The sequence below is a fragment of the Ranitomeya imitator genome, chromosome 4 (genome assembly GCF_032444005.1).
Source record: "Ranitomeya imitator isolate aRanImi1 chromosome 4, aRanImi1.pri, whole genome shotgun sequence".
In the NCBI taxonomy this organism is placed as follows: domain Eukaryota; kingdom Metazoa; phylum Chordata; class Amphibia; order Anura; family Dendrobatidae; genus Ranitomeya; species Ranitomeya imitator.
The window spans coordinates 660,496,174-660,624,547 of NC_091285.1; the positions used below are offsets into that span (position 1 = coordinate 660,496,174).

General features: G+C 49.0%; 2 protein-coding genes across 3 annotated transcripts; both read right to left on the reverse strand.

Moving 5' to 3' along the window:
- Positions 1 to 23,668: 23,668 nt before the first annotated feature.
- Positions 23,669 to 40,203, reverse strand: RAVER1 (ribonucleoprotein, PTB binding 1). Of its 2 annotated transcripts, none has more exons than XM_069767087.1 (14): positions 39,972 to 40,203; positions 37,590 to 37,656; positions 36,016 to 36,479; positions 33,617 to 33,808; positions 33,409 to 33,532; positions 33,156 to 33,241; positions 32,841 to 32,952; positions 32,532 to 32,686; positions 26,429 to 26,516; positions 26,230 to 26,345; positions 25,935 to 26,012; positions 25,674 to 25,808; positions 25,500 to 25,583; positions 23,669 to 25,332 (listed from the first exon to the last, which is right to left on the reverse strand). In XM_069767087.1, exons 1-14 carry the CDS (start codon positions 40,167 to 40,169, stop codon positions 25,186 to 25,188), a joined length of 2,046 nt encoding a protein of 681 aa, XP_069623188.1. In that variant the 5' UTR covers positions 40,170 to 40,203; the 3' UTR covers positions 23,669 to 25,185. The 2 variants fall into 2 exon arrangements, with proteins under 2 accessions (XP_069623188.1, XP_069623187.1); XM_069767086.1 differs by having other exon boundaries at positions 33,397 to 33,532.
- Positions 40,204 to 53,117: 12,914 nt separating this feature from the next.
- Positions 53,118 to 98,981, reverse strand: TYK2 (tyrosine kinase 2). The gene is made up of 25 exons (XM_069767088.1): positions 98,848 to 98,981; positions 90,289 to 90,468; positions 90,033 to 90,156; positions 82,652 to 82,802; positions 82,313 to 82,476; positions 80,036 to 80,414; positions 78,873 to 79,064; positions 78,557 to 78,714; positions 77,652 to 77,769; positions 74,004 to 74,184; positions 73,439 to 73,557; positions 72,819 to 72,989; positions 70,969 to 71,056; positions 70,756 to 70,883; positions 70,403 to 70,538; positions 70,178 to 70,329; positions 69,696 to 69,846; positions 69,241 to 69,338; positions 68,010 to 68,202; positions 66,476 to 66,594; positions 66,220 to 66,392; positions 65,860 to 65,977; positions 58,688 to 58,798; positions 58,058 to 58,200; positions 53,118 to 53,746 (listed from the first exon to the last, which is right to left on the reverse strand). The coding sequence occupies exons 1-24, from the start codon at positions 98,873 to 98,875 to the stop codon at positions 58,063 to 58,065; spliced, it is 3,570 nt and encodes a 1,189-aa protein (XP_069623189.1). The 5' UTR covers positions 98,876 to 98,981; the 3' UTR covers positions 53,118 to 53,746; positions 58,058 to 58,062.
- Between the last annotated feature and the right edge of the window lie 29,393 nt (positions 98,982 to 128,374).

The window sequence follows — 128,374 nt, forward strand, 5'->3', positions numbered from 1 at the left end:
CCGCCTGAAAAACGTAGCAAAAAACGCAGCAAATATACAGCATTTGTAATGTCAAAAGTAAAGAGTTGTGGATGCAGAAAAAAACACTGCAAAAACGTAACGTGTGAACATACCCTAAATAGGTAATTTTCTTACAATACTCTCCCTTTAACGCCTTTGGAACAGATGCGTAATGTGTACAGTGGCCATGCACCATCACACTACAGAGCTTAGGAACTGAGCCCATGCCATTCAGTGCAGGGATCGGCTGTTAGGTCTCATTCAGACCTGTCATTTTTCACTTATGCAAAAACCGGTCCAAGTGTCATCAGTATTTGGGTCAGTGGTTTAGTTTATAAACATGTGTGTTTCATCATTATTTTATTTAATTTTTTTAGAAAATAAGTGTAGTCTTCTCCTATCAAACAGTCAGTGAACATCCAAGTGCTGCCCAATTTGTTTCCCCAGACCCATAGACTTGCATTGATGAGTGTGATCTGCGACTCTGACAGGCCCGCTCAGTCCACAAGAATAAACGAACATGAGAACAGCCCCATAAACTAAAATAGAAATGAGCTCTATCCGTGAAAAATAAAAGTTTGAGTACAACCCTGTTTGTCACAGACTGTTTGTAGTGTATCACTTTCCGACTCATCTTCCCCTTACTGTCAGGATTCCTCGGGGTTCAGTCCTAACCCCCTCCTCTCCTCACTGTCAGGGTTCCTCTGGGTTCAGTCCTAGACCACCTCCTCTCCTCCCTACTGTCCGGGATCCTCAGGGTTTAGTCCTAGGCCTCCTCCTCTCCTCTTCCCCTTACTGTCGGAGATCCTCAGGGTTCAGACCTAGGCCACCTCCTCTCCTGTCGGGGTTCCTCAGGGTTCAGTCCTAAGCCTCCTCCTTTCCTCCTTCCTGTCAGGCATCCTCAGGGTTCAGACCTATGCCTCCTCCTCTCCTCTTTCCCATACTGCCAGGGTTCCTCTGTGTTCGGTCCTAGGCCCCCTCCTTTCCTCTTCCCCTTACTGTCAGGGTTTCTCTGGGTTCAGTCCTAGGCCCCTTCCTCTCCTCTCCCCTTACTGACAGGGTTCCTCTGGGTTCAGTCGTAGGCCCCCTCCTCTCCTCCTTACTGTTGTGGTTCCTCTGGGTTCAGTCCTAGACCTCCTCTCCTCCTGTCGGGGATCCTCAGGGTTTTGTCCTAGGCCTCCTCCTCTCCTCTTCCCCTTACTTTTGGCTTTTGGTGGATCCTCAGGGTTCAGACCTAGGCCACCTTCTCTACTCTTCCCCTGTCGGAGATCCTCAGGGTTCAGTCCTAGGCCAACTCCTTTCTTCTTTCCTTTACTGTCGAGGATCCTCAGGGTTCTGTTCTAGGCCCCCTCCTCTCCTCATTACTGTCAGAGTTCCTCCTGCTTCAGTCTTAGGCCGCCTCCTCTTCTCTTTCCCTTACTGTCGAGGATTCCTCTGGGTTCAGTAAAAGCCCCCCTCCTCTCCTCTTCCCCTTATTGTCGGGGTTCTTCTGGGTTCAGTCCTAGGCCCCCTCCTCTCCTCTTCCCCTTACTGTCAAGGATCCTCAGGTTTCAGTCCTAGGCCTCCTCCTCTCTTCTTCCCCTTACTGTCGGTGATCCTCGGGGTTCAGACCTAGGCCACCTCCTCTCCTCTTCCCCTTACTGTCGGGGTTCTTCTGAGTTCAGTCCTAGGCCCCCTCCTCTCCTCTTCCCCTTACTGTCTGGGTTCCTCTGGGTTCTGTCCTAGGCCCCCACCTCTCCTCCTTACTGTTGGGGTTCCTCAGGGTTCAGACCTAGGCCACCTCCTCTCCTCTTTCCTTTACTGTCGAAGATCCTCAGGGTTCAGTCCTAGGCCCCCTCCTCTCCTCATTACTGTCTGGGTTCCTCTGGGTTCAGTCCTAGGCCCCCTCCTCTCCTTGTCACCTTACTGTCGGGGATCCTCAGAGTTCAGTCCTAGGCATCCTCCTTTTTTCTTCTCATTACTGTCAGGGATTCTCAGGGTTCAGTCCTGGGCCTCATCCTTTCCTCTTTCCCTTACTGTTGAGGATCCTCAGGGTTCAGTCCTAGGCTTCATCCTCTCCTCTTCCCCTTACTGTCAGGGTTCCTCTGGGTTCATTAATAGCCCCCTCCTCTCCTCTTCCTTTTACTGTCGGGGTTCCTCTGGGTTCAGTCCTAGGCCCCCTACTCTCCTCTTCCCCTTACTGTCAGGGTTCCTCTGAGTTCAGTCCTAGGCCCCTCCTCTCCTCCTTACTGTTGGGGTTCCTCTGGGATCAGTCCTAGGCCTGTTATGAAAGGTAATTCAGTACCACAATGGACATAGAGGTCAGCGCACATACAGTGACCTGGCAATAACCCAAAAAACAAGAACGAGCTCTGAGACGTGGGAACTCTGTTGACCGCAATCCCTAATCCTCTCCAACAACACTAAAGGCAGCCGTGGATTGCGCCTAACGCTCCCTATGCAACTCGGCACGGCCTGAGAAACTAGCTAGCCTGAAGATAGAAAATAAGCCTACCTTGCCTCAGAGAAATACCCCAAAGGAAAAGGCAGCCCCCACATATAATGACTGTGAGTTAAGATGAAAAGACAAACGTAGAGATAAAATAGAGTTAGCAAAGTGAGGCCCAACTTTCTGAACAGAGCGAGGATAGGAAAGGTAACTTTGCAGTCAACACAAAACCCTACAAAAACCACGCAAAGGGGGCAAAAAGACCCTCCGTACCGAACTAACGGCACGGAGGTACACCCTCTGCGTCCCAGAGCTTCCAGCAAGCAGGAAAAAAACAAATAGACAAGCTGGACAGAAAAAACAGCAAACAAAATATCAAAAGTGGAACTTAGCTATGCAGAGCAGCAGGCCACAGGAACGATCCAGGAGGAAACAGGTCCAATACTAGAACATTGACTGGAGGCCAGGATCAAAGCACTAGGTGGAGTTAAATAGAGCAGCACCTAACGACTTCCCCACATCACCTGAGTAAGGAAACTCAGAAGCCGCAGTACCACTTTCCTCCACCAACGGAAGCTCACAGAGAGAATCAGCCGAAGTACCACTTGTGACCACAGGAGGGAGCTCTGCCACAGAATTCACAACAGTACCCCCCCCCTTGAGGAGGGGTCACCGAACCCTCATCAGAGCTCCCAGGACGACCAGGATGAGCCATATGAAAGGCACGAACAAGATCGGGAGCATGGACATCAGAGGCAAAGACCCAGGAATTATCTTCCTGAGCATAACCCTTCCACTTAACCAGATACTGAAGTTTCCGCCTTGAAACACGAGAATCCAAAATCTTCTCCACAATATACTCCAACTCCCCCTCCACCAAAACCGGGGCAGGAGTATCAACAGATGGAACCATAGGTGCCACGTATCTCCGCAACAATGACCTATGGAATACGTTATGTATGGAAAAAGAATCTGGAAGGGTCAGACGAAAAGACACAGGATTAAGAACCTCAGAAATCCTATACGGACCAATAAAACGAGGTTTAAACTTAGGAGAGGAAACCTTATGACGAGAAGATAACCAAACCAAGTCCCCAACCCGAAGTCGGGGACCCACACAGCGTCTGCGATTAGCGAAACGTTGAGCCTTCTCCTGGGACAAAGTCAAATTGTCCACTACATGAGTCCAAATCTGCTGCAACCTGTCCACCACAGTATCCACACCAGGACAGTCCGAAGACTCAACCTGCCCTGAAGAGAAACGAGGATGGAACCCAGAGTTGCAGAAAAACGGCGAAACCAAGGTAGCCGAGCTGGCCCGATTATTAAGGGCGAACTCAGCCAAAGGCAAAAAGGACATCCAGACATCGTGATCAGCAGAAACAAAGCATCTCAGATATGTTTCCAAGGTCTGATTGGTTCGTTCGGTCTGGCCATTAGTCTGAGGATGGAAAGCCGAGGAAAAAGACAAGTCAATGCCCATCCTACCACAAAAGGCTCGCCAAAACCTCGAAACAAACTGAGAACCTCTGTCAGAAACGATATTCTCTGGAATGCCATGTAAACGAACCACATGCTGGAAAAACAATGGCACCAAATCAGAGGAGGAAGGCAATTTAGGCAAGGGTACCAAATGGACCATCTTAGAGAAGCGATCACAGACCACCCAAATGACTGACATCTTTTGAGAGACGGGAAGATCTGAAATAAAATCCATAGAGATATGTGTCCAAGGCCTCTTCGGGACCGGCAAGGGCAAAAGCAACCCACTGGCACGAGAACAGCAGGGCTTAGCCCGAGCACAAATCCCACAGGACTGCACAAAAGTACGCACATCCCGCGACAGAGATGGCCACCAAAAGGATCTAGCCACTAACTCTCTGGTACCAAAGATTCCAGGATGACCAGCCAACACCGAACAATGAACCTCAGAGATGACTTTATTCGTCCACCTATCAGGGACAAACAGTTTCTCCGCTGGGCAACTGTCACAACGATCAGGTTTATTAGCCTGAAATTTCTGCAGCACCCGCCGCAAATCAGGGGAGATGGCAGACACAATTACTCTCTCTTTGAGGATACCCGCTGGCTCAGATACACCCGGAGAGTCGGGCACAAAACTCCTAGACAGAGCATCCGCCTTCACATTTTTAGAGCCCGGAAGGTATGAAATCACAAAGTCAAAACGGGCAAAAAACAACGACCAACGAGCTTGTCTAGGATTCAACCGCTTGGCGGACTCGAGATAAGTCAAGTTCTTATGATCAGTCAAGACCACCACGCGATGCTTAGCTCCTTCAAGCCAATGACGCCACTCCTCGAATGCCCACTTCATGGCCAGCAATTCTCGATTGCCCACATCATAATTTCGCTCAGCAGGCGAAAACTTCCTGGAAAAGAAGGCGCATGGTTTCATCACCGAGCAATCAGAACTTCTCTGCGACAAAACAGCCCCTGCTCCAATCTCAGAAGCATCAACCTCGACCTGGAACGGAAGCGAAACATCTGGTTGACACAACACAGGGGCAGAAGAAAAATGACGCTTCAACTCTTGAAAAGCTTCCACAGCAGCAGAAGACCAATTGACCACATCAGCACCTTTCTTGGTCAAATCGGTCAATGGTTTAGCAATACTAGAAAAATTGCAGATGAAGCGACGATAAAAATTAGCAAAGCCCAGGAACTTTTGCAGACTTTTCAGAGATGTCGGCTGAGTCCAATTATGGATGGCTTGGACCTTAACAGGGTCCATCTCGATAGTAGAATGGGAAAAGATGAACCCCAAAAATGAAACCTTCTGAACACCAAAGAGACACTTTGATCCCTTCACAAAGAATTAGCACGCAGGACCCGAAACACCGTTCTGACCTGCTTCACATGAGACTCCCAATCATCCGAGAACATCAAAATGTCATCTAAGTACACAATCAGGAATTTATCCAGGTACTCTCGGAAGATGTCATGCATAAAGGACTGAAACACTGATGGAGCATTGGCAAGTCCGAATGGCATTACTAGATACTCAAAATGGCCCTCGGGCGTATTAAATGCAGTTTTCCACTCATCGCCTCGCTTAATACGCACAAGATTATACGCACCACGAAGATCTATCTTGGTGAACCAACTAGCCCCCTTAATCCGAGCAAACAAATCAGATAACAATGGCAAGGGGTACTGAAATTTAACCGTGATCTTATTTAGAAGGCGGTAATCTATACAAGGTCTCAGTGAACCATCCTTCTTGGCTACAAAAAAGAACCCTGCTCCTAATGGCGACGATGACGGGCGAATATGCCCCTTCTCCAAAGACTCCTTCACATAACTCCGCATAGCGGCGTGCTCAGGCACAGATAAATTAAACAGTCGACCTTTTGGGAATTTACTACCAGGAATCAAATCGATAGCACAATCACAATCCCTATGCGGAGGTAGGGTATCGGACTTGGGCTCATCAAATAAATCCCGGTAATCAGACAAGAACTCAGGAACCTCAGAAGGGGTGGATGACGAAATAGTCATAAATGGGACATCACCATGTACCCCCTGACAACCCCAGCTGGACACAGACATGGATTTCCAATCTAATACTGGATTATGGACTTGTAGCCATGGCAACCCTAACACGACCACATCATGCAGATTATGCAACACCAGAAAGCGAATAACCTCCTGATGTGCAGAAGCCATGCACATGGTCAGCTGGGTCCAGTACTGAGGCTTATTCTTGGCCAAAGGCGTAGCATCAATTCCTCTCAATGGAATAGGACACTGCAAGGGCTCCAAGAAAAACCCACAACGCCTAGCATACTCCAAGTCCATCAAATTCAGAGCAGCGCCTGAGTCCACAAATGCCATGACAGAATACGATGACAAAGAGCAGATCAAGGTAACGGACAGAAGAAATTTTGACTGTACCGTACCAATGGTGGCAGACCTAGCGAACCGCTTAGTGTGCTTAGGACAATCAGAGATAGCATGAGTGGAATCACCACAGTAGAAACACAGCCCATTCAGACGTCTGTGTTCTTGCCGTTCAACTCTGGTCAAAGTCCTATCGCACTGCATAGGCTCAGGTTTAAGCTCAGGTAATACCGCCAAATGGTGCACAGATTTACGCTCGCGCAAGCGTCGACCGATCTGAATGGCCAAAGACATAGACTCATTCAGACCAGCAGGCATAGGAAATCCCACCATGACATCCTTAAGGGCTTCAGAGAGACCTTTTCTGAAAATAGCTGCGAGCGCACCTTCATTCCACTGAGTGAGTACGGACCACTTTCTAAATTTCTGACAATATACCTCTATTTCATCCTGACCCTGACACAGAGCCAGCAAATTCTTCTCTGCCTGATCCACAGAATTAGGCTCATCGTACAGCAATCCGAGCGCCATGAAAAACGCATCGATATTACTTAATGCAGGATCTCCTGACGCAAGAGAAAATGCCCAGTCCTGAGGGTCGCCACGCAAAAAAGAAATAACGATCCTAACTTGTTGAACTGGGTCACCAGAGGAGCGAGGTCTCAAAGCCAGAAATAGTTTACAATTATTTTTGAAACTCAGAAATTTAATTCTATCTCCAAAAAACAAATCAGGAATAGGAATTCTCGGTTCTAACATAGAATTCTGAACCACAAAGTCTTGAATACTTTGTACTCTTGCCGTGAGCTGATCCACACATGAAGACAGACCTTTAATGTCCATTGCTACACCTGTGTCCTGAACCACCCAAATGTCTAGGGGAAAAAAAAGGCAAAACACAGTGCAGAGAAAAAAAAATGGTCTCAGAACTTCTTTTTTCCCTCTATTGAGAATCATTAGTACTTTGGGCCTCCAGTACTGTTATGAAAGGTAATTCAGTACCACAATGGACATAGAGGTCAGCGCACATACAGTGACCTGGCAATAACCCAAAAAACAAGAACGAGCTCTGAGACGTGGGAACTCTGTTGACCGCAATCCCTAATCCTCTCCAACAACACTAAAGGCAGCCGTGGATTGCGCCTAACGCTCCCTATGCAACTCGGCACGGCCTGAGAAACTAGCTAGCCTGAAGATAGAAAATAAGCCTACCTTGCCTCAGAGAAATACCCCAAAGGAAAAGGCAGCCCCCACATATAATGACTGTGAGTTAAGATGAAAAGACAAACGCAGAGATGAAATAGATTTAGCAAAGTGAGGCCCAACTTTCTGAACAGAGCGAGGATAGGAAAGGTAACTTTGCGGTCAACACAAAACCCTACAAAAACCACGCAAAGGGGGCAAAAAGACCCTCCGTACCGAACTAACGGCACGGAGGTACACCCTCTGCGTTCCAGAGCTTCCAGCAAGCAGGAAAAAACAAATAGACAAGCTGGACAGAAAAAACAGCAAACAAAATATCAAAAGTGGAACTTAGCTATGCAGAGCAGCAGGCCACAGGAACGATCCAGGAGGAAACAGGTCCAATACTAGAACATTGACTGGAGGCCAGGATCAAAGCACTAGGTGGAGTTAAATAGAGCAGCACCTAACGACTTCCCCACATCACCTGAGGAAGGAAACTCAGAAGCCGCAGTACCACTTTCCTCCACCAACGGAAGCTCACAGAGAGAATCAGCCGAAGTACCACTTGTGACCACAGGAGGGAGCTCTGCCACAGAATTCACAACATAGGCCCCCTCCTCTCCTCTTCCCTTTACTGTCAGGGTTCCTCTGGGTTCAGTTTTAGTCCCCCTCCTCTCCTCTTTCCGTTACTGTCTGGGTTCCTCTAGGTTCAGTCCTAGGCCCCTTCCTCTCCTCCTTACTGTCGAGAATCCTCAGGGATCAGTCCTAGGCCTCTTCCTCTCCTCTTCCCCTTACTGTCAGGGTTCCTCTGGGTTCAGTAAAAGCCCCCCTCCTCTTCCCCTTATTGTCGGGGGTCTTCTGGGTTCAGTCCTAGGCCCCCTCCTCTCCTCTTCCCCTTACTGTTAGGGTTCCTCAGGGTTCAGTCCTAGGCCTCCTCCTTTCCTCTTTCCCTTACTGTCAAGGATCCTCAGGGTTCAGTCCTAGGCCTCCTCCTCTCATCTTCCCCTTAATGTCGGGGATCCTCAGGGTTCAGTCCTAGGCCTCCTCCTCTCCTCTTTCCTTTACTGTCGAGAATCCTCAGGGTTCAGTCCTAGGCCTCTTCCTCTCCTCTTCCCCTTACTGTCAGGGTTCCTCTGGGTTCAGTAATAGCCCCCCTCTTCTCCTCTTCCCCTTATTGTCGGGGTTCCACTGGGTTCAGTCCTAGGCTTCCTCCTCTCCTCCTGTCGGGGATCCTCAGGGTTTAGTGCTAGGCCTTCTTTTCTCCACTTCCCCTTACTATCGGGGATCATCAGGGTTCAGACCTAGGCTACCTTCTCTCCTCTTCCCCTTAATGTCGGGGATCCTCAGGGTTCAGACCTAGGCCACCTCATTTCTCCTCCCCTTACTGTCGGGGTTCCTCAGGGTTCAGTCCTAAGCCTCCTCCTCTCCCTTTCCCTTACTGTCGAGGATCCTCAGGGTTTAGACCTAGGCCTCCTCTCCTCTTCCCAATACGGTCAGAGTTCTTCTGGGTTCATTCCTAGGCCCCCTCCTCTCCCCCTTACTGTCGGGGTTCCTCTGAGTTCAGTCCTAGGCCCCCTCCTCTCCTTACTGTCAGGGTTCCTCTGGGTTCAGACCTAGGCCACCTCATTTCTCCTCCCCTTACTGTCGGGGTTCCTCAGGGTTCATTCCTAAGCCTCCTCCTCTCCCTTTCCCTTACTGTCGAGGATCCTCAGGGTTCAGTCCTAGGCCTCCTCCTCTCCCCCTTACTGTCAGGGTTCATCTGGGTTCATTAATAGCCCCCCTCCTCTCCCTTTTACTGTCGGGGTTCCTCTGGGTTCAGTCCTAGGCCTCCTACTCTCCTTTCTGTCGGGGTTCCTCTGGACTCAGTCCAAGGCCCCCTCCTCTCCTCTTCCCCTTACTGTCAGGGTTCCTCTGGGTTCAGTCCTAGGCCCCCTCCTCTCCTTGTCACCTTACTGTCGGGGATCCTCAGGGTTCAGTCCTAGGCCGCCTCCTTTTTTCTTCCCATTACTGTCAGGGATTCTCAGGGTTCAGTCCTAGGCCTCCTCCTTTCCTCTTTCCCTTACTGTCGAGGATCCTCAGGGTTCAGTCCTAGGCCTCCTCCTCTCCCCCTTACTCTCAGGGTTCCTCTGGGTTCATTAATAGCCCCCCTCCTCTCCTCTTCCTTTTACTGTCGGGGTTCCTCTGGGTTCAGTCCTAGGCCCCCTACTCTCCTTCTTACTGTCGGAGTTCCTCTGGGCTCAGTCCAAGGCCCCCTCCTCTCCTCCTTACTGTCAGGGTTCCTCTGGGTTCAGTCCAAGGCCCCCTCCTCTCCCCATCGGGATTCCTCTGGGTTCAGTCCTAGGCCCCCTCCTCTCCTTACTGTCGGGGCTCCTCTGGGTTCAGTCCTAGGCCTCCTCCTCTCTTTACTGTTGTGGATCCTCAGGGTTCAGTCCTAGGCCCCCTCCTCTCCTTTCTGTCGGGGATCCTCAGGGTTCAGACCTACGCCAGCTACTTTCCTCTTCCCCTGCCAGGGTTCCTCTGGGTTCAGTTTTAGTCCCCCTCCTCTCCTCTTTCCCTTACTGTCTGGGTTCCTCTGGGTTCAGTCCTAGACCTCCTCCTCTCCTCCTTACTGTCGGGGATCCTCAGGGTTTAGTCCTAGGCCTCCTCCTTTCCTCTTCCCCTTACTTTTGGTGGATCCTCAGGGTTCAGACCTACCTAGGCCACCCCCTCTCCTCTTTCCCTGTCGGGGTTCCTCAGGATTTAGTCGTAGGCCTCCTCCTCTCCTCCTTACTGTCAGGGATCCTCAGGGTTCAGACCTACCTAGGCCACCCCCTCTCCTCTGCCCCTGTCGGGGTTCCTCAGGATTTAGTCGTAGGCCTCCTCCTCTCCTCCTTACTGTCAGGGATTCTCAGGGTTCAGACCTAGGCCACCTCCTCTCCTCTTTACTGTCGAGGATCCTCAGGGTTCAGTTCTAGCCCCCTCCTCTCCTCATTACTGTCAGTTCCTCATGGTTCAGTCTTAGGCCACCTCCTCTCCTCTTTCCCTTACTGTCAAGGATCCTCAGGATTCATTCCTAGACCACCTCTTCACCTCTTCCCATTACTGTCAGGGTTCCTCAGGGTTCGGTCCTAGGCCTCCTCCTCTCCTCGTCCCCTTACTGTCGGGGATCCTCGTGGTTCAGTCCTAGGCCTGCTCCTCTCCTCTTCCCCTTACTCTCTGGGTTCCTCTGGGTTCAGTAATAGCATCCCCTCGTCTCCTCATTACTGTCAGGGTTCCTTTTGGTTCAGTCCTAGGCCTCCTCCTCACTGTCGAGGATCCTCAGAGTTCAGTCCTAGTCCTCCTCCTCTCCTCTTATTGTCTGGGTTCCTCTGGGTTCAGTCCTAGGCCTCCTTATCTCCTCTTGGACAAACCATCTGTAGCTTCAGTTTTCGGCACCATCTCAATGCTGATGACAGCAATGATACACATCATATCCTGACATCACCCCAGGGATTGTCTGTCCACTGTCTCTAACATCATATCCTCCCTCTATCTGAAGCCAAATTTCTCAAAAAATTCTACTTGCGTTTCCCCCCTCCACTAACCTATCTTTGCCCAATATTGCCATTTCCATATGTTGTTCCACCATTACTCCCCAGTAACATGCTTTGGGTTACATTTGACTCAGATTTTCTCTTCACTCCCCACATCCGATCACTCGCTCGCTCATGTCACCTACACGTTAAGAACATCTGTATAATTCGACCATTTTTTACATTGACTCTGCAATAAATTTTACTGTCACTTTTATTAATTGTTGCCTAGACTTACAACTCTCTAGTGATCGGTCTCTCTTACTAAACTCTCCCCTCTCCAATCCATGCTGAATCTGGCAGCCATGGTCATTTTTCTGTACACCAATGCCTCCACGCTGTGCCACTCATTGTACACACAGGTTGCCCATCCACTACAAAGTTCAATAGAAACTTCTCTCTCTCACCAACCAAACTCTCCATAGCTCTGCTCCCTCCATCTCTGTCTCACCCTACCCGTAATTGCTCCACTAATGACTTAAGACTAACATCCTAATCTGAACCTCCCAGTTTCGTATCCAGGGCTTCTCTCGTGCTGCAGCAGTTTTTTGGAATGCTCTATCCAGGTCAATCCGGTTAATTCCCAGTATCCACAGCTTTTTAGGCATGAGCTAAGTAATGTAACTATTTCCTCTTCTCCCTTCCATGCACTCAGTACTACTGTATACCTGTACTTATACAGATACTGGCTGCTGACCGGATGGACACCATGTGCTGTCCATATTTAAAGGGACTCTGTCACCTTAATTTGGCGGGCTATGTAAATGCCCTGTGTCCGGTCCGATGGGCGGTGTTTCCTCTTCTTTCATTCACCCCTTCTTTTCCCGCTGTCCGCAATATTTTCTTGAATTTGAGCAGGTTTCCTCCGTAGTTCACGCGTGCACAGTGCAATCTTGCCTTGCGCACGCGCAGTATGCTTTGCCCAACTGCAGGCAAAGCCAAAAAGCATTACTGCGCATGCGCCGCCGCACTATGTCCCGGAACACAGCAAAACCGGTTTTTACGTACCGGTAATAGGATTTTACAGAGTCCACGACAGCACCCACAACGAGAGAGGGGATCCGCCCACCTTCCGGACAGGAACCAACAGGTTAAAAAGGGGCGGCCCCCCTCGCCCTCCAGTTTGTGTTCCAGAGTACAAGGGTTACCGCCAATGAATCAGTACATGACAAAATTATCTTAAACATTATTAACTACCACCACCTCTATAGAGTGATCTCTAAGGCACACCTTCCAACAGAGTGCAAGAATAAGTAACTAAATACGGGGGGGAATGTATGGGTGCTGTCGTGGACTCTGTAAAATCCTATTACCGGTACGTAAAAACCGGTTTTCCTATCTCCACGACAGCACCCACAACGAGAGACTTTCAAAGACTATTTAACTGGGAGGGACCACAGCACTAAGTACTGAACGGCCAAACTGTAAGCTGGAATTAGCAGATAGATCAAGGCGATAGTGCTTATAAAAGGTGGAAGGTGATGACCAAGTTGCCGCCTTATATATCATTTCAATGGGGACATCTGCCTTCTCCGCCCAGGATGATGCCATAGCCCGAGTGGAGTGCGCCCTGATGCCTTCTGGTGGTGTTACTCCCCTGGCAGAGTAGGCAAGACATATCGCTTCTCTAATCCATCTAGCGATAGAGTTCTTCGTGACACCAGAACCCTTTTTACGATTCTGGAAAGAAACAAACAGAGCCCTACTCTGCCTCCAGCTTTGTGTCCTATCCAAGTATTCTAATATCACCCTCTTTACATCTAGGGTATGATATTTTTTCTCCTCTTCTGAACCTGGATTTTCATAGAAAGAAGGTAAATAAATCTCCTGACTTCTATGAAATTTAGTTGCTACTTTTGGCAAGTATGCAGGATCAGGTTTTAGGACAATCTTATCCTGGAGAATTATTAGATAGGGAGGATTTACTGATAACGCATGTATATCACTGACCCTCCTGGCAGATGTTAATGCTAAAAGTAGAGCTGTTTTTAAGGTTACATTTTTCATTGAAATAGATTCTAATGGCTCGAAAGGAGGTTCAGTCAACGCCTCAAGCACCAAATTTAAATCCCAAGGGGGTATTCTTACAATATGGATTGGGTTAGAACGCTGACATGCCTTAATAAACCTAACAACCCATCTATTACCAGCTATATCACTGTTATATAGAGCTCCCAAGGCCGAAACATGAACTCTTAGAGTGTTGACTGCTAACCCCAATTCCCAGCCTTTCTGAAGGAATTCTAAAATAGCTGAAATCGGAGCCTTATCTCCTAATGGTTGCTGATAAAACATAAGGAATTTCTTCCAAATTTTTGTATAGATCTTCGTAGTGACCTCCTTTCTGCTTTTCAATAAGGTGGCTATTAAAGCATTAGAGAACCCCCTCTCCCTCAGAAGCTCCCTCTCAAGTTCCAAGCCGTTAAGTGAAGAGTCTCCAAATTTGGATGACGAAATGGACCTTGAGAAAGGAGTTCCGGAACTACTGGGAGCACCCAGGGATCGGTCACTGACATTGTCCTGAGGAGAGAGAACCAAGGCCTCCTGGGCCAAAAGTGGGCGATTAGAATCACTCTGGCCCTTTCCTCCCGGATCTTTCTGAGAACTATCGGAATCAGACACATTGGGGGAAAGGCATATGCCAGCTGGAAGTCCCAACGGACACGAAGGGAATCCACTATGAATGGTTGGTCCGCTATGTGTAAGGATGCGAACCTCCTGACCTTCCTGTTCTTCCTCGTAGCAAATAGATCTATTATCGGTAATCCCCACAGATTGACTATTTGATCGAATATCTGTTGGTTTAGGGACCACTCTCCCTGACGAAGGGAATGGCGACTGAGATAGTCTGCCTCTATATTGAGTTCCCCTTTTATATGAACTGCCGACAGGGATTGTGATTCTCGGCCAGAGACAATATCTGTGCTGTAGTGGTCATTAGGGATCGTGACCTTGTCCCCCCCTGATGATTGATGTAGGCTACCACAGTCATATTGTTTGTTTGTATCTGTACATGGGAATTCCTCAGGGATGGTAGTAAGCAAAGAAGAGCCTGATTGACTGCAGCAAGCTCTCTTAGATTTGAGGAATTCTGGGACTCTTGAATCGACCATCGCCCTTGGGTTAGAATGTCTCCCATATGGGTTCCCCAACCGAACGGACTGGCATCTGTTGTAACTATATTGTCCGGAGTGATGGTCCTGAGAACTCCTTTTGACAAATGTGCTAGATTGAGCCACCATCTCAGATCGTGAAGAGTGGCGGGTGATAATTTGAACTTTCTGCTTAGAGCACCGTGAAGATCTTTCTCTGCTTGAAGAACTTCGTATTGAAGCATTCGAGTATGAGCCTGAGCCCATCTCACCGCCGATATACACGCAGTCAAAGATCCCAGTAGAGACATTGCGTCTATTAAACTTAAGTTTGGAACTTCTCTTACGGCCGTGATCCTTTGAATGATCTTCTGCTTCTCTTCTGGTAGGAAGGATGACTGATCTTCTGAGTCTGGAAGAACTCCTAGGAACATTTGACGTCTTGTGGGTTCCAGTTTTGAGTTTTCCCAGTTGATAATCCATCCGAGTTCCTGTAGGGATGATATTATGGCATTTACCCTAGACGTACACTGAGCAATTGAATTTCCAACTATCAAAAAATCGTCTAGATAGGGCACTACAAGGGTTTCCTTTTCCCTGATATGGGCCATTACTTCCGAAACAACCTTCGTAAAAACTCTAGGTGCCATGGACAGGCCAAAGGGCATTGCCAAAAATTGAAAATGTTTAATCTGATGGTTTACCCATACTGCCATCCTGAGGAATTGCTGGTGATTTCTGTGAACTGGAAGATGGTAGTACGCATCTTTTAGATCCAAGACCGACATGTAGCACCTAGGAAACAAAAGCTTAGTTGTTGATTTAATGGATTCCATCTTAAAAGCGTGGTACTAAAGATATTTATTTAATTTACGTAAATTTATGATAGTCCTAAAGGACCGATCAGGTTTAGAGATTAAGAATAGCGGAGAATAAAAACCCGTCTTCTCCTGATGTTTTGGTACTTCTTCAATAACTCGCTTTGTAAGCAATTGTTGAATCTCTAATTCTAAGGCCTGTTGTTGGGCCGGAGTGTCCAGTGATGTTATTACAAAATGATTTGGGGGAGTTCTCAAAAATTCTAATTTTAACCCTGACTCAACTACCCCCATTATTCAGGCACTAGAAGTTATCTTTCTCCATTCTTCTGAGAAGAACCTTAGTCTTCCCCCTACTGGTAGATCTGTTCTATCTGTAATTACGTCTACGTCTTGAGAAAGATGAAGGGTTCTTATAGTATCCACCTTTCTTCTTTTGATGCGACGTTTCCCAGTCACGATTATATCCCTGTTGGTCTGACTGGAATTTTCTGAAGGGCATGCGTCTCCGGAAGGCATTCCTAAAAGTGGGATTAAATGTTTTAGGAAATCCCTTCTTTCTGTCTTCTGCCTTTGCAAGGATGTCATCCAGCACCGGGCCGAATAGGTACTCACCCCTACACGGAATGGAGCACAATTTGGCTTTAGCCTGAGCATCCCCCTTCCAGGTCTTTAGCCATAGTGCCCGTCTGGCTGCATTCGAAAGACCTGCCGATCTTGCGGCCAATTTCAGGGAATCAATCGAGGCATCCGCTAGATAAGCTGCTCCTTCTCTGACCTGAGACAGGGAATTCAACAATTTATCCCTGGGTACCTTTGCTTTGAGCTGTTCCTCCAGCGGAGTCACCCAGACCATGATTGATCTAGCCGTACAGGTGCCCGCGATAGCGGGTTTAAAGGCTCCAGATGACGACTCCCATAGTTTTTTAAGGAGCATGTCAGCCTTCCTGTCTGAAGGATCCTTGAGGAGCCCTACATCTTCTAACGGTAATGAGGCTGTCTTCGAAGTAGAGGCTACTGCCGCATCTACTTTCGGAACCTTCATCCACCGGGATAAGGTGTCATCCTCAAAGGGGTACCTTCTTTTTGCAGCTGAAGGTAAAAACCCCTTATCCAGCTTGTCCCACTCCCGTCTGACCAGATCCTTAACTGAATCCACCACTGGGAAAGCTTTCCAACTTCTCTGGCTCAGCCCTGCGAACATGATCTTCTGGGTTGTTTTCGGTTCTTTACTCTCTGCAACCCCCATATTCGCACGGACTGCTCTAATTAAGGTCTCCATACTATCCGTGGAAAAGCAAGGCCTTCCCTCCTCATCTGAAGAGGATGCCGAAGAACTTTCCGAGCATTCACCCTCTTGTAGCGAAGGGCTAGAATCGGACACTAACTCCACACTGCTTTTTTCATGCCGTCTGGATTTAAGGGATGATTTTATTTCTTCCCTAATTACTTCCCTCAAATCCGATACCCGGAGAGGGGCCTCTTCTTCTAACGTACGGCATATACATGTTTGACATAATTTCTTTACATAGGTGTCAGGTAGAGGCTCTGTGCATAAAGCACACTGCTTATGCTTAGATTTGGAGACCTTCTTCCCCTACAACAAAGCATAGTATAGAAAAACAGTTGTATCAGGCAATGGTTCACATATCAAACTCACCACTGCTGACAAATATAGAGTACCGGTTTCTGAGGGGGTGAGGTGCGACGTGACGTCGGGTTGCCAGGGTCCTGCTGCCCGCGTACCACATCCCCACTATGAGACCTGCTGATGTGCTCTCCTTGTCGGTGTTCGGCGTCTCCTGCCGAAGACATGTTGCCGCACACACACTCACCTGAGAGCTGCTTCCTTTCAAAAGTCCCGCGCTCCTCCTCCCGGTCTCCTCCGGAAGCCGTTACCTTTACTTCCGGGTCATAAGCGCCGACCTGCTCCAGCAGCATCGCGCGCGTGTGGACGACCCAGGGCGGCGTGCCTTCCCCCAGGAACGCCACGGATCCTCGCCAGACGAGGGGGGAGGCTGAAAACTAGACCTCCCCCAACGCTGCTTCCGGGCCCCCGACTCTGCCGTTCCCCCCGGATACCGCAAAGAGGCTTGGCAGACCCGGGTAAGACAAAAAGACTCCTGGAGGCTCCCGCCGTCCGGACAGGAACCCAAACTGGAGGGCGAGGGGGGCCGCCCCTTTTTAACCTGTAGGTTCCTGTCCGGAAGGTGGGCGGATCCCCTCTCTCGTTGTGGGTGCTGTCGTGGCGATAGGAAAATACTGTTTAAAAAATATAGACGGAGAGGACCAAGTGGCCGCCTTCCAGGTTTGGTCGATGGTAGCATCTGCTCTCTCCGCCCACGACATTGCCATGGCCCTCGTGGAGTAGGCTTTCAGACCCTGTGGAACAACCCTGCCTGCACTTCTATATGCTAGAATAATGGCCTCTCTCACCCATCTAGCGATAGTTTGTTTTGAGGCTTTAAGGCCCTTCCTTGACCCCTGGAATGAAACAAATAAAGCCCTCTGTTTCTCCAGGATTTTGTCATCTCTAAATACTGTAGGATACATCTCCTGACATCTAGGCAATGGAGTCTCTCCTCTTTCTTGTTGCTAGGATTGGGAGAGAAAGAGGGTAGGGTTATATCCTGAGCCCTATGGAATCTCGATACCACTTTGGGGAGATATGCCGGATCTAATTTTAATACAACTCTATCGTCCATAATTTGCGTGTAATGGGGGTCAGCTGACAATGCGTGTAAATCCCCCACCCTACGGGCTGATGTAAGTGCCACTAACAAAGCTGTTTTTAATGTTAGTACTTTATCTGATGTTGTATTTAACAGCTCAAAGGGGCTTTCTGTCAAAGCAGTCAACACTAGATTAAGATCCCATGGTGGAGGAGCAGGGGATGGAACAGAATCAGTTCTACTACAGGCTCGGATAAACCTCACCACCCACCTATTGCTTGCCAGGTCACAGTTGAATAAGGCTGCTAAAGCTGAAATGTGCACTTGGAGGGTACTAACAGCTAATCCCAGATCTAAGCCCTTTTGCAGGAACTCCAGTATTGCCACTATCGGGACCTCCCCTTCCCGCATTGGCCCTGAGCTGGACAAGACTTTCTTCCATATTCTCCCGTAAATCTTGGTCGTTACTGGTTTTCTGCTACTAAGCAAGGTGGATACTAAACCAGGTGAGAACCCTTCTTTCTCTAACAACAACCGTTCAAATGCCAGCCTGTCAAATGTAGCCCGGAATTCTGCGGGTGGCTGAAGGGACCCTGTGTTAAAAGGTCCTGTTCTTCCGGGAGTACCCATGGGTCCGTCACTGACATCACTCTCAGCCAGTAAAACCATGGTCTTTTCGGCCAAAAGGGAGCTATTACAATTACCCTGGCCTTATCCTCCCTGATCTTCTTCAGAACTGCTGGGATTAGACATATCGGTGGGAAGGCATACAAGAGTCCTGACGTCCATTCTATGCTGAAAGCGTCCACTGCCAAACGGCCTGTCTGCTGGGTTTAGGGAGCAGAACTTCTGAACTTTTTTGTTGGCTTTTGAGGCAAAGAGGTCTACACTGGGTCTTCCCCAACATGTGTACTACCTGTTGAAAAATTGACTTTTTAGGGACCATTCTCCTTGTCTCAAGCAGTTCCTGCTTAAAAAGTCTGCCTTTAGATTGTCCGCACCTCGAATATGCAGGGCCGATAATGAGAGGAAATGTCTTTCGGCTAGTCATGAGTCTTTTGGTTATGTGCATCAATGACCGAGAACGGGTGCCCCCCTGGTGGTTTATGTATGCGACCGCTGTTCGGTTGTCCGATAGGACTCTCACATGATGCCCTGTTAAGTGTGGAAATAATCTCCTTAGCGCTTTTTCGACTGCTAGGAGTTCCCACTCGTTTGAGGATAGATTTTTCTCCTCTTGAGTCCAGGGGTCTTGGACCCATAGTGTGTCTGAGTGAGCTCCCCACCCCATGGACTGACGTCCGTTGTGATTGTTTTGGAGGCTGTGTATGTCCAGGGGACTCTTCTCAGAGATGACTCTATCTATAACCACCATCTGAGTGATTGGAGTACAGAGAGCGGGAGAATGAGCTTCTGCTCTAGCTGCCCCTGAAGTTCCAGGTCGTTCTGCAGTACACACCATTGCAGTTCTCTTGCATGGAACTGAGCCCATTTTACTGCTGGTATACAGTAGGTTAGGGACCCCAACACCAACATGGCTCTTCTTAAAGTCATCTGTTTTTTTTTTATTGTTACAATCATTTGTTTGATTTTTTTCCTCTGGGAGGCGACACTCCTGTGCCACCGAGTCTATCGTTATCCCCAGGAAATTCTGGACCCTTGCTGGCTCCAATTTGGATTTTTTAAGGTTCAGTTGCCATCCTAGTGTCCGTAGAGTGTCCATCACTATTCTGACCTGCTCCTTACAGTGAGAAGAGTTTTTCCCCACTATCAGGAAGTCGTCTAAATAGGGTATTATCAGAATATCTTTCTCTCTGAGATGTGCTGTGACCTCTGCAATCAGCTTCGTAAATACCCGTGGGGCAGTTGCTATCCCAAAGGGCAGAGCCCTGTACTGAAAGCGACGTAGCTGGGACCCCATCTGAACTGCCACTCTGAGGAACTTGTGATCTTGTTGCCTGATTGGGACGCGATAATAAGCGTCCTTTAGGTCTAGGACTGACATGTAACACTGAGGATATAGAAGTTTCACTGCTGAATTTATTGTTTCCATTTTGAATGATGGAATTATTAGATATTTGTTGAGGCCTTTTAAATTTATTATTGTCCTCCAAGAATTGTCCGTTTTTTTTTTATGATAAAAAGGGGGGAATAAAATCCTTCCATCCTTTCCTCTATCGGAACTTCTTCCAAGACATGTTTGTCTAGGAGTGACCTTACTTCTCCTTCCAGACTGTCTTGTGTCTCTTGGGAGGATTGTACTGGAGTCTGCATGTATCTTCTTGGAGGCCAGTGGTGGAATTTAAATTTTAGGCCCGATCCTATAATTTGTGTGATCCATACACTGGATGAGATACTCTCCCAGGCTGGAAGGAAGTGAGAGAGCCTCTTACCTGAGAAGGACCGTCACTGGGAGGGTTTCTTGGTGTCCCTGGAAGACTTGCCAAAATAAAAGCCTTTTCCTCCTCTGGATCGCTTATCAAAGTTGCTCCTGTCTCGGTCTCTATACTGCTGCCTTCGGAATTTTCAGCCTCTCTTAAAGGAGCGCCAAAAGGGCTGAAATGGCTGTTTTGGAAAATTCTTCTTTTTGTTGCCAGCTTTCTCCAACACCACGTCTAACGCCGGTTCAAACAGGAAGTTCCCCTCACATGGCAAAGAGCAAAGTTTCATCTGTGCCTGTGTATCTCCTGGCCAGCATTTAAGCCATATCGCATGGCGTCCTGTGTTGGCTAAAGCTGCTGACTTTGCTGCCAGTCTAGCTGAGTCTGCTGACGCCTCGGCAAGAAATACTGCCGCTGCTCTCATGGCCGGTATTGCCTCTAGGAGAGTCTCTCTGGGAAATTTTTGTTCTACCTGATCCTCCAGGTTATCTATCCAGACTTTAAGGGATCTGGCTACACAGGTGGCCGCAATAGCTGGCCTTAGTGCTCCTGCCGAGGCTTCCCATGCTGTTTTCAGGCAACGGTCCGTTTTTCTGTCTAGAGGTTCTTTTAGAGAACCTAAATCCTCGAATGGCAGGGAGGACTTTCTGGCAACTTTTGAAACCGCCACATCAATCTTTGGAGCTCTATCCCAAGATGAGGACGCATCTTCCTCAAAAGGATATCTCCTCTTTAGGGAGTTGATAATCTGTGACTTTTTCTCCGGTTTTTGCTATTCCTTTTTAATAAGTTCTTGTAGTTGTTCATTAATAGGTAATGATCTACATTTTTTCTTTTGCAGCCCACTGAACGTGAGTTCTTGTGCTCTCTTTTTTTACTTTGTCGTCTACCAGCCCCATGGTAGAACGGACGGCTTTTATAAGTTTATCTGTAGCCTCCACTGGAAATGTATCTTCCTCTGAGCTACTTTCGGAGTAACGAGACCTATCGGAGTCTTCCTCTGATTCTGAGGAGTCCCTTTGAGATGCCACTGAGGGGCTGGATCTGTCCCTAGACCTGGTATGTGTCTGCTGTCTGTAACGCTTTTACAGACCTCTGACTGGATCAGGGTTCTTAGACTTTCCGTAAAGGAAGGGGTTTCCTAAGCTACCGTCTTGTTAATGCAATCCTGACACAGATTTTTACTCCAGGGACATTCCTTATTCTTCGTTTTTTGCCTTATATTTTTTGACCACCTCCTATACTCCACCCCCCAAATGTGTGTCAGAAAAGAGGGGAGAGATGGAGACAAGAGAAAAGAACAGACATTAGCGTGTTGGACTTTCTCGAAGTTCACTCTCCACTCGGACGCTTAAAGGTACGGGAACCGGATCCGGAGGTTGACTGGTTTTCTCAGCTTCTCCCAGCGAGACCAAAGAATCCTCCTTAGTACGGTGATCCGTCCGCTTGCTGTCCGAACGGCTTCTGCCATGGCGTATCTGGCTCTTCTCATTTGAGCGAGACTGCCGCTCCTGCGCCTCTAGCTGTGGCTGTAAATGTTCTGGTGAAAAAAAATCTCCATTCTACCAACTACCATACAGCAAGAGCAGGCACAATGAACCTGGACTGGTTAGTGACACAGGGCAGCACTTCTGGTTTGTTTAAATAGACTCACTTCCTTCATTTTTTTAACGGATCACCTGGTTGATCCTGCCTTTTACTGGCCGCTCAGCACTTTGTGCTACAATCAGGTGTATGTGCGCACCTGCATGTTATATGCAATCAATCACCTAGCTGATCCAGCCTTTGTAGTGTTCCAGCATCTGCTGGTTAAATGCATTTGCGCTTCATTCTATGTGCGCCGCCGGTAGTCACGTCCGGTTCGCGCTACTTAATCAACTATTCACCTGGTTGATCCTGCCTCTGCGCATACTCTTCCTCCTACGCGCGCACCCGGCCATTACTTCCGGTGCACGCTGGAATTACTGGTCCCCCTGCCCCTTAGCACTGCATCTAAGGTTCTGAGTGCCACCGTATCCCGGATGTAGCCCGCGCGATACACGCTCTGAGAAGAAACTCCACCGTGTCCTGGATCACAAGATGGCAGTTGCAGTCACCCCGCTTTCGCTTATCCCATACACCGCTCTCCTTCCTGCGCTCATCTGCTTACAGGTACTCCATATAGGGGAGGGAAGAGAGGAAAACCCCCTTCAGCGCTCAACAGGGAGGGTTCAATACCTTCCGAGGAGCCTTACCTAGCCTGGGGACCGATATGTCTCACAGGCTGCATGGCCACCATAGATCAACAGGTAGACATAACTGTGACCTCCATAGATCAAAAGGGAGCAGCAGGTTTTATGGTCACAGGGAGGTTACACCGACCGTGGTCTCTGAGGCCCTATCTTCACCTGGGCACCGCCTCACGGGCTGTGGCCATGCTTCGCTCAGGAAAGGGGGGGGGGGGGGAAATGGAATATATGGCCCCCGAGGCAACTACCGGTACCTGGTCACGGGTGCAGCATACTAGCGCCTGCCCAAATCCAGCCCACCCAGGCATCCTCTTCTGTCTTCACAAGTCCCATCTTGAGGGTTCCCCATCAAGGACAGAAGACCAACTGATGTGGAGAGAGGAGCCGCCCTTTTATCTTGAAGGCTTCCTGTCCTTGAAGGGCGGATCCCCTCTCGCGTGGTGCCATCATGCATGATGGAACAAACCTAAATCTCCGAGCACTAAAAATAAAATAAAATTACTCAGGACACCCAAACGTGCTTGGGAAATCTCAGGTAACAAGTATATTCACTCATCACTATTTATAATCCTTATCCCCATCCATGCCAATTTACGAGGAGCTCACAAGGATACATCTGGGTTTAGACCGGCATATGTTACAATCCATAAATGGACTCTAATTGCCTAAACTGAGTCTCCCTACCTGAACGTACGGCCTCATACAGCTATAATGCTTTAAAAGGGACTCAGTTCACCTTCAATTTTGGGGGTGACAAAGACCACTGGAATCAGGGGCTTATCTACAGCATTCTGTAATGCTGTAGATAAGCCCCCAGATGTATCCTGAAAGATGAGAAAAAGAGGTTAGATTATACTCACCCAGGGGCGGTCCTGCTCCGATGGGTGTCTCAGGTCCGCTCTGGCACCTCCCATCTTCTTACGATGACGTCCTCTTCTTGCTCCGGCGCACTTTGTTTGCCCTGTTGAGGGCAGAGCAAAGTACTGCAGTGCGCAGGCGCCAGGCCTCTCTGACCTTTCCCAGTGCCTGTGCACTGCAGTACTTTGCTCTGCCCTCAACAGGGCATACAAAATACACCGGAGCCGCAGCGTGAAGACCAGAAGAGGACGTCATCCTATGAAGATGGGAGGTGCTAAACCCAGACTGCAACGCCCATCGGATCGGACCGCCACTGGGTGAGCATAATCTAACCTTTTTCTCATCTTTCAGGGCACATTGGGGGCTTGGCTCACCTTCAATTTTGGGGGTGACAGGTTCCCTTTAAGTTTGGTTTAGGAGACTTGTGCTCAGTCCAGACACAGTGCTCTACACCCACAGACCGTGAAATAAAAGTAGTCTGAACAAGACCCAAGAGTCAAAAACTCTCCATACACTATGCACTCGCTGATGGATTCTCAGTTAACTCAATGTGCAGCCTGTAATAGTGCAACGCAGAGGCAGGAGAAGGCGAACTTACATTTGGGTTTTTATTAAAAAAAAAAAAAAGAAGTTGCACAAAGTGACTTTTAGACAAACTGCACTCATTTAGGTTACATATTAATTATACATACAGTCCCACCCGCCTTCCCAAAAAGTGCACAAGTATATTATATAGGACAGATATTACCCATGTGGTGTAAAAAAATTAAAAAATAAATAAAATAAACCCCTGTACGGTGCGATACTAAAGGAGATCTTTACAAAACAGACACCTGTGAATGACCATAAAGCCAATGGATTTGGTATAAATAGTTTTACTTGCAACAAAAGTCACTTCCAGTTCGTGAGATGGGAAACAAGGTCAGAAAACGGAGAAAGTCACATGTGGCCAATCAGAAAAAAAAAAAACCCAAGTGAAGCAGAACTGCAGTGGGAGGAAATGGATATTGCATAAATCCTATGGGATAAAGTCGTCGCTACTTTCTATACACGAGTGCAGTCGGGCGACAGGAGAGAGTCGTGATTTGGGGGGGGGGGGTTAGGGGGCTCATTTATTCCATCCAGCCTTCGCCAGATACCAGCAAATACTTAAAGTATAAAAATTAAATAAAAAATCCTATGTGACATAATGGGAAACTAATTTGAGGCGCCAAAACTTTTTGGAATGAGGCATAAAACAATGGAGGTAGTTTCCAAAACTCCTCTACCATTTCATATAGGAAAAAGAAAAAAAAAAATATATACATATATGATCCCAATGTGTCAGGTCAGCAGGTTTCCACCATAAATGTCCACTTTTATGGGAAATCCATTTACCAATACATCCACCATATTGGTCATCTGAAAGAACCTGACAGAAGACTCCTCAATGACTTCTTGGGAGCACAGGCACCGCTTGCTAGAGCCGTGCCTCCTAGTCTGATGGCAGCGCTCGGCTTTTTCCAGAGATTGCATGGTTTGCCAGTGTTAGCTGATGGCCACCAGGAAGGGTAGGGGTGGCATTGGAGGGGGATTAGATGCGGCCAGGATCCCTCCATGGTGGATCCTAAAAAAAACTGCTTTTAAAAAAGTATACAGGTCATATTTAGAGAAGAAGTTGGGTAGATCTTTGGCTGGCACACTTGTTTGGCTCAGAGAAGCAACGTCATCACCAGCACGAATGACAAAATGCCAAGACACGAAACTAAGCAAGAAATTGGAGCAGCAAAAAAAATAAAAAAATAAAAATTTATATACAATTAAAAACATAGAAATTAAATAACCCTTATAGTAAATGAAGCCCAGAGCCACGCACTCTACACGTAAAAGCTTAAATAAAAACAATGCAAACTTAAAAACAAAAAAATAAAAATACATACAAGTCTGGCGAAGGGAGCGATCGGCCAACCCAACGCACAGGATACACCATTTAGGAGGCTCAACTCCCAAGTGCTAAAAAGGTGTCAGCAGCTGGGGGGTTAATCCTCACCAAACATAAGAGCCTTAATATAATGTAAGTGATGGAGCAGCAGGCACTTTGGTGCCGTCAGCAGCAGCAGGCGGACAAGCAGCTAGAATATCCTCTTGCGCTTCATGTAAGAGTCCGCATAGTGGCCGCCCAGTCCTTGCGAGTGCTGTCCGACGTAGCCCCCCTCAGGGCTAGGTTCAGGGGATGGGATTAAGTGCGAAAAACCACGCTTCTGTGCCCCTATGGGCGTCTAAGAAGGGAAACAAAAAAATTAGCACAAGACAGCGGTGATCTCCAGTGTAATCTGCCCTCCCTGAAGACTTGGATGCTTTCTCCACTCTCCATACTGTGATTTGCCATTTACAACATCAGAATTGTGCAACAATGGCTCCTCCTGGTGGAAGGATGGTTACTTGCCTTACAAGAGCTTACTGATGGCTGACTCTGATCCTCATAATCCAACGGGACTCCCCCCGGACTGCTGGGACGCCGGCTCAGCGCCTGTAACAGCAGGTTAGTTACATCACATAAGCCATCCAAAAAACAAAAATCATGGGAAGACGCAACACTGGAAAGGAAAGGGGCCCTTACTTTGTTTAGGTGCGTCTGCTGGAGTCCAGCCTGCAAACCATTGGTGAAGTAAGAAGTCGGGGATAAGGCGGTGTACGGAGGCAAAGGGGCGGGCATGCTGCTGCTCCGGCCACGAAATCTGGAGGGTGGGGAAATCTGCGGAGTACAATGTAAAGAACAGGATCAAGCAGTGTGTAGTGGCCAGGACTGGCAGAGCGGTAGTACCCACAGTGGGGGGCGGGGTGGTGTACCAGTCTGGTGCATCCCTGAGTCGACACTCACCTTATTCCGGGGCTCGTAGTCCCTCAGGCTTCTCAAAATATGGTCTCCGCCTTGTGAATAGGAACAAGGACGCAGCTCCTGAGAAAATGGGGAAAAAAAAAAAAAATGATTACACAACCCCAGCCTTAAAGGGGGGGGGGGGGGGTCATACATTTCTGTATTAGGTAGATGTCAACTCGGCAACCTATCCTGCTCAGACGCAGAATGAGACAACCCCTTTAAGAAAACTGACATCTTGGCTTGAGTTCCCGCCAGAGGGTAACACATTATATAGAAGTCATTATATCCCGCTTACAGCCTGCAAGTCAAAGGGAAAGTTGTCCGTGGGCGTCAGCATGGACTCCTGCAAAGAGGCGAGAGGGACGCGCTGTCCTGACGTCTTCAGCTTGTAAGGTGCCAGCTTAGTTGCCCCTAAAAGAAGAGGAGGAAGAAGAGGGCGAGTCAGTTCGTGCCACCAACAAAACGGTGCGTTCAGCCACCAACATGCACACTACCTGCGCCAGGGACCACCCGACTGTGGAAGTTAGTGTACGGACCGGAATGAATGCTCAGGTCCCTGGGGGGCTCTCCGAGGAGAGACATCTGTAACAAGACGGGGAGTTAGTGACCCGGATGTGATCATGCCCTATAGAAAGCAACACACGAACAGGCCCTTAAATGTGTACAGAAAGCGTAGGATGGCTCATGCGGGTGCTTGCAGTAGCAAACAATGACCCATACACTGGGTACGGAAAGTATTCAGACCCCTGGACATTTCACTCTTTGTTTCATTGCAGCCATTTGGTAAATGCAGGAAAAGTTCATTTTTTTCCCTCATTAACCCCTTTACCCCCAAGGGTGGTTTGCACGTTAATGACCGGGCCAATTTTTGCAATTCTGACCACTGTCCCTTTATGAGGTTATAACTCTGGAACGCTTCAACAGATCCCGGTGATTCTGACATTGTTTTCTCGTGACATATTGTACGTCATGATAGTGGTAACATTTCTTTGATATTACCTGCGCTTATTTGTGAAAAAAAAAACACAAACCGAAACTTGGCGAAAATGTTGAAAATGTCGCAATTTTCCAACTTTGAATTTTTATGCAATTAAAATCACAGAGATATGTCACACAAAATACTTAATAAGTAACATTTCCCACATGTCTACTTTACATCAGCACAATTTTGGAACCAAAATTTTTTTTTGTTAGGGAGTTATAAGGGTTAAAAGTTAACAGTAATTTCTCATTTTTACAAAACCTTTTTTTTTTTTTGGGACCACATCACATTTGAAGTCATTTTGAGGGGTCTACATGATAGAAAATAACCAAGTGTGACACCATTCTAAAAACTGCACCCCTCAAGGTGCTCAAAACCACATTCAAGAAGTTTTATTAACCCTTCAGGTGTTTCACAGGAATTTTTGGAATGTTTAAATAAAAATTAACATTTAACTTTTTCACAAAATTTTTTTACTTCAGCTCCAATTTGTTTTGTTTTACCAAGGGTAACAGGAGAAAATGGACCCCAAAAGTTGTTGTACAATTTGTTTTAAGTACGCTGATACCCCATATGTGGGGGTAAACCACTGTTTGGGCGCATGGGAGAGCTCGGAAGGGAAGGAGGGCAATTTGACTTTTCAATGCAAAATTGACAGGAATTGAGATGGGACGCCATGTTGCGTTTGAAGAGCCCCTGATGTGCCTAAACATTGAAACCCCCCACAAGTGACACCATTTTGGAAAGTAGACCCCCTATCTAGATGTGTGGTGAGCACTTTGGGCTTCACAGAAGTTTATAATGCAGAGCCGTAAAAATAAAACAAAATTTTTTTAGCCCCCAGTTTTGTATTTTCCCGAGGGTAACAGGAGAAATTGGACCCCAAAAGTTGTTGTACAGGGTGGAGCGCGGTAATTTGCTAATTTGGGAATGAAATAAAAAAATTACGATCATTAGAAAAATTTATTTTATATTTTAATTATACTGAACAGTAATGGAATTTTTAAATTACATGGTTTTAAATAGTGTATCTGGCAAATGTCGACCTTCGCTATCCACACACTGCTGCATACGTTTTCTGAAGTTTTCATGAACTCTAACAAGCATGTCCACTGGTATTCTGCCAATTTCAGCTTCAATATTGTTCCTTAGGTCTTCCAAGGTGTTGGGACGGTTGATATACACCTTAGACTTCAGGTAACCCCAAAGGAAAAAAAAATCGCATGGGGCTAAATCTGGTGAGCGTGCTGGCCAGTTCACATCTCCCCTCAAAGAGATAAGCCGTCCAGGAAACATTTGCCTCAAACAATTCATGGTAACCCTCGCTGTGTGTGCAGTGGCACCATCCTGTTGGAACCATGTATCCTCTAGTTCTATTGCCTCAAGAGCCGGCTGAAAATAATCCTGTATCATAGACAAGTACCGTTCGGAGTTCACAGTTATGGCACGACCATTATCCTGAAAAAAGTAAGGACCAATGATGCCTACTCGTGATATGGCGCACCACACAGTGACGCGGTCCGAATGCAGAGGTCTCTCGTGAACTTCTCTGGGGTTTGTTTCACTCCAGTAACGCATATTTTGTTTGTTTACACACCCACTGAATGCATTCACCCAATTTACAATTGATTGCCGTCCAGGAACACGTCCGCGTGGAGGAACAGCGAATTGTAAACGAAAAGCACGCTGCACTGCAATGATCGAGTGGGCATTTGAAAAATACGCTTCAACACAAAATGACCTCTCCTCACGTGTCCACTGCATGATGGCAACTGAAAGGCAGAGGAATACAAATCTCCCATCAGCCACTGTAAGCCACACCCACTCTCCCCTCTCTTCGACCGACAGTGCCGCCACAGCATGCAGTGCAAAAAAGCAAATTACCGCGCTCCACCCTGTACAATTTGTCCTGAGTACGCTGATACCCCATATGTTGGGGTAAACCCGTTTGGGCGCACGGGAGAGCTCGGAAGGGAAGGAGCGCTGTTTTACTTTTTCAACGCAGAATTGGCTGGAATTGAGATCGGACGCCATGTCGCGTTTGGAGAGCCCCTGATGTGCCTAAACAGTGGAAACCCCCCAATTATAACTGAAACCCTAATCCAAACACACCCCTAACCCTAATCCCAACAGTAACCCTAACCACACCTCTAACCCTGACACACCCCTAACCCCAACCGTAAATGTAATCCAAACCCTAACTGTAGCCCCAACGCTAACTAGCCCTAACCGGAAAATGGAAATAAATACATTTTTTTAAAATTTTTCCATAACTAAGGGGGTGATGAAGGGGGGTTTGATTTACTTTTATAGCAGGTTATTTAGCGGATTTTTATGATTGGCAGCCGTCACACACTGACAGACGCTTTTTATTGCAAAAAATATTTTTTGCGTTACCACATTTTGAGAGCTATAATTTTTCCATATTTTGGTCCACAGAGTCATGTGAGGTCTTGTTTTTTTGCGGGACGAGTTGACGTTTTTATTGGTAACATTTTCAGGCACGTGACTTTTTTTTTATCGCTTTTTGTTCCGATTTTTGCGAGGCAGAATGACCAAAAACCAGCTATTCATGAATTTCTTTTGGGGGGGGCGTTTATACCGTTCCGCGTTTGGTAAAATTGATAAAGCAGTTTTATTCTTCGGTTCAGTACGATTACAGCGATACCTCATTTATATCTTTTTTTATGTTTTGGCGCTTTTATACGATAAAAACTTTTATAGAAAAAATTATTTTTGCATTGCTTTATTCTAAGGACTAACTTTTTTTTATTTTTTGCTGATGATGCTGTATGGCGGCTTGTTTTTTTTGCGGGACAAGATAACGTTTTCAGCGGTACCATGGTTATTTATATCTGTCTTTTTGATCGCTTGTTATTCCACTTTTTGTTTGGCGGTATGATAAAGCGTTTTTTGCCTCTTCTTACGGTGTTTACTGAAGGGGTTAACTAGTGGGACAGTTTTATAGGTTGGGTTGTTACGGACACGGCGATACTAAATGTGTACTTTTTTATTGTTTTTTTTTTTAGATAAAGAAATTTATGGGAAGAATTTCTCTTCTTTATTTGGGAATTTTTTTTTTTTTTTTTACGCACGTGCACAGCACTCTGTCAGGTCAGCACTGCAGGCTTACCAAGCGCCTGCTCTGAGCAGGCACTTGGTAAGCCACCTCCCTCCCTGCAGGTCCCGTATGCCGCGGCCATTTTGGATCCGGGCCTGCTGCAGGGAGGAAGGTAAGAGACCCTAGCAGCAACACGATCACATCGCGTTGCTGCGGGAGTCTCAGGGAAGCCCGCAGGGAGCCCCCTCCCTGTGCGATGCTTCCCTATACAGCCGGAACACTGCGATCATGTTTGATCGCGGTGTGCCGGGGGTGGTCCGTGACCGCTCCTGGCACATAGTGCCGGATGTCAGCTGCGATAGGCAGCTGACACCCGGCCCCGATCGGCCGTGCTCCCCCCCGTGAGCGTGGCCGATCGCGCTGGACATACTATTCAGTCCTTGGGAAGTAAGGCCCACCCCACATGGACGGAATAGTACATCCAATGGCAGAAAGGGGTTAATGTACACTCTGGACCCCATCTTAACTGAAAAAACAAAAAGTAGAAATTTTGGCAAATTTATTAAAAAAGAAAAACTGAAACATCACATGGTCATAAGTATTCAGCCCCTTTGCTCAGTATTGAGTAGAAGCCCCTTTTGAGCTAGTACAGCCATGAGTCTTCTTGGGAATGATGCAACAAGTTTCTCACACCTGGATTCAGGGATCCTCTGCCATTCTTCCTTGCTAGTCCTCCTCTCCAGTTCCGTCAGGTTGGATGGTGAACGTTGGTGGACAGCCATTTTCAGGTCTCTCCACAGATGCTTAATTAGGTTTAGGTCAGGTCTCTGGCTGGGCCAGTCAAGAATGGTCACAGAGTTGTTCTGAAGTCACTCCTTTGTTATTTTAGCTGTGTGGTTAGGGTCGTTGTCTTGTTGGAAGGTGAACCTTCAGCCAAGTCTGAGGTCCAGATCATTCTGGAAGAGGTTTTCATCCAGGATATCTCTGTACTTGGCCGCATTCATTTTTCCTTCAATGACAACCAGTCGTCCTGTCCCTGCAGCTGAAAAACACCCCCATAGCATGATAATCCCAACTGTGAAACATGGTGGCAGCATATTGGGCAGGTGATGAGCAGTGCCTGGTTTTCTCAACACATGAAGCTTAGAATTATCACCAAAAAGGTCTATCTTCGTCTCAGACCAGAGAATCTTATTTCTCATAGTCGGAGTCCTTCATGTGTTTTTTTTAGCAAACTATGCGGGCTTTCATATGTTTTGCACTGAGGAGAGGCTTCCGTCTGGCCACTCTGCCATAAAGGCCTGACTGGTGGAGGGCTGCAGTGATAGTTGACTTTGTGGAACTTTCTCCCATCTCCCTTCTGCACCTCTGGAGCTCAGCCACAGTGATCTTGGGGTTCGTCTTTCCCTCTCTCACCAAGGCTCTTATCCCACGATTGCTCAGTTTGACTGGACGGCCAGGTCTAGGAAGACTTCTGGTGGTCCCAAACTTCCATTTAAGGATTATGGAGGCCACTGTGCTCTTAGGAACCTTGAGTACTGCAGAAATTCTGTTGTAATCTTGGCCAGATCTGTGCCTTGCCACAATTCTGTCTCTGAGCTCCTTGGCCAGTTCCTTTGACCTCATGATTCTCATTTGGTCTGACATGCACTGTGAGCTGTGAGGTCTTATATAGACAGGTGTGCACCTTTCCAAATCAAGTCCTATCAGTTTAATTAAACACCGCTGCACTCCAATGAAGGAGTAGAACCATCTCAAGGAGGATCACAAGGAAACGGAGAAACGGACAGCATGTGACTTAGAGTGTCTGAGCAAAGGGTCTGAATACTTATGACCATGTGATCTTTCAGGTTCTTTTTTACTAAATTTAAAAAAAAAAAAAAAAAATGTAATTTTTGAAACATTTAAAGGGGTCTGAACACTTCATGTACCCACTGTAGGTTGGCCTATTATATAAAAACCCCTGTCTGGGGAGAGACTGCTTTATGAATTTTGCCCCCCTGAACAAAGAAATGCGTTGGGAGGCTACACAATTGTTATGGGTAGTGCTTGTATAGGACCACACCAGGGCGGGAGCAATGCAGGGGCACGACGGAGTAGTAGGATATAGTAACTTCCCCCCTTCTTTTTGACCATCCCCCTAAGACTGAAATAGAGGATATCAATTTTTCCTTTTTGCTTGAAACAATACATTCGGGACTCGGAGGAAGAACGGAAAGCAATCTGGCTGAGACCGAACCGTATTCCATTTTGAGCACGGTTTAAATTGAGCACTGGCACTTTAAATATGGCATTGTCTGGTTGTATATATTGGTTCATTACCTTTTAGGCGATTATTAAAATTTATCTTTCACAATTTTTTGCCTGTCCTGCAGAAATGTCAGTGTATCCCTTTGGGAAGCCATTGTAATCAGTTACATTTTCTGATGAATAATTGCTGATAAAGGCATCAGGAAGCCTCCTCCGCGATAAAAAAAAATATTTTGTAAGTCCCATCTTGCCGCAGGGACCCTAAAAACTTTCAGTTGCACTTTGCCGTCAGCAGAACACTTACCCCGGACTCCGAAGACTTTGGTAGCCCCCCGAGCAAGGATCCCAAGACAGGAGTGGGAGGGGGGCTGTCCCATTCAGGAAGCTGTGGTCCGGGAAATGGCTGCAGCAGCGTACCACCCAGGTCAGAAGAAACGCCTAGAGCCGGAAGAGCGCCCCCTAGATCATAAACAGTTTAGAGTTACCTATACCAAAAAAAGAAATAGCGAGCAGAACTTTCCAGTGCAGTTCAGATATTTTTTGCCTTCAGGTGGAACAGCAAAGATCAGAGTCACCTCCACCCCCAACGTCTGAGATTTGATGAAGACTTTACCTAAAGCGAGGTCTGGAAGTAGCGATTTCCCTGGCGGAGGTGTGAGCTGAGGAGACAGACCCAGAGCTCCGTACAAGGCGGCCAGCGGGGAGTCTCCCAGGATTCCTGGTTTCTACAAAAAAAAAAATAAAAAAAATTATGGAGAAACTTAGTGATACTGAAGAGAAGAAGAACAGGAGATGACTGGATCCTCCAGGTCGGGGAGGCTGGCTGCATAGGACACACCCCCGAGGAACGACCAGGTCAAGAGATCCAAGTGTAGCTATAGAACAGATCTGAAAGTCAGAGATCCAGTCCTATGGAGAGGTCACCTACCTGTGCCTGCAGTGCCAGCTGCAGGAGGGTGGTAGACAGGGCAGGGTTAGCGAGGAGGGACACAGCGGGGGCCGCACCCAGGAGCCCTGGAATAATAAGACACGAGATGACTTCTCCATCACAGCTGTTGTATACATGTCATACAGTCACCAATCTCTTATTTTTATCCTCAGGGCAGACCACCAATCTCTAGAGAGCCCCCTTCATCTTCCCAGTGTGCCGCCCGTGTGGCCGTCATTACCAGGATGCAGACCTTGCTTGTTTCCTCCGTTCAGCAGAGGATTGAGCAGGAGCTGCAGAGTCGCTGTCGAGCCCAGGCTGTTCAGGAGCTGCAGGATGTTGGGTTCGGGTAGAAGGCCGTTCCCACGATTTAATGCCTTTTGAAATAAAGAAATATAGAAAATCATTCCAAGCTCCATCCGACATGGTGGGAGAATGGTCATGTGCCTGGCCACACTCACCGTCGCTTGTGCTGCGATCAACGCTGCCAGCATGCTCCTCCCCGGAGGACCCGGAGCGCAGAAGGAGACCCGGACGCGGCTCCCAGCCACCATGGCGTTATCCATCTGCTGCTGGACCATTTCCGCCACCATGTCAGAGGCGTATTCCACGACTGCAAAGCCTTTATACTGACCGTCCTGTCCATAGGCCATCTGGAAAGAGCAGAACAAAACTTTTCAAAGCCTCAAAAACACAAAATCATTTTTCATTCTAAAACATTTTCTTTATCATGGTCCAATTCCACAATTTTTCTTCTTTTTAACATGTTCACCAAATGCTCAAACTGACCTGCCATTATGATTCCTGCGGCCATTATTGCTTTGTAGATACCACACGTCTAGGTTCTTTTTTCTGGGGTTGGGCGAGGGCTTATTTTTTGTGCGTCGAGCTGACGTTTTTATTGATCCCATTTTGATGTGGATACGATCTTTTGATCGCCCGTTATTGAAGACTAGAAGGTGCGATCATCTGCTCGCTTGTGCTACATAGGGTGGGTCTTAAGCCCTCTATGTGTAGCTAACACACTCATCGACTACGAGCACCAACCACAGGGCGGCCCTCATAGTAGTTTGGCAATGACAATCACAGGGGTCTCCTGCAGACCTTGGGTTGTCAAGCCAACCCATTGGCGACCCACAGTCATGCGACACGGGCGCCAATGGGTAGAGTTAGCTATTCGCTTCCGACAAGATCATGTTAAATGCTGCTGTCAGATTGACAGCGGCATTTAACATGTTAACAACCGCAGGTGGATCGCGATTCCACCCGCAGCTGTTAGTGGCACATGTCAGCTGATAAAATTAGCTGACATGTGCAGGAAAAGTTGCGAGTTCATCGCCGGAGCAGCAGCGGGAGGAGATATATGATGTAGTATACATCCAAGGTCGTAAAGGGGGTTAACCGTCCCCTTAGGGGACATGAAGCTCCGATCGCCCGATATCCCTGCTAGGTGTGGCACAAGCCACATATAGCAGAAATCATGGTCTCCTATGAATGCCAGGCTGGCTTTAACACAAAATTTGTCATAACGAGCATGAAGGTCTTCTGTAGACCCCCGGATGTCATAGTAACCCATCAGCACCCCACAGCCATGTCACTGGAGTGCCGGATGGGTGCATGGAATGATATGCCCCCTGCCAGTGTGTGTTATATGCCGCGGTCAGAGGTTAAACGTCCAGAGGCTCTGCTGAACTGTTGGCTGTTAGAGGCAGATGATGACTGAATAATTCAGCCATCATCTGCCAGGAAAAATGCAAACTAGCGGTGTGAGCACACATTCAAGGCAGGGACACGACGTAACCGCAAGTCATGTGTCGACTAACAGAATTTAAATGGTTAGCGCTAGCTCCAATTACAGGCAGGTGCTGACTAACAGGTGGCGCCTGCTCCATTTGGGGCACACTTCCCCCTAGCTCCAATTACAGGCAGGTGCTGACTAACAGGTGGCGCCTGCTCCATTTGGGGCACACTTCCCCCTGGCTCAGATCACAATGTGCGCAAACACCGCCCCTCTTTCTGAAGTCATGGGCTTTAGGGAAGTGGCCGTAGGAGGACACCCACCAGGCTCACAAAGCACCATCACCGACACCAGGCTCGCAGTATCACACAGCATCTTCTGCTGCCGGGCATCCTGTGATCCTTCACCACTGCTGCAACCCCCCAGCTACATTCAGGCTATAAGGCGCAGCGCCCCACCACCATTTTCCCCCCAAGTTTGGGAGGGTGGTCCTATAGTCCTAAAGATAGGGTACTGTCCACAATCACAAAGCAGTGATAACTGATCCTGGGTGGAGAAGCTACAATAAAGGGAACCCCGACCTTCTGCATGACCTATGCTGAGGTGTCATTCTGTCCATGGTCTGTCTCACGTATAACATACATCAAAAATGGACGACACGTGGGAACAAACTGCTGAAAAAGCCAATTTTCTTTTTAGGATGCAGAACACTGATGTGTGAATAAGGCCCAACACATCGTCACACATCCACATGAGAGGTGATCAGCTGTGTGGACCAGGTGGTGTCCAATCACTGGGGCCCCAACCACCAGTAACAAGTGTGGGGTCCCAAAGGTTGGACGTCCAGCCTCCTCCGGGAGATGTTCCTGTAGATCAGGAGACCCCATTAACAAGACAAAAAGCCCTATAAGCGTTTTCCCACCACTTGTCATCCAATAGGAGCCACTGAAGTCTCATTTCGGACCCACTGCTAGTCCTACCTTGTGTAGGAACTAAAGTGTAAAGATATCGGGCCCCCACCCAAAATAACCACGGTCCTAAGGCAGCGACCGCTCCAGACGCCGCGTAGTCTTAATCCTACAGTGACACAAAACCAAGTAGTCTCTGACCAGCGCTGCCCACCTGACAGAAGGAAGGGGCGCAGACTTTGGAGAAGGCCTCCTTCAGCTCGGCGAGGTCGCTCTCCGGCAGACGCTCCACACACAGGCAGCGGGACTGGAGCAGCTCGTAGGTGAGCTGGCTGACGTCGGACCAGTGGACGTACAGCGTGCGGGTCCCCAGTTGTCGGCCCAGCAGATCCGACTTTGCTCGAGATGCAGAGTCCTTCTTCATGTACTCCACAAACCCGTAGCCCTTGGGTTGCCCGCTCACCCCGCTGTACACCAGGAAGCACCGCTCCAGATTACCAAAGGGGCGCACCAGGTCCTCAAACTGCTGCTGGGTGTAGCCGGAGGGCAGGTTGGCGATGCAGAGGAGGGCGTCCGTGGGCTGCAGCTGGACCGAGATCTCGCGCTCCCGCAGGCGCGTGTGGTGGAAGCGGCGGATGGTGGATTCTGCCTGTTCTCCGTTCAGCAGTGTCACAAAAGCTGCACATGGGGAGAGAGAGAGAGAATGCGTTAGTAAGCCGTGACCCCAAAAATACAGGTCACCCCTCTGCCCCCTGCTCCAGACCCTACATGCTGAGCACAGGGCTGCTCTGTGCACCTTACACTGTGCCATTCTAGTACCGCCAGCACTCCCGTCAGGCCACTGACAACCATTCCTGGACAAAGGGGGGAAACTGACACCTGTTAAAGGGGTTGTCACCATTTCATGAAGTCTTGGTCCCTGGTTGCAATTACAAAAACTGCACTCATCACCCCGGGTCCACGGCTGCTGCCGTCAACTGCAGCGCTGATGTCGTGGCGAGAGTCAGTGAGCTCAGCGATTGGCCGCAGCGTCATCAATGCAGCACTGCAGACAGGGAGCAGCGGTAGAGACCAGAGCTGGACCCGGGGACCAAGATTTAATGAAAGGGAACAACCCCCTTTAAAGTGCACCTCGTGTATAAAGCCCAAGATCTGCCCCACAGAGTAAAGGGCACGCCGACAGTCATCCCTACAGTCTCAGGGCACCCCAACATTGGATTGATGGTGACGCGACACTTACAAAATGCAACAGTCCCCAACACAACCCGACAAGTCCTGTTCCACGCTTACACGGTCCCTGCAGGTCTTTACTTTTCGGTCCCATCCTGTCAACCAATCACTGGCAGCATTAGTGACACGCCCTAGTCAGTGATTGGCTGAAAGGACAATTCAGTACAGGACTGTAAAGTAGAGACCAGTAGGGACCTGGGAGAGTACAACTTTTTTTTTTACCCGTTTGTGTTACTTGAAGAAATTATTTATTAACCCTTTCTCTGCAGTTAGGTAAGCACTTTTATAAGGAGCGGAGCAGCTCCTACATAGGAGTATGGGACGATCATTCATTCCCTGACAATCGTCCTGTCTACACCGGGGGATGGGCTGCTGACTTATGTTCTCCAAAAAAGTGACAAATGGGCGTCTTCTCTTTTGATAACTGATAATCTTACACAAGGAACTGACATGAGAACGATGGATCACTGACGCTCGTTCCCAATTGTTGACCCTTTGGCTGTAGATCTGCACCCCAGGACCCTGAGGTTGAGCCCCAATGTTTCCCCCGTTCCTTACCGGTTCCTTTGTATTTATCGACAAAACAGTATTTCAGCTCGTAGTCTCCCAGCAGATCGTGGACTTCCTACAAGGAGACAGAAGAACCATTAATTCAAACAATATCAGAACGTGTGACTCCAGCCCACCCACAAGCCGGAATCTACTCCCATCATCCTCTATGGTTTTCAGTCTACTCATGACCGCCATCTCTGCTCCCACCCTTATCCCAGCATCGGAAATTACAACCACAAAACCCAACATCCCCGCGATTCTAGTGAACTGAGCCACATCTCCATAGGGTGCTATAGAGATCCAAGCTCGGTCCATCTGACTTGTGGGGGTTTCCAAGTATTGTCACTCAGGAGTGCAGGAAAGCTGGGTGGCATCCACAATGTGTACAATTTAGAACCATCATAGGGGGGCACCGCTGATCCATCCCATGACAGAGCAGATATTTATGTCACCAGGACCCTCAGGCCTATTTTTACTGAGCGCACCAGGGCTGGATAGGAATAGAATAGCAGCTGTCAGTCACTGAGCTCATGTGCCCGACGTTTCCAGAAGGGCTGCGGCTACTTCACCCAGACCGGGGGGCACCTAGAGGGGCGGCTCCATCCACTGGCACCGAGCACGGGTCTGGGGAGGGGGGCCTGGAATTTGTCCATTGTCAGGAGGCCACAGAGAGGCACATGGAGATCACAGGGCAGAGTGACACAGCAGAGATCGGGGGTGCTGACAGTGACGTGGGGCTACAGCAGAGACCGGGGGGCTGCCGACAGTGACGCGGGGGCTACGGCATAGATCGGGGGTGCTGACAGTGACGTGGGGCTACAGCATAGATTGGGGGTGCTGACACTGACGTGGGGCTACAGCAGAGATCGGGGGGTGCTGACAGTGACGCGGGGGCTACAGCAGAGACCGGGGGTGCTGTGACGTGGGGGCTACAGCAGAGACCGGGGGGCTGCCAACAGCGACGTGGGGGCTACAGCAGAGACCGGGGGTGCTGACAGTGACGTGGGGGCTACAGCAGAGACCGGGGGGCTGCCAACAGTGACGTGGGGGCTACAGCAGAGACCGGGGGTGCTGACAGTGACGCGGGGGCTACAGCAGAGACCGGGGGTGCTGTGACGTGGGGGCTACAGCAGAGACCGGGGGGCTGCCAACAGTGACGTGGGGGCTACAGCAGAGATCGGGGGTGCTGACAGTGACGTGGGGCTACAGCAGAGACCGGGGGGCTGCCGACAGTGACGCGGGGGCTACGGCATAGATCGGGGGTGCTGACAGTGACGTGGGGCTACAGCATAGATTGGGGGTGCTGACACTGACGTGGGGCTACAGCAGAGATCGGGGGGTGCTGACAGTGACGCGGGGGCTACAGCAGAGACCGGGGGTGCTGTGACGTGGGGGCTACAGCAGAGACCGGGGGGCTGCCAACAGTGACGTGGGGGCTACAGCAGAGACCGGGGGGTGCTGACAGTGACGTGGGGGCTACAGCAGAGACCGGGGGGCTGCCGACAGTGACGCGGGGCTACAGCAGAGACCTGGGGGTGCCGACAATGACGAGGGGGCTACAGCAGAGACCTGGGGGTGCCGACAATGACGAGGGGGCTACAGCAGAGACCGGGGGTAGTAAAATGAGAACATACCGGACAGAGTTCACACATCACGCCGGGATTGGAAAGCGCGTCCTCCCCAGCTATTAGGCTCCGATTTCAGAAACTCCCGGGCTTGTGATGCAGTTATCACAACAAGCCAGGCTTTACCCACCCTCCCCAGGTTCAGTATGGAGTCTCCGCTGCTGCTCAGTGTGATTGTCTGCAGCGCTGATGTCAGTGAGCTCATCTGGTCGTGTCAGCAACTTGGGACGAGCCGCCAATCACTGACGTCAGCGCTGCAGACAATAACAGACACCAGGAGCAGCGACAGACTCAGTGCTGGACCCGGGGAGGGTGAGAAAGGGGATTTTTTTTTTACTGCAAAGTGCATTTAGAGAAGGGAGGGGGGGCGGGTTCCTGATAAAGACCCCAGTATAACCAGCAGCTGTAATACAGAAGAAATGTCTGATGGAGGAAACACTCAGCACCTGCCGACCGCAGCGACCAGCGCCAACCGCAGCGACCAGCGCCAACCGCAGCGACCAGCGCCAACCGCAGCGACCAGCGCCAACCGCAGCGACCAGCGCCAACCGCAGCGACCAGCGCCAACCGCAGCGACCAGCGCCAACCGCAGCCCTATGTCCAGGCTCCATCTGCCGCCTGTATGAGCCAGGAGAAGGTCACATGACCCAGGTGGTAAAGGAGAAGAAAGCCGCCCGGCCACGAAGGGGTTAAGGAATAAGCTAGAAAGCCTCAGCAGACGACACGTGACCGCCCGGCGCACTCCCCCCCGGCGTTCGCCCACCTGGTTGCTGACGTCTCCCGGGAGCCCCTTGATGAGAATCTTCCTCCGGTTCTTCACCTCCCGCTTCATCCTCTCCACCCGGCTCCGGATCTCCTGCGGCTCCAGCCGGCTCTCGCTCTCCTCCTCCCTCAGGAACACTTCCCCGTCATCGTCTTCTTTCCCCGTCCCGGCGGCTCTAACGGACCCGGCGGCCGCCATGTCTGACAGCAGCACCTGAGCGAGCACAACACTGAAGGCGGACGCTCATTGGTCGAGTTTAAACCAGCCGGCGAGGTTCGCTTTGATTGGTTGTTTCGGACGCTGCCACGCCCTAGTTGCTGTTACCTTGGATACAGGGGGCGGGCGCTGCCGATGACGTCATGATGCACAGGAGACCTTGAGTCTAGTCAGACGTCTGCCGTCAGCGCGACCAGATCGCCCGATAATTATCGCCCGACGTATGGAATACAACCGCAGCATTATTTTTCTGTTTTTTTTTTCTGCTTATTTCTTTTCCTCTCCTTCTTCTCGGAGCCATAACTTTTTTTTATTTTTCAGTCCCTGTGGCCATGTGAGGACTTGATTTTTGTGTGCTGAGCCGACGTTTTTATGGATACCATTTGGTTTAGTTACGATGTTTCGATCGGCCGATATTGCAATGTGGCAACCAAAAAAAAAAAACAACTAAAATCCTGTTTTTCTTAGTCCTCTCGGGGAACGTGAAGCTGCGATCATCTGATCTCTTGTCATATGGCAGAGTTGTGTATAGAAACATTACCGTCTTCTATAAACGTGCCGGTATTACAGGAAGAGCGTAGTGACGAGTACGGGGGCCTTCAGCAACCTCCGGCTGCCATGGCAACCCATCGGCCCCTCGCCATCATGTCACGGGTGTGTTGATGGGCGCGTAGAATGACGCCCCCCCCCCCCCCCCCCCATGCCGGCGCGCTGTAAATGCCGCTTTTTGGAATAGACGGCGGCATTTAACAGCCGTAGACAGAGCACCGCTCCGAGATCCACGGCACATGATGGCTCATTACATCAGCCATCATCTGCTGGGAAACATACCAGTCAGCCTACGACGTATCCGGGCTTCATATGCCGTGAAGGGGTTAAGTTGTATTAATAAAGTGGTGACGTTTTATATCCAGCCCCTGGACACCTCCATTTGCATCCTATCTCCAGCCAAACAATGAAGACTTTCACTTTTCGTGCCGAGGATCTTCACCGCCAATTGCTGGTGAGTTTTGTACTCATCTCTTGATAGTACAGCTCTCCTCCTCCTCCCTTCACAATGGCCTCTGCACACGCTCATTAGATGCATCATTACAAAAGAGCAGGCGGCCTGCAGTCACACTGATGACAAATTCATTGTGGACAATGACCTTTGGGACCGGATGATGAATGCCGCACAACGCCAGGGAGTCAGGGACGTCTCCGGGAGGCGAGCGGCGTCCATGTGTCACCTCAGACCATTCAAAACCAACGATAAAAATTACCGCCCTCGCCATTCTCTGTAGTGGGAACTTGCAAAATCAGCAATCAAATCCTTATTGCCCCACTGTACGCCCGATATTCCACCATTACTCCCCAGTAACATGGCCGCTGTCTGCAGGGTACATTTCACTCAGATCTTTCCTTCACCCCCCACCTCCCATCACTGACTCGCTCCTGTCACCTGCACCTCAACGTCTCTAGCATTCACATTTTTCTTACCTTTGACTCGGCAAAATGTTTTATTGTTGCTTTTATTCATTCTCATCTGGACAATTGCATCTCACTACTGAGCCGTCTCCCTCTAAATAAACTCTCCCCGCTCCAATACGTCCCGAATGCGGCAGCCAGGATCATATTCTTCTCCAGCCGCTACACCGGGGGTCTCCAACATCCTGGTCCCCATCTTGTACTAATGTCCCATCCTGGTCAACATCCTGTAGTAATTCCCCATCTTGTAATGTCCCATGCTGGTCTCAATGTTGCAGGAATGTCTCCTGGTTCCCATCTTGTAGTAGTATCCCCTCCTGGTTCCCATGTGCTAACAATGTCCCCATCCTGGTTCCCATGTGGTAGCAATGTCCCCATCCTGGTTCCCATGTGGTAGCAATGTCCCCATCCTGATCCCCATCTTGTAGTAATGTCCCCATCCTGGTCCCCATCTTGTACCAATGTCCATATACTGATCCCTATATTGTAGTAGTGTCCCATCCTGGTTCCCATCTTGTAGTAGTGTCCCATCCTGATCCCTATATTGTAGTAATGTCACATCCTTATCTCCATCTTGTAGGAATGTCCCCATCCTGGTCCCCATCTTGTAGTAATGTCCCCATCCTGGTCCCCATCTTGTACCAATGTCCATATACTGATCCCTATATTGTAGTAGTGTCCCATCCTGGTTCCCATCTTGTAGTAGTGTCCCATCCTGATCCCTATATTGTAGTAATGTCACATCCTTATCTCCATCTTGTAGGAATGTCCCCATCCTGGTCCCTATATTGTAGTAATGTCATATCCTTATCTCCATCCTGTAGTAATGTCCCCATACTGGTCCCCATCTTGTAGTAAAGTCCCATCCCTGTCCCCATCTAGTAGTAATGTCCCATCCTGGTCCTCATCTTGTAGTAATGTCCCACCCCTGTCCCCATCTTGTAGTAATGTCCCCATCTTGTAGTAATGTCCCATCTTGTAGTAATGTCCAATCCTGGTCCCCATCTTGTAGTAATGTCCCCATGCTGATCCCCATCTTGTAGTAATGTCCCATCCCTGTCCCTATCTTGTAGTAATGTCCCACCCCTGTCCCATCTTGTAATAATGGCCCATCCCTGTCCCTATCTTGTAGTAATGTCCCACCCCTGTCCCCATCTTGTAGTAATGTCCCACCCCTGTCCCCATCTTATAGTAATGTCCCACCCCTGTCCCCATTTTATAGTAATGTCCCATCTTGTAGTAATGTCCAATCCTGGTCCCCATCTTGTAGTAATGTCCCCATACTGATCCCCATCTTGTAGTATTGACCCATCCCTGTACTTATCTTGTAGTAATGTCACATGCTTGTCCCATCTTGTAGTAATGGCCCTATTCTGGTCCCCATCTTGTAGTAATGTCCCATAAAAAAGAAAGAAATGTCCAGCTTCACCGAGTCCGTAAAAAAGCGATTTCTTTATTAACAAACTTTAAATGGTCATGATTAAGGGAGCTTAGTCTCCAGAAACGCGTTGAGATTCTTACCCATATGGTTGTGCTGAAGTCTGTATCCTCCATGTTTAAAGTTTGTTAATAAAGAAATCGCTTTTTTACGGACTCGGTGAAGCTGGACATTTCTTTCTTTTTTTTGGATCTTGCACGCCTGGACACAGCGGGTCCGTGCTCCCGAGGTTTGGTTGCTGAATCACGGGTGAGCTGGTTTATGTTCCTTCTTACTAAGTAATGTCCCATCCCTGTCCTTATCTTGTAGTAATGTCCCACCCCTGTCCCATCTTGTAGTAATGGCCCATCCCTGTCCCTATCTTGTAGTAATGGCCCATCCCTGTCCCTATCTTGTAGTAATGTCCCACCCCTGTCCCTATCTTGTAGTAATGTCCCACCCCTGTCCCCATCTTGTAGTAATGTCCCACCCCTGTCCCCATCTTGTAGTAATGTCCCACCCCTGTCCCCATCTTATAGTAATGTCCCACCCCTGTCCCCGTTTTATAGTAATGTCCCATCTTGTAGTAATGTCCAATCCTGGTCCCCTTCTTGTAGTAATGTCCCCATACTGATCCCCATCTTGTAGTAATGTCCCATCCCTGTCCCTATCTTGTAGTAATGTCACATGCTTGTCCCATCTTGTAGTAATGGCCCTATTCTGGTCCCCATCTTGTAGTAATGTCCCCATACTGATCCCTATATTGTAGTAGTCGGTATATTATGGACAGACTCCAACTCCTAAAATACATAATAAATTGGGTACAGTAGTTCAAAGCAGTTTGTGTGGAATATTTTTTTCATAAAAATTTGGGAAAGTTATGAAATGTCCTATAAATGTCTGTCTTATTCCTGATCTAAGGTTTAGACTTTTAACGAAGATGAATCTGTGCTGCAGTTTATGTTCATGATAAGTAGTGAAGTCTCTCCTCTACAGATATGGGGAAAAAATGACAAACACACAGGGAAGGAAAGCCTGCATTAATCTCAGAAGTTCTGGAGTGAACAGGAAAGCAGGATTAAAGAAGGTAAATACGTCCTAAACCATATCTAAACTTTCAATAAACTGCATAAATCAATAGTCAAGTATATGTTGTCTCTGTATGCTTGATATTTTAGTTTGTTTATACTCTTAGCTCATGTTTGGAGAAATTAGCTGCTCTGATGACATATACACTATACATAGAATATAAGGGGATAAAATGTTTTCTAACATCTCAAATTCGGAAATACAGTGACTCACGAAAAACATTTGGTGTGTCAGTGTATAAGTGACCCAGTAAAAATAAATGCTGTGATGCCAAAATCAGTGCATACTCAGGCAGTGATAAAAAAAAAAATGCTCCTTCAAGAGCTTCCAATCTAAAAAGACATTTACAGTGCTGCCACCCAGAAGTTTACAAAGCTGTGATTGAAATATCACAGCAGCACCAAGAAACCAGAGACCGTCAGGAATATGATGTATTTGATTGTCTATGATCACGCACACTGAGCTCTGATACGTCTATTAAAACTGAGTACAGAAACGCGGTGGGTTTTCCGACTCCTCTTGCTTCCTGTTGACAATACAGCTGTAACGTGAAACTAGCAAAACCAGTTCTTTGTTTGAAACCATGTGCCCCATTTGTGTATCAGAGTTATTCAAGATGGAATAATTCAACCCCAAGTAGTGACATAGGTGTGAAAGCTACATATTTGGGATACGCAACAAGAGGGCTTCTAAGCGCAATGCCTAGCAGAAATGGAGAAACGGATTACTACTTAATCGGGTCACCCAGCTACCCCATGTGTAGACTTAAATGGAAGCTAACCTCGTGACAAGACATGCAATACGTTTGTCGTCACTCTACGAGGTTCCTAGCGTACGGTACAACAAATATGAGTAATAGAAGATTTGACATAACTTCCAGAAAGGGGAAGGCATTCCAGGGCGCAGCCCACTCAGTGAGGTCATCAAGCAGAGCATATACATTTAGGAGCCAAGTTAGGAGGGGTAACTTACGCCCAGGGAGTCAACTGAGAGTGAGGCTCTGCAAATATGCCTGATGCATTGGGACATATGCTCCCCTTCCCCCCAGCCGCATGGTCTGCTATGAAATGACTTAGGAACTGCAAGTGTTTTTCTTCCTTTAATCCGTTTATTTTGCAATTGTCTGTACACACAATACCTGTCTCATTTTAGAATATCTTTTTACACTTTTGTAAACACTGCCTACTTTTTGGAGTAAAATATATAAAATTACTAGCTTAGTTTTTTTACTTGCTCTATAACGTACTGTCACGTCCTCTGAAGTAAATTACGCTACTAATTGGGTTGGCTCCTGACCCATTATTAATTCAGAAACAGGAGCTGGTGGCAGCGGAATCGTCCTGCGCTGGTGGGTAAAGCTGGCAGTGACAGAACGAGGTTTATAAGTGTATTGCTCGGCTGCGAATAATTATATATATATATATATATATATATATATATATATATATATATATATACCCTCACTGCAATGGGTGCCCCACAGCCAGTACATAGCAGGCAGCCTTTCTGGTGACTAATTATCTTAGGTGCAGTTCGCTGACTGACTTCAGGGTAAGGGGGGCACCAGAGAGCTGCAAGTTCCAAATCGAAACTGGGAAGTGGGATATAAATCCCATCAGATAAAAACCGGGGCAGCCAAACAACCCCGGTTCATGACACCATCACGTCCCGCCAGGCAAAGGAGGAAAGAGCGTCTTAAATGTCAGTTACAAGATATTTAGTAAGTGACAAAGTTACTGTAACAATGACAGAAGATGTGTTTAAAAGACAGCTCATCGAGCTTGTTGTGAAGGACTGTGTACCATTATCATTATTGCACGACCAGCTTTTACAGCTCTTAATGGAGAAATGGCTCGTAAACTTGGTGTTTCTCTGGAAAGAGAAAGTGTTAGTAAATTAGTGATTGAAGAAGCCCTTAACCAAAAGGAAGATCTTAAAAACACTCTCAAGAGACACTTTGTGTTTCTTAAAATGGATGCCTGCACACGTCACAGAGTGAACTATTTTGCTATCAACGTTCGATATGTTTGTGACAACAACAAAAAATTGTTACTAAGACGCTGGCAGTAAAAGATACTAAAGCTCAACACAGCAGCCAGTTTCTCCACACCTTAGTGGAAAAAGTTCTGCAAGATTCTGAACTCAAAAAAGAACAGGTTCTTGCTAGTGTAACTGATAATGCTTCAAACATAAGTATAATTAAATTGATGATTGAGAATAATGAAGGTGAACAGCAGCTAGAAGAACATTTCACATTCAGTATGTTGGAGATAGAAGGCCACATTCCTGTTCCCATAATTCCCATAACGGAGGAACAAACAGATATTACTACAGAAGAACACCAAAATAATTCTTTACAATTAGATGATCTTGTTGAAGCTGCTTCACACCTCTTTCCTATTCATCACATGCGCTGTGTTGTTGCACACGCTGCAGCTGGCTGTAAGAGATAGTCTGCAAGAGGGACATGCTGGAACTTTGATTAGCTAAGTGAGGAAATTGGCTATTGCTGCCAGAACCCCCAAAATTGATTCCTTCTTGAAGAGACGTGATGGAAAAGGGGCAATTGTGGATCAAGCCACTCGGTGGGGAAGCACCTATTTAATGATTGAGCGATTTCTTGAGCTGAAACCCTTCCTTGTACATATGGCCAACCCTCAGTTAACACTACATGAAGGTCAATGGACACATGTGGCTGAATTAAAGGAATTGCTTCATCATCCATTTACAGTGAATAGAAAGTTACAAGCTGAGGATTTAACTCCTGGCATTTTTATAAAGGAGTGGAAGAACTTGTTGTTTTGCCTGTCCCAAAGAGGAGGTTTAATCGCAGATGGCATTGCTGCTTCAATGGAACGGAGAGACAATGCTATTAGAAAATAAACTTCTAGCAGCTGTTTATGTGGACCAGAGTCATCGTATATTGCTGGATGATCAACAGCTTGCTAAAGGAAAAGCTCTGATTGAGGTAGCAGTTAGGATGAGCTACAGGACGGCCAAGAGCAAGAGTTCTCGGGTCCTCCCAGTGCTGCTGCTGACATTCCTTCATCCTCATCTGATGGAGTTTGATTTTGACAAGTATTCGAACGACATGGAGCAGGGAAAGCGTTGCTGCAGGGAAAAAAGATTCCACTCCCATAGAAAACAGATTGACCATATTTCAGCAACGTTTTTCACTTGCTGTCAAAGAAGTAGAAGAGTTCAATCGTTCATCAAAACTGACTGTGCACGAGGCAATTCCTTTATACCCGGAAATTGTTACAAATGTCGCCCATGTGGTTACTGCTTTGCCACCAACCCAAGTTAGTGTAGAGAGGTTGTTCTCTAGCCTTAAAATAATTAGATCAGATGTGAGGTCATCTATGAAGGAGGATCTGCTGGAGGTGATACTGTTTCTCAGAACAAATTCATAGACTGCACAAATGCTATTCAGTACGTTTTTGTTGAAAACTATTTTTTTTCCCACTTACTGCAGAGTGTATAATAAATTGTAAATATGTAAAAAAAAAAAAAAAAATTGGTTCTGAAGTTGTATTCCAATAGATTTTATGTTGTATCTAAATGGCTTGATCATAATAAAGATTAAAATGCTGATGACACCATTTTACTACAGTAAATTTATCACTTGCATATACATGAGCCATGTATGAGGGAGTCGTGGAGTCGATGTCATGGAAATTGAGTCGTTGGAGGTTTGGCTTATCGACTCCACAGCCCTGGTCGTCATACATATCATACTTGTCCTTAATGGCGTCAGTAGAAGAATCGCTATGTAATATATTTCTTTCAGTGACCATGACAGCGCCGCCTGAGAGTGGAAATCCGCTCATCAAGGACAGGAAACCTACAAAATAAAAGGGAGGAACCTCTCCCCCGCATGAGTTGGGTAACAGGGCATGAGAGGACCTCCAGTTGTATGTATAAACCATCACCAATCAACACCACCACATCTTCTAGACTATACACCCCAACTAAATAGTGCACCCCAACCAGTGATCGGGTGCGGTTATGGGCTCTGAAAAATCCAGTTACAGGTAAGTAACTAAGAATTTTCCCTTTTCCCCAGGACAGCACCAGCTGGGAGATTTATATAGAACAGAGTGCACCTTAGGGAGGTACCATCGCTTGTAACACCTTACACCCAGAGGATAGATCGGCAGAGTAGGATAGATCAAGCCAACGTTTATAGAAGATGGGAGGACAGGGCCACGTTGCTTCCTTATATATCTGGTTGATAGACACTTCCACCTTCTCTGCCCAAGAGGTTGCGACAGCCCGAGTAGAGTGAGCTTTCACGTTCTCTGGGACTGACATTACTGTACGAGTAGGCTAACCTACTGGCCGCCAGATCCACCTATCTAGGGTACCCCTTGTCACTTTGAAGCCTTTCATAGATCCTTGGAAGGAAACCAACAAGGACCAACTGTTCCTCCACTGTTTTGTCGCAGCTACATATTCTACTACAGCCCGTCTAACATCTAGTGTCAGACGATTCTCCTCTTTGCGGCTCTTAAGATCATTAAAGGAAGGAAGAATAATCCCCTGGCTTCATCAAAAACTATGGCCACTTACAGAAGATAGGGTTGTTTTAAGACCAGACCCAGCCTTATCTTCAAAAATCTGTGTAAACAGATGGTTAACTGTCCCAGGGCACCTGTGTGTTTTATGACCCATCACATAATCTTCTGAGAAGTCATATAACAGGTCACGTGATACATCAAGTATTGGGGGGCACACCTTCTAAACTGCCCGAGGCCCTGGCTACTGTTAATCCACCCCTGGTGTAGACCACCCACTCTTAGATTCCTCAATGACTCAGATTCAGCATTTGAAGGTACAGATGATTGACCTCGGGGAGATCAAAACATCCAACACCGCGGAGACACCATCACGTGTTTCTCAACGCAGTGATCCAGAACACTGCCCCCATCCCTTATGGGAAATATGCAAATGCATGTAAAGTAAGCTGCGGAGACACCATCACGTGTTTCTCAACGCAAGCAATGAATAGCCAGGCCTTTCCCCGGGAAGGAACCACGGGAAGGGCAGCATCCAATAAAGGAAAACCACCTATGCCAAGCATGGTATCCATTCACAGACAGCTGTTTCGGGGTTTTTGCCCCTCATCAGTGTGGAGTAGGAAACTGGCTATTAGGAGCAGTGCCTAGTAAAAGGCTGTGAAGGTACAGATGAATCTCCCCGAGGTCATTCATCTGTACCTTCACAGCCTTTTACAAGGTACTGCTCCTAATAGCCAGTTTCCTACTCCACACTGATGAGGGGCAAAAACCCCGAAACAGCTGTCTGTGGATGGATACCATGCTTGGCATAGGTGGTTTTCCTTTATTGGAGGTTTTAATTTATTGGATGCCGTGGTTGTTCCTTCCCAGGGAAAGGCCTGGCTATTCATTGCTTGCGTTGAGAAACACGTGATGGTGTCTCCGCAGCTTACTTTACATTCAGATTCAGCATAGACTTCACTTCATTGGAGATCAGTTCTCGGCAGGCCTCTGAAATTGGGTAGGTCTTCGAATTCAACCACGGTACCTCATGTTCTATGACATCTGTACACCCCAGCAAATCTGAGAACAGGTCTTGGTTCTTCTGCAGCGATTCACAACATTGCTGTTTTTGGGCTTTTGACAGTGTTTTGGCTACAATGACATATTCAATGTCCCTTTCTGGCTTAACAAGCAAACATGGAGTGTCAACTGGGTCCCTATCTTGCCATGCCTTGGTGGGTAGTGGCAAGAGGGAATTTCGAAACTGAGGTGGGACCGGTTAACTGGCAGGTGGGACAAGACTTGCAATACCTTAGGATTTCCCGGTGACATCCGGGCCAATAGAACCTCTGCATGACCCATTCTTGAGTTTTGTCCACCCCCACATGGCCAAAGACTTGAGAATAGGTCCTGTCCAACTTTTGTTCCACTATCTCCTCCCTCACCTTTGTAACCTGATACAATATGTCCCCCCTCAACATGAAATATGGAGACCTGGTGTAAGTCCCCAGCTTCTGTGCTATGCAGTTTATAATGGTTACCATATTGAACGTGTTTTTTTTTTGTTAGTTTTTTTTTTTAGAGTTAGGTCCCTATGTTGGGCAGACCCAAACTTTCCTCTGGTCATCCCTATACCAGGAATGTCTGCCTTGGAGGATAGCACCTCCATCTCCCACCATTACACAAAAGGGAAACCTATCAGGCTCTGGGGTTGGTGAGACTTCTTTAGGGCCACCCCAGCTCTTACCTGAGCAATCAAGGTCTCTGATGACCCTTTCAAAAATGGTTAAAAAGGACTCTACATAGTCTCTCAGGGTCATTTTCCGCAAGGCTCACCTCACCACTTTCTGGATAGAAAAATCATCAACTGGACGTGGAACTGGAGTATCCGCCGTGTCACAAACTGCCTCGGAGTCATTCAATCTACTGCTGGTGCTGTTGTCGGTGCAGTTGCCGGAGATGTTGTATAAGCAGCTTACTTGTCTCCTGTTGTGCCAGCTGTTGCTCTGTTGGGTTTGCACCAAGTGATTTATCAGATCCTCCATGCTGTCTGACACTCCTCCTTGGCCTATAGCCTTCTTCACCCAAGACATGCGGTTCTTTTGTAGGAGCCACACGTGTTCCCGGGGAACATTGCCCGCATTCTCCACCAAATACGATACGTCAACTCACTTGGCCTCATAAAATGGTAGACACAGGAACCACTTCTATTGAAAGTCTGGCTGGTTTATTGCAGTCCTCATAAACCACTTCACCAAAAAACTAAAATACAGCCTTTCTCCGGAACAAAGTAAAACAAAAAGTAATTCCATACAATAGTGCTGGATAGCCAGCCTGGCTTAGAGTCCAGCTTCTTAGTCCACTCAATCTAGGAGATCTGTATTCTCCACAAACACACACCCTTTGTTGAAGAAACAGCTCTCAATTTTATAAAGCAAACCATATGCGAAGTTGGCGATATGGTGAGCAGCTGTCTCTCCCAACTCATTAACTGCTCACAATCTGCCATGGCCGATTAACCCCCCTCAGCACTTAGTGTGCTGGAACATTTCCTTATTATGTACTAAAGCATTATTCAAGTTTATCTCCCAACCACTAGGTATTAGACAGCCACTTTATAAAAGAGGTCAAAATCTGCTGCTTCTCTTCGCACAATCATAGGGTGGAATGATAAAAGACTGGCTGCCTACAGTCACCACTAGGGGGAGCTTCTCAGAAACAGAGTTAGATGGCTGGAACCGTGTGATCAGTAGGGTTGAGCGAAACGGATCGTTCATTTTCAAAAGTTGCCGACTTTTGTCGCCATGTTGTTGCTTGTGCGCTGTAGCGATTTGCAATGTGTAACACCAGCTTTTCAGTTGAGAGAGAGGAGAGAGAGAGATAAAAAAAAACCCATTGACTTTGCATTGGGTTTCGTGTCGATCCTCGACTCTTTGCCATAATCGGCTGATTTCACTCGACTCGACTTTTGAGATAGTCGGGTTTCGCGAAACCCGACTCGACCCTAAAAAAGTCAAGGTCGCTCAACCCTAGTGATCAGTGTGCAGAAAGACACCCCCCTCGTGGCAGCTTCCTGGGCTTTAGCACTGATAGCGAGGGCTTTGTGGACAACCCCTTTAAGTCACGGCCCTTTTTCATTTTTACGTTTTCGTTTTTCACTTCCCTCCTTCCCTGAGCCATAACTTTTTTTATTTTTCTGTCAATATGGCCATGTGAGGGCTTATTTTTTGCGGGACGAGTTGTACTTTTGAACGACACCATTGGTTTTACCATGTCTTTTACTAGAAAACGGGAAAAAAATTCCAAGTGCGGTGAAATTGCAAAAAAAATGCAATCCCACACTTGTTTTTTTGTTTGGCTTTTTTGCTAGGTTCATTAAATGCTAAAACTAACCTGCTATTGTGATTCTCTAGGTCATTACAAGTTCATAGACACCTAACATGACTAGGTTATTTTTTATCCAAGTGGTGAAAAAAAATTCAAAACTTTGCTTAAAAAAAAAAAAGTGACATTTTCCGATACCCGTAGCGTCTCCATTTTTCGTGATCTGGGGTCGGGTGAGAGCTTATTTTTTGCGTGCTGAGCTGGCGTTTTTAATGATACCATTTCGGTGCAGATACGTTCTTTTGATCACCTGTTATTGCATTTTAATGCAATGTCACGGCGACCAAAAAAATGTAATTCTGGCGTTTCAGATTTTTTTCTCGCTACGCTGGTTAGCGATCAGGTTAATGCTTTTTTTATTGCTAGATCGGGCGATTCTGAATGCGGCGATACTAAATACGTGTATGTTTTTTTTTTTTTTTAAATTGTTTTATTTACGATGGGGCGAAAGGGGGGTAATTTAAACTTTTATATTTTTAAAAACATTTTTTTTTTTTTTTTACTTGTGCCATGCTTCAATAGCCTCCATGGGAGGCTAGAAGCTGGCATAGCCTGATCGGCTCTGCTACATAGCAGCGATCATCAGATCGCTCCTATGTAGCTGAAATGCAGGTGTGCTGTGAGCGCCGACCACAGGGGGGCGCTCACAGCAGGCCGGCATCAGTAACCATAGAGGTCTCAAGGACCTCTATGGTTACCTTTCTGATGCATCGCCGACCCCGATCATATGACGGGGGTCGGCGATGACATCATTTCCGGCCGCCCGGCCGGAAGCGCCGGTTAAGTGCCGCTGTCTGCGTTTGACAGCGGCATTTAACAAGTTAATAGCGGCGGGTGAATAGCGATTTCACCCGCCGCTATTGCGCGCACATGTCAGCTGTACAAAACAGCTGACATGTTGCGACTTTGATGTGGGCTCACCGCCGGAGCCCACATCAAAGGGGGAGACACGGCATGCGCCATACTATTACTGCGCATGTCGTGAAAGGGTTAAGATGTTGTAAATGTGTTAGGACAACTGTTGCATTGTGTATTGGGACCAATGTACCCTACAAAATCAAGCTGGCACACTCCCCTTAAGCAGTTTAATATTTCACATCTGAACAGGGGCAATAAACCCCCTAAAAAAAGAGCACAGTATAAGGGCGCCACGTCGGGAGGTCAGCCCCCCTCCATAACGTGCAGGCACAGAGAAACACATTTCACAGATTTTAAGGCTTCATATGGAAAGGAAAGGCAACCGAAGGAGCTCCAGCTACTGTAGTACTAAAAGTCCAAGCATGTCCAGTCAGCTGGCTGAGAGCTGCACATTGCCTGGGAAATAGGAGGGGATTGCACAGATATCCAGAAAATACTGCAATATTGCACCAGTTTTATGCATACATTTTGCATTTCACATGTAACATGCAACACGGGGGACTCCGGCCTCGGGGGGCCGTACAGCACGGGAGGACGCCAGGAACTTCACAGCTTCTGTGTGGTGACACAGGGTGGGGTACTGTCCGCTCAGTCTGCTGCCCCAACCGGTCTGAGCCCATCATTATATGGGGACCACACAGGGTCTCTTCACAGATCTGCACCTGAAGTGGTTAACACTGCTCCAGTGACGACGAGACCCTCCGTACGGGGACATCACCGCCACGTGGTACAAGTAACAGCCGTCGTAGGTAGTCCATGCTCCACGCTTACATAGCCTTGACCTGAAAAAGAAAAACTGATTAAAAAAAACAAACACACCTCATCTAGCTCACCTATAGCAATAGCTAATCTATATATATAAAATTGTCTAAGGGTTTTTCCGTCTGTCTGTCCTGGAAATCCCGGCTCTCTGATTGCCAGGCCTCGACCAATCAGCGACGGGCACATCATCGACGTAGAAATCCCGCGTCTCTGGTCGAGGCCTGGCGGCCTCGACCAATCAGCAATGGGCACAGCGACGATGATGTCATAATGGTTGCCATGGCGACGATGATGTCATAAAGGTTGCCTCGACCAATCAGCGACGGGCACAGTCTGCCGCGAATTCTGGAATCATCATTGTCTATATACTAAGGGGACATGCATATTCTAGAATACCCGATGCGTTAGAATCGGGCCACAATCTAGTAAAATATATGTATAATTTATTTATTTTTTTTAACTGGGGGAGGGGTGTTGACTCTTGCTATATAGACACACACAGATATACAGCCCCAGTGAGAAGTTAGGACACCCCTGCCCCTACAATGCTTTTCCTTGTTCTTATTGGAGTGTGCACATTGTAGATTCAGGCTGATTGAAAACATGTGGAAACGAGTAAAGAAACACGTGTGAAGTAATCCGCACAGTGCCCCCTCGTACTCTGATGATGCTTTTAACCCCCCCCCCCCGTTGCCGTTCTTTCAGCAGCTTCATCAGGTCGTCAGAGGCTGCAAACAGTCCTGAGGAAGACCCCAGAGGTGCCAAGGACTTGACGGCTACTGGGCCTTCACTTTACGGTCCGACTCATCACAAAGCATCTCAGTTGGGTTGAGGTTGTGTGGAACCTGTCAGCAGGATTTTGCACAGTAACCTACAGACAGTGTCAGGTCGGCGCCATTATACTGATTACAATGATACCTGGTGATGAAATCCGTCTTCTGTTGTGGCACCACATGAAGACCCCCCACAGGCCACCCCGGAGCATGAGCATATCATTAATTGAAAACCAACGACAAGATGGATTTCATCACCAGGTATCATTGTAATAACAGCGCCGACCTGACACTGTGTGTAGGTTACTGTGCACAGTCCTGCTGACAGTTTCCCTTTAAGGAGGCCATGCCATCTGAGGCAGCCTCCGTCCCCTCCCTTCTTGGTCTTGGCCCCTTACATGGCATGGAGGAGAGTTGGTTCATCATCCTGTTGTAACACAAAGGATGGTCCCTCCAAGTGCAAAACAGACGGTTTGTCTCAGTATTGGCCCCTTTGCAGCAATTGAAACATAAAAGTCTGCTTCTTCAGGTATCTGTGCCGTCAGTTTTTATTTTGTGAGGTTGGTAACTCTAATGAACTTATCCTCTGCAGCAGATGGAATTCTTGGTCTTAGTTTCCTGAGGCCATCCTCAGAGTGAGTTTTATCACAGTGATAGCTTTCATGACTGCACTTGAGGATACCTTCAAGGTTCAAGCAATTTTCTGTACTGACTGACCGTGTGTAACGGTACTGATGGACTGTCGTCTTTTTTTTTTTTTTTTTTTTTTACAAAGTTGAGTGGTTATTGCCATATTCCGGATTACAACAGTTGCGCAGAATAGGATTCAGAACTGGAGGCAAAACATACCTGATGGTAGCAAAAGCTTTGTGAAGGCCGCTGATTCCACAAATGATCTCTTGATGAGACATTTCTGTTCATTGGAAGCCATGACAGGTGACTAATTGATGAAGCTGCTGAATTTCCCAGGGGGAATAAAGCGGTCATCAGAATAAAGAAGGGGGAATAAAGCGGTCATCAGAATAAAGGAGGGGGAATAAAGCGGCCATCACAATAAAGGGAGGGAATAAAGCGGCCATCACAATAAAGGGGGGGAATAAAGCGGCCATCAGAATAAAGGAGGGGGAATAAAGCGGCCATCAGAATAAAGGAGGGGGAATAAAGCGGTCATCAGAATAAAGGAGGGGGAATAAAGCGGTCATCAGAATAAAAGGAGGGGGAATAAAGCGGCCATCAGAATAAAGGAGGGGGAATAAAGCGGTCATCAGAATAAAAGGAGGGGGAATAAAGCGGTCATCAGAATAAAGGAGGGGGAATAAAGCAGCCATCAGAATAAAGGAGGGGGAATAAAGCGGCCATCAGAATAAAAGGGGGGGGAATAAAGCAGCCATCAGAATAAAAGGAGAGGGAATAAAGCGGCCATCAGGATAAAGGAGGGGGAATAAAGCGGCCATCACAATAAAGGGGGGGAATAAAGCGGCCATCACAATTAAGAAGGGGGAATAAAGCGGCCATCAGAATAAAGGAGGGGGAATAAAGCGGCCATCAGGATAAAGGAGGGGGAATAAAGCGGCCATCACAATAAAGGAGGAGGAATAAAGCGGCCATCACAATAAAGGGGGGGAATAAAGCGGCCATCACAATAAAGGAGGGGGAATAAAGCGGCCATCACAATAAAGGAGGGGGAATAAAGCGGCCATCACAATAAAGGGGGGGAATAAAGCGGCCATCACAATAAAGGAGGGGGAATAAAGCGGCCATCAGAATAAAGGAGGGGGAATAAAGTGGCCATCAGGATAAAGGAGAGGGAATAAAGCGGCCATCACAATAAAGGAGGGGGAATAAAGCGGTCATCAGAATAAAGGAGGGGGAATAAAGCAGCCATCAGAATAAAGGAGGGGGAATAAAGCGGCCATCAGAATAAAAGGGGGGGGAATAAAGCGGCCATCACAATAAAAGGAGAGGGAATAAAGTGGCCATCAGGATAAAGGAGGGGGAATAAAGCGGCCATCACAATAAAGGGGGGGAATAAAGCGGCCATCACAATTAAGAAGGGGGAATAAAGCGGCCATCAGGATAAAGGAGGGGGAATAAAGCGGCCATCACAATAAAGGGGGGGAATAAAGCGGCCATCACAATTAAGAAGGGGGAATAAAGCGGCCATCAGAATAAAGGAGGGGGAATAAAGCGGCCATCAGGATAAAGGAGGGGGAATAAAGCGGCCATCACAATAAAGGGGGGGAATAAAGCGGCCATCACAATTAAGAAGGGGGAATAAAGCGGCCATCAGGATAAAGGAGGGGGAATAAAGCGGCCATCACAATAAAGGGGGGGAATAAAGCGGCCATCACAATTAAGAAGGGGGAATAAAGCGGCCATCAGAATAAAGGAGGGGGGATAAAGCGGCCATCAGATAAAGGAGGGGGAATAAAGCGGCCATCACAATAAAGGAGGAGGAATAAAGCGGCCATCACAATAAAGGGGGGGAATAAAGCGGCCATCACAATAAAGGAGGGGGAATAAAGCGGCCATCACAATAAAGGAGGGGGAATAAAGCGGCCATCACAATAAAGGAGGGGGAATAAAGCGGCCATCACAATAAAGGGGGGGGGAATAAAGCGGCCATCAGAATAAAGGAGGGGGAATAAAGCGGCCATCAGGATAAAGGAGGGGGAATAAAGCGGTCATCACAATAAAAGAGGGGGAATAAAGCGGTCATCACAATAAAAGAGGGGGAATAAAGCGGCCATCGAAATAAAGGAGGGGGACTGTGAGGAATGTAAGATCTAACACATTCTCGTTCGTTTCACACAAGATTGCTCACTCCTTGCTTCCATACTTTTTCCTTTGTGGTTTTGCCGCCTTCAGTCTGAAGGTACAATGTGCACATTCCAATAAGAACATGGGAAACCATTGTCGTGCCATTTTGTTTCCATTACCCTATAGGTATACCTATATAACCCGGCATATAGTGTCAGGCGCAGCACTATTATGCCGCATTAGGTGCACATCTCACACAGTCCTGAGGACCAGACTCCAATCCCAGACAAGATCCATGAAGCCACCAGTGCAGGTTGTCACCTCACAGGGGTTAAACGCGGTATTCCCATCTCCAAGATCCTGTCCCAATATGTAGTAGGTGTAATAATAAATATTAGCAAATACCTCCAATTAGAAATGTAGTATAGTTCTTCTGATTCACTATGTCGCTTACCTCATGTGCAGGCATTGCAGTAGCTTAGGTACTTAGTTACACAGTTACTGCAATGCCCTGCACATGGGGTAAGCAACATAGCGAATCAGAAGAACTATACTACATTTCTAATTGGAGGTATTTGCTAATATTTATTATTACACCTAGTACATATTTGGACAGGATCTTGGAGATGAACACATCCCTTTAAGGCCCCACCTGCCTTGTGCAGCGCCACCTACAGGCTGAATCATGGCACTGACCAGATTAACTGCAGAATTTCTTCTCCTTGGCAGGAGCGCAGCAGAGAATCACCCCCCTCCTCCGTGCGATCAACAACTTCTCTTAAAGGGAATGATTCTCACCATTGCTATAGTAGCTCCTGAACAGACGGTGCCTGTGTGCTGCTGTACGTGTTATGGAAGGCTTTCAGTATCGGGATGAGGGTTTGAAACGATGGCCGAAAATTCGCCTCCGTCTCCCAGCAGTTCTTCATCAGCTTATAGATCTAGCAAGAAAAGACATCATGAAAGGCTCCAAACAATCATTGTACTTCAGTTATTCACCAAGTAAAAGGGGTATTTCCATGCCAATAGGTTGTAGGAATAATATTATTAGAAAATATTCCAATTAGAATTGTAGTATGGTTCTCCTGATTAGCCATGTCACTTACCCCATGTGCAGGGCATTGCGGTAGCTTAGGTATAAATGGATACAATCACTAACAGCTAACGGTCACTGTCAGTTACATGGGGTAAGCACCATAGGCTTATCAGAAGAACTATCCTACATTTCTAATTGGAGATATTTGCTAAATATTATTATTCTTACACCTACTACATATTGGGAGATGGGAATACACCCTTAAGATCTCTGCGCTCTCTTTTTGCACTCCGATCCAGTCTTGTTCTGTAGACTCTAGATATAAGGGAGCATGCTGCATTCACTGACAGCAAGCAGAGATCCTAATATCTTGTTACAGTCATGCTGCTTACCTCTGACGGACATTTATCCGGACAAGGAAGTCTCTGGCCCCGGTCCAGCAAATCGATGAGCCGCACCACCGTCATCTGTCCTTGGGTGACGCCAATCATCTCTATGAATCTCTAGTAAAGAGGGCGGCGTGTGAGCGTAGGCCGAAATCTCACAGTAAGGGAAGCAGGCTCTGCGAGCACAGGCGTCCGGCCGAGCCAGTACACAGCAACAGGCCGGAACAAGTAGGGCGGCAGTGTAAAGCATGGCGAAAAGGCAAGCTAGCAGTGTTATGAGATGGGAGGATAGCAGGTGGGCTATACTACTATGGTTATTTTATTGACACGACTGACGTTTTGTGCTTTTAAGCCTTCTACGCCATCTTTCCAAAAAGTGGGTAGGGCTAATAAGGGGGTGTGGCCAAGCACGAGGGGGTGTGGCCAATCACAAGGGGGTGTGGTGTCATGACAAGTCTGCTATACTCTAAGCCAGCAGAAATCTGTATCAGCTCATACCTGTGAGAGCAGAGAGATGGCTGGGACTGCTGGGAGATCATTACACAGAGCAAAGATGGCTGGGACTGCTGGGAGATCATTACACAGAGCAAAGATGGCTGGGACTGCTGGGAGATCATTACACAGAGCAAAGATGGCTGGGACTGCTGGGGAGATCATTACACAGAGCAAAGATGGCTGGGACTGCTGGGAGATCATTACACAGAGCAAAGATGGCTGGGACTGCTGGGAGATCATTACACAGAGCAAAGATGGCTGGGACTGCTGGGAGATCATTACACAGAGCAAAGATGGCTGGGACTGCTGGGAGATCATTACACAGACACAGAGCAAAGATGGCTGGGACTGCTGGGGAGATCATTACACAGAGCAAAGATGGCTGGGACTGCTGGGGAGATCATTACACAGAGCAAAGATGGCTGGGACTGCTGGGAGATCATTACACAGACACAGAGCAAAGATGGCTGGGACTGCTGGGGAGATCATTACACAGAGCAAAGATGGCTGGGACTGCTGGGAGATCATTACACAGAGCAAAGATGGCTGGGACTGCTGGGAGATCATTACACAGAGCAAAGATGGCTGGGACTGCTGGGAGATCATTACACAGACAGAGCAAAGATGGCTGGGACTGCTGGGAGATCATTACACAGACAGTGCAAAGAGATGGCTGGGACTGCTGGGAGATCATTACACAGAGCAAAGATGGCTGGGACTGCTGGGAGATCATTACACAGAGCAAAGATGGCTGGGACTGCTGGGAGATCATTACACAGAGCAAAGATGGCTGGGACTGCTGGGGAGATCATTACACAGAGCAAAGATGGCTGGGACTGCTGGGAGATCATTACACAGAGCAAAGATGGCTGGGACTGCTGGGAGATCATTACACAGAGCAAAGATGGCTGGGACTGCTGGGGAGATCATTACACAGACAGAGCAAAGAGATGGCTGGGACTGCTGGGGAGATCATTACACAGAGAGCAAAGAGATGGCTGGGACTGCTGGGGAGATCATTACACAGACAGAGCAAATATGGCTGGGACTGCTGGGGAGATCATTACACAGAGCAAAGATGGCTGGGACTGCTGGGAGATCATTACACAGACACAGAGCAAAGATGGCTGGGACTGCTGGGAGATCATTACACAGACACAGAGCAAAGATGGCTGGGACTGCTGGGAGATCATTACACAGAGCAAAGATGGCTGGGACTGCTGGGAGATCATTACACAGACACAGAGCAAAGATGGCTGGGACTGCTGGGAGATCATTACACAGACACAGAGCAAAGATGGCTGGGACTGCTGGGAGATCATTACACAGAGCAAAGATGGCTGGGACTGCTGGGAGATCATTACACAGACACAGAGCAAAGATGGCTAGGACTGCTGGGAGATCATTACACAGAGCAAAGATGGCTGGGACTGCTGGGGAGATCATTACACAGAGCAAAGATGGCTGGGACTGCTGGGGAGATCATTACACAGACAGAGCAAAGAGATGGCTGGGACTGCTGGGGAGATCATTACACAGAGAGCAAAGAGATGGCTGGGACTGCTGGGGAGATCATTACACAGACAGAGCAAATATGGCTGGGACTGCTGGGGAGATCATTACACAGAGCAAAGATGGCTGGGACTGCTGGGAGATCATTACACAGACAGAGCAAAGATGGCTGGGACTGCTGGGAGATCATTACACAGACACAGAGCAAAGATGGCTGGGACTGCTGGGAGATCATTACACAGAGCAAAGATGGCTGGGACTGCTGGGAGATCATTACACAGACACAGAGCAAAGATGGCTAGGACTGCTGGGAGATCATTACACAGAGCAAAGATGGCTGGGACTGCTGGGAGATCATTACACAGACACAGAGCAAAGATGGCTGGGACTGCTGGGGAGATCATTACACAGAGCAAAGATGGCTGGGACTGCTGGGAGATCATTACACAGACACAGAGCAAAGATGGCTGGGACTGCTGGGAGATCATTACACAGAGCAAAGATGGCTGGGACTGCTGGGAGATCATTACACAGACACAGAGCAAAGATGGCTGGGACTGCTGGGAGATCATTACACAGAGCAAAGATGGCTGGGACTGCTGGGAGATCATTACACAGAGCAAAGATGGCTGGGACTGCTGGGGAGATCATTACACAGACAGAGCAAAGATGGCTGGGACTGCTAGGGAGATCATTACACAGAGCAAAGATGGCTGGGACTGCTGGGAGATCATTACACAGACACAGAGCAAAGATGGCTGGGACTGCTGGGAGATCATTACACAGACAGGGCAAAGATGGCTGGGACTGCTGGGAGATCATTACACAGACACAGAGCAAAGATGGCTGGGACTGCTGGGAGATCATTACACAGAGCAAAGATGGCTGGGACTGCTGGGAGATCATTACACAGAGCAAAGATGGCTGGGACTGCTGGGAGATCATTACACAGACACAGAGCAAAGATGGCTGGGACTGCTGGGAGATCATTACACAGACAGGGCAAAGATGGCTGGGACTGCTGGGAGATCATTACACAGACACAGAGCAAAGATGGCTGGGACTGCTGGGGAGATCATTACACAGAGCAAAGATGGCTGGGACTGCTGGGGAGATCATTACACAGAGCAAAGATGGCTGGGACTGCTGGGAGATCATTACACAGAGCAAAGATGGCTGGGACTGCTGGGGAGATCATTACACAGAGCAAAGATGGCTGGGACTGCTGGGAGATCATTACACAGACACAGAGCAAAGATGGCTGGGACTGCTGGGAGATCATTACACAGACAGTGCAAAGAGATGGCTGGGACTGCTGGGGAGACCATTACACAGAGCAAAGATGGCTGGGACTGCTGGGGAGATCATTACACAGACAGAGCAAAGAGATGGCTGGGACTGCTGGGGAGATCATTACACAGAGAGCAAAGAGATGGCTGGGACTGCTGGGGAGATCATTACACAGACAGAGCAAATATGGCTGGGACTGCTGGGGAGATCATTACACAGAGCAAAGATGGCTGGGACTGCTGGGAGATCATTACACAGAGCAAAGATGGCTGGGACTGCTGGGAGATCATTACACAGAGCAAAGATGGCTGGGACTGCTGGGAGATCATTACACAGACACAGAGCAAAGATGGCTGGGACTGCTGGGAGATCATTACACAGACAGGGCAAAGATGGCTGGGACTGCTGGGAGATCATTACACAGACACAGAGCAAAGATGGCTGGGACTGCTGGGGAGATCATTACACAGAGCAAAGATGGCTGGGACTGCTGGGGAGATCATTACACAGAGCAAAGATGGCTGGGACTGCTGGGAGATCATTACACAGAGCAAAGATGGCTGGGACTGCTGGGGAGATCATTACACAGAGCAAAGATGGCTGGGACTGCTGGGAGATCATTACACAGACACAGAGCAAAGATGGCTGGGACTGCTGGGAGATCATTACACAGACAGTGCAAAGAGATGGCTGGGACTGCTGGGGAGACCATTACACAGAGCAAAGATGGCTGGGACTGCTGGGGAGATCATTACACAGACAGAGCAAAGAGATGGCTGGGACTGCTGGGGAGATCATTACACAGAGAGCAAAGAGATGGCTGGGACTGCTGGGGAGATCATTACACAGACAGAGCAAATATGGCTGGGACTGCTGGGGAGATCATTACACAGAGCAAAGATGGCTGGGACTGCTGGGGAGATCATTACACAGAGAGCAGAGATGGCTGGGACTGCTGGGGAGATCGTTAGCGCAAAGAGATGGCTGGGACTGCTGGGGAGATCATTACACAGACACAGAGCAAAGAGATGGCTAGGACTGCTGGGGAGATCATTACACAGAGCAAAGATGGCTGGGACCGCTGGGGAGATCATTACACAGAGCAAAGATGGCTGGGACTGCTGGGGAGATCATTACACAGACAAAGCAAAGATGGCTGGGACTGCTGGGGAGATCATTACACAGAGCAAAGATGGCTGGGACTGCTGGGGAGATCATTACACAGAGCAAAGATGGCTGGGACTGCTGGGGAGATCATTACACAGAGCAAAGATGGCTAGGACTGCTGGGGAGATCATTACACAGACACAGAGCAAAGATGGCTGGGACTGCTGGGGAGATCATTACACAGAGAGCAAAGATGGCTGGGACTGCTAGGAGATCATTACACAGAGCAAAGATGGCTGGGACTGCTGGGGAGATCATTACACAGAGAGCAAAGATGGCTGGGACTGCTAGGAGATCATTACACAGAGCAAAGATGGCTGGGACTGCTAGGAGATCATTACACAGAGCAAAGATGGCTAGGACTGCTAGGAGATCATTACACAGAGCAAAGATGGCTAGGACTGCTGGGGAGATCATTACACAGACAAAGCAAAGATGGCTGGGACTGCTGGGGAGATCATTACACAGAGCAAAGATGGCTGGGACTGCTGGGGAGATCATTACACAGAGCAAAGATGGCTAGGACTGCTGGGGAGATCATTACACAGACAGTGCAAAGATGGCTGGGACTGCTGGGGAGATCATTACACAGAGCAAAGATGGCTGGGACTGCTGGGAGATCATTACACAGAGCAAAGATGGCTGGGACTGCTGGGGAGATCATTACACAAACACAGAGCAAAGAGATGGCTGGGACTGCTGGGGAGATCATTACACAGACAGAGCAAAGAGATGGCTGGGACTGCTGGGGAGATCATTACACAGACACAGAGCAAAGAGATGGCTGGGACTGCTGGGGAGATCATTACACAGACACAGAGCAAAGATGGCTGGGACTGCTGGGGAGATCATTACACAGAGCAAAGATGGCTGGGACTGCTAGGAGATCATTACACAGAGCAAAGATGGCTGGGACTGCTGGGGAGATAATTACACAGAGAGCAGAGATGGCTGGGACTGCTGGGGAGATCGTTAGCGCAAAGAGATGGCTGGGACTGCTGGGGAGATCATTACACAGACAGAGCAAAGATGGCTGGGACTGCTGGGGAGATCATTACACAGACAGAGCAAAGATGGCTGGGGCTGCTGGGGAGATCATTACACAGAGCAAAGATGGATGGGACTGCTAGGAGATCATTACACAGAGCAAAGATGGCTGGGGCTGCTGGGGAGATCATTACATAGACACAGAGCAAAGATGGCTGGGACTGCTGGGGAGATCATTACACAGAGCAAAGATGGCTGGGACTGCTAGGAGATCATTACACAGAGCAAAGATGGCTGGGGCTGCTGGGGAGATCATTACATAGACACAGAGCAAAGATGGCTGGGACTGCTGGGGAGATCATTACACAGACAGAGCAAAGAGATGGCTGGGACTGCTAGGGAGATCATTACACAGAGAGCAAAGAGATGGCTGGGACTGCTGGGGAGATCATTACACAGACAAAGCAAAGATGGCTGGGACTGCTGGGGAGATCATTACACAGACACAGAGCAAAGATGGCTGGGACTGCTGGGGAGATCATTACACAGAGCAAAGATGGCTAGGACTGCTGGGGAGATCATTACACAGAGCAAAGATGGCTAGGACTGCTGGGGAGATCATTACACAGACAGTGCAAAGATGGCTGGGACTGCTGGGGAGATCATTACACAGAGCAAAGAGATGGCTGGGACTGCTGGGGAGATCATTACACAGACAAAGCAAAGATGGCTGGGACTGCTGGGGAGATCATTACACAGACACAGAGCAAAGATGGCTGGGACTGCTGGGGAGATCATTACACAGAGCAAAGATGGCTGGGACTGCTGGGGAGATCATTACACAGAGCAAAGATGGCTGGGACTGCTGGGGAGATCATTACACAGAGCAAAGATGGCTGGGACTGCTGGGGAGATCATTACACAGAGAGCAAAGAGATGGCTGGGACTGCTGGGGAGATCATTACACAGAGCAAAGATGGCTAGGACTGCTGGGGAGATCATTACACAGAGCAAAGATGGCTAGGACTGCTGGGGAGATCATTACACAGACAGTGCAAAGATGGCTGGGACTGCTGGGGAGATCATTACACAAACACAGAGCAAAGAGATGGCTGGGACTGCTGGGCAGATCATTACACAGAGCAAAGAGATGGCTAGGACTGCTAGGGAGATCATTACATAGACAGAGCAAATATGGCTGGGACTGCTGGGGAGATCATTACACAGACACAGAGCAGAGATGGCTGGGACTGCTGGGGAGATCGTTAGCGCAAAGAGATGGCTGGGACTGCTGGGGAGATCATTACACAGAGCAAGGATGGCTGGGACTGCTGGGGAGATCATTACACAGAGAGGGAAGAGACAGCTAGGACTGCTGGGGAGATTATTACACTGACAGAGCAAAGAGATGGCTGAGACTACTGGGGGGATTGTGACGCTGACGGTGAAAGGGAAGAGACAGCCGGAGGCTCCTGGGAAATGATACGCGCGGGCACACGGTGTGAATGGGAGAACGATGCTGATGGGAGACTGACATTACTGGGGGCACCGGAGGACAGAACAGCAGGAGGGTCTGCAAACAACGTGTGAGATATGACAGGTGGAAACTAGTAAAGGAACCAAAAAACCACGGGGGACTGTGTTACACATAACGCTGCTTTTCTGAAAAATGGCTCCATTGCCTGCCCCCTGTCTATAATTGTAGAAGAGAAGAAATATGGACTTACAGTCGGGGGACTGAGACTGGAGTCACACTGAGTCAAAAGTTCATAGAGCGTCACCCCAAACGACCAGACATCAGAGGAATAGAAGAACTTGCATTCCTTTAGACACTCCGTGGCGTACCTAGAGGCAAGGAAAAAAAAGTGAAAGCATGTAGTTGGTAAGTGGCAGCACGCAGGCGCCCCTGCCCATTGCCCTAGAGATATAACGAACGCGGCCTCCAGGTGGCAGCACCACACAGAATGCACACTACCTACACTACTGCACGCTCAGTCCAGTTGAGCGTACATGTGCTTTCAATGGGAAGCGGAGAGGGAGCCATTGTCAGAGCAGTGCAAAATAAAGACCCCATACCCGGCTCTTACCAAAACACAGGGCTGTCGCCATCCTCTCTTACGCGGTAATACTCATGTCCTTCCGGCACGGCTTTAGCGAGGCCAAAATCGCCGATCTTCACCACATTCTCATTCTCCACCAGGACGTTCCGGGCAGCGAGATCCCGATGGATGTAATGCTGAGAGTGCAGGTATGCCATGCCCTGTGTGTACAAGAGATGGATCAATGTATGCCACCGCCATACCCACCACAGCCCCCGCGAAACCGAGAGAGCAGAGACCCCACCTCACAGATCTGCTGGGCAAACAGTAATATCTGAGGCAGGGGCACGTTGTGTTTGGGTAGATAATCCCGCAGACTGCCCAGAGGGACGTACTCCATAATGAGCTGCACGATCTTATCTCCTGCGGACACAGATAATAGGGGATGAATATGGCAGATGGGGCGAGAGGGAGCTTAAGGGAGCGAGGGGGAGCTTAAGGGAGCGAGGGGGAGCAAAAGGGAGCGAGGGGGAGCAAAAGGGAGCGAGGGGGAGCAAAAGGGAGCGAGGGGGAGCAAAAGGGAGCGAGGGGGAGCAAAAGGGAGCGAGGGGGAGCAAAAGGGAGCGAGGGGGAGCAAAAGGGAGCGAGGGGGAGCAAAAGGGAGCGAGGGGGAGCAAAAGGGAGCGAGGGGGAGCAAAAGGGAGCGAGGGGGAGCAAAAGGGAGCGAGGGGGAGCAAAAGGGAGCGAGGGGGAGCAAAAGGGAGCGAGGGGGAGCAAAAGGGAGCGAGGGGGAGCAAAAGGGAGCGAGGGGGAGCAAAAGGGAGCGAGGGGGAGCAAAAGGGAGCGAGGGGGAGCAAAAGGGAGCAGGGGGGAGCAAAAGGGAGCGAGGGGGAGCAAAAGGGAGCAGGGGGGAGCAAAAGGGAGCGAGGGGGAGCAAAAGGGAGCGAGGGGGAGCAAAAGGGAGCGAGGGGGAGCAAAAGGGAGCGAGGGGGAGCAAAAGGGACCAAGAGGGAGCGAGGGGGAGCAAAAGGGACCAAGAGGGAGCGAGGGGAGCAAAAGGGAGCGAGGGGAGCAAAAGGGAGCGAGGGGAGCAAAAGGGAGCGAGGGGGAGCAAAAGGGAGCGAGGGGGAGCAAAAGGGAGCGAGGGGGAGCAAAAGGGAGCGAGGGGGAGCAAAAGGGAGCGAGGGGGAGCAAAAGGGAGCGAGGGGGAGCAAAAGGGAGCAGGGGGGAGCAAAAGGGAGCGAGGGGGAGCAAAAGGGAGCGAGGGGGAGCAAAAGGGAGCGAGGGGGAGCAAAAGGGACCAAGAGGGAGCGAGGGGGAGCAAAAGGGACCAAGAGGGAGCGAGGGGGAGCAAAAGGGACCAAGAGGGAGTGAGGGGGAGCAAAAGGGAGCGAGGGGGAGCAAAAGGGAGCAGGGGGGAGCAAAAGGGAGCGAGGGGGAGCAAAAGGGAGCGAGGGGGAGCAAAAGGGAGCGAGGGGGAGCAAAAGGGAGCGAGGGGGAGCAAAAGGGAGCGAGGGGGAGCAAAAGGGAGCGAGGGGGAGCAAAAGGGAGCGAGGGGGAGCAAAAGGGAGCGAGGGGGAGGCGGGAGCAGGGGGAAAGCAGAAGCAAGGGGAAGCAAAAGGGAGCGGAAGCGAGAAGAAGCAGGAGGGAGCAAAAGGGAGCGAGAGCAAGGGGAAAAGAGAGGAAAGCAAAAGTGAGCGGAAGCAAGGGAAGAGGGAGGAAGAGAGAAAGGGAGCGAGGGTAAGCGGGAGGGGAGCAAAAGGGAGCGAGGGTAAGCGGGAGGGGAGCAAAAGGGAGCGGGAGCGAGAGGAAGCAGAAGCGAGGGGAAGCAGACCTACCTTGCTCGCTGCAGCAGCCTTTATATTTCACAATGTTCTCATGGTAGAGGGTCTTCAGTATCCGGATTTCTCCTTTCCAGCTGGTCTCCAACTGCTGACCGCACCCAGACTTCAGGGACTTCACAGCGACCATCTCCCCCGTCCCATCGTTATTTGGATCGTAGCAGTACAGGCTCACTTTCCCAAAGTGTCCCTGGAGGGGGGATGAGGAGAGAAATCAGTGAGCTTTGAAGGCTTTTAAGCCTCTGTGAGCGGGCTGTGTTATACAGCTGAAACTGACATGCAACAGCAGCGACCGAACTTCGCTCACACTACATCACTTACACCACCAAGATGCTGGAACCTTGAGCCAGAGGGTCAAAATTTCTCAAGGTGTTGTCTCACTATGCTTTTGCATGAGTGCACTGTTCACCCCCTTTCAGGCTTCCTGAGGATTAACCTTGCACTGGTGCTGCAGAGGTAACGTGGCCTCTGCTTGCACCATCAGACAGTACACAGTTGGGGCCAGCGATGCAGCTGTGCGGCTAATAAGGCCACATTCAGATGCTTGAAAACGCTGAGCTCCTTGCCTATGAACCCAGCCACTGCACGTAAGCTGACCTAGGAAACGAGTGCAGAACATGAACAATCCTTCCGTTCTTTGAAACGGAAACGTCTAATGAAAAATATAAATTGGCGCGTCTCCACAAGCACTTTGCAATTTCATCCATTTTAGAAAGAAGCAATAACCAGTTTAACCAATTCTCAAAATTGTATATATTACAAAAAGGTTTAATCAAAAAATAAAAAAATTGGGGGGGGGGGGGGGGGGGGGTTTGCTTAGCCCGACTATTCACAAAAATTGTTTAAGTTGTTCTCCCAAATATGGAAAGTAACAAAAATCCTCTTTCCTCGGACACTTCATTGGAGACGCGTGAAACCATGGGATGTCTAAAAACAGTCCTTGGGGTGTGAAAACTAATACTGCAGAAGGAGATAAGGCAATCCTGCATATTACCACTGCAGCGTCTGACGCTTTGCAGTATTTTGCGGTCAAGATTTGCATCCGCCGAAGCAAAGGTAAGTAAATAGCTGGGGGGCGGCAGGCCATGTGTAGCCTACTGGGGAGGGAGCCGACTTTTTTTTCTTAAGATGTATTCTCAGTGTCAGCCTCCAGGTGGCAGCACATAACCATGGCATCCGAAAAGTTGTGTGCCACAAAATAGTTAGAATATGAAAACTACAGCAATACCTCTCCCAGCTCCCGGATCTTCTTTAAGTATCGCTTCTGGAATACGGTTGGGTCCGTGATGGAGAAATCAGGACTGATGGAGCCAATGTCAGACAGATCTATGGATGAGACGGGCACAAAGGGTGAGCACCACACGGTAAGGCGGTGACGGCTGTGGGCGACAGAAATTCAAGTAATACAGATTGACAGCGCTCCATCCAGGTGTATAGTCAAAAAACGAGTGGATTTATTAAGCCATAATAGCAACGTTTCGACCCTGGTGGGTCTTTGTCAAGCATAAATCCACTTGCTTTTTGACTATACACCTGGATGGAGCGCTGTCAATCTGTATTACTTGAATTCCTGATGGTCCTAGTGGGTTCCCTGGACCTGGACGGGCCTTCCGACCTATGAGTGCTGTCAGCCATTTTTTCTTCTCTTGGGGCTGTGGGCGACAGGTCCTGACCATTGCTCACCAAGGGGCTGGAGCTGGGTCAGGTCTCTGAGGATGGTCCGGAAGGACGGTCTCCCCGAGGGGTTGTAATTGTGACATACACCTATGAGGTCAGCAAGCTCTTTGCAGGAAGGCTCAGGGAGGCCCAACTCCTTTTCGTAAAATCTTTCCTTCTGCAAAAGGAAGATGGGAAGACACGAGAGAGGAAGTTAAAAAACCTACGGAAATTTATTTTTAACCGTAGATCAATTCTGTGCAGTAACCACTAGAGGGAGCTCCCTGCTAACACTTTACACTGCTGCAATCAGACAGTCAGACAGTGAGCTCCCTCTAGTGGTGGTGGCAAGAAGACAGAATTATACTAACCAGTTACACTCCTGGCTCCAGCAGCGAGCACCCCTGAGACACCGGAGGCCCTGGCGCCACCCCCGAGACACCGGAGGGCCCATATGTACATTCTAATGGCCGGCGAATGGCACTACATCTCTCTTTGCGGCCCCTTACCTCAGAAGCGGTCCTTTCCTTTAAGGGCACTTCCCCATTAAAACATATTTCCAGCAGGGTGGTCCCGAAGCTCCATTTATCTGCGGCGGTGCTCAGGTAGGAGGCGTTGCGGACACACTCTGGGGCGATCCAGGGGATCCTTTCCACCCGCTCTGCAGGAAGAACGTGACGGGTAATATGGTGGGCTTCTATACAGTCCTCAGGGGTCACTATATAATCCAGTACCTTCTCGGGACAGCACCGTGAACGTCACTCCGGGGTCGCTCAGCTTGATGAATGGAGAGGACCCGTCCTCCAGACCTTTCCTGGCCAGAAGAACGTTCTTCGCACAGACATTTCCATGGACCAAACGCTTATCTTCCTGCAGAAACACAATGAACCCATTTATCTACAGTCTGGGGGATCGCTCCGGGGCATTATACTGCTGGAAGGATCCAGTGTGCTCTTCTATGGGAGGACAACAGATTTTTTTTTTTTTTTTTTTAAATAGATTATACTCCAGAGCTGTATTCCCAATTCTGCAGACTTCAGAATGTGCGCAGTACAGGACTGGGTTGTCCCAGGCAGCGGATACCCACCAGGTAACTCAGGGCACTCGCCAGCTGTCTGGCCACTGTGACTTTCCACCCGGCGGAGATGAGAGATTTATCCTTTCGCAGGCAAACGTCCAAAGGGCCGTGTTCAACGAACTCCTCCACCATGATGTCTAAGGAGAGAAGAAATGCAGAAGTGGATACACAGCTGTAGCATACAGCGCTCGCTATTCACCGCAGGTGTCAGCCACCACTCACTCTCCGATTCCCGGACACAAACCCCATGGACAAAAACCAGGTGGATGTGGGAGACCTGACTCATCAGACTTGCAGTCTCGAAGAAAGCCTGAAATGCAAAATAAGGACGGTAAGGTGCCAGAAAGCTGGAGATAAATGTCGTGGTGGGGTATGATATTATGTTACAGCAAAGTTATAGACATGAAAGGCTAGGATCAACGATCTGTCATCAGGGGACAGCAAGGGGACACCATGACACATAAGAGGTCATCCAATCCCACCAAAATTGGCAGGTTTTGCATTTAATGTGTATGAGCAGCTTAAAAATATATTCAGAAAATGCACCAAAAATAAAAATATCCCAACACTTCCCCTTATAAATATTATCATTGTAACAAAATTGAGAAAAATATAAAGAAATCTATTCCGTGTGTCTCACATGCTCTGTCACTCCACTCATGCTCCTCCTCGACCTACTGAGCATGACTGTAGGACAACTAGCTGCAGCAGGATCCTCCCCCCTGTACAGCTTCCAGTGTGTGACTGTAGGACAACTGACTGCAGCAGGACCTTCCCCCCTGTAGAGCTTCCTGTGTGTGACTGCAGGACAACTGGCTGCAGCAGGACCCTCCCCCCTGTACAGCTTCCTGTGTGTGACTGTAGGACAACTGGCTGCAGCAGGATCCTCCCCCTGTACAGCTTCCTGTGTGTGACTGTAGGACAACTGGCTGCAGCACGTTCCTCCCCCCCTGTAGAGCTTTCTGTGTGTGACTGTAGGACTACTGGCTACAGCAGGATCCTCCCCCTGTAGAGCTTTCTGTGTGTGACTGTAGGACAACTGGATGCAGCAGGACCCTCCCCCTGTACAGCTTCCTGTGTGTGACTGTAGGACAACTGGCTGCAGCAGGATCCTCCCCCTGTACAGCTTCCTGTGTGTGACTGTAGGACAACTGGCTGCAGCACGTTCCTCCCCCCCTGTAGAGCTTTCTGTGTGACTGTAGGACTACTGGCTACAGCAGGATGCTCCCCCTGTAGAGCTTCCTGTGTGTGACTGTAGGACAACTGGCTGCAGCAGGACCCTCCCCCCTGTACAGCTTCCTGCGTATGACTGTAGGACAACTGACTGCAGCAGGATCCTCCCCCCCTGTACAGCTTTCTGTGTGTGGCTCTAGGACAACTGGCTGCAGCAGGATTCTCCCCCCTGTACAGCTTCCTGTGTGTGACTGTAGGACAACTGGCTGCAGCAGAATCCTCCCCCCTGTACAGCTTCCTGCGTATGACTGTAGGACAACTGGCTGCAGCAGGATCCTCCCCCTGTACAGCTTCCTGTGTGTGACTGTAGGACAACTGGCTGCAGCAGAATCCTCCCCCCTATACAGCTTCCTGTGTGTGACTGTAGGACAACTGGCTGCAGAAGGATCCTCCCCCTGTACAGCTTCCTGTGTGTGACTGTAGGACAACTGGCTGCAGCAGGATCCTCCCCCTGTACAGCTTCCTGTGTGTGACTGTAGGACAACTGGCTGCAGCAGAATCCTCCCCCCTGTACAGCTTCCTGCGTATGACTGTAGGACAACTGGCTGCAGCAGGATCCTCCCCCTGTACAGCTTCCTGTGTGTGACTGTAGGACAACTGGCTGCAGCAGGATCCTCCCCCCTGTACAGCTTCCTGTGTGTGACCATAGGACAACTGGCTGCAGCCATCACTTCTTCCTACAGATAGAGACTATAGGACAAGCCAGTTTCAGATGATCATAACTGATATGACCGGTGTTGGGTGGTGGGGCCAATTTGGAGGAAGATGGTGCCAGGATTGAAGTTAGGGAGGACAGCACCACAGATGGGCAGATACAGAAGGGCACGGACAGCACTCACCAGTGAGATGTCTTGGTGACTGGGATCCAGCACTTTCAGGACCACTCGTAGATCACGGGAGTTATTGTTCTGTTCCCGGTAATCGTAGTCCAAGTCATGCTCACCACCACCGCTCACTAGGAGAACCCCCTCGTAGATATTCGTACGGGTCCCCTGACCCAGGTGGGATTTCTGCAAGACATGTACAATATGAAAGGGGCGCTCCACGAGACGTGAAATCATCCAGAAGTGATAATTCTATAGATCACTCCATATTGTGAGCTGGAGGAGAGGCTAAGATCCTACAAGTGTGAGGCCCAGGAGAGGTGACAGACTGCGCCTTGTGCAGCAGAACTCTTCCGCACGCAGCAGAACTCTTCCGCACGCAGCAGAACTCTTCCGCACGCAGCAGAACTCTTCCGCACGCAGCAGAACTCTTCCGCACGCAGCAGAACTCTTCCGCACGCAGCAGAACTCTTCCGCACGCAGCAGAACTCTTCCGCACGCAGCAGAACTCTTCCGCACGCAGCAGAACAGAGGGCAGAGATAATGGAGTAAAAATAGTCTGACATCTACAGGAATCAAAAAAAGTAGCCATAATGGATCCTTTAATTAGGAATATCCCCATTCAAAGCACGTACTTGTGTGATCTCGTCTTTTCGGATCTGGTGGAAGCTGAGCTGACTCAAATTTAGATTCCTCGACAATGCGTTCTCCTTGCTGCTCTTCCCTTTCCGACAGATGGTTAAGTTGGAAATTTCTGGAAAAAAAAAAGAAAAAAAGCATCTTATGTAAATGATCAATCAATGTAAACAGGCGCTAATATGTCACTGCCCCGGGGTCTATTATAATGGGAGCTAAATAATATAATGAGAATCACATTGCATGGCACTTCTATGTTCTGACACTTGGAATAAAGGGAAAAAAAATAGTCAGGTTATAAAGGGTTAAATGAATCTTACGGAACATTCTTTTACATAATATATATATATATATTTTTTTTTTTATTTTTTTTTTTAAATAGGCGTCCTATCACTGCCAGCCACCAGAGGGCAGGAGACCCATGTAGGCAGCCGACCACCCGATTTCCCCAGGACAAATCTTATAATATTGGTCCGGTCCACACCGCAGCGTTCTCCACAGCACCGTTTTGCAACAATGTGTCAGCGGCATTTGATGCGAAAGCCTGACTCTCGGCGCTTGTACCTCCAGATTTTGGCAGCACACACTGCTTCACGTGGAAGACCTCCTGGCCGGATTTCAGCGTGCAGCCCCGCAGGTTGTCTGTTAACTCTTTGACGCTGGTGAAGCTGCGCTCCCACTGTTCCAGTGTGTACATGTCGTCCTCTTTATCTATCCGGAACTGCTTATAACTTAACCCTTTATTCTAAAGGAGAAAAAGAAAAGAAAAAAAAAAAAAAGGTAAAAGATTTGGAAATAGCGCCACTCTTGATCAGAGGTTGTTGCTGGTACTGCAGCAGAAGTGATTGGAACTGAGCTGTAATATGAGACAAAGCCCAGAACATTAGTGGCGCTGTTCCCCCACAAGCTCCGTGCAGGATGTGGCAGGTATCCGTTGTGCACAGACTCCCTGAGCACTAAATGGGGAGGCAGAGCGGCTGTGTCACTCTGCCCAATCATAGGGAGATATCTGCAGCCGCACAGTCCTGTCCATCTCCTCCCATGCCCTAGAGACAGAATGGCCTCTGCCAGCAGAGAACGCTCGGTGTGGCCCAGGGGTGCGATCATGTTGCTGCTCCGAGCAGCCCAGGTTCAGGAGTGCAGGAAGCCGGGAGGCAGAGCAGCAGAGCATTCCTGGATGGGCAACATTAGAGGTTAAAGGGGTTCTCCATCACCAAGGACGCCGATACCAAAATCATTATTGATCCAGCCCACCAGGGCTGCTGACATCATCCCCTTTTCTGGTCCCAGATCACCAGGGCTGCTGACCTTATCCCCTTTCCCGGCCCCAGATCACCAGGCATGATGACCTTATCCCCTTTCCTGGCCCCAGATCACCAGGGCTGCTGATCTTATCCCCTTTTCCGGCCCCAGATCACCAGGGCTGCTGACCTTATCCCCTTTTCCGGCCCCAGATCACCAGGGCTGCTGACCTTATCCCCTTTTCCGGCCCCAGATCACCAGGGCTGCTGACCTTATCCCCTTTTCCGGCCCCAGATCACCAGGGCTGCTGACCTTATCCCCTTTCCTGGCCCCAGATCACCAGGGCTGCTGACCATATCCCCTTTTGAAGCCCCAGATCACCAGGGAAGATGACATTTATCCCTTTTCCAACCCCAGATCACCAGGGCTGCTGACCGTATCCCCTTTTCCGGCCCCAGATCACCAGGGAAGATGACATTTATCCCTTTTCCAACCCCAGATCACCAGGCATGATGACCTAATCCCCTTTCCTGGCCCCAGATCACCAGGGCTGCTGACCTTATCCCCTTTCCTGGCCCCAGATCACCAGGGCTGCTGACCTAATCCCCTTTCCTGGCCCCAGATCACCAGGGCTGCTGACCTTATCCCCTCTTCCGGCCCCAGATCACCAGGGCTGCTGACCTTATCCCCTTTTCCTGGCCCCAGATCACCAGGGCTGCTGACCTTATCCCCTTTTCCGGCCCCAGATCACCAGGGCTGCTGACCTTATCCCCTTTTCCTGGCCCCAGATCACCAGGGCTGCTGACCGTATCCCCTTTTCCGGCCCCAGATCACCAGGGAAGATGACATTTATCCCTTTTCCAACCCCAGATCACCAGGCATGATGACCTTATCCCCTTTTCCGGCCCCAGATCACCAGGGCTGCTGACCTTATCCCCTTTCCTGGCCCCAGATCACCAGGGCTGCTGACCTTATCCCCTTTTCCGGCCCCAGATCACCAGGGCTGCTGACCTTATCCCCTCTTCCAGCCCCAGATCACCAGGGCTGCTGACCATATCCCCTTTTGAAGCCCCAGATCACCAGGGCTGCTGACCTAATCCCCTTTCCTGGCCCCAGATCACCAGGGCTGCTGACCTTATCCCCTTTTGAAGCCCCAGATCACCAGGGCTGCTGACCTTATCCCCTTTTCCTGGCCCCAGATCACCAGGGCTGCTGACCGTATCCCCTTTTCCGGCCCCAGATCACCAGGGAAGATGACATTTATCCCTTTTCCAACCCCAGATCACCAGGCATGATGACCTTATCCCCTTTTCCGGCCCCAGATCACCAGGGCTGCTGACCTTATCCCCTTTCCTGGCCCCAGATCACCAGGGCTGCTGACCTTATCCCCTTTCCTGGCCCCAGATCACCAGGGCTGCTGACCTTATCCCCTTTCCTGGCCCCAGATCACCAGGGCTGCTGACCTAATCCCCTTTCCTGGCCCCAGATCACCAGGGCTGCTGACCTTATCCCCTTTTCCGGCCCCAGATCACCAGGGCTGCTGACCTTATCCCCTTTCCTGGCCCCAGATCACCAGGGCTGCTGACCTTATCCCCTTTCCTGGCCCCAGATCACCAGGGCTGCTGACCTAATCCCCTTTCCTGGCCCCAGATCACCAGGGCTGCTGACCTTATCCCCTCTTCCGGCCCCAGATCACCAGGGCTGCTGACATTATCCCCTTTTGAAGCCCCAGATCACCAGGGAAGATGACATTTATCCCTTTTCCAACCCCAGATCACCAGGGAAGATGACCTTATCCCCTTTCCTGGCCCCAGATCACCAGGGAAGATGACATTTATCCCTTTTCCAACCCCAGATCACCAGGGAAGATGACATTATCCCCTTTTCCGGCCCCAGATCACCAGGGCTGCTGACCTTATCCTCTTTCCTGGCCCCAGATCACCAGGGCTGCTGACCTTATCCCCTTTCCTGGCCCCAGATCACCAGGGCTGCTGACCTTATCCCCTTTCCTGGCCCCAGATCACCAGGGCTGCTGACCTAATCCCCTTTCCTGGCCCCAGATCACCAGGGCTGCTGACATTATCCCTTTTCCTGGCCCCAGATCACCAGGGCTGCTGACCTAATCCCCTTTTCCTGGCCCCAGATCACCAGGGCTGCTGACCTTATCCCCTTTTCCGGCCCCAGATCACCAGGGCTGCTGACCTTATTCCCTTTCCTGGCCCCAGATCACCAGTGCTGCTGACCTTATCCCCTTTCCTGGCCCCAGATCACCAGGGCTGCTGACCTTATCCCCTTTCCTGGCCCCAGATCACCAGTGCTGCTGACCTTATCCCCTTTCCTGGCCCCAGATCACCAGGGCTGCTGACCTTATCCCTTTTCCGGCCCCAGATCACCAGGGCTGCTGACCTTATCCCCTTTTCCTGGCCCCAGATCACCAGGGCTGCTGACATTATCCCTTTTCCTGGCCCCAGATCACCAGGGCTGCTGACCGTATCCCCTTTTCCTGGCCCCAGATCACCAGGGCTGCTGACCGTATCCCCTTTTCTGGCCCCAGATCACCAGGGAAGATGACATTTATCCCTTTTCCAACCCCAGATCACCAGGCATGATGACATTATCCCCTTTTCCGGCCCCAGATCACCAGGGCTGCTGACCTTATCCCCTTTTCCTGGCCCCAGATCACCAGGGCTGCTGACCTTATCCCCTTTCCTGGCCCCAGATCACCAGGGCTGCTGACCTTATCCCCTTTTCCGGCCCCAGATCACCAGGGCTGCTGACCTTATCCCCTTTTCCGGCCTCCAGCCAACAACGTAACACAGCCACACATGTAACGAGCGCTCAGACAGGCTGAGCATGCATGGTGCGGTGTAGCAACTTGCTTGCTATAAGTGAACAGAATATCGTTGACAAGGAGCAAGCAGAGATCTCTGAAGGCGGCAAGGAATGGCGGCCGGGCCCCTCCCTACTGACCTGGCTGGTGCCTTTTACAGTCATGATGAGCCGGTTGAAGGTGAAGGCGCTCCAGCGGATAATGTACAGGCCGTCCGCCTGCTCCTCGCGCTTCAGCTTCTGGACGACGTACTGCTCCCTGTAAGTGATGGGCAGCAGCATGAGGCGGTATACACGCTATGACAGCATTTACTGTAGTTCATACACGTACATTTAAATCCCTTTAATCCGGCATTTGATAATCTAGAAAGTCTGAAAATGGCTTCTGGGGCGATTTGAATTTTTTTTTTTTTTTTTTTATTTATATTTTTAGAAACATTTATTTATTTTACTTTTTGCATGTTTCAATAGTCTCTATAGAAGCTGCCACAATCCGATCGGCTCTCCTACATAGAGGTGATGATCAGATGAGCAATGACCACCAGGCGGCGCTGACACCAAGCTGGCAGTGACAACCAAAGAGGTCTGCAGGAGACCTGTGGTTGTCATGCCAACCCATTGGTAACCGGCGATCACGTGACGGGGATCACTGGTGGGCGTATATCAGGCGTGATTGCCGTAAATGCATGTCAAATGCCGCTGTCAGCACTTGATAACGGCATTTAATGGGTTAACAGCCGCAGGTAGATCGCGATTCCACCCGCGGCCGTTCAGGGCACGTCAGCTGGGCAAAACAGCTGATATGTGCCAGGAAAGACGTGGGCTCAGTGCCGGAGCCCGCATCAAAGGGAGTGACCCCGACATCGGCGTACATTTACGCCTGATGTTGAAAAGGGGTTAAGGTATATGACAGCGTAAACTCTTCCAGTGCAAATTCTGTCATCAAAATCAAATTTACCCCAAAATGTCAACATTTTCAGGATGCAAGACGATGAGAAAGCCGAACCCAACCCACTCCCCCATGCCACATATAAACACACACGTACTGTAGGGGCCCGTGAATCCCATTGACAGCGCTCATCACCAAGCGTGGCGGGGCCACTTCGTGGCACAGGTAGTGGTTGGCATCTGTGGTGAGCCTGAAGAAGCCATCTACCAGCGAAACAAAGGACAGCGCCTCTTCATATGAAGGCAGGACGATCTCCTGGAGACAAGACGGATGAAGAGGACGCCGGTTACCACAAGATAAGGCGAGTACCATAAAGGGGGAACAGTAATCACAGTGGTGTCACCGCAAGGTCAACCCCAAAAAAGGGAAGCTATCCCCTATATGTTGGGTCACGTTACAGTGGGGGCGCTCACCAGGCAGCGGTTATCCTGGCAGTTGATGCTGACGCGGCTCTTGCTGATGACGATGTGGGTGATATCCTGGAAGTCACAGAACGGCTCCCACTTGGGCTCGCAGGCTTCAGTCGCCGGTTTCGCCACCTTCTGTCCTTTGTTGCGGCTTTTCTTGCTGAAGTAATTTCTATGATGGCTTATCTCTGCTGCCTTCTGCAGGAAAAAAAAAAAAAGGGCAAAAGAAAAAAAAAAAAAATTTAAAAAAAGAATTTAATAATGATACGAAAAAGCATCCTACAGGATCTGATTTTGAGTAAATCTACAACGTTCCCATTTATAAGATCTGCTTGTCGGAGGAAGCGAAAAAAACCATAGTGGTGGTGCGCTGCTTAGACGGCGGCAGGGCGCTTTACAGCAGCGCTGCAATCTCACCATCACGTGCCGCAGCATTTAAAAAAAATCAGAGATCTCATCTATTCTTAACCCTTTTAAGTTTTTTCAGGCGCTTTTTGCATGGAGACCGCCTGAAAAAGCGCGAAACAACTGATACAAAGAAAAAACACTGCAAGGACACTCCTGCGCACACGATCAGCCTCTTGTTAATTCTTACAAATTACAATTTTCTTTCTTGTTCGGTAGTCGCTCACCATTTAAAGGTCAAATTTAAAAAAGAAAAAAAAAAAAAAAAAAAGGAAGTGGCGGCCAAAAGTACCCCAATGAAGTCACTTCAGGAATAACACTCGTTCTGTTGGGAGTTTTTACTGCCTGTTAAAAATCTGTAGCTGTTCTAGAGATATTAACACTTTTTCATTTGTTTACAGCTCGTTGCCTAGGAGACCGACCACCGCCGATGTGCTAAAGCCGAGCTCAGGAGGTAACAGTGCTCTCCAGCGGTGAACAGAAAAGCGAAAAAAAGATGAAAGCGCTGAGCGTGTTCTGCTGTCTAGCAACGGTGGTCGGTCTCCAAGGCAACGAGCTGTAAACAAAGAAAAAAAAAAGTTAATATCTCAAGAACTGCTGAAAATTTTAACAAACGGTAAATTGCAAACTTGCCTGCATTTACAAGTACAATCCGACAACATCCGTTTATGAAGATGGGAGTAGGCCCCTTTAAAAATTTCTGCAGCAAAATTGAACTAAGTGCAAAAAACATTACACGCAGAAGTAGCAGACCACGCGCTCACCTCCTCTTTCTTCAGCCGCCACTGGATCCCCTCCATCCCGCTGACCAGGACCTGGTGCGTGGGAGTAGCCTCGCTGCTCGCGGACTTGCTCTGGTCCATGTAGCCGCCGTCATTAATATACAACGGAAGCTTCTCTCCCTCTGTGGGAAGCTCCAGGCTCAGGGTCCCAAACACCTCGCAGCCAAATCTGGGGGCCAGGTTCTCTAAGGTGGACAGGTACTTGTACATGACGTCCTCCTCGCTCAGCTTCCCAGCGCTCACCGTGTGCAGGTGGAAGTGGCGGACGAATTTCTTAAAAACGCTCCTCATGCGGAGTTTTGTAAGGTAGTTATTCTGCTGAATCTGCCGGCAGAAGGATTTGGGGATACATTCCTTAAAACTATGGAAAAAAAACAAAGTATTTGTAGTGCAAATATAAAAATGGCTATTTTGAGTCCATATTGAAATATACAGAATGCATTCAGACCATGACAGGGCAGCACTGCTGGTCATACATTTACAGACAATGCTCACAGTGACACGATCTTAAGAACTGTTTACTTATTGTCTGAAAGCCTTCACCTCACAAATAGTTCTATGTTTCTCTATGATGGTTATTGTAAAACCTGAAGGGTTATTTAACCTGTCTGCTGTGGACTTATCTAATCCTTGTGGGCTTTTATATTCTATGGGTTTATTGCCCATTGTCTGCTGTTTGCCTGGTATCTCTGATTCATCTTATCCGAAAAGCTGGCCATTAGAGGGAGAGGCCGAAACCAGAGTTACATAGTGTAAATCTCTATATAAAGGCCAGAGAAACATGACTAAGACAGAAGCAAACACTTGGGTACCTGTACATGTACAGTGTGCTGATACCTGCATAATTGGGGACACCCATGCAGTGTAGGTAATCTCCCAGGGGTTCTCTGTCTTGCTGTTGCTTCTCCGATATTCCAGAAGCTCGTGGTGATGATGTGGGTATATATATTTAATCTTTATATGTACTTAACCTTTGTATGCTAAAATACTCAAAAGTGTACACAATCATACTATTCATTTAATTTTGTTCTTTGAAATAAAATTGCGTTATATCGCAAGTAGTAGCCTTCTTTAAAGCCGTATCCGACCCTTAGGGTTAAAAACTCGGCAGTACAGTATTACAATATGAAAGTTCTGGTGCATGCATCGACCACACAAGGCTTTGCAGAAGTAGCCGACAGAACAGGTACCCCATCTTATGGGTCACAGAGTTGGAGTATACTTCTGCTCTTGTATAGGGACGTTATAAAATTAATTATTGCATTATTAGAAGCTTGGCCTGCTGTCTTGTCCATTGCTAAATACTTTACACTGCAGCTCTGCTTTCTCAGATGTATAAGCAAGGATCACCCCAATCACTGAAGCAGTCATTCTATATGGAGGTAGACTTGTGAATCCTCATATCATGCATGCACCAAAGGGGGGGCAGCAGACAGCAGCCGACACCAGGAGGGGGGGGCAGCAGACAGCAGCCGACACCAGGAGGGGGGGGCAGCAGACAGCAGCCGACACCAGGAGGGGGGGGCAGCAGACAGCAGCCGACACCGGGGGGGGGGGGCAGCAGACAGCAGCCGACACCAGGGGGGGGGGGCAGCAGACAGCAGCCGACACCGGGGGGGGGGGGGGGGGGGGGGCAGCAGACAGCAGCCGACACCAGGTGGGGGGGGCAGCAGACAGCAGCCGACACCAGGAGGGGGGGGGGGGGGCAGCAGACAGCAGCCGACACCAGGAAGGGGGGGATAGCAGACATCAGCCGACACCAGGAGGGGGGGCAGCAGACAGCAGCCGACACCAGGAGGGGGGGGGGGCAGCAGACAGCAGCCGACACCGGGGGGGGGGGCAGCAGACAGCAGCCGACACCAGGGGGGGGGGGGCAGCAGACAGCAGCCGACACCAGGAAGGGGGGGACAGCAGACAGCAGCCGACACCAGGAGGGGGGGCAGCAGACAGCAGCCGACACCAGGAGGGGGGGACAGCAGACAGCAGCCGACACCAGGAGGGGGGGGCAGCAGACAGCAGCCGACACCAGGAGGGAAGGCAGCAGACAGCAGCCGACACCAGGAGGGGGGGCAGCAGACAGCAGCCGACACCAGGAGGGGGGGGGGGGCAGCAGACAGCAGCCGACACCAGGAGGGGGGGGGGCAGCAGACAGCAGCCGACACCAGGAGGGGGGGCAGCAGACAGCAGCCGACACCAGGAGGGGGGGCAGCAGACAGCAGCCGACACTGGGGGATTTGCAGCAGCCGATACCATGCCCACCTTATCTGCTTGGCCACCTCTTCGAGAGACACTTTCTTCTTGATGGCGATGTGCGACAGGTGCAGCACGGCCATGCCCAGGCTCTCGTTCTTAAACTTGTGGACGTCCTGCTCAGAGTGGAAATCCTTCAGTGACACCACATCATTCACAAAGTCAAACTTGCCCTGCAGGAAATACAAAAGGTCAGCGTAGGCCGTTCCCAGGGGTCTCTGGCAGCCGGCAGGGTTATAAGGGCCCTTCCCACCAGATAGAGAGGATAACGTATCCAGTATGGCAGGATGCCAGGGTCCACCCTGCCAACAATGGGCAGAATAACCCAGAGGGTACATGGGAAGTCACCTGCTCAAATAGGTACTCGAATGATGCGAAGTCCAGGATGGCACCAGACTGCTCCACCCGACTCCTGTCCTCACCGTCACCGACCTTAGGAACATTGCGGCAAACCACGGCTTCCTTCTCATTCATCCCATGCCAGTTCCTGAAATAATACCTGAAAAACCAAAGAAATATATAAATAGCAGGACAGATATATAGGAGGATATATGGAGTAATAGGAGGAGATATAGGAGGATATATGGAGTAATAGGAGGAGATATAGGGAGGATATATGGAGTAATAGGAGGAGATATAGGGGGATATATGGAGTAATAGGAGGAGATATAGGAGGATATATGGAGTAATAGGAGGAGATATAGGAGGATATATGGAGTAATAGGAGGAGATATAGGGGGATATATGGAGTAATAGGGGGAGATATAGGAGGATATATGGAGTAATAGGAGGAGATATAGGAGGATATATGGAGTAATAGGAGGAGGTATAGGAGGATATATGGAGTAATAGGAGGAGATATAGGAGGATATATGGAGTAATAGGAGGAGATATAGGAGGATATATGGAGTAATAGGAGGAGATATAGGGGGATATATGGAGTAATAGGGGGAGATATAGGAGGATATATGGAGTAATAGGAGGAGATATAGGAGGATATATGGAGTAATAGGAGGAGGTATAGGAGGATATATGGAGTAATAGGAGGAGATATAGGAGGATATATGGAGTAATAGGGGGAGATATAGGGGGATATATGGAGTAATAGGAGGAGATATAGGGGGATATATGGAGTAATAGGAGGAGATATAGGAGGATATATGGAGTAATAGGAGGAGATATAGGGGGATATATGGAGTAATAGGGGGAGATATAGGGGATATATGGAGTAATAGGGGGAGATATAGGGGGATATATGGAGTAATAGGGGGAGATATAGGGGGATATATGGAGTAATAGGAGGAGATATAGGGGGATATATGGAGTAATAGGAGGAGATATAGGAGGATATATGGAGTAATAGGAGGAGATATAGGGGGATATATGGAGTAATAGGGGGAGATATAGGGGGATATATGGAGTAATAGGGGGAGATATAGGGGGATATATGGAGTAATAGGGGGAGATATAGGGGGATATATGGAGTAATAGGAGGAGATATAGGGGGATATATGGAGTAATAGGAGGAGATATAGGGGGATATATGGAGTAATAGGAGGATATATGGAGTAATAGGAGGAGATATAGGAGGATATATGGAGTAATAGGAGGAGATATAGGGGGATATATGGAGTAATAGGGGGAGATATAGGAGGATATATGGAGTAATAGGAGGAGATATAGGGGGATATATGGAGTAATAGGGGGGAGATATAGGGGGATATATGGAGTAATAGGAGGAGATATAGGAGGATATATGGAGTAATAGGAGGAGATATAGGGAGTATATATGGAGTAATAGGAGGAGATATAGGGGGATATATGGAGTAATAGGAGGAGATATAGGGGGATATATGGAGTAATAGGAGGAGATATAGGGGGATATATGGAGTAATAGGAGGAGATATAGGAGGATATATGGAGTAATAGGAGGAGATATAGGAGGATATATGGAGTAATAGGAGGAGATATAGGGGGATATATGGAGTAATAGGGGGGAGATATAGGGGGATATATGGAGTAATAGGAGGAGATATAGGAGGATATATGGAGTAATAGGAGGAGATATAGGGAGTATATATGGAGTAATAGGAGGAGATATAGGGAGTATATATGGAGTAATAGGAGGAGATATAGGGGGATATATGGAGTAATAGGAGGAGATATAGGAGGATATATGGAGTAATAGGAGGAGATATAGGAGGATATATGGAGTAATAGGAGGAGATATAGGAGGATATATGGAGTAATAGGAGGAGATATAGGAGGATATATGGAGTAATAGGAGGAGATATAGGAAGATATATGGAGTAATAGGAGGAGATATAGGAGGATATATGGAGTAATAGGAGGAGATATAGGGGGATATATGGAGTAATAGGGGGAGATATAGGGGGATATATGGAGTAATAGGAGGAGATATAGGGGGATATATGGAGTAATAGGAGGAGATATAGGAGGATATATGGAGTAATAGGGGGAGATATAGGGGGATATATGGAGTAATAGGAGGAGATATAGGAGGATATATGGAGTAATAGGAGGAGATATAGGGAGGATATATGGAGTAATAGGAGGATATATGGAGTAATAGGAGGAGATATAGGGAGTATATATGGAGTAATAGGAGGAGATATAGGGAGGATATATGGAGTAATAGGAGGAGATATAGGGGGATATATGGAGTAATAGGAGGAGATATAGGAGGATATATGGAGTAATAGGAGGAGGTATAGGAGGATATATGGAGTAATAGGAGGAGATATAGGAGGATATATGGAGTAATAGGGGGAGATATAGGAGGATATATGGAGTAATAGGGGGAGATATAGGGGGATATATGGAGTAATAGGAGGAGATATAGGGGGATATATGGAGTAATAGGAGGAGATATAGGAGGATATATGGAGTAATAGGAGGAGATATAGGGGGATATATGGAGTAATAGGGGGAGATATAGGGGGATATATGGAGTAATAGGGGGAGATATAGGGGGATATATGGAGTAATAGGGGGAGATATAGGGGGATATATGGAGTAATAGGAGGAGATATAGGGGGATATATGGAGTAATAGGAGGAGATATAGGGGGATATATGGAGTAATAGGAGGATATATGGAGTAATAGGAGGAGATATAGGAGGATATATGGAGTAATAGGAGGAGATATAGGGGGATATATGGAGTAATAGGGGGAGATATAGGAGGATATATGGAGTAATAGGAGGAGATATAGGAGGATATATGGAGTAATAGGAGGAGATATAGGGGGATATATGGAGTAATAGGGGGGAGATATAGGGGGATATATGGAGTAATAGGAGGAGATATAGGAGGATATATGGAGTAATAGGAGGAGATATAGGGAGTATATATGGAGTAATAGGAGGAGATATAGGGAGTATATATGGAGTAATAGGAGGAGATATAGGGGGATATATGGAGTAATAGGAGGAGATATAGGGGGATATATGGAGTAATAGGAGGAGATATAGGAGGATATATGGAGTAATAGGAGGAGATATAGGAGGATATATGGAGTAATAGGAGGAGATATAGGAGGATATATGGAGTAATAGGAGGAGATATAGGAGGATATATGGAGTAATAGGAGGAGATATAGGAGGATATATGGAGTAATAGGAGGAGATATAGGAAGATATATGGAGTAATAGGAGGAGATATAGGGGGATATATGGAGTAATGGGGGAGATATAGGGGGATATATGGAGTAATAGGAGGAGATATAGGGGGATATATGGAGTAATAGGAGGAGATATAGGGGGATATATGGAGTAATAGGGGGAGATATAGGGGGATATATGGAGTAATAGGAGGAGATATAGGAGGATATATGGAGTAATAGGAGGAGATATAGGGAGGATATATGGAGTAATAGGAGGATATATGGAGTAATAGGAGGAGATATAGGGAGTATATATGGAGTAATAGGAGGAGATATAGGAGGATATATGGAGTAATAGGAGGAGATATAGGAGGATATATGGAGTAATAGGAGGAGATATAGGGGGATATATGGAGTAATAGGGGGAGATATAGGGGGATATATGGAGTAATAGGAGGAGATATAGGGGGATATATGGAGTAATAGGAGGAGATATAGGGGGATATATGGAGTAATAGGAGGAGATATAGGAGGATATATGGAGTAATAGGAGGAGATATAGGGAGGATATATGGAGTAATAGGAGGATATATGGAGTAATAGGAGGAGATATAGGGAGTATATATGGAGTAATAGGAGGAGATATAGGAGGATATATGGAGTAATAGGAGGAGATATAGGAGGATATATGGAGTAATAGGAGGAGATATAGGGGGATATATGGAGTAATAGGGGGAGATATAGGGGGATATATGGAGTAATAGGAGGAGATATAGGGGGATATATGGAGTAATAGGAGGAGATATAGGAGGATATATGGAGTAATAGGGGGAGATATAGGGGGATATATGGAGTAATAGGAGGAGATATAGGAGGATATATGGAGTAATAGGAGGAGATATAGGGAGTATATATGGAGTAATAGGAGGAGATATAGGGAGGATATATGGAGTAATAGGAGGAGATATAGGGGGATATATGGAGTAATAGGAGGAGATATAGGAGGATATATGGAGTAATAGGAGGAGATATAGGGAGGATATATGGAGTAATAGGAGGAGATATAGGGGGATATATGGAGTAATAGGAGGAGATATAGGGGGATATATGGAGTAATAGGAGGAGATATAGGAGGATATATGGAGTAATAGGAGGAGATATAGGGAGGATATATGGAGTAATAGGAGGAGATATAGGAAGATATATGGAGTAATAGGTGGAGATATAGGAGGATATATGGAGTAATAGGTGGAGATATAGGGAGGATATATGGAGTAATAGGAGGAGATATAGGAGGATATATGGAGTAATAGGAGGAGATATAGGGGGATATATGGGGTAATAGGAGGAGATATAGGGAGGATATATGGAGTAATAGGAGGAGATATAGGGAGGATATATGGAGTAATAGGGGGAGATATAGGGAGGATATATGGAGTAATAGGAGGAGATATAGGGAGGATATATGGAGTAATAGGAGGAGATATAGGGGGATATATGGGGTAATAGGAGGAGATATAGGGAGGATATATGGAGTAATAGGAGGAGATATAGGGGGATATATGGAGTAATAGGAGGAGATATAGGGGGATATATGGAGTAATAGGAGAAGATATAGGGAGGATATATGGAGTAATAGGAGGAGATATAGGGGGATATATGGGGTAATAGGAGGAGATATAGGGAGGATATATGGAGTAATAGGAGGAGATATAGGAGGATATATGGAGTAATAGGAGGAGATATAGGGAGGATATATGGAGTAATAGGAGAAGATATAGGGAGGATATATGGAGTAATAGGAGGAGATATAGGGGGATATATGGGGTAATAGGAGGAGATATAGGGAGGATATATGGAGTAATAGGAGGAGATATAGGAGGATATATGGAGTAATAGGAGGAGATATAGGGGGATATATGGAGTAATAGGAGGAGATATAGGGGGATATATGGAGTAATAGGAGGAGATATAGGGGGATATATGGAGTAATAAGAGGAGATATAGGGGGATATATGGAGTAATAGGAGGAGATATAGGGGGATATATGGAGTAATAGGAGGAGATATAGGGGGATATATGGAGTAATAGGAGGAGATATAGGGGGATATATGGAGTAATAGGAGGAGATATAGGGGGATATATGGAGTAATAGGAGGAGATATAGGGGGATATATGGAGTAATAGGAGGAGATATAGGATATATGGAGTAATAGAAGGAGATATAGGGGGGATATATGGAGTAATAGGAGGAGATATAGGGGGATATATGGAGTAATAGGAGGAGATATAGGGGGATATATGGAGTAATAGGAGGAGATATAGAAGGATATATGGAGTAATAGGAGGAGATATAGGGAGGATATATGGAGTAATAGGAGGAGATATAGAAGGATATATGGAGTAATAGGGGGAGATATAGGGAGGATATATGGAGTAATAGGAGGAGATATAGGGAGGATATATGGAATAATAGGAGGAGATATAGGGAGGATATATGGAGTAATAGGAGGAGATATAGGGAGGATATATGGAATAATAGGAGGAGATATAGGGAGGATATATGGAGTAATAGGAGGAGATATAGGAGGATATATGGAGTAATAGGAGGAGATATAGAAGGATATATGGAGTAATAGGGGGAGATATAGGAGGATATATGGGGTAATAGGAGGAGATATAGAAGGATATATGGAGTAATAGGAGGAGATATAGGGAGGATATATGGAGTAATAGGGGGAGATATAGGAGGATATATGGAATAATAGGAGGAGATATAGGGGGATATATGGAATAATAGGAGGAGATATAGGAGGATATATGGAGTAATAGGAGGAGATATAGGAGGATATATGGAGTAATAGGAGGAGATATAGGAGGATATATGGAGTAATAGGAGGAGATATAGGAGGATATATGGAGTAATAGGAGGAGATATAGGAGGATATATGGAGTTATAGGAGGAGGTATAGGGGGATATATGGAGTAATAGGAGGAGATATAGGAGGATATATGGAGTAATAGGAGGAGATATAGGAGGATATATGGAATAATAGGAGGAGATATAGGGAGGATATATGGAGTAATAGGAGGAGATATAGGAGGATATATGGAGTAATAGGAGGAGGTATAGGGGGATATATGGAGTAATAGGAGGAGATATAGGGAGGATATATGGAGTAATAGGAGGAGATATAGGAGGATATATGGAGTAATAGGAGGAGGTATAGGGGGATATATGGAGTAATAGGGGGAGATATAGGAGGATATATGGAGTAATAGGAGGAGATATAGGAGGATATATGGAGTAATAGGAGGAGATATAGGGAGGATATATGGAGTAATAGGAGGAGATATAGGAGGATATATGGAGTAATAGGAGGAGATATAGGAGGATATATGGAGTAATAGGGGGAGATATAGGAGGATATATGGAGTAATAGGGGGAGATATAGGAGGATATATGGAGTAATAGGAGGAGATATAGGAGGATATATGGAGTAATAGGAGGAGATATAGGGAGGATATATGGAGTAATAGGAGGAGATATAGGGAGGATATATGGAGTAATAGGAGGAGATATAGGGGGATATATGGAGTAATAGGAGGAGATATAGGAGGATATATGGAGTAATAGGAGGAGATATAGGAGGATATATGGAGTAATAGGAGGAGATATAGGAGGATATATGGAGTAATAGGAGGAGATATAGGAGGATATATGGAGTAATAGGAGGAGATATAGGGAGGATATATGGAGTAATAGGAGGAGATATAGGGAGGATATATGGAGTAATAGGAGGAGATATAGGGGGATATATGGAGTAATAGGAGGAGATATAGGAGGATATATGGAGTAATAGGAGGAGATATAGGAGGATATATGGACTAATAGGGGGAGATATAGGGGATATATGGAGTAATAGGAGGAGATATAGGAGGATATATGGAGTAATAGGAGGAGATATAGGGGGATATATGGAATAATAGGAGGGGATATAGGAGGATATATGGAGTAATAGGAGGAGATATAGGGGGACATATGGAATAATGGGGGATATAAAGGGAGGATGTGTGCTATATATCACTGATTACTCCGCTCACCTCATCCTGAAGTGTAGGAGCAGTTTCATGTCCTTTGTGATCCTGAATTCATGGTTTGGGGGATACCAGTATTTCGCGTGCACATCGTACAGGGAGAACAGTGTGTAGCACAGAGGTGTGATTCCTGCAGTACATGGACAAAGGGGTCAGATATGTGTTGATGGTATATACAGATATACATAAGTCCCTCATGTCATTTTTTTTTAACCCCTGATACGCGAACATTTACAATTCCCAACCATCCCGTGCCCCTTACCCAGCCTCTGTGCCACGTGGATGCAGATCTCCTCGGCCGTGGTGACGTTCTGCGTGAAGCTGACATAATGCTCTTTTCCGTTGCTCCAATACAGAAAGACTCGGAGCCCGGCCCCGGTGAAGGTGCAGCCTTCCATGTCGGAGTCGCTGTTCCTGACGGTGCACTGACATAGAGCCATCACTAGAGGGCAGAGCGTGCAGTCGTTACTGTGGACCGAGCAGCGGCGGTCTCTGCCCCCCGGTCTATTACATAACACAGACAGTCGGCAGCAGGAAGTCCCCGTGTGTTTACCCCGTGTCACAATAGCCGCTTTATAAACTCCGGCGCAGACAATATTAAACTTACCAAACATCGTTATTAACAGTGTTACAGGACAGAAGCAGGAAATCGTGCTCCATTGTCCTTTGTTAGCAGCCACTGCGGTTCAATGTGTTTTGCATCACTGAAATGCATGCTGGGAAAAAAAGAACTGTAGAAATGCAGATCTATTATTCTGCAGCAGTGCTGCATACCATAGAGCACGAAATTAAAAGTAACTCCGCCTCTGTATGCAAATTGGGTCCCAAGTGTCCACTGGGCGGTACCACACTCCCTATTGAGAATACATGCACGCTCCATCATACAGAGCACGCACGTGTATTGGTGGTGGGAATCATTGGCAACCATCTAAGGCAGCTCTCGGCCAAACGAGTTATTTAGATCACCCGCACTCCCGGACGGTGCATGTGCTTGTAACGAGTAGAAGGGAAGGAGTTTCTTCAGGTCACCTCTGATGACAACAAGGGATCAGACATGTTGACCTCCTACATGCCCGATCATTCTGCTTACCACCTATGTCAGCCTGTCCGTGTTCCTACCTCCCATGTCCTACAAGTAAAGCAGGTGCAAATCGAGCCGTCCTACAACCACCAAGCTAAAGCGGTTTTGACCACATTGGACAAGTATAAATAAGACCCAAAATACTTGAGTTACCCAACAAATCGAGCTGAAGGGGCAGAGGAAGTAAAAGGTCACAAAGGACCACACAAAGAGTGGTGCAATAAGCAGAGCAGATGAGGCCCACGAGACAATGAGGACACAAGAGGAAGTTCCTGAGATATGGCCACCAGGGGTGGTGTCACCTAGAAGGTGTGAGGGCCTCACGTAATCTGGTCACCTCCTCCTATGTCCTCACAGCCTCCTTGGCTTCGGTCCCGGTTAGACACAAGCTTCTCAGGGAGTCCATTGTTAGTATGAGCCGTGACCTTCACAAACAAGGAGACAACACTGTGGCTTCTGTAATCAGCATCGCAGCCAAGAGGAAACCAGTCTGAGGGAAGTGGGGACCCGTCCTTCTGTAAACAGTGCCAGCTACGGGGGCCAACATTAGTATTTAATCCAGAGACAAGCACCAGGACCTCACTACCGAAGCACCGACACGTCTCGGCCTCCTTCACACCCTCGCCATGTTAGGAGGACCCCTAATAGACACCACCTACAAAGAGAATAGGACCGATGACAAGAAGGGGCCACTGGAGTCTGTATGTCAGTCGCCCGCAGAATAAAATCTGTCTCATGTGTTTAGTTTACACCCTTATTATTGGGAAGGAAGAGCATGGGGGCACCAATGATTCCCACAGGGGGCGCAGAGGCAGCAGTCCTAGCCGGGCCTTCTACCACATAAGACACCAATATTATAGATGGTACAGGACAAGTGAAGGCCTCTTACAGCTTTAGAGGTGGCCAGGGGCACAGGGTCCCAGAACCAGGACATTTACTAATACTGCACAGTCAGCAGAGGTGAGGGGTGCAAGGCCGAGGGGCCCACAGGAAGGGAAGGATGTGCGAGGCCCAGGAGCCCACAGGAAGGGAAAGGGAACGAAGTGCTAGGCCCGCAAGAAGGGAAAGGGAAGGATGTGCGAGGCCCGCAAGAAGGGAAAGGGAAGGATGTGCGAGGCCCGCAAGAAGGGAAAGGGAAGGTTGTGCGAGGCCCGCAAGAAGGGAAAGGGAAGGTTGTGCGAGGCCCGCAAGAAGGGAAAGGGAAGGTTGTGCGAGGCCCGCAAGAAGGGAAAGGGAAGGTTGTGCGAGGCCCGCAAGAAGGGAAAGGGAAGGTTGTGCGAGGCCCGCAAGAAGGGAAAGGGAAGGATGTGCGAGGCCCGCAAGAAGGGAAAGGGAAGGATGTGCGAGGCCCGCAAGAAGGGAAAGGGAAGGTTGTGCGAGGCCCGCAAGAAGGGAAAGGGAAGGTTGTGCGAGGCCCAGGGGCCCACAGTAAGGGAAAGGGGAGGATGTGCGAGGCCCAGGAGCCCACAGGAAGGGAAAGGGAAGGATGTGCTAGGCCCAGGAGCCCACAGGAAGGGAAAGGGAAGGATGTGCGAGGCCCAGGAGCCCACAGGAAGGGAAAGGGGAGGATGTGCGAGGCCCAGGAGCCCACAGGAAGGGAAAGGGGAGGATGTGCGAGGCCCAGGAGCCCACAGGAAGGGAAAGGGAAGGATGTGCGAGGCCCAGGGGCCCACAGTAAGGGAAAGGGAAGGATGTGCGAGGCCCAGGGGCCCACAGTAAGGGAAAGGGGAGGATGTGCGAGGCCCAGGAGCCCACAGGAAGGGAAAGGGGAGGATGTGCGAGGCCCAGGGGCCCACAGGAAGGGAAAGGGAAGGATGTGCGAGGCCCGCAGGAAGGGAAAGGATGTGCAAGGCCGAAGGGTCCGCAGGAAGGGAAGGATGTGCGAGGCCCGCAAGAAGGGAAAAGGAAGGATGTGCGAGGCCCGCAGGAAGGGAAAGGATGTGCAAGGCCGAAGGGTCCGCAGGAAGGGAAGGATGTGCGAGGCCCAGGGGCCCACAGAAAGGCAGACATAAGGATGTGCGAGGTCAAGGGGCCAGCAGGAAGGGAAAAGAAAAGATGAGCGAGGCCCAGGGGACCACAGGAAAGACCAATAAGTGTGTGTTAGGGTATATATACCTGAGGAAGAGAAAGGAGGGTTTATTAGGACCAGGGGCTCGTAGGAGAATAGAAGACATGAGGACCGGAACCTGGCGGAAAGAGAAAACATCTGATGAACGGGGACGTGAAGTTAGAGGAAGGGAAGACGCAAGGCCGAGTGGCTTACATGGATGGATGGAGGACGCAGATGAAGATAAGTGGCCCTTGAGGTGCACGGGACAGTATGAATAGAAAGAAGCGAGTGTCAGATCTAGGGGTCCCCAAGAAGTGTAAGGAAGGGGGGAAGGGGGGGGGGGGGGGGTGGTGAAAGCGCAAAGTGACACCCTAAGACAAGATTGCACATAGAGGGGCGAACATAATAAGTGATGTATAACCAGATGTAGCAGAGCCGGGAGTGATTGCAGGTTTCAGTGTGACGTACGGAGACAGAAAACCAAAAGTACAAACAACCACAGAACCGGACGATGTCTCACAGCAAAACTGAAAGGAAGAAGAGAGTGTCATGGGGACGACACCGGGCAGTGAGCGGCCCAGGCTCCGCACCCCGACACCGGGCAGTCAGCGGCCCAGGGCACAGGCTCCACACCGGGCAGTGAGCGCGACCAAGAGCACAGGCTCCGCACCCCGACACCGGGCAGTCAGCGGCCCAGGGCGCAGGCTCCGCACCCCGACACCGGGCAGTCAGCGGCCCAGGGCACAGGCTCCGCACCCCGACACCGGGCAGTCAGCGGCCCAGGGCACAGGCTCCACACCCCGACACCGGGCAGTCAGCGGCCCAGGGAACAGGCTCCACACCGGGCAGTGAGCGCGGCCCAGAGCACAGGCTCCGCACCCCGACACCGGGCAGTCAGCGGCCCAGGGCGCAGGCTCCGCACCCCGACACCGGGCAGTCAGCGGCCCAGGGCACAGGCTCCGCACCCCAACACCGGGCAGTCAGCGGCCCAGGGCACAGGCTCCACTCCGGGCAGTGAGCGCGACCAAGAGCACAGGCTCCGCACCCCGACACCGGGCAGTCAGCGGCCCAGGGCGCAGGCTCCGCACCCCGACACCGGGCAGTCAGCGGCCCAGAGCACAGGCTCCGCACCCCGACACCGGGCAGTCAGCGGCCCAGGGCGCAGGCTCCGCACCCCGACACCGGGCAGTCAGCGGCCCAGGGCACAGGCTCCGCACCCCGACACCGGGCAGTCAGCGGCCCAGGGCACAGGCTCCACACCGGGCAGTGAGCGCGACCAAGAGCACAGGCTCCGCACCCCGACACCGGGCAGTCAGCGGCCCAGGGCGCAGGCTCCGCACCCCGACACCGGGCAGTCAGCGGCCCAGGGCACAGGCTCCGCACCCCGACACCGGGCAGTCAGCGGCCCAGGGCACAGGCTCCACACCCCGACACCGGGCAGTCAGCGGCCCAGGGAACAGGCTCCACACCGGGCAGTGAGCGCGGCCCAGAGCACAGGCTCCGCACCCCGACACCGGGCAGTCAGCGGCCCAGGGCGCAGGCTCCGCACCCCGACACCGGGCAGTCAGCGGCCCAGGGCACAGGCTCCGCACCCCAACACCGGGCAGTCAGCGGCCCAGGGCACAGGCTCCACTCCGGGCAGTGAGCGCGACCAAGAGCACAGGCTCCGCACCCCGACACCGGGCAGTCAGCGGCCCAGGGCGCAGGCTCCGCACCCCGACACCGGGCAGTCAGCGGCCCAGAGCACAGGCTCCGCACCCCGACACCGGGCAGTCAGCGGCCCAGGGCGCAGGCTCCGCACCCCGACACCGGGCAGTCAGCGGCCCAGGGCACAGGCTCCGCACCCCGACACCGGGCAGTCAGCGGCCCAGGGCACAGGCTCCACACCGGGCAGTGAGCGCGACCAAGAGCACAGGCTCCGCACCCCGACACCGGGCAGTCAGCGGCCCAGGGCGCAGGCTCCGCACCCCGACACCGGGCAGTCAGCGGCCCAGGGCACAGGCTCCACACCGGGCGGTGAGCGCGGCCCAGAGCACAGGCTCCGCACCCCGACACCGGACAGTCAGCGGCCCAGGGCGCAGGCTCCGCACCCCGACACCGGGCAGTCAGCGGCCCAGGGCACAGGCTCCGCACCCCGACACCGGGCAGTCAGCGGCCCACGGCACAGGCTCCACACCGGGCAGTGAGCGCGACCAAGAGCACAGGCTCCGCACCCCGACACCGGGCAGTCAGCGGCCCAGGGCGCAGGCTCCGCACCCCGACACCGGGCAGTCAGCGGCCCAGGGCACAGGCTCCACACCCAGACACCGGGCAGTCAGCGGCCCAGGGCACAGGCTCCGCACCCCGACACCGGGCAGTCAGCGGCCCAGGGCACAGGCTCCGCACCCCGACACCGGGCAGTCAGCCGCCCTGGGCACAGGCTCCGCACCCCGACACCTGGCAGTCAGCCGCCCTGGGCACAGGCTCCGCACCCCGACACCTGGCAGTCAGCCGCCCTGGGCACAGGCTCCGCACCCCGACACCTGGCAGTCAGCCGCCCTGGGCACAGGCTCCGCACCCCGACACCTGGCAGTCAGCCGCCCTGGGCACAGGCTCCGCACCCCGACACCGGGCAGTCAGCGGCCCAGGGCACAGGCTCCGCACCCCGACACCGGGCAGTCAGCCGCCCTGGGCACAGGCTCCGCACCCCGACACCGGGCAGTCAGCCGCCCTGGGCACAGGCTCCGCACCCCGACACCTGGCAGTCAGCCGCCCTGGGCACAGGCTCCGCACCCAGACACCGGGCAGTCAGCGGCCCAGGGCACAGGCTCCGCACCCCGACACCTGGCAGTCAGCGGCCCAGGGCACAGGCTCCGCACCCCGACACCTGGCAGTCAGCCGCCCTGGGCACAGGCTCCGCACCCCGACACCTGGCAGTCAGCGGCCCAGGGCACAGGCTCCGCACCCCGACACCTGGCAGTCAGCGGCCCAGGGCACAGGCTCCGCACCCCGACACCTGGCAGTCAGCGGCCCAGGGCACAGGCTCCGCACCCCGACACCTGGCAGTCAGCGGCCCAGGGCACAGGCTCCGCACCCCGACACCTGGCAGTCAGCGGCCCAGGGCACAGGCTCCGCACCCCGACACCTGGCAGTCAGCGGCCCAGGGCACAGGCTCCGCACCCCGACACCTGGCAGTCAGCGGCCCAGGGCACAGGCTCCGCACCCCGACACCTGGCAGTCAGCGGCCCAGGGCACAGGCTCCGCACCCCGACACCTGGCAGTCAGCGGCCCAGGGCACAGGCTCCGCACCCCGACACCTGGCAGTCAGCGGCCCAGGGCACAGGCTCCGCACCCCGACACCTGGCAGTCAGCGGCCCAGGGCACAGGCTCCGCACCCCGACACCTGGCAGTCAGCGGCCCAGGGCACAGGCTCCGCACCCCGACACCTGGCAGTCAGCGGCCCAGGGCACAGGCTCCGCACCCCGACACCTGGCAGTCAGCGGCCCAGGGCACAGGCTCCGCACCCCGACACCTGGCAGTCAGCGGCCCAGGGCACAGGCTCCGCACCCCGACACCTGGCAGTCAGCGGCCCAGGGCACAGGCTCCGCACCCCGACACCTGGCAGTCAGCGGCCCAGGGCACAGGCTCCGCACCCCGACACCTGGCAGTCAGCGGCCCAGGGCACAGGCTCCGCACCCCGACACCTGGCAGTCAGCGGCCCAGGGCACAGTCTCCGCACCCCGACACCTGGCACTCAGCGGCCCAGGGCACAGGCTCCGCACCCCGACACCTGGCAGTCAGCGGCCCAGGGCACAGGCTCCGCACCCCGACACCTGGCAGTCAGCGGCCCAGGGCACAGGCTCCGCACCCCGACACCTGGCACTCAGCGGCCCAGGGCACAGGCTCCGCACCCCGACACCTGGCAGTCAGCGGCCCAGGGCACAGGCTCCGCACCCCGACACCTGGCAGTCAGCGGCCCAGGGCACAGGCTCCGCACCCCGACACCTGGCAGTCAGCGGCCCAGGGCACAGGCTCCGCACCCCGACACCGGGCAGTCAGCCGCCCTGGGCACAGGCTCCGCACCCCGACACCTGGCAGTCAGCGGCCCAGGGCACAGGCTCCGCACCCCGACACCTGGCAGTCAGCGGCCCTGGGCACAGGCTCCGCACCCCGACACCTGGCAGTCAGCCGCCCTGGGCACAGGCTCCGCACCCCGACACCTGGCAGTCAGCGGCCCAGGGCACAGGCTCCGCACCCCGACACCGGGCAGTCAGCGGCCCAGGGCACAGGCTCCGCACCCAGACACCGGGCAGTCAGCCGCCCTGGGCACAGGCTCCGCACCCCGACACCTGGCAGTCAGCGGCCCAGGGCACAGGCTCCGCACCCCGACACCGGGCAGTCAGCGGCCCTGGGCACAGGCTCCGCACCCCGACACCTGGCAGTCAGCGGCCCAGGGCACAGGCTCCGCACCCCGACACCTGGCAGTCAGCGGCCCTGGGCACAGGCTCCGCACCCCGACACCTGGCAGTCAGCGGCCCTGGGCACAGGCTCCGCACCCCGACACCTGGCAGTCAGCGGCCCTGGGCACAGGCTCCGCACCCCGACACCTGGCAGTCAGCCGCCCTGGGCACAGGCTCCGCACCCCGACACCTGGCAGTCAGCGGCCCAGGGCACAGGCTCCGCACCCCGACACCGGGCAGTCAGCGGCCCAGGGCACAGGCTCCGCACCCAGACACCGGGCAGTCAGCCGCCCTGGGCACAGGCTCCGCACCCCGACACCTGGCAGTCAGCGGCCCAGGGCACAGGCTCCGCACCCCGACACCGGGCAGTCAGCGGCCCTGGGCACAGGCTCCGCACCCCGACACCTGGCAGTCAGCGGCCCAGGGCACAGGCTCCGCACCCCGACACCTGGCAGTCAGCGGCCCAGGGCACAGGCTCCGCACCCCGACACCTGGCAGTCAGCCGCCCTGGGCACAGGCTCCGCACCCCGACACCTGGCAGTCAGCGGCCCAGGGCACAGGCTCCGCACCCCGACACCTGGCAGTCAGCCGCCCTGGGCACAGGCTCCGCACCCCGACACCTGGCAGTCAGCCGCCCTGGGCACAGGCTCCGCACCCCGACACCGGGCACTCAGCGGCCCAGGGCACAGGCTCCGCACCCCGACACCTGGCAGTCAGCCGCCCTGGGCACAGGCTCCGCACCCCGACACCTGGCACTCAGCGGCCCAGGGCACAGGCTCCGCACCCCGACACCTGGCAGTCAGCGGCCCAGGGCACAGGCTCCGCACCCAGACACTGATGGAGAAGCATTTTTTAACACCATTACACCAGCTTGGAATTATTTTTCCCATCTCACAGCACATTATCCGATAAACCCAACGGCGTCACCACAACCCGTGCCGCACACAACAAGCAGACACCGTCCACGTGGGCGGAAAAGTCAAAAAGTTCCGAGATACGGTAACAAAATAATAATAAATAAAAGAGGTAAAAATAGCCTGGCCACTGAGGGGTTAATACACATCCGGGTGACAGGTCTCACAGGTTCTATGGACGTGACGCAGATAAGGAGGTACGCAGCACCCCTGCACAACAATGCAGCCGCACAGCACAGCCCGGAGCAGCCGTGATGGGGAAGTGCGGCGCACACAATGGGGGAGGCGGCGGAGAAGAAGGGGTCACGCACTGATGCTAGGCCCACCGGGCGCTCACCTCCTCCGGGGTCACATGTCCGCCCCATCCGCTGCCCCCGGAGCTTCTGTCACCACCAGCTGAGAGCGCTGTGCGTCACCCACCGTCCACACACAGGGCACAATGCACCTCTTCCGCCACGCCCACTTCCGCCTACTTCACCCATGTGATTGGTTAGCGCTCTATCGTTCTGCTACACGTGATTGGATGGAACGTGTGTGCTGGAGTCATGTGACCAGACGTGGGCGATGCCGTAACTCTTGTTTATTTCTAGCTAGAGGCTATAAACTACCGGCGTGCTTTGCGATTGGCAAGGCATTCTGGGACTTGTGGTTCTTTTCGGCTTCTCCATCTCCCGGTGTGAAAGAACATTTTATAACTGGACCCTTCAGAGTATTCAGAAGTGTCAGAAAGACTGTGAACCCTTGAGACGTCTGACAGGAATGAATACAAGGAAAAATGACTTTTTCTACTACAATGTTGTGTTAGCCGCAGATTTTACATCCTCATAAGGGAAAATGGGTAAAAATGGCCCCAAAATGTGTCCTGCACTTTCTACTGAACGTGGCAGTACCCCACATGTGGCTGCACAGCCCCTGCACCAGCCTGGTCACATGACCTAGGACTGCCCTGAGCGAGAATGGTCACATGACCTAGGACTGCCCTGAGCGAGAATGGTCACATGACCTAGGACTGCCCTGAGCGAGAATGGTCACATGACCTAGGACTGCCCTGAGCGAGAATGGTCACATGACCTAGGACTGCCCTGAACTAGCCTGGTCACATGACCTAGGACTGCCCTGAGCGAGAATGGTCACATGACCTAGGACTGCCCTGAACGAGCCTGGTCACATGACCTAGGACTGCCCTGAACGAGCCGGGTCACATGACCTAGGACTGCCCTGAACTAGCCTGGTCACATGACCTAGGACTGCCCTGAACGAGCCGGGTCACATGACCTAGGACTGCTCTGAACTAGCCTGGTCACATGACCTAGGACTGCCCTGAACGAGCCTGGTCACATGACCTAGGACTGCCCTGAACTAGCCTGGTCACACGATCTAGGACTGCTCTGAACTAGCCTGGTCACATGACCTAGGACTGCCCTGAACGAGCCTGGTCACATGACCTAGGACTGCCCTGAACGAGCCGGATCACATGACCTAGGACTGCCCTGAACTAGCCTGGTCACACGACCTAGGACTGCTCTGAACTAGCCTGGTCACATGGACTAGGACTGCCCTGAACTAGCCTGGTCACATGACCTAGGACTGCCCTGAACGAGCCGGATCACATGACCTAGGACTGCCCTGAACGAGCCTGGATACATGACCCAAGACTGTCCTGAGCAAGAATGGTCACATGACCTAGGACTGCCCTGAACTAGCCTGGTCACACGACCTAGGACTGCTCTGAACTAGCCTGGTCACATGACCTAGGACTGCCCTGAACTAGCCGGATCACATGACCTAGGACTGCCCTGAACGAGCCGGATCACATGACCTAGGACTGCCCTGAACGAGCCTGGATACATGACCCAAGACTGTCCTGAGCAAGAATGGTCACATGACCTAGGACTGCCCTGAACTAGCCTGGTCACATGGACTAGGACTGCCCTGAACTAGCCTGGTCACACGACCTAGGACTGCTCTGAACTAGCCTGGTCACATGACCTAGGACTGCCCTGAACTAGCCTGGTCACATGACCTAGGACTGCCCTGAACGAGCCGGATCACATGACCTAGGACTGCCCTGAACGAGCCTGGATACATGACTTAGAACTGTCCTGAACTAGCCTGATCACATGACCTAGGACTGCCCTGAACTAGCCTGATCACATGACCTAGGACTGCCCTGAACTAGCCTGATCACATGACCTAGGACTGCCCTGAACGAGCCTGGTCACATGACCTAGGACTGTCCTGAACTAGCCTGATCACATGACCTAGGACTGTCCTGAACGAGCCTGGACACATGACCTAGGACTGCCCTGAACGAGCCTGGTCACATGACTTAGGACTGCCCTGAACGAGCCTGATCTCATGACCTAGGACTGCCCTGAACTAGCCTGATCACATGACCTAGGACTGCCCTGAACTAGCCTGATCACATGACCTAGGACTGCCCTGAACGAGCCTGATCACATGACCTAGGACTGCCCTGAACTAGCCTGATCACATGACCTAGGACTGTCCTGAACGAGCCTGGACACATGACCTAGGACTGCCCTGAACTAGCCTGATCACATGACCTAGGACTGCCCTGAACGAGCCTGATCACATGACCTAGGACTGCCCTGAACTAGCCTGATCACATGACCTAGGACTGCCTTGAACGAGCCTGGTCACATGATCTAGCACTGCCCTGAACGAGCCAGATCACATGACCTAGGACTGCCCTGAACGAGCCGGGTCACATGACCTAGGACTGCCCTGAATGAGCCTGATCACATGACCTAGGACTGCCCTGAACGAGCCGGGTCACATGACCTAGGACTGCCCTGAATGAGCCTGATCACATGACCTAGAACTGCCCTGAACGAGCCGGGTTACATGATCTAGCACTGCCCTGAACTAGAAGACACAAAAGTGCACAGTGAGGTCAAAAATACTCTGTTGTAAAAAAAAAAAATCACAGTAATAAGCAAGTGCTAGTCAAAAGATGGAAAAAACAGGGCATTTAGTTGATACGTTTTTTTGCAAAAAAATGTATACTAAGCTGCTCCACCAATCGTCAAGGTATACCCATATAGAGCAGTCCTAAGTAATGTATATAATCCCTATCTGATGTATTTAAAAACCTGATCATCTGTATAGTACCTGTATAAGCAGGGTTCAGTGAGGGAATATCCATGTGGACATGCTGGATGGAACAGCTTTGATGCAAATGACCCATAAGTAGTGGTGGACTCCCCAGTCTTGTAGAAAGAAGAGAACAATTACAGAACCAGAAACACATGGGCTACTTGCACAATGAACAAGTCTGTAGGAACCTGTTTACACATCACCAAGAAACTTGAAGACACAAAAGAGCACAGAGAGGTCAAAAATACTCTGTTGTAGAAAAGTCACAGTAGTGTTGTAAAAAAAAAAAAAAATCACAGTAATAAACAAGTGCTAGTCAAAAGATGGAAAAAACAGGGTATTTAGTTGATACGTTTTTTTTGCAAGTTTCTTGGTGGTGTGTGAACAGGTTCCTACAGACCTGTTCATTGTGCAAGTAGCCCATGTGTTTCTGGCACTGCCCTGAACTAGCCTGATGACATGACCTAGGACTGTCCTGACCGAGCCTGGTCACATGACCTAAGAGAAAAGCCAAAACCAAAATCTCAATTTGCAGACACTGTGTTTCGGGCAGTCACGTTACAAGGCTCGTTAGAGAGTCGATCTTGACCTTTTCGATTGCTACTTCCTATAGGTGGCTCTAGATGTCTAGTCCTCTTCCTCTCTGAAGAGACCAATTGTATATTTCCCAGAGGAGCATTGCGGCTTAAAAGTCTCCTCACCTTGGCATGTCAGGCTTGATATGTCACTGTCCACAAGTAGAAACATTACCGCTTGAGACTTCAGAGACACACTAAAAACTATTTTGTGGGGGGAAGGTGGATGGCTTCTAAACCCCTGAAGTTTTTACTGATAGCATTTTTGGGGGTAGATACAACGCTTTCTTCACTTTCATGTTTGTTGAGATATAGAGTGTGCAGTTACTACTCTTACAGTCAGGCTTTCCGCATCCTGACTGCTCTAACCGTAAAGAAGCCTGTCCTATTTTATTAGATCTGACAGGTACGCACTCAGCAATACCAAATGTTATATATATATGTTCCAGCTCCTTTAAAAATTCCTTTTCTTCATTTCAACATTTAAAAGGCTAAATGGCACATGGCGTACATGCTCCCTAGGAAAGATGCCAGCAACCGACAGAACATGCTGGGAGCTATCTTATTCCCGATTGTTGGCGCTCTTCTTCACACTACATTTATGCCTGAGTTTAATATGCTAATTAGTTGTTGATCCTCATATAAAATGGGCAAAATTTATAAATAATACCCTTAATTTTAGTAAACTGTGGGCTATATTGAACACATATATAAGTTTTTTTTTCCCAAATCTGTGTTAATATTTTTTGAGACATAATGAGTTCTTTTCGGTCTTTTCTTCCCACAATGTTTTTGGCTCGATTGATCGCCCATTAGGGATATTTACGATGCTCTAATTGTCTTAATTCCCCCACCAAATCACTTTCTGAACTACAATTACGCTTAATTCTTGTGAATTCATGTTTCATTGACTACCTTAATCTTAACAATTATAACAACAAATTTACCTACAGACATAACTGTGCAAGTATTTCCTTTTTGGATTTGGAACTGATGGGGAATACAAATGGAACTATTGTAACCAAGACATACCATAAACCTTTTAGTGGCAACACCATTTTGCTTGCTAATCGCAGTCACTGTGGGCATACGATCAAATCTATCCCAGTGGGGGAATTCACAAGAATTAGGCGTAATTGTAGTTCAGAAAGTGATTTGGTGGGGGAATTAAGACAATTAGAGCATCGTAAATATCCCCAATGGGCGATCAATTGAGCCAAAAACATTGTTGGAAGAAAAGACCGAAGACAACTCATTATGTCTCAAAAAAATATTAACACAGATATGGGGAAAAAAAAACCTATATATGTTTTCAATATAGCCCACAGTTTACTAAAATTAAGGGTAGTATTTATAAATATTTGCCCATTTTATATGAGGATCAACAACTATTTAGCATATTAAACTCAGGCATAAATGTAGTGTGAAGAAGAGCGCCAACAATCGGGAATAAGATAGCTCCCAGCATGTTCTGTTCAGAGAATAAAAAAACAACAAAAACCTGGCGTAATTGTGCCGGGTTTTTCAGATGCGGGACAAACAACTGTAAAACTTGTAAACTTGCATCTATTACCAACATTTTTGACAACATGGATAGGACAGCAAAATGTGGTATTAAACAGTATATTAATTGTAACTCCACTAATGTAGTGTAGGAAATTGACTGCAATGTTTGCAACCTGTCATATGTGGGATGTACGTCTAGGAAACTAAAGACACGGATTAGGGAAGATCTGTATGATATAAATAATGCCCACAATACAGATAGGAATGTGTCCGCAGCATCTAGACACTTCGTTACTCACCGTGCCCGCAGCACCATACACCGAGTCCAGGGGATAGAACACTAAGTGCCGCCTCGTGGGGGAGACATCAGACGGGGTCTCCTCACACGAGAGGCCTTTTGGATTTATCACCTGAATACCCGATTCCCAGCAGGACTAAATAAACGCAATGAATTAATGCCGCGCTATTGTTAACTTTGAGATGGATTTTGACATATACTTGTTATGTGTCTTTTATGGTTTTCTTTTGTTCATTTTAATGTTTAGGACCTTGTAATATGTCATGTGATAAACATCTGTGGTCCTCACTGGACGCTTCCCTCTATATAGAGGATAATATGCAGATCATGGTACGGCTTTGACAAAAATCGTTGAGATCGAAACGCGTTGTCTCTGTCGGTTGCTGGCAACTTTCCTAGGGAGCATGTACACCATGTGCATTTAGCCTTTTAAATGTTGAAATAAAGAAAAGGAATTTTTAAAGGAGCTGGAACTATCTTTTTTTTCTTCAAATTCCACGCCAATTCGTGGCCGGACTGTGCCTGTCGCCAATTGTTCGCGGCCGGGCGTGACAAATCAGTGAAGCCAGGGCCGGCTCCAGGTTTTTGAGGGCCCTGGGCGAAAGAGGCTCAGTGGGCCCCCCTCTTTAACACATACAACGATTCATGATGCACAGATACAGCAGAGAAATATAGCACAGCCAAGTAGCGTGTAACACAGCCCACATAGTATATAACACAGCCCACGTAGTATATAGCACAGCCACGTAGTATATAGCACAGCCACGTAGTATATAACACAGACCACGCAGCATTTAACACAGCCCACGTAGCATATAGCACAGGCCACGTAGCATATAGCACAGACCACGTAGCATATAGCACAGCCCACATAGCATATAGCACAGCCACGTAGCATATAACACAGCCACGTAGCATATAGCACAGCCACGTAGCTATATGTAGTATATTGCCCCGCCATGTATATTACACAGCTACGTAGTATATAGCACAGCCCACGTAGTATGTAACACAGCCACGTAGTATATTGCCCAGCCCCGTAATATATTGGACAGCTGCGTAGTATATAGCACAGCTCACGTAGTATATAGCACAGCTCATGTAGTATATAGCACAGCTCACGCAGTATATAAAACAGCCATGTAGTATATTGCCCAGCCATGTAATATATTGCACAGCCCACGTAGTATATAGCAGAGACACAGTATATAACACAGCTCACGCAGTATATAACACAGCCCACGTAGTATATAGCACAGCGATGTGGTATATAGCACAGCCCACGTAGTATATAGCACAGCGATGTAGTATATAACACAGCCCACGCAGTATAGAACACAGCCCATAGTATATAACACAGCCCACGTAGTATATAGCAATGTGGGCACAATATCCCTGTTAAAAAAAATAATTAAAATAAAAAATAGTTATATACAAACCCTACGGCAGCCCCCGGATCCAGGCGAGGCGTTTAGCGATGCTCCTCGCAACGCTCCGATCCCAAGAATGCATTGCGGTCTCGCGAGACCGCAATGCATGGACCAGAGTGTTGCGAGGAGTGGGAAAGGTGCCGGAAGGTGAGTATATAATGATTTTCTTTTTATTATTATTATTTTTAACATTAGATCTTTTTACTATTGATGCTGCATAGGCGGCATCAATAGTAAAAAGTTGGTCACACAGGGTTAATAGCAGCGTTAATGGACTGCGTTACATCGCGGCCGCAACCAATCAGCGACACGGGATTTCCGTGACAGACAGACAGACAAACAGACGGAAGTGTCCCTTAGACTATTATATATATAGATATATATATACAGTACACACCAAAAGTTTGGACACACCTTCTAATTTAGGCTACGTTCACATTAGCGTTGTGCGGGGCAGCGTCGGCGACGCAATGCTCAACGCATGCACAACGCAGCTTTTTGTGACGCATGCGTTCACTTTTGCATGATTTTTGGCGCAGAAAAAACTGCATCATGCAGCGTCCTCTGTGCCCTGACAGTTGCGCCATAGTGACGCATGCGTCACAAAACGCAACAGCAACGCATGTCCATGCGCCCCCCATGTTAAATATAGGGGCGCATGACGCATGCGTTGCCACGGCTGCCCCCGACGCAACGCTAATGTGAACGTAGCCTTAAAGATTTTTCTGTATTTTCATGACTATGAAAATTGTACATTCACACTGAAGGCATCAAAACTATGAATTAACAAATGTGGAATTATATACCGTATATACTCGAGTATAAGCCGACTCGAGTATAAGCCGACCCCCCTAATTTTGCCACAAAAAACTGGGAAAACTTATTGACTCGAGTATAAGCCTAGGGTGGAAATGCAGCATTTACCGGTGAATTTCAAAAATAAAAATAGATCATTCTTGCCCCATAGCTGTGCCATATAGTGCTCTGCATGTTCATTATTGCCCCATAGCTGTGCCATATAGTGCTCTGCATGTTCATTATTGCCCCATAGCTGTGCCATATAGTGCTCTGCACCGTTCATTATTGCCCCATAGCTGTGCCATATAGTGCTCTGCACCGTTCATATTTCCCCATAGCTGTGCCATATAGTGCTCTGCACCGTTCATATTTCCCCATAGCTCTGCCATATAGTGCTTTGCACCGTTCATATTTCCCCATAACTCTGCCATATAGTGCTCTGCACCGTTCATATTTCCCCATAGCTCTGCCATATAGTGCTCTGCACCGTTCATATTTCCCCATAGCTCTGCCATATAGTGCTCTGCACCGTTCATATTTCCCCATAGCTCTGCCATATAGTGCTCTGCACCGTTCATATTTCCCCATAGCTCTGCCATATAGTGCTCTGCACCGTTCATATTTCCCCATAGCTCTGCCATATAGTGCTCTGCACCGTTCATATTTCCCCATAGCTCTGCCATATAGTGCTCTGCACCGTTCATATTTCCCCATAGCTCTGCCATATAGTGCTCTGCACCGTTCATATTTCCCCATAGCTCTGCCATATAGTGCTCTGCACCGTTCATATTTCCACATAGCTCTGCCATATAGTGCTCTGCACCGTTCATATTGCCCCATAGCTGTGCCCCATATAGTGCTCTGCACCGTTAATTATTTCCCCATAGATGCTCCACATATATCTGTGCCATTGCTAAGCTGCTGCTGCAATAAAAAAAAAAAAACGCCATACTCACCTCTCTTGCTTGCAGCTCCCAACGTCCGGTCCCGGCGTCTCTCTGCTCTGACTGATCAGGCAGAGGGCGCCGCGTACACTATATGTGTCATCGCGCCCTCTGACCTGAACAGTCAGTGCAGATAGACGCCGGGAAGATGGAGCGGCGCCGGGAAGATGGAGCGGCGCCCGGCGGCTGGAACGGGGACAGGTGTTATGACCTGGTGGTTAGGAGCACCCGACCTGATAGTTAAACTCATACAGGACGAGCTGTGGGATGTGGGAGCTCTGCTGACCGCAAGCCCTAATCCTATCACACACACTAAAAATAGCCGTGGAGCGCTCCTGACGCTCCCTAGGCGCCTCGTCACAGCCTCAGAGCTAGCTAGCCCTAGAGATAGAAAATAAAGCCTACCTTGCCTCAGAGAAATTCCCCAAAGGAATAGGCAGCCCCCCACATATAACGACTGTGAGTAAAGATGAAAGTCACAAACGCAGAAATGAAATAGGTTTCAGCAAAGGGAGGCCAGACTTACTAAATAGACAGAGGATAGGAAAGGAATCTTTGCGGTCAGCACTAAAACCTACAACAGACCACGCAGAGTGTGCAAAAGGGTCCTCCGCACCGACTCACGGTGCGGGAGATGCCACTCTGCATCCCAGAGTTTCCAGCTAGCAAGACAAAATCAAGATAACCAGCTGGACAAAAAAACAATGAGCAAAAATAACAATAAGGAACTTAGCTTCTGTAGGAGAAGTCAGGTCACCAGGCAGATCCAGGAGCGAACTGAACCAATGCTAAAACATTGACAGCTGGCATGGAGTAACGATCTGAGTGGAGTTAAATAGAGAAGCCAACCAAAGGATAAACCCCGTCACCTGTGTAAGGAACCTCAGAAGCAGCAGCTTCACTCATAGCCACCAGAGGGAGCCCATAGACAGAACTCACCGAAGTACCATTCACGACCACAGGAGGGAGTTCGACAACAGAATTCACAACAGACAGGTAAATATGCGATACTTACCTGGTCCCGGCGTCCAGCTCCTTCTCCCGGACAGCTGTCTTCGGTGCTGCAGCCTCTTCTTCTATTAGCGGTCACCGGCACCGCTGATTAGAGAAATGAATATGTGGCTCCACCCCTATGGGAGGTGGAGCCGCTTATTCATTTCTCTAATGAGCGGTCCCACGTGACCACTGAACAGTGGAAGAACTGCAGCACCGAAGACCGTGGGACAGGCGGGGAGCGTCAGGATCACTGGAAGCAGGTAAGTATGCCTCAGCGCCCTCACCCGCCGACCTTGACACCCACCTTGACTCGAGTATAAGCCGAGAGGGGCACTTTCAGCCCAAAAATTTGGGCTGAAAATCTCGGCTTATACTCGAGTATATACGGTACTTACCAAAAAAGTGTGAAACAACTGAAATTATGTCTAATATTCTAGGATCTTCAAAGTAGCCACCTTTTGCTTTGATGACTGCTTTGCACACTCTTGGCATTCTCTTGATGTACTTCAAAAGGTAGTCACCGGGAATGGTCTTCCAACAATCTTGAAGGAGTTCGCAGAGATGCTTAGCACTTGTTGGCCCTTTTGCCCTCACTCTGCGGTCCAGCTCACACAAACCATCTCGATTGGGGCCAGGTCATCTGGGCTAGCACCCCATCACTCTCCTTCTTGGTCAAATAGCCCTTACTCAGCCTGGAGATGTGTTTGGGGTCATTGTCCTGTTGAAAAATAAATGATGGTCCAACTAAACGCAAACCGGATGGAATAGCATGCCGCTGCAAGATGCTGTGGTAGCCATGTTGGTTCAGCATGCCTTCAATTTTGAATAAATCCCCAACAGTGTCACCAGCAAAGCACCCCCACACCATCACACCTCCTCCTCCATGCTTCACGGTGGGAACTGTTATGTTGCGGTGGTTTAGGAGCAACATGGAACGAGCTCTGAAGGAAGTGGTAACTGTACTGACCGCAGTCCCTAAGCTCAACACAACACTAGAAGTAGCCGTGGGATGCTCCTAACTCTCCCTAGGCACTTCGTCACCGCCTAAGAGCTAACTACCCCTAAAGATAGAAGCAGGAAAACTATCTTGCCTCAGAGAAAATCCACAAAGGATAGATTAGCCCCCCACAAATAATGACTGTGAGTGGAGAGGGAAAAGACATACACAGAATGAAACCAGGATGAGCACAGGAGGCCAGTCTAGCTTGATAGATAGGACAGGATGGAATACTGTGCGGTCAGTATAAAACACTACAAAAATCCACGCAGAGTTTACTAAAAATCTCCACACCTGACTAAAGGTGTGGAGGGTAAATCTGCTTCCCAGAGCTTCCAGCAAGACAGAATTAATTCATACTGATAACGCTGGATAAACATAGAAAGCACAGAACGGATAAGTCCACAATCTGTGAACAGAAAAGAGCAAGCAAAAACTTAGCTTTGCTGAACTGGTCAGGAAAACAGGGAAATCCAAAGAGATGTGAATCCAACCAGGAACCATTTACAAGTGGCACTGGCTGAAGGACAGAGCCAGGCATAAATAGCCGAGCAGAAAAGACAATCAGTGGAAGCAGCTGCAGACAGCTAACTCCAAGGAGCAGCCATACCACTTGAAACCACAAGAGGGAGCCCAAGAGCAGAACTCACAAAAGTGCCACTTACAACCACCGGAGGGAGCCCAAGAGCGGAATTCACAACAGTACCCCCCCCTTGAGGAGGGGTCACCGAACCCTCACCAGAGCCCCCAGGCCGATCAGGACGAGCCAAGTGAAAAGCACGAACCAAATTGGTGGCATGGACATCGGAGGCAACAACCCAAGAATTATCCTCCTGACCATAACCCTTCCACTTGACAAGACACTGAAGCCTCCGCCTCGAAAAACGAGAATCCAAAATCTTTTCAACCTCATATTCCAACTCTCCCTCAACCAACACCGGGGCAGGAGGGTCAACCGAGGGAACAACGAGCACCACATATCTCCGCAACAAAGATCTATGGAAAACATTATGAATGGCAAAAGAGGCTGGAAGGGCCAAACGAAAAGACACCGGATTAATAATTTCAGAAATTTTATAAGGACCAATAAACCGAGGCTTAAACTTAGGGGACGAAACCTTCATAGGAACATGACGAGAAGACAACCAAACCAAATCCCCCACACGAAGCCGGGGACCAACACACCGACGGCGATTAGCAAAACGTTGAGCCCTTTCCTGAGACAACGTCAAATTGTCCACCACATGAGACCAAATCTGCTGCAGCCTGTCCACCACAGAGTCAACACCAGGACAATCAGAAGGCTCAACCTGCCCAGAAGAAAAGCGAGGATGAAAACCAAAATTACAAAAGAAAGGTGAAACAAAAGTAGCCGAACTAGCCCAATTATTAAGGGCAAACTCGGCCAACGGCAAGAAAGACACCCAATCATCCTGATCAGCAGACACAAAGCATCTCAAATAGGTCTCCAAGGTCTGATTAGTTCGCTCAGTTTGGCCATTAGTCTGAGGATGAAACGCCGAAGAAAAAGACAAATCAATGCCCATCATAGCACAAAAGGCCCGCCAAAATCTAGAGACAAACTGAGAACCTCTGTCAGACACAATATTCTCCGGAATGCCATGCAAACGAACCACATGCTGAAAAAACAATGGAACCAGATATGAGGAGGAAGGCAACTTAGGCAAAGGTACCAGATGGACCATTTTAGAGAACCGGTCACAAACAACCCAGATAACAGACATCTTCTGGGAAACAGGAAGATCCGAAATAAAATCCATGGAAATATGCGTCCAGGGCCTCTCAGGGACCGGCAAAGGCAAAAGCAACCCACTAGTGCGGGAACAGCAAGGCTTGGCTCGGGCGCAAGTCCCACAGGACTGCACAAAAGCACGGACATCGCGCGACAAGGAAGGCCACCAAAAGGACCTAGCAACCAAATCTCTGGTACCAAAAATCCCAGGATGACCAGCCAACACTGAACAATGAACCTCAGAAATCACCTTACTCGTCCATCTTTCAGGAACAGCTTCCCCTCAGGAAGCGGTCAGGCCTATCAGCCTGAAATTCCTGAAGCACCCGCCGCAAATCAGGGGAGATGGCAGAAAGAATCACCCCTTCCTTAAGAATGCCAACCGGCTCAAGGACTCCAGGAGAATCAGGCGAAAAACTCCTAGAGGGCATCAGCCTTAACAATCTTAGATCCCGGAAGATACGAGACCACAAAATCAAAACGGGAGAAAAACAGAGACCATCGAGCCTGTCTAGGATTCAGCCGCTTGGCCGACTCGAGGTAAATCAGATTCTTATGATCGGTCAGGACCACAACGCGGTGCATAGCTCCCTCAAGCCAATGTCGCCACTCCTCAAACGCCCACTTCATAGCCAACAACTCCCGATTGCCGACATCATAATTGCATTCCGCAGGCGAAAATTTTCTGGAAAAAAAGGCACACGGTTTCATCAAAGAACCATCAGACTCCCTCTGAGACAAAACGGCCCCTGCCCCAATCTCAGAAGCGTCGACCTCAACCTGAAAAGGAAGAGAAACATCCGGCTGATGCAACACAGGGGCAGAAGTATATCGGCGTTTAAGCTCCTGAGAGGCCTCAACAGCCGCAGAGGACCAATTTGTCACATCAGCGCCTTTCTTCGTCAAATCAGTAAGGGGCTTAACCACACTGGAAAAGTTGGCAATGAAACGGCGATAGAAATTAGCAAAGCCCAAAAATTTTTGAAGGCCCTTCACAGATGTGGGTTGAATCCAGTCATGAATAGCTTGGACCTTTACAGGATCCATTTCTATAGACGAGGGAGAAAAAATAAAACCCAAAAAAGAGACCTTCTGAACTCCGAATAGGCACTTAGACCCCTTCACAAACAAAGCATTATCACGAAGGATCTGGAACACCATCCTGACCTGCTTCACATGAGACTCCCAATCATCGGAAAAAATCAAAATATCATCCAAATATACAACCATGAATTTATCAAGATAATTGCTGAAAATATCATGCATGAAAGACTGGAACACAGATGGAGCATTAGAGAGCCCAAATGGCATCACAAGATAATCAAAATGGCCTTCGGGCGTATTAAATGCAGTTTTCCATTCGTCACCCTGTTTAATACGAACAAGATTATATGCCCCTCGGACGTCAATCTTAGTAAACCAACTAGCCCCCTTAATCTGAGCAAACAAATCAGTAAGCAGAGGCAAGGGGTATTGGAATTTAACCGTGATCTTATTAAGAAGACGATAATCAATACAGGGTCTCAAGGAGCCATCCTTCTTAGCAACAAAAAAGAAACCCGTTCCCAATGGTGACGAAGAGGGCCGAATATGCCCCTTCTCCAAAGACTCCTTAACATAACTCCGCATGGCGGCATGCTCTGGCACAGACAGATTGAAAAGTCGGCCCTTAGGGAACTTACAACCAGGAATCAAGTTAATAGCACAATCACAGTCCCTATGTGGAGGAAGGGAACTGGACTTGGGCTCATCAAATACATCCTGGAAATCCGACGAAAACTCAGGGACCTCAGAAGAGGGGGAAGAGGAAATTGACATCAAAGGAACGTCAATATGTACCCCTTGACAACCCCAACTAGTCACAGTCATAGTTTTCCAATCCAGCACCAGATTATGTTCCTGTAACCATGGAAAACCCAGTACAACAACATCATGCAGGTTATGCAACACCAGAAAACGGCAATCTTCCTGATGTGCTGGAGCCATGTACATAGTCATCTGTGTCCAGTACTGAGGTTTATCCTTGGCCAAGGGTGTAGCATCAATACCCCTCAAAGGAATAGGGCTCTGCAAAGGCTGCAAGGAAAAACCACAGCGCCTGGCGAATTCTAAGTCCATTAAGTTCAGGGCAGCGCCTGAATCCACAAATGCCATGACAGAAAAGGACGACAATGAGCAAATCAGGGTCACAGATAAAAGAAATTTAGGCTGTATAGTACTAATGGTAACCGACCTAGCGACTCTCTTAGTACGCTTAGGGCAATCAGAGATAACATGAGTAGAATCACCACAGTAAAAACACAGCCTATTCTGACGTCTGAATTCCTGCCGTTCTATTCTAGTCAAAATCCTATCACATTGCATAGGTTCAAGACTTTGCTCAGAGGATACTGCCATATGGTGCACAGCTTTGCGCTCGCGCAGACGCCGATCAATCTGAATGGCTAGAGACATAGATTCGCTCAAACCGGCAGGCGTAGGAAAGCCCACCATAACATCTTTAAGGGCTTCAGAAAGACCTTTTCTGAAAATAGCAGCCAGAGCCTCTTCATTCCATTTAGTGAGCACAGACCATTTTCTAAATTTCTGGCAGTATAATTCTGCCGCCTCCTGACCTGGACACAAGGCCAACAGGGTTTTTTCTGCATGATCCACAGAATTAGGTTCATCATACAATAATCCGAGCGCTTGAAAAAATGCGTCTACATTAAATAATGCCGGATCCCCTGTTTCAAGAGAAAAGGCCCAGTCTTGAGGGTCACCACGCAACAAGGATATGATGATTTTTATTTGCTGAATGGGATCACCTGAAGAACGAGGTTTCAAAGCAAAAAACAATTTGCAGTTATTTTTAAAGTTCAAAAACTTGGATCTGTCCCCCCAAAAAAAATCAGGAGTGGGAATTCTAGGCTCTAAAGCCAGAGTCTGGACAACATAATCTTGGATACTCTGTACTCTTGCAGCAAGTTGATCCACACGAGAAAACAAACCCTGAACATCCATGCCAAAGCATATATCCTGAACCACCCAGATATCAAGAGGAAAAAAAAAAGACAAACCAGAGCACAGAAAAAAAAATGGTTCAGAACTTTCTTTTCCTTCTTTTGAGATGCATTTAATTCATTTTTGGCCACTTGTACTGTTATGTTGCGGTGGTTTAGGAGCAACATGGAACGAGCTCTGAAGGAAGTGGTAACTGTACTGACCGCAGTCCCTAAACTCAAAACAACACTAGAAGTAGCCGTGGGATGCTCCTAACTCTCCCTAGGCACCTCGTCACCGCCTAAGAGCTAACTACCCCTAAAGATAGAAGCAGGAAAACTATCTTGCCTCAGAGAAAATCCCCAAAGGATAGATTAGCCCCCCACAAATAATGACTGTGAGTGGAGAGGGAAAAGACATACACAGAATGAAACCAGGATGAGCACAGGCCAGTCTAGCTTGATAGATAGAATACTGTGCGGTCAGTATAAAACACTACAAAAATCCACGCAAAGTTTACTAAAAATCTCCACACCTGACTAAAGGTGTGGAGGGTAAATCTGCTTCCCAGAGCTTCCAGCAAGACAGAATTAATTCATACTGATAACGCTGGATAAACATAGAAAGCACAGAACGGATAAGTCCACAATCTGTGAATAGAAAAGAGCAAGCAAAAACTTAGCTTTGCTGAACTGGTCAGGATAACAGGGAAATCCAAAGAGATGTGAATCCAACCAGGAACCATTTACAAGTGGCACTGGCTGAAGGACAGAGCCAGGCCTAAATAGCCGAGCAGAAAAGACAATCAGTGGAAGCAGCTGCAGACAGCTAACTCCAAGGAGCAGCCATACCACTTGAAACCACAAGAGGGAGCCCAAGAGCAGAACTCACAAAAGTGCCACTTACAACCACCGGAGGGAGCCCAAGAGCGGAATTCACAACAGGGAACCAGGAATGTAGAGTCCATCCGTTCATCTTTTCTGCATCTCACAAAGACACGGTGGTTGGAACCAAAGATCTCAAATTTGGACTCATCAGACCAAAGCACAGATTTCCACTGATCTAAATCCTTGTGTTCTTTAGCCCAAACAAGTCTCTTTTGCTTGTTGCCTGTCCTTAGCAGTGGTTTCCTAGCAGCTATTTTACCATGAAGGCCTGCTGCACAAAGTCTCCTCTTAACAGTTGTTGTGAGATGTGTCTGCTGCTAGAACTCTGTGTGGCATTGACCTGGTCTCTAATCTGAGCTGCTGTTATCCTGCGATTTCTGAGGCTGGTGACTCGGATAAACTTATCCTCAGAAGCAGAGGTGACTCTTGGTCTTCCTTTCCTGGGGCGGTCCTCATGTGAGCCAGTTTCTTTGCAGCGCTTGATGGTTTTTGCCACTGCACTTGGGGACACTTTCAAAGATTTCCCAATTTTTCGGACTGACTGACCTTCATTTCTTAAAGTAATGATGGCCACTCGTTTTTCTTTACTTAGCTGCTTTTTTCTTGCCATAATACAAATTCTAACAGTCTATTCAGTAGGACTATCAGCTGTGTATCCACCAGACTTCTGCACAACACAACTGATGGTCCCAACACCATTTATAAGGCAAGAAATCCCACTTATTAAACCTGACAGGGCACACCTGCAGGGTCGTATTTAGAGTTTGTGCTGCCCTAGGCACTTTTAGTGCTGCCTCCCCCATTGGTATGACTAAGGGCTCATACTCACATGTAAGAAACTCGGATGAGTGTCGCACGTCAATACCCGGTACTGAGGTCGGAGCCTGTGGCCGCATAGCAGTACACGCTCCGCTCCTGAGTGCCAGGTATTGATGTGCGACACTCATCCGAGTGAGTATGAGCCCTAATGCAGACACTGTCGTCAGTGACTTAGGCTACTTTCACATCAGCGATTTTTGCCATTCACGGCACACATACATGCAGATCCGCACACACACGTACAGCTCCGCACACACATACAGCTCCGCGCACACATACAGCTACACATATAGCCCCGCGCACACACATACAACCCCACACATACAGCTCCGCACACACACATGCACAGCACCCCACACACATACAGCTCTGCGCACACATACAGCTCCGCGCACACATACAGCTCTGCACACACACAGCCCCCCACACACATACAGCTCCACACACACACACACATACAGCTCCGCGCGCACACACACATACAGCTCCACACACACATATACAGCTACACACACAGCTCCGCACACACATATACATCCAAACGCCATCAGCTCCGCACACACATAGAGCTCCACGCACACATATACAGCTACACACACAGCTCTGCACACACATATACAGCTACACACACAGCTCCGCACACACATATACAGCTACACACATACAGCTCCGCACACACATATACAGCTACACACAGCCCCACACATACAGCTCCGCACACACACATACACAGCCCCCCACACACATACAGCTCCGAATACACATAAAGCTCCGCACACACACATACAGCTCTGCGCACACACACACAGCCCCCCACACACACAGCTCCGCATACACACATACAGCTCCACAAACACATACAGCTCCACACACACACATATACAGCTACACACAGCTCTGCACACATATATACAGGTACACACACAGCTCCGCACACACACATACATACAGCTCTGCGCACACACCCAGCTCTGCACACACACACAGCTCCGCACACATACATATACACAGCTCCGCGCACACACACATACAGCTACACACACAGCTCCGCACACAGATACAGCTCCGCTGCCCGCACACACATACAGCCCCACACACATACAGCTCCGCACACACACAGCACTGCACAGACACACATACATACAGCTACGCGCACACGCGCGCACACACGCATATGATGCAGCCACACACACACCAGCACTGGCAATGTTTTCTCCCAGGACCCAGATAGAGTGGGGGTGTATTATACCCCACCCCCACCACTCACTCTCTGGGTCCATCTGTCGGGAGCAAAGATCAAACATCAAGGGCTGCTGACTGTTTTCATGGCTCCTCCAGCCTCAGGCACTGCAGGCAGAAACGAGGCTGAGGAATGTGAGGGAAGGGAAGGGGTGAGGACCGTGAGATGAGTCACAGACAGCCGTGCTGCAGGTAGCGCACGGGCAGGAGCAAGATCATTACAGACAGAGACAGTGTACACTACTTACTGTGTATGTACTGCTCTACTGTCTGCGAGTCCTCCAGGCCAGCAATGTGAATCCAGGACATGACCCAGGGTTGGGACACAGGGCTCCGCCGCTCCACCTCAGCAGTCAGTCACATTCCGGCCGGGCACCAGTGAGGTTGTGGGCAGGGGCATCACTGTGTCTCAGCAGGGGGAGTAGGGAGAGTCGGCACCAGCACCACGTGTTCTGGCCGCTGCTCTGCCGCCCTCTGTCTTCAGGAAGGGACGCACAGCCAGAGCCAGGACAAGTATAAAAAAAACCTTGCTCAGGTGCCGCCCCCCCACTTGTACCCGCCCTAGGCACGTGCCCTCAAGTGCCTAGTGGCAAATACAGCCCTGCACACCTGTGAAGTGAAACCATTCCCAGTGACTACCTCTTGAAGCTCATCAAGAGAATGCCAAGAGTGTGCAAAGCAGTCATCAAAGCAAAAGGTGTCTACTTTGAAGAACCTAGAATATAAGACATATTTTCAGTTGTTTCACACTTTTTTGTTAAGTATATAATTCCACATATGTTAATTCATAGTGTTGATGCCTTCAGTGTGAATGTACAATTTTCATAGTCATGAAAATACAGAAAAATCATTAAATGAGAGGGTGTGTCCAAACTTTTGGTCTGTACTGTATATATACACACTATACACACACACACACATATATATATATATATATATATATATATATATACATGTCCCCTGTGGATGGGGAGGAGTGGGACACATTAGGCAGGAGCTGGCTGCTGCAGCTAACACTGCCCGCTGTTAAAGGAAAATGAATATTTGCTGCTCCCCATGCCCACAGTCCCTCCCGCCTTTGGCGCCCAAATGTGGAAGGGACTATGCCCGTGTGGAGTAGTTAATATTCATTTTCTTTAATAATGAACACTGATAAAGAAGAAAAATATAGTTCTTACCGATAACGGTATTTCTCTGAGCCCATGACGGCACCACGGAGAGAGGGGATCCGCCCACCAAGGACAGGAAACCTACGGATAAAAAGGCGGTACCACTCTCCTGCATCAGTTGTTTACATAGATAATGATGGGAGACTACTAAGACATTTGTAAAAATTTTAACTGTTTAGCATAACAAGATACCGCGTGACTTTAAATTATAATAGACTATGGCACTATTCCATGTGTGCACCCATAAGTGAAGGGAGGGAATGTACGGGTGCCGTCATGGGCTCAGAGAAATACCGTTATCGGTAAGAACTATATTTTTCTCTGATCGCCCATGACGGCACCACGGAGAGAATTACATAGATAGTACATTCAGGGAGGGACCACTGCCTCCAGAACCCTTTTACCAAAAGTAAGGTCTGAAGAGGAGATTAGGTCCAATCTATAGTGCCTATAGAATGTGGATGGTGAGGACCAGGTAGCAGCTCTACATATCTGGTCTATGGAAGCTCCGGCCTTCTCCGCCCAGGAAGTTGCTACTGCCCTTGTTGAGTGAGCTTTAACCTCCCCGGGACCTGTGAAATTTTGAAGCCACTTTCGGGAGATATGCTGGGTCTGTTTTTAAAACAACCCTATCCTCTAGAAATTGTGTGTGAGGAGGCCTGGCTGAAAGGGCCTGCAAGTCGCTGACCCTACGGGCAGAAGTAAGGGCGACTAAAAGAGCTGTCTTGAGGGATAGCGTTTTTATTGTAGATTCATGTAATGGTTCAAATGGAGGACTAGTCAGGGCTTTAAGGACCAAATTTAAGTCCCACTGAGGAACCACTTTTACTGGCAGAGGCCTAGATCTTCCTGCCGCCCTAATGAATCTAGAGACCCACCTATTTGAAGCCAAGTCAAAATTAAATAGAGCACCTAATGCTGCCACATGGACTTTTAGGGTACTGGTGGCTAACCCCATTTCCAACCCGTTTTGCAAGAACTCTAAAATGGCATTAATAGGAATTTCTTTCCCTATTTTAGCGCCTGAAACGGACAGGAACTTTTTCCATATTTTGCCGTACTGTTTTGTTGTAACCGGCTTCCTACTTTTCAACAGAGTTGAAATTAACCCTGAAGAGAACCCTCTGCTTTCTAATATTTTCCTCTCAAGAGCCAGGCTGTCAAGTGTAAGTTCTTGACCCGCGGATGATAGATTGGGCCCTGTGACAACAGATCCTGTAGGTCTGGCAATACCCAAGGGTCGGATATCGACATCTTTCTCATCCATGAGAACCAAGGTCTCTTCGGCCAGAACGGGGCAATTAATATGACCAACGCCCCGTCCTCCCGAATCTTCCTCAGCACTGCTGGAATCAAAATGAGAGGAGGAAAGGCATAGACCAGATGGTGACCCCAAGAAATCAGGAAAGCATCCAGGGCTACTGGGTTCCCCATGGGAGATAGAGAGCAAAAGGCGGCTACTTTTTTGTTTAAATGGCTCGCGAAGAGATCTATTTTGGGAACCCCCCATTTCTGAGTGATCTGGGTAAATATGCCTGGATTTAGTTCCCATTCTCCCTGTTTTAGGCTGGAACGACTGAGGAAGTCTGCCTTGTAATTGTCTATCCCTTTTATGTGTAGACTTGTCAGGGATAGAAGGTTGTTTTCGGCTATCTGAAGGATCGAGTTGGCCACTTCCATTAGACTTTTGGAACGGGTACCCCCCTGATGGTTTATATACGATACTACCACCTGATTGTCCAACATCACCCTCACATGGTGAGATTGAAGGACCCCCAGGAATTCCTGAAGGGCAAATTTTACTGCCAGGAGTTCCTTCATATTGGAGGAATTGTTTGCAAGGGACGGGGACCAAATGCCCTGAGCTACAAGGTCGCCCAGATGAGCCCCCCACCCTGAGGGGCTTGCGTCCGTTGTTAGGACCTTTGATATCGGGATTACCCATGGAACTCCCTGGGAAAGATTTTCCTGCAATGTCCACCAAGTTAGAGAGAGATTGGTGCGAGGAGACAATGTTAACCGCCCGTCTAAATGCTCTCCTAGGCGGATTTGCTCGGACAGTAGCTGCCATTGGAGATCCCTGGAATGTAGTTGGGCCCACTGGACTGCCGGGATGCAAGAGGTCATAGAGCCTAACAGTGACATGCCCTGTCGGAGAGTTATAGAGGGGAGAGATTGTACTCTTGATGCTAAGCTTTTTATCTTTTGTAATTTGCCCTCTGGGAGCCGGCATTCCATTTTTCTGGAGTCTAGAGTGAGACCTAGGTACTCCTGAACCTGAGAAGGCACCAGTTTGGATTTCTCTAGGTTTATTAGCCAGCCCAGGTTTTTTAGAGATTGAATCACTAAATCTAGCTGATTCTTGCAATGTTGCTGGGAGGAGCCTATCACCAGGAAATCGTCCAGATATGGAACGATCAGGGTGTTTTCTTCCCTGAGGTGAGCCATTACCTCCGCGACCAGCTTTGTAAAAACCCTCGGGGCTATTGCTAGGCCGAATGGAAGAGCTGTAAACTGGAAGTGTCTTAGGACTCCCTTGATGTGGATTGCCATTCTGAGGAATCTCTGGTGATCCTTGTGTATTGGGACGTGATAATATGCGTCCTTCAAGTCCAGGACCACCATGAAACACTGAGGAAACAGCATTTTGATTGATGACTTTATCGTTTCCATTTTGAATGCTTGAACCTCTAAGTAATTGTTTAGATTCTTCAGATTGATAATGGTCCTGAAGGAACCATCTGGTTTTTTCCTCAGGAATAGAGGGGAATAGTACCCTTGCCCTCTTTCTTGAGGGGGAACTTCTAGGAGTACTCCTTTTTTTACTAACCCCACAATCTCGTTTTCTAGAGTTAACTGTTCTTCTGCTGAGGATCTGGTAGATGTTACCTTGAAGGAGGGACGAGGGTACCTCTTGAATGTTAACCTCAGTCCTGATTCTATGATGTTTAGGATCCAATGACTGGAGGTGATCTTTTTCCAGGCTGGGAGAAAGAGAGATAATCTCCCTCCCACCTGGGGTGAACCTTCATTGTGGAGGTTTCTTGCTGTCATTGAGGTTTTTATTGAAGATAAATCCTTTATTTTTATTTTTCTTATCGTCCCACTTCCCCTGGCCTTTCCGCGAACTCCTTGTCACCTCCCCCGCACACCCTGTCGGCCCACTGGCTCCCAGCGGTGGCGCTTCGGGTCACCACCCTAGCCGAGGCAGAGGGACCCCAGCTGCCTGAATCGGACTGGTTGGCCCCGGATCCAACGACGAACTGGTAAGTCCGTAGGTCTCCCATCAAGGACAGGAAACCAACTGATGCAGGAGAGTGGTACCGCCTTTTTATCCGTAGGTTTCCTGTCCTTGGTGGGCGGATCCCCTCTCTCCGTGGTGCCGTCATGGGCGATCAGAGAAAAAGATGGATAAATATATAGTGTACTAGCTATTGAACCCGTTCTACGCCTGGGTGGCTATATGGTCTCCATCCTGGTATGTGCTGCTCCATCCTGCGTCCCCATCCTGTCATGTGCTGCACCCATCCTGCGTCCCCATCCTGTCATGTGCTGCACCCATCCTGCGTCCCCATCCTGTCATGTGCTGCTCCATCCTGCATCCCCATCCTGTCATGTGCTGCACCCATCATGCGTCCCCATCCTGTCATGTGCTGCACCCATCCTGCGCCCCCATCCTGTCATGTGCTGCACCCATCCTGCGTCCCCATCCTGGTATGTGCTGCACCCATCCTGCGTCCCCATCCTGCATTCCCATCCTGTCATGTGCTGCACCCATCCTGCGTCCCCATCCTGTCATGTGCTGCACCCATCCTGCGTCCCCATCCTGTCATGTGCTGCACCCATCCTGCGTCCCCATCCTGTCATGTGCTGCACCCATCCTGCGTCCCCATCCTGTCATGTGCTGCACCCATCCGGGGGCCTGAGCAGGCGGGGACACCGGCGCGCTGTGGGGGTCAGGTGCCGGTATCGCCACCAGCTCAGGCCCCCCAGCACTTACTATATTCACCTGCCCCGTTCCACCGCTGGGTGCCGCCATCTTCCCGGTCTCCTGGCTGTGACTGTTCAGTCAGAGGGCGGCGCTGGCGCGCATTAAGCGCGTCATCGCGCCCTCTGAAATGAAGGTCACAGGCTGAAGACCGGGAAGATGGCGGCGCTCAGCGGTGGAACGGGACAGGTGAATATGGCCGATACTCACCCTCCTGGCGGTCCCTGCTTCTCTGTTGGAGATCGCGGTGTGCGTTCAGTGTGAACGCATATCGCGATCTCCCGGGAGCGTCACTCTGTGAGGCCCAGACTGCGCTGGCGCTTGCGCCTGCGCAGTCTATAAAGACTTCGGACAGAGTGACGGTCCCTGCGTTATATTATAGATAGCCGAAGTAATAATTAGCTTGCAGTATTACCATATAAGAAATCAATACAAAAGTAGGGGTTTATTGAATGAATACAAAATATTTTATTTCAAATCATATATACATATATAAATATATATATTCTCACCTCTGGTGCCTAAATCTACTACAGTTGTGGCCAAAAGTATTGACACCCCTGCAATTCTGTCAGATAATACTCAGTTTCTTCCTGAAAATGATTGCAATCACAAATTCTTTGGTATTATTATCTTCATTTAATTTGTCTTAAATGAAAAAAACACAAAAGAGAATGAAGAAAAAAGCAAAACATTGATCATTTCACACAAAACTCCAAAAATGGGCCAGACAAAAGTATTGGCACCCTCAGCCTAATACTTGGTTGCACAACCTTTAGCCAAAATAACTGAGACCAACCGCTTCCGGTAACCATCAATGAGTTTCTTACAATGCTCTGCTGGAATTTTAGACCATTCTTCTTTGGGAAACTGCTCGAGGTCCATGATATTTGAAGGGTGCCTTCTCCAAACTGCCATTTTTAGATCTCTCCACAGGTGTTCTATGGGATTCAGGTCTGGACTCATTGCTGGCCACCTTAGAAGTCTCCAGTGCTTTCTCTCAATCCATTTTCTAGTGCTTTTTGAAGTGTGTTTTGGGTCATTGTCCTGCTGGAAGACCCATGACCTCTGAGGGACACCCAGCTATCTCACACTGGGCCCTACATTATGCTGCAAAATTTGTTGGTAGTCTTCAGACTTCATAATGCCATGCACACGGTCAAGCAGTCCAGTGCCAGAGGCAGCAAAGCAACCCCAAAACATCAGGGAACCTCTGCCATGTTTGACTGTAGGGACCGTGTTCTTTTCTTTGAATGCCTCTTTTTTTTCTCCTGTAAACTGTATGTTGATGCCTTTGCCCAAAAAGCTCTACTTTTGTCTCATCTGACCAGAGATATTTCTTCCAAAACGTTTTAGTTTTTTTCAGGTAAGTTTTGGCAAACTAAAGCCTGGCTTTTTTATGTCTCGGTGTAAGAAGTGGGGTCTTCCTGGGTCTCCTACCATACAGTCTCATCATTCAGACGCCGACGGATAGTACGGGTTGACACTGTTGTACCCTTGGACTGCAGGGCAGCTTGAACTTGTTTGGATGTTAGAGAGGTTCTTTATCCAACATCCGCACAATCTTGCGTTGAAATCTGTCAATTTTTCTTTTCCATCCACATCTAGGGAGGTTAGCCACAGTGCCATGGGCTTTAAACTTCTTGATAACACTGCGCACGGTAGACACAGGAACATTCAGGTCTTTGGAGATGGACTTGTAGCCTTGAGATTGCTCATGCTTCCTCACAATTTGGTTTCTCAAGTCCTCAGACAGTTCTTTGGTCTTCTTTCTTTTCTCCATGCTCAATGTGGTACACACAAGGACACAGGACAGAGGTTGAGTCAACTTTATTCCATGTCAACTGGCTGCAAGTGTGATTTAGTTATTGCCAACACCTGTTAGGTGCCACAGGTAAGTTACAGGTGCTGTCAATTACACAAATTAGAGAAGCATCACATGATTTTTGAACAGTGCCAATACTTTTGTGGTGTGGAATTATATCCAATTTGGCTTTAGGACAATTCTTTTTATTTTTTTTCATTTAAGACAAATTAAATGAAGATAATAATACCAAAGAATTTGTGTTTGCGATCATTTTCAGGAAGAAACTGAGTATTATCTGACAGAATTGCAGGGGTGTCAATACTTTGGGCCACAACTGTATATAATTGTCTAAGGGTCACTCCGTCTGTCTGTCTGTCTGTCTTTCTGTCTGTCACGGATATTCATTGGTCGCGGCCTCTGTCTGTCATGGAAATACAAGTCGCTGATTGGTCATGTCAAAACGCCCACGACCATTGCCACAACCAATCAGCGACGGGCACAGTCCGGCGGCAACATGGCCGCTCCTTCCTCCCCGCAGTCAGTGCCCACTCCATACTCCCCTCCAGTCAGCGCTCACACAGGGTTAATGGCAGCGTTTACGGACCGCGTTATGCCGCGGTGTAATGCACTCCATTAACCCTGTGTGACCAACTTTTTTACTATTGATGCAGCCTATGCAGCAACAACAGTAAAAAGATCTAATGTTAAAAATAATAATAAAAAAAAAAAATCATTATACACTCACCTTCCGGCGCCTTTCCGCTCCTCACAACGCTCCGGTGACCGCTCCATGCAAGCGGCAGGTTCCAGTGGCAAGGATGGTATGCGACAAGGACCTGCCATGACGTCACGGTCATGTGACCGCGACGTCATCACAGGTCCTGCGCTCATGCAAACCCTGGGACCGGAAGCTGCCGCTTGCACCGCACACAGGGCCAGGACTTCAACGGAGGGTAAGTATGTTTATTTTTTATTTTAAGTCTGTATACTACATGGCTCTGTGCTGTATATTCCGTCGGTGGGCAATATACTACGTGGACATGCATATTCTAGAATACCCGATGCGTTAGAATCGGGCCACCATCTAGTTCATTATATTCATTTAATTTAAAGGTTTCTATTTATTGTATTATTTTTTTTATAATTTTTTTTTACATTTTTCTATTCATTTCATTATTTTTTAAATTATTCATTTCTTTTAAATTTACTTATTTCTATTTTTTAGTTTTTTCCATATTCATTTATTTTTAAATGTTTCTTTTTATTGTATTATTTTTTAATTATTCATTTTTTCGGTCTACATTTTTTAATTATTAATTTTTTTACATTTTTCTATTGATCTTCTTTATTATTTTTTTTAATTGTTATTATTTTACACTTGTGGAAAAAAGAGGACGATTTCAACTTCTTTATATGTATGAATGTAACATCCAGACAGGGGTCTAAGGAAGACACAAGGGCGACGAGTCCTAGTGTTATATTGTTTTTATGTTTTCTTATGTTTTTATTAGTCCCCTTAGGGGACTGGAGCCTGAGCTTTCTTGATTGCCTATACAATACACCGCAATATACTGTAATATCGTAGTGTAAACCTGTCCACCTCCTATGAAGCGCGGCACAATAGAATACTGTTTACTGTGCGGTTCTAGGTGGTTTCCACTGCGGGGAATGTGGACGGGTGTTCGCTCACTGATGTCCTCGGGGCTTAACATGAATCTTCCTTCTACTTGTACAAAACAAGATTTCTTTTTACGTCTTAATGCCCGCAGATATTACGTGCGTTCTACATAACATCCAGGTGCTGGTGTAAGGAGAACACAAGGACGACCGAGAAGCAATGGGATAAAACTGAATGGGAGGAGACACAGATTAGATATTAGAAAAAACTTTTTGACAAGGAGGGCGATTGTGAGGATATGGCCGCTTACTAAAGACTATAGGACAACTAGACGTAGAGTGGAGACTTTTTCCAGCACGGAGCACCGGTTTTGTTGTGTTTTATTCAATATTTTCTTGCTGTGTTTTATTAGTGATGTTCTCGCTGGCCAGTTCATCCTCAGGAATCAATGTTACATAGACTGATAGTAAGTAGAGGAAGACATGCAGGCTAGATCTTATGTATAGCTAAAGGTACCGTTACACTAAACGATTTACCAACGATCACGATAGGCGATACGACCTGCCCGTGATCGTTGGTAAGTTGTTGTGTGGTCGCTGGAGAGCTGTCACACAGACAGCTCTCTCCAGCGACCAACGATCAGGGGAAAGACTTCGGCATCGTTGAAACTGTCTTCAACGATGCCGAAGTCCCCGGGTAACCAGGGTAAACATCGGGTTACTAAGTGCAGGGCCGCGCTTAGTAACCCGATATTTATCCTGGTTACCATTGTAAAAGTAAAAAAAACAGTACATACTCACATTCCTGTCACGTCCCCCCGGCGTCAGCTTCCCTGCACTGTGTAAGCGCCGGCCGTAAAGCAGAGCGGTGACGTCACCGCTGTGCTCTGCTTTACGGCCGGCGCTGACACAGTCAGTGCGGGAAGCTGACGCCGGGGGACGTGACAGGAATGTGAGTATGTGGGGTTTTTTTTTCAACTTTTACAATGGTAACCAGGGTAAATATCGGGTTACTAAGCGCGGCCCTGCGCTTAGTAACCCGATATTTACCCTGGTTACTAGTGAACACATCGCTGGATCGGCGTCACACACGGGTGATCAGCGACCAAAAAAAAGGTCCTGATCATTCCCAGCGACCAACGATCTCCCAGCAGGGGCCTGATCGTTGGTCGCTGTCACACATAACGATTTCGTTAACGATATCGTTGCTACGTCACAAAAAGCAACGATATCGTTAACGAAATCGTTATGTGTGAAGGTACCTTAAGGCCAGACAGTAGGTTTTTAAGGGTAAATGTAAAGCAATCACTATCAATCCATTGTTCTAGCAACCCAGCCCCATTATGTGAATGGGGATAGTAGACCCTGGGTTGCCGTCACCACAGGGGGTCTCACATCAGACTCAGGTAATGGTGGTACTTTGTTCTGTGAACTAAAGAAAATGTTTAAGGGGGGAGGCAGAAAAAGACACATGGGTTCAATCAGGCAGTTGTAGGAGTGACTTTGATGTGAGAAGGTCTGAGCTGGGATGGAAGGATGATCTATGCAGTTTTGGAGATCGGTTGCCGGCTGAAGGAGTATCCATGAGCTACGGTCACCATATCCATAATCTGGAGGAACATAGGCTGTGACGGCACACTATACCGGCTGGAGATACCAAAAGCTGTGGGCCTACCAGAAGTTGGGAGACAGTGGGTATCGCCTGGCACGGGGCAGTCTCAGATTGGGAACTTGTGAACTGAGGACATTGTATGTTGGCCATCTACCTGGATTTGTTGTACAACCATGGATGTATGGAATAAAAAAAAAAATAGTTGAATCGTTAATCTGCCTAGGTGATTACTACAACCCACAACCTCAGATCTTCATAATGATCAATGAGTGGAACAGGCGGCCACGAGAGGTGGTGAGTTCTCCTTCAATGGAGGCTGGACAGACATCTGTCTTGAGATGGTTTAGTGAATCCTGCATTGAGCAGAGGGTTGGACACGATGACCATGGAGGTCCTTCCAACTCGACCATTCTAGGATCCTATGACAGCATGGCTGATAGAGCGCTCCTGTGTATGGGAGAGATGGCAGAGATCGGCTGACGGCTATCTAATATGTATGGGGCCACCAGCGTCATCTTATAGAAGACCAGGAGGAAGAATATGGTTATGTGCAACGCCACCTTATTTATTCGTATTTGCGCTTTTTAAAAACACAGAGGGAATATAATATATCATCGGCCCTTCAACAAGAGTTATGTGGAAACACTGGAACCAGGGGTGGACATATCATCGGTGGAACCTGTGCGGCCGCACAGGGGCTCAAGAGGTGAGGGAGCCCATTTCTAACTCCAAAGCACGTGCAATTTTCTAATTTTACAAGTTCTTGGGCTCCAAAGGGTTCATATATTGCTCTTGCATAGGGTCCCTTTTCTGTGTCCGCCTGTGACTTGAACGACTATATATGTGTATTTACACTCAATTCTAGGTGGGTGTGTGTGTGTAAAGATATATTGTAATTAATATGAAAGAAAGACAAAAAGACTGAGGGAAAAACAGAAAACGCAAGACAAAGAAAATGAAAAACAGAAAAAAAAAGAAACAGAAAAAAAGGAAAGAAATAAAAGAATAAAAAATAAGAAAAAAAGTAAAGAAAAAAAGGAGGAAAGAAAAATAAGACAATAGAGAAAAATGAAAAAGAAATGAAAGAAAAAAAGAGAAATGAAGGAGAAAAAAAGGAAAGAGAAATGAAAGAAGGAAAAAAAGGAAAAAGAAAAGAGGAAAGAAAAAGAAGAGAAAAAAATAGGGAAGAAAGAAAAGAGGAATGAGAAAGTAAAAAAGGAAAAAGCTTGAAAAAAAAAGAGAAATAAAAAGACGGACGGCATTGCTGGTGCCTTCTGGTAATGTAATAAGAACCCACCTCACTGAAATAACTTGAAACAGACAAAAG

Coding starts and splice junctions, on each gene's coding strand:
- TYK2 (XM_069767088.1), bottom strand. CDS start 98,875: ATGGGGCGGACATGTGACCCCGGAGGAG. Junction 74,185..77,651: donor CTGTAAAAGGCACCAGCCAG/GTCAGTAGGGAG, acceptor TTTCTCCTTTAG/AATAAAGGGTTAAGTTATAA. Junction 58,799..65,859: donor CCAGTCTCAGTCCCCCGACT/GTAAGTCCATAT, acceptor CCTCTTTACTAG/AGATTCATAGAGATGATTGG.
- RAVER1 (XM_069767086.1), bottom strand. CDS start 40,169: ATGGCGGCCGCCGGGTCCGTTAGAGCCGCCGGGACGGGGAAAGAAGAC. Junction 37,657..39,971: donor CGGGAGACGTCAGCAACCAG/GTGGGCGAACGC, acceptor GTCTCCTTGTAG/GAAGTCCACGATCTGCTGGG. Junction 33,242..33,396: donor CAAGCAAGGTCTGCATCCTG/GTAATGACGGCC, acceptor TTATTATTCCAG/GGCTCCTGGGTGCGGCCCCC.